Source organism: Ascaphus truei, chromosome 2 (assembly GCF_040206685.1).
Source record: "Ascaphus truei isolate aAscTru1 chromosome 2, aAscTru1.hap1, whole genome shotgun sequence".
In the NCBI taxonomy this organism is placed as follows: Eukaryota; Metazoa; Chordata; class Amphibia; order Anura; family Ascaphidae; genus Ascaphus; species Ascaphus truei.
The window spans coordinates 183,473,899-183,610,090 of NC_134484.1; the positions used below are offsets into that span (position 1 = coordinate 183,473,899).

The 136,192-nt window shown below is 44.6% G+C and overlaps 2 protein-coding genes across 3 annotated transcripts in view; one reads left to right on the forward strand and one right to left on the reverse strand.

Moving 5' to 3' along the window:
- Positions 1-25,561, forward strand: part of DTNBP1 (dystrobrevin binding protein 1) — a 216,737-nt gene extending 191,176 nt beyond the window's left edge. Inside the window, exons 8-10 of the mRNA XM_075585658.1 lie at positions 13,000-13,155; positions 15,105-15,248; positions 22,024-25,561. Of these exons, the coding sequence (XP_075441773.1) occupies positions 13,000-13,155; positions 15,105-15,248; positions 22,024-22,259 (536 nt within the window). The 3' untranslated portion in view covers positions 22,260-25,561. The remainder of the gene's footprint in view (positions 1-12,999; positions 13,156-15,104; positions 15,249-22,023) is intronic.
- Positions 25,562-58,383: 32,822 nt separating this feature from the next.
- Positions 58,384-121,156, reverse strand: JARID2 (jumonji and AT-rich interaction domain containing 2). 2 transcript variants are annotated; one of them, XM_075585660.1, is made up of 16 exons: positions 121,010-121,156; positions 109,152-109,321; positions 104,353-104,523; positions 96,602-96,834; positions 88,195-89,212; positions 83,246-83,742; positions 82,468-82,560; positions 79,745-79,863; positions 79,579-79,649; positions 76,588-76,702; positions 73,567-73,672; positions 69,588-69,770; positions 67,120-67,250; positions 65,112-65,295; positions 61,619-61,726; positions 58,384-60,640 (listed from the first exon to the last, which is right to left on the reverse strand). In XM_075585660.1, the coding sequence occupies exons 3-16, from the start codon at positions 104,498-104,500 to the stop codon at positions 60,458-60,460; spliced, it is 3,189 nt and encodes a 1,062-aa protein (XP_075441775.1). In that variant the 5' UTR covers positions 104,501-104,523; positions 109,152-109,321; positions 121,010-121,156; the 3' UTR covers positions 58,384-60,457. The 2 variants fall into 2 exon arrangements, with proteins under 2 accessions (XP_075441775.1, XP_075441776.1); XM_075585661.1 differs by lacking the exons at positions 58,384-60,640; positions 61,619-61,726; positions 65,112-65,295; positions 121,010-121,156 and adding an exon at positions 67,806-67,864 and having other exon boundaries at positions 109,152-109,285.
- Positions 121,157-136,192: the final 15,036 nt, after the last annotated feature.

Here is a 136,192-nt window from a genome sequence, read left to right on the forward strand (position 1 = left end):
GCACTATAGGTCCTCCTTCCACGGTGCTGCAGTATCGCCTGGCAACTTGCTTCAATGGTAAGGAACTCCAGTGTGGGGAAAATAATAGTCCACAGTCTCACTTGCTGACAGCTGCTCTACGTAGTCACCGGCAAGCCGCCAAGCAGTGACGACCATCAGCTGGATCAATGCCGCTCGTAGTGAAGAACAGGACCCGCTGTAGCTTGAGGGATTACTCTATGCACTTAGAGATAACCTTGCCTCGTCAGGAATCAGCTGTAGAGTCTTAATCCTACGTGTGTCATAGCAAGAAGATACTTCCTCAAGGATTAATTCTTACTGAAACAACAGAGTATTTGCACCCCATGATCGCACTTGATTGGTTACGTGGGATTTCACGCACCACCAATCACATCTTACACCAGCGCAACCATGCACCTGAATGCATAATTATGCTATAGAGATCTCCGTGGGATGGCTGTGTAAACCTTCTCATTTAACCAGTCAGTTGAAACATCAGCATATTATCAGTACCTAAGACACATTAATCCTAGCAATATCTACATTGAAACATTTATTAAAACAGATAAAAATAAAATACGTATTAAGCGACACAATGCTGAGTGGAGCTCTGAAATAAAACAGAAGTTCTGTTAGCACATGTGCAAGAATGATCATGCATAAAATTGGAAGTGATACATAACAATTCAATATACCACCATGCTTAAATGGTATATAGCATTCATTGGAAGACATAGCACAGGAAAAACAGTATACCAAATAACTCTCATTGGTACATTACATTATAATAGGTTATTAATAGACACCATACGTCTATCTCCTCATTTAATCCTCGAGGGACCAAAGTATCAAGTTTTTGTATCCAGAATGTCTCCTGGATGGAGAGATCCTTTACCCTATCACCCCCCCCCCCCCTCCTCCTATTGCGTGGGACATGTTTGAGACCTTTTTGTTTTTTAATTATAAATAACTCAAACGTGCTGTAATAGACTTTCTAAAATCCTTCCTAATTACTTATTTCTACGAACGTTTCGATAAACTACAAATTCCTTGGTAACATCCTTCCATCCCCTTAACTTAAAACAAGAAAACCTTACTTACACTTGAGCCCAAAGCCAGATGCACCTGCATTATAAACCTGACACACAAACATGAGCAACACCCTCAGCCGTGACTCATCGTTTTGCAAACCACTCGCCTGTTCCGCCAAATTCCACTTCATCCCATACCTTTGAATACATAACCCATGTCGATGTAGCAAAGAATCTTTCACCAAAACTATCCCCTCTCTTCTCCCCCCCCCCCCCCAAAAAAATGTATGCCAAAATTACTAATGACGTGGCAAGTACATTAACCACAAGCTAAGAAAGTCAAACCGCGCTCTTGCTTCCTAACAGGATCTCGTAGTGGATCAACTCTTCCCTCTTGCAGCTGATGTGATGTGAAGGCACCCCTCCTCCACAGGTCCCGTCGCAGGATGGCTCCAAACGCGGGCAACAGCAGGGAATAAAACACAAAAGTGCACCGAGGGTCAAGATTTAATTAAAACATGTTAGTAGTAGTAACAATAAAAACTTACATATAAGGGTAAGTACATCCAGTATTAAGGTGCAGAGGAAACAGTCCTGGTGGTGTCCTGGGCATAAAGAGATGGTGCAGAGGCTTACAAGGTAGACCCACGTGCTGGGGCTGCCTGGCTCAGCACCATATAGTTCTTACTTCCGGGTTGCAGCTTCTCGCAGGACCCGTGAATAGTAGCCCGCCTCAAATGCCGGTTTCCCAGAGAAACTCACTCCGGCGTGCCGAAGGGTCTCTGGTTGTTGATGGGACAGCTGGGGGTAGGTACACCTGTGGGCTGACTTCTAGCTGCACCGTAGGGCTTTCGCAACGCGTTTCACACAGTGTTGTGCTTCATCAGGCGACTGAACCACAAGCATGAACTTTGTACCCTCAATAGGTCCTTGCTTCCTGTGCTTGGTACCTCATATGGGTATGTCCATAACAGTGTGGTTTCTATCATAGCTTTTGTTTTTCACCTGGTCCCCTGATTACTGTATTACAAAACAGATTATGGTTTATTTACTCAATACATTAGCCTTTTTTTTAGAACAATTGTTACCATTATATATAAGGAAAGTATTGGCTTGTATTGTTACAGATCCTTTGACTGTTTGGGGGTTTTCTAAGGACTTCGTATTCATCCAAATAATGTTGGTTTATTCAGCAAAGAATCCTGCACTCTGCTTAAGATACAATAATTCGAAGTAACAATAATTCGAAGAAAGCAAGTTATTGTTATTTCAAGTACACGCTTTTAATGTTCTTATGTTGCAAGTACTGTTATTTTTAAAATAGAAATCTCCATAATGCAGCATGATTTTAAAAAAAATAATGGAAATCTCCATAGAGAGCAAAAAATGTATCTTAAGTTATTTTCTCTTTCAAATGTGTGTGTTTATATGTGTTGCATATAAATCATGAGCAGAAAAGGTACATGTATACTACATTGACGAGAAAAGTTGGTGAACCCCAATGATAATTATGGTTTTTCCATGATAACCTTCTTGAATCAAAACCAAATCTTTTCTTAAATATCAAATAGGGTTTACGTTAACCAATTCCATGTCTTTTAAAACAAAATTATGTATGAATTAGACAATGAATAATTAAGAGTCAGGGTATGCTATTGAGCTTGGACCACCATAAAAAAGGGCAACACATTTCTGGGCGTCTGAGTGCTTTTACTTTATTGCAACTGCAATAAATGATACTAAGATCTGCAACTTTAAATGCCCTCATCCTGCTCATTTCCTGCCCTGTGTTATAGTTAGAAGAACACAGACACACAATTTCCTCTGGTGTGGAGGAAGCTGCTTCTCTCTCCAGTTGCTGCAACCGAACCTGGTTGAGCTGTTTTGGGGATTTCCACCAGATTAGCTACAATCTTCTAATTGGGTGTTTTAAAAAGCACCATATATCTCACACTGTCCTGGTCTCTGGTAAGTGATGTTAAAATTATTTCATGCTAATGGTATATTGTATAGGTCATTTATTTGAGCTCTTCTGCATGATCGTCCCCTTGATAATTTGAAGCAAAATAGCATTTTTGTTAATGAGCCGCCAGTGACACTTCTATAGAAATGTAATCGGTATTAAAGAGATCATTGTGTAGGGAATGGATAAAAAAGCACTGTTAATGGTTGTGTGTCACATACTAGTTTTTTGTTTGCCAGCTGGGTATTTTTAAGTGTTGCTTTGTACAGACATACCCCGGTTTAAGGACACTCACTTTAAGTACACTCGCGAGTAAGTACTTATCTCTCTATAGGCAAACAGCAGCTCACGCATGCGCCTGTCAGCACGTCCTGAACAGCAATACTGGCTTCCTACCTGTACCGAAGCTGTGTGCAAGTGGGGAGACAGTAGAGCCTGTTACACATGTGTTATTTACATCAGTTATGCACGTATATGATGATTGCAGTACAGTACATGCATCAATAAGTGGGAAAAAGGGAGTGCTTCACTTTAAGTATATTTTCACTTTACATGCTCCGGTCCCATTGTGTATGTTAATGCGGGGTATGCCTGTACGTTACAACCATTTCAGAAAGTGAACAACTTTTTGGCCTTTCATCCTATCCTTATACCATGAAATATACCACATTATTTCCAAATAGCTATTATTTAGTGAAATAACAGACCTCTTCATGTTTTAAAATAAAAGCTGCCATAAGAAGCAACCTACTGATAAAGATGTCGGTGGAAGTAGAAAATGTCACAAAGAGAAACCCCAATTACTACCTATAGTGTTAAAATGCAAATGTAACATCTGAATTTCTTATGGAAAAGAGAAAATCAAGACTTTGTTTTTATGCACTGACAATGACTCGTGCTTTTAACTTTGACTATGCCATATAACAAGTCTGGTTGAGCAAAATCAAATTATAGATGTGCGTGTGTATTTGTATGTGTGTATGTGTATTTTATATGTATATATATGTGTGTGTGTGTGTGTGTGTGTGTGTGTGTGTGTGTGTGTGTGTGTGTGTGTGTGTGTGTGTGTGTGTGTGTGTGTATATATATTTTTTTTTTATGAGCACTGCATTGTGTGCTCTAACACTTATTGAGTTAACAGCAGAACATGCTAAAGATATTTAAAGACATTACCTGTTCATATACAGTGTTCTATATCATATTCATAAAATGCTTGTAATAAATCCTGTGGACATATGTTTTTACCTGGGCTGCAATGCTTTGGGCAACTTATGACAGAATGTAAGTGTAGTCCTCTTTCCTGCTGATATAGAGAGACTACTAGTGCTGTATGTACCTGCTGGCTCAGCGAGATCTGGGCCTCCGCTAACTGGGAGCCTGGGGTAACAATATGTACTTGGCAGCGCCTCCACTTGCCCAGGATCCCCAATAAGTAAGATTCCCCTAGACAAGAATAATGATAATAATCCACAACGTTGTAACCTTTTACTATTAATTGAATGCAGAGCATGAATATACACATATCACCCGTATAACCACAGTGCATATATATATATATATATATATATATATATATATATATATATATATATGTATGTATGTATGTATGTCTTTATTTGTATAGCGCCATAAATGTACATAGCGCTTCACAGTAGTAATACATGTCATATAAATAACAAATATAAATAACAGATCATGGGAATAAGTGCTTCAGACATATTGTAAAAGTAACATTAAGGAAGGAGTCCCTGCTCCGAGGAGCTTACAATCTAATTGGTAGGTAGGGAGAACGTACAGAGACAGTAGGAGGGAATACTAGTAAGTGCGTCTGCAGGGGGCCAAGCTTTGTGTCATGTGTCCATGATTATCCAGTGCTACTCATATGCTTCTTTAAGCAGATGTGTCTTAAGGTGGGTCTTAAAGGTGGATAGCGAGGGGGCTAGTCGGGTATTGAGGGGAAGGGCATTCCAGAGGTGTGGGGCAGAAAGTGAGAAAGGTTTAAGGCGGGAGAGAGCTTTAGATACAAAGGGGGTAGAAAGAAGACATCCTTGAGAAGAACGCAAGAGTCGTGATGGTGCATAGCGAGAAATTAGGGCTGAGATGTAATGAGGGGCAGAAGAATGTAAAGCTTTAAAAGTGAGCAGTAGAATTGAGTGTGAGATACGCGATTTAATCGGAGACAGATTTAGGAAAGAGTAGAGTGATTCTGGCAGCAGTGTTTAGGATAGATTGTAGGGGAGATAGGTGAGAGGTAGGAAGGCCGGACAGCAGGAGGTTGCAGTAATCGAGACGTGAGAGAATGAGGGCCTGAGTCAGAGTTTTAGCAGTTGAGTAACAGAGGAAAGGGCGTATCTTTGTGATATTGCGGAGGAAAAAGCGACAAGTTTTAGAAACGTTTTGAATATGAGAGGAGAATGAGAGAGAGGAATCAAGTGTGACCCCTAGGCTGCGTGCTTGGGCTACTGGGTGAATGATCGTATTTCCAATAGCAATGTGGAAGGATGTAGTAGGGCCAGGTTTGGGAGGTAGTACAGTATAAGGAGCTCTGTTCTTGCCATGTTAAGTTTCAGTCGGCGGATGGCCATCCAGGATGATATTCCAGAGAGGCATTCAGAAACTTTGGTCTATATAGCAGGTGTAAGGTCAGGGGTTGAAAGGTAAATTTGTGTGTCGTCAGCATAGAGGTGATATTTAAACCCAAAAGATGTGATTAGGTCACCTAGAGAGAGTGTGTAGAGAGAAAAGAGAAGGGGTCCCAGGACAGAGCCCTTGGGTACCCCCACAGAGAGATCAATAGAGGAGGAGGAGGTGTTAGCAAAAGAGACACTGAAGGTACGATGGGAGAGGTAAGAGGAGATCCAGGATAAAGCTTTGTTCCGAATACCAAGAGTATGGAGAATGTGAAGGAGAAGAGGGTGGTCCACGGTGTCGAATGCTGCAGAGAGGTCGAGTAATATGAGCAGAGTGTAATGACCTCTGTCTTTGGCAGCGTGGAGGTCGTCAGTTATTTTAGTGAGGGCTGTTTCAGTAGAGTGAGCAGTGCGGAAGCCAGATTGTAGAGGGTCTAGTACAGAATAGGTGTTGAGAAAGTGTTGCAATCAAGAGAATACAAGACGTTCAAGGAGTTTGGAGGCAAAAGGCAGGAGGGAGACCGGTCGATAGTTAGGACAGGTAGGGTCAAGCTTGCTGTTTTTGAGTAATGGTATAACGGTTGCATGCTTGAAGGATGAAGGAAAGGTACCAGAGTAGAGGGAAGAGTTAAAGATCTGTGTGAGCATAGGGATTATAGAAGGAGCAAGAGGTTTTAGGAGATGGGAGGGAATGGGATCAAGAGGGCAAGTGGTAGAGGGAGAAGAGGAGATCAGCAGTGATACATCCTCCTCCGAGATAGCAGAAAAATAGTCAAGAAAGACAGGAGGAGAGTTGGGAAGCATTGTGGGATGGGAGGAGGCAACAGATAGGATGTTCTGCCATATGGACTCCACCTTTTTCTTAAAGTCAGCAAAGCCCTGAGGTGAGTATAGCAATGCAATAATTAGATATCAGTGGCCTTGCCACACTCCACCTTGGAATAATGTCCTTTACCCTCCACCATGTGCGCCCACACCGTGTCCAATGTACTGGACCAATCCCATGGTCACTTAACCCTCAGTGTCCCCAAAGAACCCTCCCCAAGGCGGGATCAGCGCCTGCAGGTACCGGTGTTGGTGCACTTATATACTACCTTCCGACCGCTCCAGCAGCCGGTAACAGTACTTCGCAAAGGATCCGCCGATCCAGCGTAGTCTCTCACGAGTAGTTGCTTGACTCCAGCAGCTTGATCCCAAACCACTGGCAGCACAGCAGCGCTGGAAGAATACTGTGTCCCTGTCTGCTACTACAGTAAAGTGTATGCTGTCCCTATCTATGGCTGTTCCCTGCAGTACCTCAAGCTGGTGGTGACTCAGGGTCTGCACTACGGCCTAAGGGGAATCTCTGGCCTATGCAGTGGGTCACTGACCCCCTGCAACACACACCCTCCTCTCCTCTTGCTCCTCCAGGACCCTCTGCTAGCGTGGTCTCTCCCCCACACTTTCCGGCCTGCCAGCAATCCCTTCACTCCTATTCGTTCCCTGGTGTCATGTGGCTCTGCTGAGGCTCATGGGAATTGTAGTCCCACCTCAGAGCCTCCTCTCTATTGGCCAGCCGTTCGTGCGCTTACACTGCGTATGCGCGACCTACCAGGGGCGCCCCGCCGCACATCTGCGCTGCGCATGCGCAACGATCAAACATGGCGGCGCCCTATGCTTTCCGGGCCGCCGCAGAGCCTCCGAAGCACCGGAGCGCTCCCTGCTCTGCCCCCACCCTCCTGAATTGCCAGCGGGTCTGCCGCTCGTCACTACAGCACCCGCAACGGTGGTACAACGGGGGGGGGGGGGCAGGGGAACACCACTACACTAGCTTCACACCACTGTTCTGACTGGAGTGTGCAGAATAATTGCTTGAGATCTAGCGGAAAGCCCTCTGATTTATATTGATATCACAATCTTGTGTGTGGAATGGAATACTGTCATATTTTTCTATTAACTTCATTTGTGCTGGACTTTGCAGTGTCTTTAGAGAGAGTGCAATACAGTACATGGATGGATCTCTTGAACTGTTATAGATGTTCTGTGTAGCCAGACTATGTATAACATGTTTAGAAATAAGAAATGAAAGCGGCAATGGGTTGGATATAGAACCTATAGCAGATAAACTGGATGTTATTACTGTACTTTAAATCAATTGTCACCACACATCCACTCTTACAGAACTAAATGTTACATGCCAAAGCATGGGGCGTTACCGTGGAGGAAGGTGGCGTGTAACCAAAGGAAAATGCAAATTATGTGAAAATCTTCAGAGCTTTAACATTAAACGAATATACATACATGTACAGTTGTGTGAAAAAGAAAGTACACCCTCTTTGAATTTTATGGTTTTACATATCAGGACATAATAACAATCATCTGTTCCTTAGCAGGTCTTAAAATTAGGTAAATACAACCTCAGATGAACAACACATGACTTATTCCACCGTGTCATGATTTATTTAACAAAACTAAAGCCAAAATGGAGAAGCCATGTGTGAAAAACTAAGTACACCTTATGATACAATAGCTTGTAGAACCACCTTTAGCAGCACTAACTTGAAGTAATCGTTTTCTGTATGACTTTCAGTCTCTCACATCGTTGTGGAGGAATTTTGGCCCACTCTTCTTTACAACGTTGCTTCAGTTCATTGAGGTTTGTGGTCATTTGTTTATGCACAGCACTCTTAAGGTCCTGCCACAGCATTTCAATCGGGTTGAGGTCTGGACTTTGACTGGGTCATTGCAACACCTTGATTCTTTTATTTTTCAGCCATTCTGTTGTACATTTGCTGGTGTGCTTGGGATCATTGTCCTGTTGCATGACTGAATTTCGGCCAAGCTTTAGCTGTCGGACAGACGGCCTCACATTTGACTCTAGAATACTTTGGTATACAGAGGAGTTTATGGTCGACTCAATGACTCCAAGCTTCCCAGGTACTGTGGCTACATAACAAGCCCAAATCATCACCCCTCCACCACCGTGCTTGACAGTTGGTATGAGGTGTTTGTGCAGATATGCTGTTTGGCTTTCGCCAAATGTGGCGCTGTGCATTATGGCCAAACATCTCCACTTTGGTCTCGTCTGTCCAAAGAACATTGTTCCAGAAGACTTGTGGCTTGTTCAGATGCAACTTTGCACACCTAAGCCGTGCTGCCATGTTCTTTTTAGTTTCCTGGCAACCCTTCCAAACAAACCATATTTGTTCAGTCTTTTTCTAATTGTACTGTCATGAACTTTAACAATTAACATGCTAACTGATTGATTGACAACTGTATAGAATGTTTTCCACTTTTTAATAATCTTTCTCACTGTAGAATGATGGACTTTAAATTGTTTGGAAATGGCCTTATAACCCTTCCCAGATTGATGGTGTAACCCTGCTTTCCCTCCCCCTCCCCCCCCCCAGACTCTACGGTGATGTCTAGGGTACATGAGGGCAGATTACATGCGGTGTGGTGCGTACCTGTTAGGAACAGGAGGGCCTGAGCTTCCCGCGGTGTTGTGGGGGAGCCAGGACCGGGCTTCTGGGGTGATAGCCTCCATGATCTCTTAGTGGTGCAGCGCCTCCATCTTCTATACTCCCAGGGTAATGGGACAGGACCGGTATAGAAGAAGCCCTCGGGTCCCAGGGTTATACTCTCCAAGTCACACACAGTCTTTACGGGTGAAGAATAGTCTCTTTATTTGACAGAGCAACAATATCCCAACGATAAGGCTTCCAGCAGCCGCAACACCATCGCCAGGACAGGGTATACACAGCTCACCTCCGCCCGAAAACTTCCTCCTCTCCTTCCCTCCAAGTCACTCTTCCAACAGGATGGTCTGAGCTAGGGCTTCAATACCCCGTGGCCCACCCCCGAGGTTAGCCTCGAGGTGGGTCTTGAATTCTCCCCCCATCACCCCTGGCAGTGGGGTGAGGGCATTGGTCCACCAGTCTATAATTCTATCAGCTCTACTTATAGACGCTGATCGTTCCCGTTCCTCTCTCGCTCTTCTGGCACTCTGCGCCGGGGAGCCCACAGCCTCCTGATACTCCTCGTACCGTTCCGCAGGATTCGTGGCTCACGGCATAATAATCAGCAACTCTAGACTCTCGATATACTGTTCACTCGAACTCTTCCTAAACTACTCTCTCGAACGAAGAACCAGCAAACAAAGAAGAACAAGAAGCCCACTCACCGGAGTTGGCTGCTAAATATAGAGCTAGCCCCTCCCCTCATGGTGTCAGCAGAACCTCCCCTCTTGCTCACGCCTGCAGCAGTGTCCAGGCCTGCGTCTACCACTCAGGTTAGGGCTATGAAGGGGGAAAACCCATGATGATTACTGGCGCCTGATCTTAACAGGGCTTATCACAGTAGAAGGAAGATAGGTATAGCCTAAGCTGTTTACAGGGGGGCTACACTGGGCAGCAACAATTGCTTCTCTAAGATCATTGCTTATGTCTTTCCTCCTTGGCATTGTGTTAACACACACCTGAATGCTCCAGACCAGCAAACTGCTAAAACTTTGGCTTTTATAGAGGTGGTCACACTTGCTGATGTTGAATTAATCAAGGGCATTTGATTAGCAGCACCTGACTGCTACTTAGCATCTTAATTCCTATGGAAGCAGTAAGGGTGTACTTGGTTTTTCACACACAGCTTCTCCATTTCGGCTTTATTTTTGTTAAATAAATCATGACACGGTGTAAAATGTCATGTGTTGTTGTTCATGTGAGGTTGTATTTACCTAATTTTAAGACCTGCTTAGGAACAGATGATTGTTATTATGTCCTGATATGTAAAACCATGGAATTCAAAGAGGGTGTACTTTCTTTTTCACACAACTGTACATCATATTTGTTTGAATAAGTTTATACCACCCATACGTACTGAATGTAACTTTAGATGTTGACAAAAAAATGCTGTGCAAATCACTGTGCTTTGTGTTGGAGGTGAGGCAGTTGTGTGCAAACGCCGGTCACTTTAGGAAGGGAAGATAATGTACACGCATATGTGATGGGATAAGTAATGCGAGTACGTTCTGTTTAGTGCGTGGTTCTTGCTACCAATACAATGAACGTTACTCCTTTTCATTTCCGTGCCGCACCAGTGGGGAATCCAATTGTATACTTGGAGCGGGGGTGCGCGATTTTTGTGGGGGGCGCGGGCATTTGAAGAGGCCCCGCGCTCTTCCCCAAGGCATTTAAATTAAATACGGGGGGGGGGGGGGGGGAGGTCGCGTGAGGCCTCTGCAAAGCTATACTTACCGAGGTTCTGGCGCTGTGTGACGTGTCGCCATGGCAATGCGGCATCATGTGACGTGGTATCACATGACCCGAAACGTCATTTGACGCAGGTCTAAGGGAGGGAGCAGGGGGCGTGAGCATCTAGGCAGGGAAGACGGGGCGCAGCAGCAAAAGTTTGCTCTCCCCTGCCATGGAGTATGCCATGTTACATGTTAAGAACACACTTGATAAAGAAATGTTATGCGTTTTATTCCTGACATTCGATTTCCTCTGAAACGTTTTGTCGGGCCTCAAAGGGCTCTCAGAGTTGCCAAATTAGTAAGCTCTCTGCTAAACATCAGACCGTGAGCAAAATGGTGTGTGTGTCCTATTTTGTAACATTTTTAGAGGATTTTGCTAATAAGCCTATTAAACAAAATTGCAATACACATTGACTAATGCATGGTGGGCTGCTGCCAAGTGACTCAAAAGGTCACATTTTGTACGGTTTTTGACCTTGTGCTAAAGTTTTGCACTTCTCTAGTAAGCAAAGCTGTACATTAAAGCAGGAATCCACCCCTAACTAAACCCCCCTTGTATATAGGATTGGCACCAGGGGTCCTCCAGAGGTTTCTGAGATACTTGCCAGTATTACTGTAGTTATCTGTATTACTTCCTGGTTTTTAAAGGAGAATTAAAGTAGGAAGCTGAAACTGATGATGATGCTGCTTTTTAATGGCCTGAGATTTGGTAGCCATTTTGTTTCCCCTGCAGGGAGATTTAAACCAGAAAGCATCTCTGGGAGACCTCCCGTTTCTATCCTGTAAAATATTGTGGGGTTAAAAAAAAAAACTACTTTAAACGTTCAAGCCCAAATGCCTGTTAAGTTTTTTGTGTCTAATGCACATGGGGAGATCAGATGGGTAAGATCACACTGAGCTGGCGCAGGGGGAGATAAATTTGAGCCAAAACTCAACTTCTGTACTCTATTTGGTTTTCATGTTACAGTACTTCAGAGGAAAAGAAAAAAAATAATGATAACGTTACCAGGGCAGGCAAATAGTATTCATTATCCTGCACAACTGTGGGTGAATACCTGTTAAATCAATAGGGGGTGACAAAACTCTGCTAGCAGATAACGCACTGCCATTGACTTGAATGGAAGTTAAAGTAGCTAAGCGCTCACACAGAGGTTGATAAGTCACTCCCATCGTGCAATAGGAAAGAGGAAATGCATTTACATGGGAGATTATATTATAATGTCCTGCTTGCAAACCAGCTCTTGTGCTATACCTGCACAGGGTCGACGGGCCAATAGAACTATTCCAGAATGTGTCACTGCTTCGTAAATAGGAGCCACTGTATTGTTTGTATTGTTACACTGCCTTTGTTTGTTTTTGCCAAACCCTGAAATCACTTCTTTTTTCCCGTGCCCTTCATCTAATGAAAACCGTAAACCTGTTACACTCCTCACACACTTTGACTCCTCATACTGACACCTTTAACCCTTTTCTCCAGCTCTTGAGCAGCTCATAGATTGTTTCTCCCTTTGATTCAATATGCTCTGAAACTGCTTCTCCGTCTCACAGGAGCTCTGAGTGCCATCCTTTTGCATTCATTTTAGTGGAGCTTAAGAGATTCCTTTACATGGTGAAGCGGCTACTCAGAAAATTGAAGAAGGGGCCAGTGGGCTTTTTAAAAAGCTCTGATATGCTGGAACATGATGCCCTCGAACTACTCAAGAACTACTGGAGCCTGCAATATATTTACAGCAACATATACTACGCAATAAGGCATTTTAAGACCACTTCAATTTAACAGGCCACTAGGTGGCTTAGCAAATATGGACAATCAGCCTTTATCATTAAAACAAGCCCTAATGCTATTTACATTAGTACTAGCGCGGCTAAGTGAATGAAGCTGTCCATAGACTAGTGGTTCTCAACTTTCTTTTTCAAACAATGATACTCTTTTTAAAAACACATGTAGCATGGAACTCGTGCAGTTGGGGAGGAATTATTGTATGTCATGATTTTCCATGTAAGAGCTATTACAAATCTCTTTTTTTTTTCATTATTATTGTAAATTCAAATGTAATGCTTCCATTTTAATTTTTGTATCTGATAGTTTCACGTTTGCATCCCTCTAAACTTAAAACACACATTTTTGTGTCTTTGTTCTCCTAGCTGAGCTGGATGCAGAGCATACACAGAGAGTTGTGGAGATGGAATATACCCAGCAGATGAAGCTGAAGGAGCGGCAGAAGTTCTTTGAAGAAGCTTTTCAGCAAGATATGGAACAGTACCTCTCTACTGGATATCTGCAGATAGCACAGAGACGAGGCAAGTGTATGAAACAGTTGGTTCATATATATGATGTTATATTACATTTTTATTTTACCTATGAAGATGCATCAAGATGCATATGTTTTGTCATGAAAATCACTTTGTGTTTACTTGTGTTACAGTATCAAAGCTTACTTTTTGTTTCCGTTATTGAGTTTTAATAGAAAGTACCCAATTCCGAGGGGTTGGATGCTAGTCTAGTTTCCATTTCCAGGACAGTAGGAAATTATACCAGGGCTTACTATTGAGTTCCTGGGAAGCACTTAATGTAACATATCGAACATGTTCTATGGTAATAATCCCATTCGCAGCCATATACCTCATACAGACTTTAAGAGGTTCACTAATTGTTGGTAGCAATGCTCATATAGTTCACATCGTTTTCCAACTGTATTTGACTATGATATTTGGTACAAATATCATAGTCAAATACAGTTGGAAAACTATGTAACTGAGCAACCTTTTATTTTAATAAAATTGCCCATACAATAAAAAGAGAGAGAGAGAGAATGTCAAGAGAACACATAGTCCATGGCGCATATAAGGGTTAATAATACTATTATTAGGGGTACGTAGGCTTTTTTGTGGGAAAAGGTGCAGTGACCTATGGTAGAAGAACCAACCACCTTATTCTGAGGAGATCAAGTGAGATGAAAGAATATACACCTGGACTGATTATAAAAAAATTTCAGGACTGGTATTATTAACCCCTATTTGCGCCAAGGACTTTGTGTTCTCTTGACATTCTCTTATCATTGTTACAAGTCATTGGATAGACTTGTTTTATTGTTCTTTGGCTGCCATTCTAATTTCTAGTTTACAGAAAGGGTGGACGATGCATACAAGAACCCTTCTGCAGCGCTGCTTGGGCACAAAGTTTGGGGTAGGCAAAGCAGCCAAAAAGTACTTTTCATGGGTTATTGACCAGAACTGTTACTGCACCCTTTGTGTGGTGGCACTTCACCCATTTTAATGGCACTCAGTCTATAATGAAAGTAATGTTTATTGGTCAGTGCCAGTTATCTTGATTGTATGCTAACAATATGTAATCAAAAAGTTAGCAATGATGGGTGTGCATGCATTAGGATGTATTATGACCAATGGTTTTGTACAAATAACATTAATAACGTTCGTCTTTCCAACCCCCAAAAAACATAGATGTGAATGCAACATATATAAAAAGAATGGTAAATGGTGAATTACAAAGCATACAATAATTTGTGTTGCAATATTTGCCAAGCAGTCTTCTGCCGTAAGACACCTTACAGCCTATTGGCTTGAATGGGCTATAACTAGATATGTGCACATTTTTTTACTCAGATTTGCAAACCAGGCATATTTGACAGTTTTCTGCTTTTTGAAGAAGAATATATATATATATATATATATATATATATATATATATATATATATTTCTCCAAAGTCTGAAATATGAATTTTGAGATAGACTTGTATACCTCACAAAACACTGAAAGTCTGTCAACACACTTGAGATACTTGGGAAATGAGCCAATTTAAATATATCAATGGTGCGCTTCAAATTGGCCTCTCCCCCTCTGCCTACTCTCCCCCTCTGCCTACTCTCCCCCTCTGCCTACTCTCCCCCTCTGCCTACTCTCCCCCCCTGCCTACTCTGCCCTACTCTCCCCCTCTGCCCTACTCTCCCCCTCTGCCCTACTCTCCCCCTCTGCCCTACTCTCCCCCTCTGCCCTACTCTCCCCCTCTGCCCTACTCTCCCCCTCTGCCCTACTCTCCCCCCATGCCCTACTCCCCTCCCCCCTCTGCCCTACTCACCCCCCTTCTGCCCTACTCACCCCCCCCCCCCCTCTGCCCTACTCACCCCCCCCTTTGCCCTACTCTCCCCCTCTGCCCTACCCTCCCCTCTCTCTCTTTCAATCATTCTCCCCCGTTTGTACCTTAAAGATGTTTTTGTTGCGCTCTTAAAGAACCCATTGGAAGCATGTCCTCTATGGAAGTAAATGTCGACATGTTGGAGCAGATGGACCTAATGGACATGTCGGATCAAGAAGCACTTGACGTCTTCTTAAATTCAGGAGGAGATGACAACAGTCTGCTGTCTCCTGTGATAGGTACTACTGATTTTTAATGTATCTATTGGAAAAACATATAAGGGCCTATGTTTCATGACAAAAGTGGCGCAATTCTGGAGCAAAATCAATAGGATATTTTTTTGTATATCTGGTTCAGATTGCCCCAGAATTGCACCACTTTTACCTTGGTACAGATGTAGCCAAACTTACTGTTTTTGGTGGCTCGATCACCTGCGGCCCACCACACCGCTGCCGCGCATGATCCCTGCCCCGAAAACAGTAAGCGGCCTGGTAGAATTGCGGGGTCCATGGCTCTGAATGGGACCTTGCACCGTTAATCCTGTTGGGCCATCAAGAAACCGATACTAACCTTGTAGATGAGCTGTGCAGTTTGTCTCCCTGTGCAGTACCCAGCTTCTGTAAAGGTAAGAAGCAGTCTCCGGTCTGTCCCAACCCCCTGATAACGTAGATGCCCGAATAAGGGTCTCTTCATAATGAGGGGGAGTACTATAAGACAATATTTGATCATCTACATATATGTGACTGGTATCACTGTTGTTCATCTAGAGTAACTCAGTTGTCAGTAAAAAAAGGGCCCTACATTTAGGTGGATAGATGATTGTGGTGATCTATGTAGATCATTCTCAAGATAGGAGGGTGACCAATTAATTGCCCCAGTTGTTATGCCCATCTACCTCAATGTCATTATTACAGATGAATGTCATTTTTGCAGCTATACAGCAGGGTGGACATTTCATAAGGTAGACATCATGCAGTTAAGTCTGTTTTTTGGGAGAATATTAACAGCCGATGGTCTTGGTTATCCAAACAAGGGCCTCACACCTGATGGGCTTAGTTGACATCCAAAAAGAAAAATCTTGTGTACACGGAAAGAGAATGGTGGGACCTGAGGTATATGAAAAAGATTTTTTTAATTCATTAAGAGAGTCAACAGGATAGAGCAGGCAAGTACTTGTCTGTGAAATCTAGAGGCATTGGTCTTACTGTACATTCAAGTTAGAAGGCAGTGGGACACTCAGTGGAATTTTGAGAAAGTAGATGGATGGAATATTCTTCCAGCAGAGGTAAATAAAGGAAATTAGTGAACCCCTGCATTTAACTGGGTGATAGTTACTTACAGAATGTCAAATATAGGACTGGATCATGATAATTCCTGATAATTCCATTGATGTTTGTAGATGGGCCATTCTGTTAGCAAAAGAGTAAATATAAGGATGGGAAGTGATCGGTCTAAGTTTTTATAGTAGGTAGGAAATAATGGGCAGATTAGGTGTTCTATGTAAGACATGGTCAGATGTATTCACTAAGTATTTGTTACTGCACAAGACAACTTCATACACTGCAAGACATCTTGTGGCTCATTCAAGGTAATAATAGCATGTAAGATGTCTTGTGGCATAGTACAGCATACTAATTATGTCCCACTCTACTTACTGTACTGATGGCATCGCTCCACACCATGTAATAATACGGTGGGCCGTTACCGGAAAGCTACAGGCACATCAGTATGTACATAGTTACATACATAGTAGATGAGGTTGAAAAAAGACATACGTTCATCAAGGTCAACCTATACTAAATTTAGACAACAGATACTTTATCCTATATCTATACTTACTTATTGATCCAGAGGAAGACAAACAAAAACCCCAGTGACATATCATCCAATGATATCTCTTAAGGGGAAAAATAAATTCCTTCCTGACTCCAAGAATTGGCAATCGGATTAATCCCTGGATCAACTTCCTTCCCATGTATACTTGTGGTATATCCCTGTATACCTTTCCCATCTAACAAGATGTCCAACCTTTTTTTTTTAATAAATCTATTGTATCTGCCATCACAGTCTCCATAGGTAATGAATTTCACATTTTAACTGCCCTTACTGTAAGGAACCCTTTCCTTTGTTGCTGGTGAAATCTCCTTTCCTCCAACCTTAAGGGATGGCACCGAGTCCTTTGTACTGCCTGTGGGATGAACAGTTCTTTTGAAAGCTCCTTGTGTTGTCCCCGAATATATTTGTATATAGTTATCATATCCCCTCTTAGACGCCTCTTTTCTAATGTAAATAAATCTAATTTAGCTAGCCTCTCCTCATAAGTTAGATTGCCCATCCACTTTATTAATTTGGTGGCTCTTCTCTGCACACTCTCTAGTTCCATAATATCTTTTCTAAGGAGTGGTGCCCAAAATTATACTCCATATTCAAGGTGTGGTCTTACTAATGCTTTATAAAGGGGCATCATTATGTTTACTTCCCTTCCATCCATTGCCTTTGCAGCTACTGCATGACTTTGGGTACTATTGCTAAGCCTGCTGTCTACAAGCACTCCTAAATCCTTCTCCATCAAGGATTCCCCCAATATATCTCCATTTAATTTGTAAGTCGCCTTTTTATTCTTGCATCCCAAATGCATAACCTTCCATTTATCTGTATTAAACCTCATCTGCCATTTACCTGCCCACGTTTCAAGTCTCTCCAAGTCCTTCTGAAGAGAAATTACATCCTGCTCTGATTCTATTACCTTACACAATTTAGTATCATCAGCAAAGATGGAGACTTTGCTCTCGATCCCAACCTCAAGGTCATTAATAAACAAGTTAAAAAGCAGGGGTCCCAGTACCGATCCCTGAGGTACTCAACTCACGACTTTAGCCCAACCTGAAAAAATTCCATTTATGACAAACCTCTGTTGTCTGTCCTTTAACCAGTTTTCAATCCAGGTGCATATATTATTACTGAGTCCAATTTTCTTTATTTTGTACTCCAACCTCTTGTGTGAAACCGTATCAAAAGCCTTTGCAAAATCTAAGTAGACAACATCAACTGCATTACCCTGGTCTAAATTCCTACTTACCTCCTCAAAGAAACAAATAAGGTTAGTTTGGCATGATCTATCCTTCATAAATCCATGCTGACTATTACAAATAATTTTGTTTTCCATTAGGTATTCCTGAATATTATCCCGTATTAAACCTTCAAGTAGTTTCCCCACTATTGAAGTCAGGCTTACAGGTCTGTAATTTCCCGGTTGTGATCTAGCTCCCTTTTTAAATATAGGCACCACATGTGCTTTACGCCAATCTTGTGGTACTGAGCCTGTGGAAATGGAGTCCTTGAATATTAAATACAATGGTTTGGCTATTACTGAGCTTAACTCCTTGAGAATTCTTGGATGTATGCCATCGGGGCCAGGTGCCTTATTTACTTTAATTTTTTCAAGTCGCTTTTGAACTTCTTCCTCAGTTAACCAATTGTTCATTAATATGGAGGTTGTGGCTTCCTCCTGCGGCACTACTGTTGAACTTGATTCTTCCCTGGTAAACACAGAGGCAAAGAATTTGTTTAATACCTCAGCTTTTTCCTTATCTCCAATAATAATCTGCCTACCCATCTCACACTGAAAGGGTCCTATATTTTCTTTTCTCATTTTTTTGTTATTAAGGTACTTAAAGAACTTTTTAGGGTTGACCTTACTTTCTATTGCAATCCTTTTTTCATTATCCATTTTTGCTAATTTGATTGCCCTTTTGCAATTTTTGTTACATTCCTTATAATTCTGATACGATGTCTCCGTCCCTTATGACTTAAAGAATCTAAACGCCTTCCGCTTCTTGTCCATTTTCTCCCCTACCTGTTTATTTAGCCACATTGGTTTTGACTTATTTCTTTTATACTTATTACCCAAGTACCCACTGATAAGTGTGCTTTTCTAACAATGTTTTAAAGACTGCCCATTTATCTTCTACATTTTCCCCTGAAAAAACATCATCCCATTGTATTACTTGTAGATTAGACCTCAGTTTATTAAAATCTGCCTTTCTAAAGTTTAAGGTCTTTGTTGAACCCAAGTAATCTGTTTTTTGATAATTTATTTCAAATGAGACCATGTTATGATCACTGTTACCCAAATGTTCCAGGACTTGAATATTTGTTATTACTTCTACATTGTTTGATATGACCAAATCCAGAACTACCCCTCTCCTGGTTGGTTCCTCAATAATTTGGGTCATATAATTGTCTTTAACCACCCCCAAAAACCTGTTTCCTTTTACTGTAATGCTAATCTCATTTCCCCAGTCTGTCTGGATAATTAAAATCCCCCATTATGCAAACATGACCCAGTTTTGATGCCTTCTCCATTTGCAAAAGTATTTTAGCTTCCTCAATCTCACAGATATTTGGTGGTTTATAGCATATTCCCACAAACATGTTCTTTATACTCTTACCTCCACTGCTAATTTCTATCCACAAAGTCTCTACATTTTCATCATTCCCTTCATAGACATCATCCCTTATAATAGGTTTTAGATCCGGTTTAACATATAAACATACTCCACCTCCCCTTCTATTTGTTCGATCCTTGTACAAGGGTACTAGCCAATGTATAACCCATTGATAATAGGCACACTTTCTACATGTTACAATAATCATTCTTAATGTCTTTGGGGACATTTAATAAAGCAAGGATTGTGTTATTATTGTAGAAGTCATTCCTAGGCAGTAGCTGCACGGACCACAATTAAATAAACGTTGACTATTGCAAAAAAAAAAAAAAATTGTGCATTGTAACGGGATCATGGGAAACAAACAACTGCAGAAAACAAATATTGCAGTATTGGCAAAGAGTCACTGTTTAAATGTCACCATTGACACTCTGCCGAGCGCTATGTATTATTGAGCTGTAATGGAATTTATTTCTATTTTTGACTGGAAGCTTATATTAATTTTTGACATTTGTTAGCCTGAATCTAAGACTACCACCCGGTTTAAATGGATTAAATAAATAGAAGATATTATGATTTACCTGGGTGTTTAATATAAATAAGATGAATCCTCAAAGGCCAATGCTTTGTCTGTGTCTCAGAAAATATAAGAAATGCTATTGTTTGTCTACACAGTATTCAAAGGATTTTGTGGCTTTTTTCAGTATGTACATATAAAATACAAATAAATGTTTGACACATATATTATGTGGTGGGTGTTGGGTTCAGAGCTTGCAGGGATTGTATGTGTTTGACAAATGCTGGGTTTAAATGTTGCATGGACTTTGCCAAAACATTAAGAGAAAACACTGCCTGCTGTGAATTGCATGTAAAGATGTAGCAAGACTGTCTCTGGCGCCACAGTCAAAAAAGCAAACGTCTGCAGCGCCCGAGACAGTGTCTGCTGCGATCACGCTGTGAGTGGTCCATACGTCTGTATTGGACCCCCCGTAGCGTTGACCCTCCGGCACTGGGGCAGCAGTGGTCACAGAGACATTTTCTCTTGCTACATCTGGAATGGACAATTGGACTATTAAGACTCCCGTATTGTAAAAGGCTCCATGGCAGCTGCCATGCAATTATCAGGTTATAATTACTGTGTTCTATAATTACTGCTAAACTTGCTATTTGTGTGTAATGAACTAGTAATAAATGTTCTTGAGACAATTCAACAATCCCTATGTTTGTTTCTCTCCTCACTTCCTTTAATTATTTTTGCAAGTCTCTCTCCCCAGCCTTATTATTGTGTCTGCCATATCCCCAGCTAGTTGTACTGGTATTCGTTCTCCACTTTACAACTTGGCGCTCAGGTCTTTCCCAGTTCTGCTACTCCAAGCTCGCGGCAGGACTGAAGGCCCCCCAGCCAGTCACTAATGAGGACATTGCACATCAGAGAGAGATTCTTGTTGCCGATTGTCTCAACAGTATTGACATTGTATCTCCATTATCTTCAACCACCCCAGTGTACATCTGCGTTGCCCCAAAGGCGTACAGCCTGACCCATTGCACAGGTCACTGGTTCACTTTGGTGCTTAGAGAGACTGCTTGTTTAAGCGTTCCTTTACTCTCATAGTTTTATTGTATATACAGTGTCCCAGAGCAAAGAGCCCAGAGTCAGTGCTCAGAAAAAATCACAAACGTGGGTCCAAATTCTATTGTATGGTATACCCAAGCAGATATAACTGCATCAAGATTCAATGTAAATAGTACCAGATGCGTGTGGTTTGATCTTGACATGCATTGAAATAACTCCTATTGTAAGTAAAACACAAGCCACATAGCATTGTCCTGTGGATCTGTCAATTGAATCACAGCCGTGAGACAAGGACAGGCACCCACTAGACTTAAGGGCTTGTGTCACCTGGAGTGTAAAGCAGTCCAAAAGCTATCAATACAAATGTGACTATTTGATAGAGTACTCACGACCTGCATACTTCTCCACGATGCATCTCTGGAAAGCGTGCACACGGCTGAAGAGGACGAGTAACCAGATGTATTCCCATGGGAGAAGAGCAAGGCGGTGCACTGCTAAAGAAGATGGAGGCTGGATCGCAAAAAAAAGATCATTTATTCCATCATGGTGACGCTAAAAATCGGGAAACGGTAGGGAAACTAACGCGCTTCGCACAATCTAGCGGTTTATCAAAGAGCTTTGATAAAGCCCTTGATACCGTGAAAAGCGTTGGTTTCCCTACCATTCCCCGATTTTTATTGTGTCATCGTGATGGAATAAATTATCTTTTTTTGCCATCCAGCCTCCATCTTCTTTAGCAGTGCACCGCCTTGCTCTTCTCCCATGGGAATACATCCGGTTGCTAGTTTTATTATATAGTTGCATCGCCTTCAGCTCTAAGAAATATATCAACAAGATAACATACATAAAGTATAGCGTCAAATGTTCTATAAGCCTCTGTACTGATCAATACTAACAGACGCAGATAATTCATACTGCAAATAACACTTGTTCCCCTGTTGTGTAACTAATGTGATATTCCTCTCTTGTCTCCTCTCATGCTGAACGCTGAAGGCCCTGACTTTGATTCCTGCCACAGTGAAATAACACTTCAGGTTCCCAGCCAGGCAGAGCTGCGACACAAACTTTCTTCACTGTCTTCTACGTGCACCGACTCTGCCAGCCAGGAAAATAGTGAAGACGGAGGAGAGTCGCCTGTTGTTCAGTCAGATGATGAGGATGTTCATGCAGACTCTGTGTTAACTGGTGTGCGCCATGTTGGAAAAGCAAATTCTGATGTCAGCGATTAAAGTGGTTCTCACACACCGCATGGACACTAGTTTTCTCCTCCTCCTGCCAGGGTCTTCTGTGTGAGTGAACCAAAAGCTAGCTTGTACTAATTCACCTTAAAAGCCAGATACACTGATGGGTGTTTTATCTCAAACAAATAATTGTGTATAAATTAAATTTAAGGGAAAAAATAGTGTTCTTTAGCAAAATCTTCTTTACTATAGTCCATTTTATGCCAATGGTCTGCTAAAGATGGAGAAATTGTAAGATTTGAATGACCTTCAAAGAGTTTTACTTGTGTAATCAGTTGTGTAAGCAACACAACTGTTTGGTCAGAGAAAAGCTAATTTCTTCTGCATGTTGAACAATGCACATTGAAAGCGCTTTCATTGTTATTTGTTAATTACCATGTCCTAGAGCTACCAGCGACTGAATTTAAATTCACTTAAAATTGTTCCCTGGCAATTCTGGGCTTGTAGATTGCTTTTGATTTCAGAATTCTAGCGCTAAATAAAAATAATGTACAGACAATTTTGAAACAAGTAAAATTGCCAAGTGTGACTTTGAATTGGACACAGTGTATAAGAAAACCGCCCGTTTCTTTATATTCCCTTTGCAGTCTATTTACAACGTATTGGGAAATCAGTTTAATGAAAAGTAGGAAACATGATGCGGTATTGTATCTACTTTTGACCTCTAATCCCTTCGCTTCCAAAGAGTTCAGCTACACATTGATCAGTAATTCCGTGCAGGCCACGCTGGCAGTGGAAGGGCTTAGAAATGAGGATTTTGAGGATCATGTTAGGGCGCTGAAAGCAAGATGAAGTGCTTTCTACACTACTCCAGTATTCCTTGGTTCATCTTGTGCCAATAGTTGTGTGCTACAACTCCAATGATTTGCGTACGAACAAAATCATTTCCTACAGTGTGGGTTATTTGTAATAGTTCCACCACTGTGAAATCATCAGCAAGGTTACTTGTGTTGGACACGTTTGTTATTATTTGGGTTTTCCTTTCATACCAGAGGTATACGGGAGTCTTTGAAAATTCCCAAAAAAATCCAAAGAGGATCGGATTGAACAAGTGAAAATAAAAACGGACTTCCTTACTAGCAGTGAACCCTTGACCCTGTAATATCACGACAAAACAAGTAGCCATAGTATTACTGCCATAAATAACACGTGTTGTCCTATGGATTATAAAGATGCTTTATCTACCCAAAATGTGGAATCTGTTATAAAAGAATTTTAAAACTGCAATGTTTTTGAAAATCCAAATGAATGAAGATCAAGTTGATACTGTGCTGTTTTTTTTTCTCCTTTTCTTTCAGTCTATTATTTTACAGTTAACTGTGTCTGTATCTGTGTCTCTCTCTGTATCTCTCTCTCTCTTTTTCCTTTTGTTTGGCTACAAAACTGTTACCACTACAAGACAATTGTTTTATTATACTTAATCATGTTGGGTTCCCCTGTGTCTACCCCAATTACATTAGTTACCCACTTATTTTTTTCCTGAAATTCTGTTTCAGGTATCGACTACTTTTAGTTAAAAAAAAATAAAAAATTGCATGCTCATGTTGCCAACCTTTATCTTCAAAGCATGAGCCCTAGTCCTGTCTTTAAAGCGGCAATCGGAGCAGCTTAAAATACAATATACATATATGCAGCCTTTGATTACCTTTTGCCGATCAATTTGTTCTCCTGTGATTGATCCTGCTTCCCAGGGTTCAGTACATGGCTGCCTTTCAATTTCAGTGAAGAAGAAGAATCAGGCACACGCTCTTAATCGCCAAATGAAAAGGGGTTTGATGTGCCAAGGAATCCAGGTTTAGGCCTACACCGTGAGAGAGGCAGTATTACTGCGGACACGTTGGATTCCTTGGCACATTAAACCCCTTTTCATTTGACGATTAAGACCGTGTGCCTGATTCTTCTTCTTCACTGGATCTATTTGGGACATCAGGAGCTCCCCAGAACCAGCGCACCGGCGGTTAAGTACCCCACTTTCACCCTTTTTGTTTGAGTGCGTGCACTACCTTCATTCCATGCCTTTCAATTTCAATCATTCCTTCAGTCAGTGTAACTCAGCAGCTACAATGTATCCTTATTTTACGAGGTAACTTTGTCTATTGTTACAGTTTACAGCTCAAACTGATAAGTTGTTGCCAATATTCTCAGCAAACAGGAAAGTGTTACAAATATCTTGCACTGCTGGGGACGTGCTAAAACCTGCAAGAGAAATAAATCAAAGGATGATCATTATATTAAAACTCATTTAAAAAAAATAGCATTGAGTTGAATTTTAGCAGCCATTATGTTAGTCACATAATCAGGATTTTGACAGATTTATAACAGGAGCACCAAACGATTTCCAGTTTAGGTAAGGATGTAGAATTATACATTCACATGCTTTACATATACAAATAAGAAGAATGGGGGGGAATGTAGTATTGCTGCTTTTAAAGAGACATACTACCAAAAGAAAAGGTTGCTACTGCTTAAACAATTAAGAAAATTCAGCGTGTTAGGGATTGTTTCACTGATCATACTGTTTATATGAAAATGACAGGGTGGGCTGCAGTCTGTGTGGGTCTCCCATTTCCTTCCCCGTGGCCACCGGGGGGGGGGGGGAACTTGTGTAGAAATGTATAGGTTTTCTAATTTACTCCTTTTTCATTTTACAGACTGTCTGACCTTATTCATACTGTATGTAACTTTGTCATCTTTTTCTGTACAAGCACTAACACCTTTTTGTTATATTGCATCTAAAATTGAAGTACTATTCATGAGCTTTTAAAACATTGTATATTTTCCTGATTGACAGTGAGGCCGAAAACTCCTTAGGTGTAAGCCCTAAAATTAACCCTTTGGGTGACATAACTAGCACATCACGGGCTCTTGCACTCCAGGGGGGGTCCCATGACGGAGTAGCTACGTAATATTCTGTATGCTCGTTCTCTAGGGAAGATCACGTGGGAACGCGATCTGCTTGTCCGTTCTGTCGTCAATCACACCGCGATAACACCGGTACTTCCGAGGAGCGGTAACGTCATCCCAAAGTGCCGAAGGGGCTGTGTCACTGAGGCCATGGCACGCAAAGAGATAATCCAGGCAGTGGCAGCGTATTCTGAGTTTGAGTGTAATTGATAATTTCTACAGTAGTGTCCTGTGGGGAGGTGAGGGGGACAACTGGATGGCCAGTGTACATAACACCAATTGAATACTTTGCCATTTTTAATGTTTTTTTATGTAAGGTAAGAACATCTGTCTTTATTAGATCAATAAAGCCTTAAATATCAATAAAATAAGGTAAATTAATCTCATTGGTTCAGGACCTCAATTTGCTTTACTTTGTCACTTACTTGATACTTTTATCCCCATTGTTTGCACTTTTCCTTGTTGTAGTTTGGGCAAGAGTTGGATACACTGTTGGTGAGATATATCTCTAAGGAAACTCAAAACAGAAATTTCGTTTTAAAATCACATTATTTTCATACACTACTCCCGCTGTCACCGAATGATCACGGGCAGAGACATAAATGGCACCACAGGAGGTGATGGTTGGACAGCAGAGAGATGCGGGACACTGAATGTCACGCTAGACCAGGTCTTTTAACACATTTATATTTTTGGGATCATTCAATAGGCAAAACAAGGCAGTGAAATAAAATGGGCTTTATTTGGATAAAACCTCGGCAATACAACAAAACACCAAATACAGAAATATACATGGGGTATGAGATCTAGCCGTACCTAGGTGCAGGGCGCCCGCTTGCAAAGGCTTACCCTGACCGGAACCTTGTTTCGGACGTCCTGGACTGAGATCCAGCAGAAAATCCTGACCGGGACCTAGTCCTGATAGTCATGCAACGGTTTTCGGCAATAAATCCTGACCGCGACCACTACATTTTAAAATGAGAACTTGGTCCTCGCGTCTGACTTAGTCTCTGCAGGGCAGACTTTCCTAGCTTCAAAACGAAGCCGGTTGCTCTGCTATTTGGAACAGAGCAGCTTTGAAAAGTCGGCCCTAACGTCATCGACCCAAGCCACGAAATCGTCTGGTTCTCTGACTCGGCCTTCTTAAATAAACTCCACTAAGCTATCCCTAGCATGGAGGTTGGAGCGACCAATCGGAGCGTGGGAATTCCGCCCCGCCAGCCAATAGAAACGGGCTCGTCTCTGGGCTGACGTCAGAGGAGGAGATGTGCCAAGCCGTCTCGAAAAGCCGGTTGAGCAGGAAATATGATTTAGCAATGGGAGAAGTGCCTACGAGCTGTATCTCCCCCAGCTAACTCATTGCCATCCGCTGGGCAGGCTCCACCAAGTCTGGCAGATACAAAAGGTGTCCCCACAGGGTGCCCTTTGTTCTCCGGACTTGGCAATTCGCCCTTCCTCACCAACCAAACGGGTCTTTTCGACTTTGGACATCCTCCACTCTGAACTACGGACTCTATACAGACATGCCGGCGACTATGCTGATGCCCTGACTGACTGTATAGAGTCTTTTAGCAAATGTCTAAAACATTATAAAGTACACGTTAATAAAGTATGTACATTGAGAAATCTTATAAGGGAAATGGATTCGGAATATTTGGGCTCGAAATCCAGGAGTCTGGGGGACACTGTTGCCCCGATGTAATTCACCCCACGTACCGGCAAATCCTTACTGCTCGCCGGGGAGAATTAAACGACTACCGGTAACTTCAGCCCCCGAACTCCTGCAAACAAAATAATTGCATTTCTACCCAAATATCCCACCTAAAACTGACACACAAGAAATCTCACAGTTCTAGGGCCAAGGGAACATGGAAACAGAAAAAAGCAGGGGTCACGTTATTTTCAGCATGTATTATCCCTGGTCCCTGGCTTATGTAGCTAACAGGGACCCCACGGTTTCAGGGGTAATCAGAGGGCTTAACCTTTATTATGTAGCCTGGTTACCCCCTCCCGTCACACTGAACATGGCAGAGACATGCGGGTCACTGAACATGGCAGAGACATGCGGGACACTGAACATGGCAGAGACATGCGGGACACTGAACATGGCAGAGACATGCGGGACACTGAACATGGCAGAGACATGCGGGTCACTGAACATGGCAGAGACATGCGGGTCACTGAACATGGCAGAGACATGCGGGACACTGAACATGGCAGAGACGTGCGGGACACTGAACATGGCAGAGACGTGCGGGTCACTGAACATGGCAGAGACATGCGGGACACTGAACATGGCAGAGACGTGCGGGACACTGAACATGGCAGAGACATGCGGGTCACAGAACATGGCAGAGAGATGCGGGTCACAGAACATGGCAGAGACATGCGGGTCACAGAACATGGCAGAGACGTGCGGGTCACAGAACATGGCAGAGACATGCGGGTCACAGAACATGGCAGAGAGATGCGGGTCACTGAACATGGCAGAGACATGCGGGTCACTGAACATGGCAGAGACATGCGGGACACTGAACATGGCAGAGAGATGCGGGTCACAGAACATGGCAGAGACATGCGGGACACTGAACATGGCAGAGACATGCGGGTCACTGAACATGGCAGAGACATGCGGGTCACAGAACATGGCAGAGACATGCGGGTCACAGAACATGGCAGAGAGATGCGGGTCACAGAACATGGCAGAGACATGCGGGACACTGAACATGGCAGAGACATGCGGGTCACTGAACATGGCAGAGACATGCGGGTCACAGAACATGGCAGAGACATGCGGGTCACTGAACATGGCAGAGACATGCGGGTCACAGAACATGGCAGAGACATGCGGGTCACAGAACATGGCAGAGACATGCGGGTCACAGAACATGGCAGAGACGTGCGGGTCACTGAACATGGCAGAGACGTGCGGGTCACAGAACATGGCAGAGACGTGCGGGACACTGAACATGGCAGAGACGTGCGGGACACTGAACATGGCAGAGACGTGCGGGACACTGAACATGGCAGAGACGTGCGGGACACTGAACATGGCAGAGACGTGCGGGACACTGAACATGGCAGAGACGTGCGGGTCACTGAACATGGCAGAGACGTGCGGGTCACTGAACATGGCAGAGACGTGCGGGTCACTGAACATGGCAGAGACGTGCGGGTCACTGAACATGGCAGAGACGTGCGGGTCACTGAACATGGCAGAGACGTGCGGGTCACTGAACATGGCAGAGACGTGCGGGTCACTGAACATGGCAGAGACGTGCGGGTCACTGAACATGGCAGAGACGTGCGGGTCACTGAACATGGCAGAGACGTGCGGGTCACTGAACATGGCAGAGACGTGCGGGTCACTGAACATGGCAGAGACGTGCGGGTCACTGAACATGGCAGAGACGTGCGGGACACTGAACATGGCAGAGACGTGCGGGACACTGAACATGGCAGAGACGTGCGGGTCACTGAACATGGCAGAGACGTGCGGGACACTGAACATGGCAGAGACGTGCGGGTCACTGAACATGGCAGAGACGTGCGGGACACTGAACATGGCAGAGACGTGCGGGACACTGAACATGGCAGAGACGTGCGGGACACTGAACATGGCAGAGAGATGCGGGACACTGAACATGGCAGAGACGTGCGGGACACTGAACATGGCAGAGACGTGCGGGACACTGAACATGGCAGAGACGTGCGGGTCACAGAACATGGCAGAGACGTGCGGGACACTGAACATGGCAGAGATGTGCGGGTCACAGAACATGGCAGAGACATGCGGGTCACAGAACATGGCAGAGACGTGAGGGTCACTGAACAAGGCAGAGACATGCGGGACACTGAACATGGCAGAGACGTGCGGGACACTGAACATGGCAGAACCATGCGGGACACTGAACATGGCAGAGACATGCGGGACACTGAACATGGCAGAGACATGCGGGACACTGAACATGGCAGAGACATGCGGGACACTGAACATGGCAGAGACATGCGGGTCACAGAACATGGCAGAGACATGCGGGTCACTGAACATGGCAGAGACATGCGGGTCACTGAACATGGCAGAGACATGCGGGTCACTGAACATGGCAGAGACATGCGGGACACTGAACATGGCAGAGACGTGCGGGACACTGAACATGGCAGAGACATGCGGGTCACAGAACATGGCAGAGAGATGCGGGTCACTGAACATGGCAGAGACATGCGGGTCACTGAACATGGCAGAGACATGCGGGTCACTGAACATGGCAGAGACATGCGGGTCACTGAACATGGCAGAGACATGCGGGTCACAGAACATGGCAGAGAGATGCGGGACACAGAACATGGCAGAGACATGCGGGACACTGAACATGGCAGAGACGTGCGGGACACTGAACATGGCAGAGACATGCGGGTCACAGAACATGGCAGAGACATGCGGGTCACTGAACATGGCAGAGACATGCGGGTCACTGAACATGGCAGAGACATGCGGGTCACTGAACATGGCAGAGACATGCGGGTCACAGAACATGGCAGAGACATGCGGGTCACTGAACATGGCAGAGACATGCGGGTCACTGAACATGGCAGAGACATGCGGGTCACTGAACATGGCAGAGACATGCGGGTCACTGAACATGGCAGAGACATGCGGGTCACTGAACATGGCAGAGACGTGCGGGTCACTGAACATGGCAGAGAGATGCGGGACACTGAACATGGCAGAGACATGCGGGACACTGAACATGGCAGAGACATGCGGGTCACTGAACATGGCAGAGACGTGCGGGTCACTGAACATGGCAGAGAGATGCGGGACACTGAACATGGCAGAGACATGCGGGACACAGAACATGGCAGAGACATGCGGGTCACTGAACATGGCAGAGACATGCGGGTCACTGAACATGGCAGAGACATGCGGGTCACTGAACATGGCAGAGACATGCGGGTCACTGAACATGGCAGAGACATGCGGGTCACTGAACATGGCAGAGACGTGCGGGTCACTGAACATGGCAGAGACATGCGGGTCACAGAACATGGCAGAGACATGCGGGTCACTGAACATGGCAGAGAGATGCGGGTCACAGAACATGGCAGAGACGTGCGGGTCACTGAACATGGCAGAGACGTGCGGGTCACAGAACATGGCAGAGACATGCGGGTCACAGAACATGGCAGAGACATGCGGGTCACTGAACATGGCAGAGAGATGCGGGTCACAGAACATGGCAGAGACGTGCGGGTCACTGAACATGGCAGAGACGTGCGGGTCACAGAACATGGCAGAGACGTGCGGGTCACTGAACATGGCAGAGACATGCGGGTCACAGAACATGGCAGAGACATGCGGGTCACTGAACATGGCAGAGACATGCGGGTCACTGAACATGGCAGAGACATGCGGGTCACTGAACATGGCAGAGACATGCGGGTCACTGAACATGGCAGAGACATGCGGGTCACTGAACATGGCAGAGACGTGCGGGTCACTGAACATGGCAGAGACATGCGGGTCACAGAACATGGCAGAGACATGCGGGTCACTGAACATGGCAGAGAGATGCGGGTCACAGAACATGGCAGAGACGTGCGGGTCACTGAACATGGCAGAGACGTGCGGGTCACAGAACATGGCAGAGACATGCGGGTCACAGAACATGGCAGAGACATGCGGGTCACTGAACATGGCAGAGAGATGCGGGTCACAGAACATGGCAGAGACGTGCGGGTCACTGAACATGGCAGAGACGTGCGGGTCACAGAACATGGCAGAGACGTGCGGGTCACTGAACATGGCAGAGACATGCGGGTCACAGAACATGGCAGAGACATGCGGGTCACTGAACATGGCAGAGACATGCGGGTCACTGAACATGGCAGAGACGTGCGGGTCACTGAACATGGCAGAGACATGCGGGACACAGAACATGGCAGAGACGTGCGGGACACTGAACATGGCAGAGACATGCGGGTCACAGAACATGGCAGAGAGATGCGGGTCACTGAACATGACAGAGACATGCGGGTCACAGAACATGGCAGAGACATGCGGGACACTGAACATGGCAGAGACATGCGGGTCACAGAACATGGCAGAGAGATGCGGGTCACTGAACATGACAGAGACATGCGGGTCACAGAACATGGCAGAGACGTGCGGGACACTGAACATGGCAGAGACATGCGGGTCACTGAACATGGCAGAGACGTGCGGGTCACAGAACATGGCAGAGACATGCGGGTCACTGAACATGGCAGAGACATGCGGGACACTGAACATGGCAGAGACATGCGGGTCACAGAACATGGCAGAGAGATGCGGGTCACTGAACATGACAGAGACATGCGGGTCACAGAACATGGCAGAGAAATGCGGGTCACAGAACATGGCAGAGACATGCGGGTCACTGAACATGGCAGAGACGTGCGGGACACTGAACATGGCAGAGACATGCGGGTCACTGAACATGGCAGAGACATGCGGGTCACTGAACATGGCAGAGACATGCGGGTCACTGAACATGGCAGAGACGTGCGGGTCACTGAACATGGCAGAGACATGCGGGTCACAGAACATGGCAGAGACATGCGGGTCACTGAACATGGCAGAGAGATGCGGGTCACAGAACATGGCAGAGACGTGCGGGTCACTGAACATGGCAGAGACGTGCGGGTCACAGAACATGGCAGAGACATGCGGGTCACAGAACATGGCAGAGACATGCGGGTCACTGAACATGGCAGAGAGATGCGGGTCACAGAACATGGCAGAGACGTGCGGGTCACTGAACATGGCAGAGACGTGCGGGTCACAGAACATGGCAGAGACGTGCGGGTCACTGAACATGGCAGAGACATGCGGGTCACAGAACATGGCAGAGACATGCGGGTCACTGAACATGGCAGAGACATGCGGGTCACTGAACATGGCAGAGACATGCGGGTCACTGAACATGGCAGAGACATGCGGGTCACTGAACATGGCAGAGACATGCGGGTCACTGAACATGGCAGAGACGTGCGGGTCACTGAACATGGCAGAGACATGCGGGTCACAGAACATGGCAGAGACATGCGGGTCACTGAACATGGCAGAGAGATGCGGGTCACAGAACATGGCAGAGACGTGCGGGTCACTGAACATGGCAGAGACGTGCGGGTCACAGAACATGGCAGAGACATGCGGGTCACAGAACATGGCAGAGACATGCGGGTCACTGAACATGGCAGAGAGATGCGGGTCACAGAACATGGCAGAGACGTGCGGGTCACTGAACATGGCAGAGACGTGCGGGTCACAGAACATGGCAGAGACGTGCGGGTCACTGAACATGGCAGAGACATGCGGGTCACAGAACATGGCAGAGACATGCGGGTCGCTGAACATGGCAGAGACATGCGGGTCACTGAACATGGCAGAGACGTGCGGGTCACTGAACATGGCAGAGACATGCGGGACACAGAACATGGCAGAGACGTGCGGGACACTGAACATGGCAGAGACATGCGGGTCACAGAACATGGCAGAGAGATGCGGGTCACTGAACATGACAGAGACATGCGGGTCACAGAACATGGCAGAGACATGCGGGACACTGAACATGGCAGAGACATGCGGGTCACAGAACATGGCAGAGAGATGCGGGTCACTGAACATGACAGAGACATGCGGGTCACAGAACATGGCAGAGACGTGCGGGACACTGAACATGGCAGAGACATGCGGGTCACTGAACATGGCAGAGACGTGCGGGTCACAGAACATGGCAGAGACATGCGGGTCACTGAACATGGCAGAGACATGCGGGACACTGAACATGGCAGAGACATGCGGGTCACAGAACATGGCAGAGAGATGCGGGTCACTGAACATGACAGAGACATGCGGGTCACAGAACATGGCAGAGAAATGCGGGTCACAGAACATGGCAGAGACATGCGGGTCACTGAACATGGCAGAGACGTGCGGGACACTGAACATGGCAGAGACATGCGGGTCACTGAACATGGCAGAGACATGCGGGTCACTGAACATGGCAGAGACATGCGGGTCACTGAACATGGCAGAGACGTGCGGGTCACAGAACATGGCAGAGAGATGCGGGTCACTGAACATGGCAGAGACATGCGGGTCACTGAACATGGCAGAGACATGCGGGTCACAGAACATGGCAGAGAGATGCGGGTCACAGAACATGGCAGAGAGATGCGGGTCACCGAACATGACAGAGACATGCGGGTCACAGAACATGGCAGAGACGTGCGGGTCACAGAACATGGCAGAGAAATGCGGGTCACAGAACATGGCAGAGACATGCGGGACACTGAACATGGCAGAGACGTGCGGGACACTGAACATGGCAGAGACATGCGGGACACTGAACATGGCAGAGACATGCGGGACACTGAACATGGCAGAGACATGCGGGACACTGAACATGGCAGAGACATGCGGGACACTGAACATGGCAGAGACATGCGGGACACTGAACATGGCAGAGACATGCGGGACACTGAACATGGCAGAGACATGCGGGACACTGAACATGGCAGAGACATGCGGGACACTGAACATGGCAGAGACATGCGGGACACTGAACATGGCAGAGACATGCGGGACACTGAACATGGCAGAGACATGCGGGACACTGAACATGGCAGAGACATGCGGGACACTGAACATGGCAGAGACATGCGGGACACAGAACATGGCAGAGACATGCGGGTCACTGAACATGGCAGAGACATGCGGGACACTGAACATGGCAGAGACATGCGGGACACTGAACATGGCAGAGACGTGCGGGACACTGAACATGGCAGAGAGATGCGGGTCACAGAACATGGCAGAGAAATGCGGGTCACAGAACATGGCAGAGACATGCGGGTCACTGAACATGGCAGAGACATGCGGGTCACAGAACATGGCAGAGACATGCGGGACACTGAACATGGCAGAGACATGCGGGTCACAGAACATGGCAGAGAAATGCGGGTCACAGAACATGGCAGAGACATGCGGGTCACAGAACATGGCAGAGACATGCAGGACACTGAACATGGCAGAGACATGCGGGTCACAGAACATGGCAGAGAGATGCGGGTCACTGAACATGGCAGAGACATGCGGGTCACAGAACATGGCAGAGAGATGCGGGTCACAGAACATGGCAGAGAAATGCGGGTCACTGAACATGGCAGAGACATGCGGGACACTGAACATGGCAGAGACATGCGGGTCACAGAACATGGCAGAGACGTGCGGGACACAGAACATGGCAGAGACATGCGGGTCACAGAACATGGCAGAGAGATGCGGGTCACTGAACATGGCAGAGACATGCGGGTCACAGAACATGGCAGAGACATGCGAGTCACTGAACATGGCAGAGACATGCGGGTCACTGAACATGGCAGAGACATGCGGGACACTGAACATGGCAGAGACATGCGGGTCACAGAACATGGCAGAGACGTGCGGGACACTGAACATGGCAGAGACTTGCGGGTCACAGAACATGGCAGAGACGTGCGGGTCACTGAACATGGCAGAGAGATGCGGGTCACTGAACATGGCAGAGACATGCGGGTCACTGAACATGGCAGAGACGTGCGGGTCACTGAACATGGCAGAGACATGCGGGTCACTGAACATGGCAGAGACGTGCGGGACACTGAACATGGCAGAGACGTGCGGGTCACAGAACATGGCAGAGACATGCGGGTCACTGAACATGGCAGAGACGTGCGGGACACTGAACATGGCAGAGACGTGCGGGTCACAGAACATGGCAGAGACATGCGGGTCACTGAACATGGCAGAGACGTGCGGGTCACAGAACATGGCAGAGAGATGCGGGTCACTGAACATGGCAGAGACATGCGGGTCACTGAACATGGCAGAGACATGCGGGTCACTGAACATGGCAGAGAGATGCGGGTCACTGAACATGGCAGAGACATGCGGGTCACAGAACATGGCAGAGACGTGCGGGTCACAGAACATGGCAGAGAGATGCGGGTCACTGAACATGGCAGAGACGTGCGGGTCACAGAACATGGCAGAGAAATGCGGGTCACAGAACATGGCAGAGAAATGCGGGTAACTGAACATGGCAGAGACATGCGGGTCACAGAACATGGCAGAGACATGCGGGACACTGAACATGGCAGAGACATGCGGGCCACAGAACATGGCAGAGACGTGCGGGTCACAGAACATGGCAGAGAAATGCGGGTCACAGAACATGGCAGAGAAATGCGGGTAACTGAACATGGCAGAGACATGCGGGTCACAGAACATGGCAGAGACATGCGGGACACTGAACATGGCAGAGACATGCGGGTCACAGAACATGGCAGAGACGTGCGGGTCACAGAACATGGCAGAGAAATGCGGGTCACAGAACATGGCAGAGAAATGCGGGTAACTGAACATGGCAGAGACATGCGGGTCACAGAACATGGCAGAGACATGCGGGACACTGAACATGGCAGAGACATGCGGGCCACAGAACATGGCAGAGACATGCGGGACACAGAACATGGCAGAGACATGCGGGACACTGAACATGGCAGAGACGTGCGGGACACTGAACATGGCAGAGACATGCGGGACACTGAACATGGCAGAGACGTGCGGGTCACTGAACATGGCAGAGACATGCGGGACACAGAACATGGCAGAGACGTGCGGGACACTGAACATGGCAGAGAGATGCGGGTCACTGAACATGGCAGAGACGTGCGGGACACTGAACATGGCAGAGACATGCGGGACACTGAACATGGCAGAGACGTGCGGGACACTGAACATGGCAGAGACATGCGGGACACTGAACATGGCAGAGACGTGCGGGTCACTGAACATGGCAGAGACGTGCGGGTCACTGAACATGGCAGAGACATGCGGGACACTGAACATGGCAGAGACGTGCGGGTCACTGAACATGGCAGAGACATGCGGGTCACTGAACATGGCAGAGAGATGCGGGTCACTGAACATGGCAGAGAGATGCGGGTCACTGAACATGGCAGAGACATGCGGGACACAGAACATGGCAGAGACATGCGGGACACAGAACATGGCAGAGACGTGCGGGACACTGAACATGGCAGAGACATGCGGGACACTGAACATGGCAGAGACGTGCGGGTCACTGAACATGGCAGAGACATGCGGGTCACTGAACATGGCAGAGAGATGCGGGTCACTGAACATGGCAGAGACATGCGGGTCACTGAACATGGCAGAGACGTGCGGGTCACTGAACATGGCAGAGACATGCGGGTCACTGAACATGGCAGAGAGATGCGGGTCACTGAACATGGCAGAGACATGCGGGTCACAGAACATGGCAGAGACGTGCGGGTCACAGAACATGGCAGAACCATGCGGGACACTGAACATGGCAGAGAGATGCGGGTCACTGAACATGGCAGAGACGTGCGGGTCACAGAACATGGCAGAGAAATGCGGGTCACAGAACATGGCAGAGAAATGCGGGTAACTGAACATGGCAGAGACATGCGGGTCACAGAACATGGCAGAGACATGCGGGACACTGAACATGGCAGAGACATGCGGGCCACAGAACATGGCAGAGACATGCGGGACACAGAACATGGCAGAGACATGCGGGACACTGAACATGGCAGAGACGTGCGGGACACTGAACATGGCAGAGACATGCGGGACACTGAACATGGCAGAGACGTGCGGGTCACAGAACATGGCAGAGACATGCGGGACACTGAACATGGCAGAGACATACGGGTCACAGAACATGGCAGAGACGTGCGGGTCACAGAACATGGCAGAGACGTGCGGGTCACAGAACATGGCAGAGAGATGCGGGTCACAGAACATGGCAGAGACATGCGGGACACTGAACATGGCAGAGACATGCGGGCCACAGAACATGGCAGAGAAATGCGGGTCACAGAACATGGCAGAGACATGCGGGACACTGAACATGGCAGAGACATGCGGGACACTGAACATGGCAGAGACATGCGGGTCACTGAACATGGCAGAGACATGCGGGTCACAGAACATGGCAGAGAGATGCGAGTCACTGAACATGGCAGAGACATGCGGGACACTGAACATGGCAGAGACGTGCGGGACACAGAACATGGCAGAGACATGCGGGTCACTGAACATGGCAGAGACATGCGGGACACTGAACATGGCAGAGACATGCGGGTCACAGAACATGGCAGAGACGTGCGGGTCACAGAACATGGCAGAGAAATGCGGGTCACAGAACATGGCAGAGAAATGCGGGTAACTGAACATGGCAGAGACATGCGGGTCACAGAACATGGCAGAGAAATGCGGGTCACAGAACATGGCAGAGAAATGCGGGTAACTGAACATGGCAGAGACATGCGGGTCACAGAACATGGCAGAGAGATGCGGGTCACTGAACATGGCAGAGACATGCGGGTCACAGAACATGGCAGAGACATGCGGGTCACTGAACATGGCAGAGACATGCGGGTCACAGAACATGGCAGAGAGATACGGGTCACTGAACATGGCAGAGAGATGCGGGTCACAGAACATGGCAGAGACATGCGGGTCACAGAACATGGCAGAGACGTGCGGGTCACAGAACATGGCAGAGACGTGCGGGTCACAGAACATGGCAGAGAGATGCGGGTCACTGAACATGGCAGAGACATGCGGGTCACAGAACATGGCAGAGACGTGCGGGTCACAGAACATGGCAGAGACATGCGGGTCACAGAACATGGCAGAGACGTGCGGGTCACAGAACATGGCAGAGAAATGCGGGTCACAGAACATGGCAGAGAAATGCGGGTAACTGAACATGGCAGAGACATGCGGGTCACAGAACATGGCAGAGACATGCGGGACACTGAACATGGCAGAGACATGCGGGTCACTGAACATGGCAGAGACATGCGGGTCACAGAACATGGCAGAGACGTGCGGGTCACAGAACATGGCAGAGAAATGCGGGTCACAGAACATGGCAGAGACATGCGGGACACTGAACATGGCAGAGACATGCGGGCCACAGAACATGGCAGAGACATGCGGGCCACAGAACATGGCAGAGACATGCGGGACACTGAACATGGCAGAGACGTGCGGGTCACTGAACATGGCAGAGACGTGCGGGTCACTGAACATGGCAGAGAGATACGGGTCACTGAACATGGCAGAGAGATGCGGGTCACAGAACATGGCAGAGACGTGCGGGTCACAGAACATGGCAGAGAGATGCGGGTCACTGAACATGGCAGAGACATGCGGGTCACTGAACATGGCAGAGACGTGCGGGTCACAGAACATGGCAGAGAAATGCGGGTCACAGAACATGGCAGAGAAATGCGGGTAACTGAACATGGCAGAGACATGCGGGTCACAGAACATGGCAGAGACATGCGGGACACTGAACATGGCAGAGACATGCGGGCCACAGAACATGGCAGAGACATGCGGGCCACAGAACATGGCAGAGACATGCGGGACACAGAACATGGCAGAGACATGCGGGACACTGAACATGGCAGAGACATGCGGGACACTGAACATGGCAGAGACATGCGGGACACTGAACATGGCAGAGACGTGCGGGTCACTGAACATGGCAGAGACATGCGGGACACAGAACATGGCAGAGACATGCGGGTCACTGAACATGGCAGAGACATGCGGGTCACAGAACATGGCAGAGACATGCGGGACACTGAACATGGCAGAGACATGCGGGTCACAGAACATGGCAGAGACGTGCGGGTCACAGAACATGGCAGAGAGATGCGGGTCACAGAACATGGCAGAGAAATGCGGGTAACTGAACATGGCAGAGACATGCGGGTCACAGAACATGGCAGAGACATGCGGGACACTGAACATGGCAGAGACATGCGGGCCACAGAACATGGCAGAGAAATGCGGGTCACAGAACATGGCAGAGACATGCGGGACACTGAACATGGCAGAGACATGCGGGACACTGAACATGGCAGAGACGTGCGGGTCACTGAACATGGCAGAGACATGCGGGTCACTGAACATGGCAGAGACATGCGGGTCACTGAACATGGCAGAGAGATGCGAGTCACTGAACATGGCAGAGACATGCGGGTCACTGAACATGGCAGAGACTTGCGGGTCACAGAACATGGCAGAGACATGCGGGACACTGAACATGGCAGAGACATGCGGGTCACTGAACATGGCACAGACATGCGGGTCACTGAACATGGCAGAGACATGCGGGTCACTGAACATGGCAGAGACATGCGGGTCACTGAACATGGCAGAGACATGCGGGTCACTGAACATGGCAGAGACATACGGGTCACTGAACATGGCAGAGACATGCGGGTCACAGAACATGGCAGAGACATGCGGGTCACAGAACATGGCAGAGACATGCGGGTCACAGAACATGGCAGAGACATGCGGGTCACAGAACATGGCAGAGACATGCGGGTCACTGAACATGGCAGAGACATGCGGGACACTGAACATGGCAGAGACGTGCGGGTCACAGAACATGGCAGAGACATGCGGGACACTGAACATGGCAGAGACGTGCGGGTCACTGAACATGGCAGAGACGTGCGGGTCACTGAACATGGCAGAGACATGCGGGTCACTGAACATGGCAGAGACATGCGGGTCACTGAACATGGCAGAGACATACGGGTCACTGAACATGGCAGAGACATGCGGGTCACAGAACATGGCAGAGACATGCGGGTCACAGAACATGGCAGAGACATGCGGGTCACAGAACATGGCAGAGACATGCGGGTCACAGAACATGGCAGAGACATGCGGGTCACAGAACATGGCAGAGACATGCGGGACACTGAACATGGCAGAGACATGCGGGACACTGAACATGGCAGAGACATGCGGGTCACAGAACATGGCAGAGACATGCGGGACACTGAACATGGCAGAGACATGCGGGTCACTGAACATGGCAGAGAGATGCGGGTCACTGAACATGGCAGAGACATACGGGTCACTGAACATGGCAGAGACATGCGGGACACTGAACATGGCAGAGACGTGCGGGTCACAGAACATGGCAGAGACATGCGGGACACTGAACATGGCAGAGACATGCGGGACACTGCACATGGCACAGAGCTTTTTTCTTTTCCCTGCCGCCCCTCCTGTGGTGTATATGGCTTTGCCTGTGATCGTTTGGTGACAGTGAGGGGAGGGCTAAAAATGTCATTAAAATCACATTATTTTCAGTTTTGAGTTTTCTTAGCAGTGATGTACCCGCTGTGCTAGAGCGAGTGATATAAAAAAATAACCAGCTAGGGGAACTTCCGGTGACGTCAATCGACACGGTCGGGTAGAAGAGGAGCTCCTCAGACCCGCAGGCATTTTTGAGTTATAATCCACTTTTCAGAAAAAGGGGAAGGGGAAACACAAATTGGATGTGCCCCCAAAAGAATTCACTTAAATGCACACCACCCAAGTATAAAAATTAACTTTTAATAAATCCTTAAAACATATATTACCAAAGTAACGTGTAATGTGAATTAAAAAGGTATTAAATCGTGGCTATCAAGCAACCGTGTCATTAGTTGATCATACTCCCCCAGTATCAATTGATACGATGGGATGTTGAAGACAGGGAATGCTATGAGTAGGGTATAAAACCCCTCTGGGGTAGCGGTAAGACCAAATATAGAGTGTTATATAATTATATACAGGCAAGTGGCCACAGGATTAAATATCCTAATGCTGCTAAATATAGCCCCCTGCACATTTACATGGAGATTGGTCTAAGTAATAGCGCTGGTATGTGATGGTATAATAGCTGTATTGTAAAGCTTCCAAATACTGCAGTAATGGCTTAAATACACAGCAATATAATATGAAGACGCCTCACATTAGGTGCAGGGATACCAGGCACACTGACCATGAATAGATTAATAAGTAGTTAGCTCATATGGTCTTTTCAGTTACACCCAGGATACTGCAAACACTACATTAAAAACAGCTCCAAGTAGGAGACTGACAACATTGCGCGTCCAACGCGCGTTTCCCTCCAGCAAAGGAGCTTCTTCAGGGACAAGTATTACTGGGGGAATGAGGTCTGAACCCTTTTATACCCTTACAACACCCTAATTGCACAATCAATGAATAACAGCTGTTGCACATGCGCACTGAGGTCCGTTCCAAACTGGCTCAATAAACTACTCAAAAGTTAATAAAAAGTGTTTTATTCATAAACCGCAGTGTTGTGCCTTTATTTTACCCTATTCGCATAGTTTTCTGTTCATTTCTAAAGCTTCTAAAGCCTTTAAACATTCGCGCCGATTAAAGTATCTAATGCGCATGCGCGGGGACTTTAAACCAATTCTGGGAGTTCATGTATGCATACTGCGCATGTGCGGGCCCTTAGAAACATTTCAGATCAATTTCGTCCACTGTGCATGCGTGGGGACTTAGGAAAAATTTCCAGTCATTTCCCATGCTTATAGCGCATGTGTGGAGACTTGGACAGAACTTTAAATGTTATAAATGTAAACTGCGCATGCGCGGGGACTTTGGAATAATTCCATTGACACCCATATACATTGCGCATGCGCAAGAACTCAAAAGTTAGCTCATCCAGTCCCATACACATTGCGCACGCGTTGGGACTTTAGATTCTGCCCATTGTTGCCGCGCATGCGTCGGGACTTATAAAAAATACACGGTTCTAAGTCCGTTTATAGCGCGCATGCGCGGCAACATAGAAATCGCCACACTTTAGATCCGATGGTACAGCGCATGCGTAGGGACTTAGAAATATTTCCATTGTGATCTATATAGATAGCGCATGCGTGGGCACTTAGAAAATTTTTGTGCGAAGTCTGCCTGTTGGTATAGTGTATGCCTGGGGACTCTAAATTTGTGACAGGACCTCCCTAGGTTTTATGATCGTGCAAATAATCTTAAACATTGTCCAATCTATGTCACAATGGACCTAGGGACAATGTAATAAACTGTATGACCAAGAACTGATTACATAAAGATGGTATTATGTATAACAAATATAACGGGTGATGAAGAGGGAGGGGGGGAGAGGGAGGGGGGGGAGGGAAAAAGGGGGGGGGGAAGGGGGGGTGAGGGAAAGGGTATATAAGACCTATAATACACATTTTATATTATCCGGTGATTATACCAATAAAATTAATTCTATACAATCCACCATAAATATAGTTTATTGAGCAATGTGTCGGCTTAAAAAGCAGTGATTGATGATTAGATTTAACAATATATGAAACGTAAATGTATATATGTACAAAATTAATTGTGTATAATTATCATATATGGCACATATACCCACATTACACGAACACTAAGCCCACTGTTGGGCGTGGGACTTTAATAATATTGTCACTAGTCAAAATAATAATAGTGGTTTTCAAATATAATAATCTATTAAACTATTAAATCAATACCGAGAGCTGGAAATTGTCATAGTGGACAATGGAAAGGACATAGCTGGTTGTCAGAGAAACCAGTAAACTATATATTCACAGTGTGTAGTAAATGGATACTTATGTCCCTACAAATGATCCCTGAATCAAATAAAGGGCGTAAAAGTGAACCCCTCATTAAGGCCATTTGGACTCCTGGTTTTTAACTTATAAATCCATTCTGCTTCGATACGAAGCAAGGATTGGTCAGTGTTACCGCCTCTCATGGGACATTTCAGTTGGTAAATGCCCATGAATTTAATTACACTCGTATTGCTATTATGACATTGTGAAACGTGTCTAGCAACCGATGTCTCTGCAGAGTGTTTGATGGAATTAATGTGTTCAAGAACACGTCTGCGTAATTGTCTGGTTGTTTTTCCAACATATCTCTTACCACATTGACATGTGATAAGGTAGATAACGTTGGTAGAGCGACAATTAATAAAGCTGTCCACGCAAAATTGTGAAGTATTGTCATAATTAGCGAATGTTTTGCCAACGTTCATGTGTTGGCACGCTTTGCACCCCTGACAGCGGTACATGCCTTTAACGGGACTCAACCAAGTTGTACTTCTAGCCCGCTGGAAATGGCTATTTACTAGAGAGTCCCGTAGATTCTTAGACCGTCTGCTGGTAATAATGGGTCTAGGTCCTATAACTTTCACCAGATCATCGTCAGCCTGGAGAAGATGCCAATGTTTAGCAAAGATCTTTTTTATGGCCCACCATCTTTTGTTAAAGGTGCCAATTACTCTGATTGTTGTGTCTTTTGTTTTTGTCTTATTATTAGACAAAAGTGAGACCCTGTCGCTATGTAATGCCCGATGATAAGCTTTGTTCAGTATTTTGATGTTGTACCCACGGTTGAGGAACCTGGATCGAAGTTCTTTCGATTGAATAATGAATTCTTCGATCGTGGAGCAATTTCTCCGGAGATGGAGGTATTGCCCTATTGGGATACCTGCTATGAGGCTATTGGGATGCTGGCTCTGTGCCAATAGCAGACTGTTGGTTGCTGTGCTTTTCCTGAACACCTTGGTTTGGATGTTACGTTCACAATCAATATAGATATCAAGATCTAAGAATGTTATTGATGTGGTACTCAGCACAGTTGTGAGCCTCAAGTTAAGCGTGTTTGTATTCAGCTTGTCCACAAACTCGTGTAGAAGATGACTAGATCCTTCCCATAAAAGCAGGATATCATCTATGTATCTGATCCACATGGAAATGTGGTCAGTATACATAGATAGTTCCTCATTGAAAACGTGGGTACGCTCCCACCAGCCCAGGTACAGATTGGCATATGTGGGTGCACAAGCCGTACCCATGGCCATACCTTGGGTCTGGTGGTAATAGAGTCCGTCAAAAACAAAATAATTATGTGTTAGAACATAATTCAATAAGTCCAACACAAATGAGTTATGTCTATTGAATCTGCAGTCCCTGGTTGTTAAAAAGTATTTGACAGCAGCGAGGCCATTCTTGTGAATGATGGAAGTATATAATGATTCAACATCTAGACTTACAAGGATGGTCTGAGATGTCACATGGATGCCATCAAGTCTCTTCAGTGTGTCTTTCGTATCCTGAACATACGAAGGGAGACTGATGACAAAGTCTCTCAGGACTCTGTCCAAATAGACGCTGCTGCCTTCGGACAAGCAACCATTGCCCGAAACTATTGGGCGACCAGGTGGAGACTGTAAACGTTTATGTACCTTCGGTAAGGTGTAAAATGTCGCCACAGTTGGTGACCTGGGGTACATAAAGTCAAACTCATTCCGGCTTATCATGTCAGTATCAAGGGCATCCTGTAAGATATTCAACAGTGTTGACTTATATTCTGTAGTGGGACTACGTTCAAGAGTCTCATAACAATCTTTGTCATTGAGAAGCCTCATGTTTTCGCTGACATAAGCTTCAGTGTCTAAAATAACAATGTTGCCACCTTTATCAGATGGTTTGATAGTGTAGGCTTTATTGGACATCAAATTTCTTAGGCCAGTTCTTTCCTCAATTGTGAGATTATTTCCAGATTTATAGTATTTTGGTTCTGCTTCTAGATCCCTAGTAACGCAACCAACAAATAATTCAACAGCTGGACAAGTGGTGATAGGCGGGGTGAAGTGACTCTTGGTCTTAAGATGAGTAAAGGGACCAGTTATATCATTGTTTGGCAAAGTATTCTGGTCAAACAACTGACATAAATCCGCAATATCCTGTCTTTCCTGTACACTCATACCGTCAGTGAGTTCGTTAGGGTTATTGGCAGACCGTTTAGAATAGAATTTATGCAACAATAGCCGTCTGCCGAAGAGATTTAAATCCTTCACCCACTCGAATAGATTAAAATCCGAGGTTGGTGAAAAAGATAGTCCCTTCCTTAACAGATGGAGTTGACTATCACTGAATGAATGGCTGGACAGATTGAAAATTTGCAGGGCATCCGTGTCTACGCTGTTATGAGTCATTAGGTGGGTGTACAGTATTTACGTTTTTCTTGGTTCTTTGTGGTCTTTTTTCCTCTCCTGGTTTTGCGTTTAGGAGGGCCTGTGCTAAAAAACCAGCTTGGGTGTCTTTTGTTACCTTGCTACCTCTACCTTTATTGGTACCTTTTGGTCTGGAGCCCTTTTGTTCACTATCAGAGGCATCTGTCTCTGATGAGGAATAGTCAGAATATGTACCCCTCCTCCTAGACCTAATTGGGTATCTGTAGACTGTGCCCTGCTCATAATCGTTGGTATCACGTAGATATTTGGTATGTTTCCTATCCTTCAGCTCTTGTCTGAATTTTATCATGTTTATTTCCAACTTTTTCTCCATCTCCTCAAATTCCTGTAGTTGATTGTATTTATTCAGGTCTTTGAGGCTGACATCAAGATCTTTATTAGTCACATCTAACCTTGATTTCTCATAGTCAATGAGGAGTTTCATGAGCTCATTAGAGCATCTAGACAGGGTATCTTCCCATTGTTTGATAAAATCCTGGGAAGTAATGTGATACGCAGGACTAAGTTTCAGTCTCAGTCCTCTGGGAATCATATTGGAGTCAAGATAGCTTTGCAAGCTTGTGATCTCCCACCAAACTTGGGATTGTGTGCGCAGGAGCTGGGATATATTGCGAAAATAATTTATAATATCATGACCTGTTTCAGAAGTACCCTGTAATGTTTTAGTGAAAACGTTTCTGGCTTCTTGTATAGAATTAATTTTATTGGTATAATCACCGAATAATATAAAATGTGTATTATAGGTCTTATATACCCTTTCCCTCACCCCCCTCTTCCCCCCCCCTTTTTCCCTCCCCCCCCCTCCCCCTCCCCCCCCTCCCTCTTCATCACCCGTTATATTTGTTATACATAATACCATCTTTATGTAATCAGTTCTTGCTCATACAGTTTATTACATTGTCCCTAGGTCCATTGTGACATAGATTGGACAATGTTTAAGATTATTTGCACGATCATAAAACCTAGGGAGGTCCTGTCACAAATTTAGAGTCCCCAGGCATACACTATACCAACAGGCAGACTTCGCACAAAAATTTTCTAAGTGCCCACGCATGCGCTATCTATATAGATCACAATGGAAATATTTCTAAGTCCCTACGCATGCGCTGTACCATCGGATCTAAAGTGTGGCGATTTCTATGTTGCCGCGCATGCGCGCTATAAACGGACTTAGAACCGTGTATTTTTTATAAGTCCCGACGCATGCGCGGCAACAATGGGCAGAATCTAAAGTCCCAACGCGTGCGCAATGTGTATGGGACTGGATGAGCTAACTTTTGAGTTCTTGTGCATGCGCAATGTATATGGGTGTCAATGGAATTATTCCAAAGTCCCCGCGCATGCGCAGTTTACATTTATAACATTTAAAGTTCTGTCCAAGTCTCCACACATGCGCTATAAGCATGGGAAATGACTGGAAATTTTTCCTAAGTCCCCACGCATGCACAGTGGACGAAATCGATCTGAAATGTTTCTAAGGGCCCGCACATGCGCAGTATGCATACATGAACTCCCAGAATTGGTTTAAAGTCCCCGCGCATGCGCATTAGATACTTTAATCGGCGCGAATGTTTAAAGGCTTTAGAAGCTTTAGAAATGAACAGAAAACAACGCGAATAGGGTAAAATGAAGGCACAACACTGCGGTTTATGAATAAAACACTTTTTATTAACTTTTGAGTAGTTTATTGAGCCAGTTTGGAACGGACCTCAGTGCGCATGTGCAACAGCTGTTATTCATTGATTGTGCAATTAGGGTGTTGTAAGGGTATAAAAGGGTTCAGACCTCATTCCCCCAGTAATACTTGTCCCTGAAGAAGCTCCTTTGCTGGAGGGAAACGCGCGTTGGACGCGCAATGTTGTCAGTCTCCTACTTGGAGCTGTTTTTAATGTAGTGTTTGCAGTATCCTGGGTGTAACTGAAAAGACCATATGAGCTAACTACTTATTAATCTACTCATGGTCAGTGTGCCTGGTATCCCTGCACCTAATGTGAGGCGTCTTCATATTATATTGCTGTGTTTTTAAGCCACTACTGCGGTATTTGGAAGCTTTACAATACAGCTATTATACCATCATATACCAGCGCTATTACTTAGACCAATCTCCATGTAAATGTGCAGGGGGCTATATTTAGCAGCATTAGGATATTTAATCCTGTGGCCACCTACCTGTATATAATTATATAACACTCTATATTTGGTCTTACCGCTACCCCAGAGGGGTTTTATACCCTACTCATAGCATTCCCTGTCTTCAACATCCCATCGTATCAATTGATACTGGGGTAGTATGATCAACTAATGACACGGTTGCTTGATAGCCACGATTTAATACCTTTTTAATTCACATTACACGTTACTTTGGTAATATATGTTTTAAGGATTTATTAAAAGTTAATTTTTATACTTGGGTGGTGTGCATTTAAGTGAATTCTTTTGGGGGCACATCCAATTTGTGTTTCCCCTTCCCCTTTTTCTGATTCACTTTCAGTTCACAGTTTGCACCCACCCCTTGATTACCTCACCTATGTATTTAAATACTTTATTCAATTAGTATGGTCCTGTGATCACTCCCCACTCAATGTCTAAAACAAAAAGGCATCCAGGGAGTTACGAAGTACTTCTCACCATCCCAAAAGGCTGCAGAAGGAATAATGGAGTCCCAAGATTGGGCCGGACCACGAGGTGCCCCGGCTCAAGCAGGGAAAAAATCTCAGCAAAAGGAAAATGATTCAGCCGGCCCTGAAGACTCAATAACGAGAGCTTACTTAGAGGAGCTACTTACAGCTGTGTCAGCCAAGCTTCAGGCGTCCTTTCAGGCTGATCTTAAAGCCGCAGTGAACGATATAAAGCAAGAAATCTCGGGCTTGACAGAGAGAACAACTGTACTCGAAAACAAGCTTGATGAAGCCCTCCTTCGTCAAACTGAGGCAGAAGAGGAGATAGGACGCTTAGGAGAAGAGATCACCCTTCTCAGAGAGGGAATGGAGGAGCAGGAAAATAGGGACAGACGCCAAAACATCAGAGTCAGAAACGTCCCTGAAACGATTCTCCATGATCACCTCCGTCCCTACATTACAAAATTATTCTCCCCCGTCTGCGGAGACCTAGATGAAAGGGAGATCGATCGGGCAAATCGCGCCCTGGGTCCCAAATCTGATGATATAAACCGGAGAAGGGATATAATTATTAAACTACACAGTTATTAGATGTGCAGCATGAGTACAATTTCTATTGTCTGCCATGTTTATGGAAAGGATACCTGATAGGTGTATTGCCCAATACTAAATGTATGGATACTCAAAAATGTGCTCCCAGCATCCTCTCTACCTCTCTTCCCCCCCTACCTCCCCTCCCCCCGCCTACCTCCCCCCCCTACCCCCTCTCCCCCCCACCTCCCTCGCCCCCCCCCACCTCCCTCACCCCCCCACCTCCCTCACCCACCCCCCCTCACCCCCCCCCCACCTCCCTCACGTCGTAAGATGTGGGTAAAGTGAATGGTTAATGTTTTTGAGGGTCTGGACTCTTCCGTCCCACCCGGTTGTTGCCGCCGGAACATCCCCCCAGGGGCCTTAAGCCCCAACAGCCAGTTGCTAGTTAAACTGGCTGTATCTTCCACAAGGTCTAGCTTAGACTTATTCTCTCTGCCCTCCTACCTGCTGGGTCTGTCCCAGCGGGTCTCTCCCCCCCCTCCCTCTTCCCTCCCTCTTCCCCCCTCCTTGGCTTTCCCTTTTTGGCCCTGCCCCCAACCGCCCGAAGTCGATCTCCTCTGTAACGATATCAAATATAGTGCCTCTGCCGCCCCAGAGCCTTTAAAATGGCTGATAAATCAAGACCGCACCGTTGGGAAAGGTGCGGTCCCAAATCCCCTTACAAACAAATTGTACCATGGCTAGTCAACACGCAATTAAAGTAATATCATTACATTTAAAAGGTTTACAAAATACAGTTTAGCCCCATTATAGCGCGGTCCTCGGGGGCCACCTGCGACCACCGCATTATAAACGGGGTCGCGGAAAAAAATGGCCGCCTAAAAAAAAGAATTTTTTTTTTGTGGTGGTACTGTGTGCGCTGTAGGGGGAAAGCTGAGAACTCTCCCAGTGTTCCCAGACCCGGTGGGGCAGCAGCAACACCACACAGCACTTATCCGGCATCTGGCAGCTCTTCTCCTTGTCTCTGCTTCCTGCTTCTGCTTCCATCTTGCGAGAGCAAGCTCCCTTAAAGAGACAGTGTGTCTCTGTGTGTGTATTTGACTGTGTGTGTGTGTGTGTGTGTGTGTGTGTGTGTGTGTATGCATGCAGTGTGCTGTGAATGTATGCAGTGTGCTCTCAGTGTGTGCAGTGTGCTGTGAATGTATGCAGTGTGCTGTGAGTGTGTGGTATGAGTGTATGCAGTGTCAGTGTGTGTGTGTGTGTGTGTGTGCAGTGTGCTGTGAGTGTGTGCAGTGTGCTGTGAGTATGTGCAGTGTGCTGTGAGTGTATGCAGTGTGCTGTGAATGTGTGCAGTGTGTGTGCGCAGTGTGTGTGCAAAAAAAAAACTTAGAAAAAAAAATTCGGGGTCCACGCTCGAACCGCGTTATACGAGGATCCGCATTATAGCGTATCGCTATATCGGTTGAGCTGTAATAGGAAAAGGAGACTGGCCTTTCAGGAAATGAAAAAGTCAGGCGGAGATAATATATTCCTTCAGGAGACGCATTTCATGAAACAAGTACTTTCCCATTGGGTTTCTACTCTTCCTTCAGTAGTAAAAAAAGAGGAGTAGCCATATTGATTCGGCAAGGAACCCCGTTCAATCTTATCAAAACAGTGTTAGACCCAGAGGGTAGATTCCTAGTGGTATATGGTACCCTCTCTGGATTGGCAATCGCCCTGGTCAACCTATACGCGCCAAATGATAACCAGATTGATTTTATAAAATCGGTCATGGAGGAAATTGATCCTGCTTATCTGTCCTCACTGATAATAGGTGGGGACCTAAACATGGTCCTAAACCCAGTTGAAGATAAATCACTCCCGGTAGGTCGCCTTCACTCTGACTCCTCTCTGAGAACAGGGAAAAGACTCAAAGAGTTAATAAAAGAATTCTCCCTAGTGGATATTTGGAGAACCCAACACCAGGGCCAAAAGGACTACACATTTTACTCCACCCCTCACCAGTCCTATTCTCGCATTGACTATTTTCTGGTTACCAAGAATGTATTGGAGGCCTCTTTAGATTCGGACATTGGTCCTATTACATGGTCGGACCATGCGCCCATTAAATTAACCCTCTCAGTTCCCTTTGTCAAAACCAATTCGTATTCTTGGAGGCTAAATTACTCATTGTTGAATCTCCCAGAAATAAAAAGAGAGATTAGGAGAGTTGTCACAGATTATTTCTCACTGAACACAGGCTCAGTCACATCACCAGCGGTCCTGTGGGAGGCCCATAAGGCAGCTATCAGGGGTAACTTCATCTCCATCGTAGCCCACAGAAAAAAGACTAAGCTAAAATTATTTAAGGAATTGACGGACAAAATTATTAAATTAGAACTACAGCATAAGGCTAACCGTTCACAGAAAATTTATAAAATTCTATCTGCTACTAGATCGGAACTAAAACAAGCCCAGCTGGAAAATGTAGAAAAGGCCCTCAAATGGACCAACCAGCGATACTACGATAAGGGAAATAAGGCCGACAGACTTCTTGCTAGCAAGTTGAGAGGATTACAAAAAAGATCTCAAATTACAGCGATTAAAAATAGGGCGGGTGAGGTTCAAGACAATGATAAAAAAAATTCGGATGAATTTACAAAGTTTTATAATAAATTATATAACCAAAGAACCCAGAATGCAAGTCCTGGTCCTAGGGCAACAGAACTAATTTCGGAATACTTGGATAACTGCCACCTTCCCTCATTAAATGAGGAAGAAAACCTACTACTCAATGCCAAAATAACAAAAGAAGAAATAGAAGATGCTGTGAAGTCACTAAAGATTTCGAAAACTCCGGGCCTGGACGGTTTTACAAATGTTTACTATAAGAGATTCTTGCCGATCTTGTCTACCCACCTGTTGAGTCTGTTTAATTCTTTCCTAGAGGGGAGTCAGATCCCAGCTTCAATGTCTCTAGCAGACCTGGCTATTATTCACAAAGAAGGCAGAGACCCTATGAATTGTGGTAGCTACCGCCCGATCTCCCTCCTAAATAATGACCTCAAATTATATAGTAAAATTTTGGCGAGCAGGTCTATACTCCCTAGACTAATATCGACCAGGTCGGGTTTGTCGCAGGTAGACAAGCCTCGGACAACACCCGGAAGATAATCAATATAATAGATCATGTCCATCTCACCGACACCAAGGCAGTTCTGCTAAGCTTAGATGCAGAGAAGGCGTTTGACCGTATTGACTGGCTGTTCCTGGATCATACCTTGAGGAAATTTGGCTTTAAAGATTCATTTTTAGAGGGAGTCAGAGCCCTCTACCGTAACCCAACAGCTGTGGTCAGGCTCCCAGGTGGATTAGGAGATAGGTTTCATATAAAAAATGGCACAAGGCAAGGTTGCCCCCTATCCCCCCTTCTGTTTGCCCTGACTATTGAACCCCTCGCGTCTAAAATATGAGAAAATCTAAATATCCAGGGCGTAGTAATTGGGAAAACAAACTACAACATTTCTCTATTTGCAGATTATGTTATTTTAACATTAACTCATCCTCAAAGTTCCCTTCCTAACCTTCAAAGGGAACTAATGGAATTTGGAAAAATATCTGGTTACAAAATTAATAACGATAAATCAGTAGCCCTAAATTTAAACCTTTCGGACTCGAAAGTGAAATTACTCAAACTCAATTTCAGCTATAAATGGAGTTCCTCATACATTAAATATTTGGAAGTGAATGTATCAAGGAACTACCACTCCTTATACCAACATAACTACCCAGCCCTCTTTGGGAAAATTAAAAAAGACCTGGACAAATGGGAAGGTTACCAGATATCATGGATCGGCAGAATGATTTCGGTAAAAATGAATATACTCCCTAGACTTCTTTACTTTTTCCAAACACTCCCGATTCATGTGCCTGGTTCTGAGCTGAAAACATTCAAAACAGAATTTTCAAATTTATTTGGCAAGGAAAGAGGCCCAGAATTGCTAGGTCAGTTTTGATGGCGCCAAGGACGAGGGGGGGCCTGGGAGTCCCCGACATAGCTAAGTACTACAAAGCCGCCCAGCTTCGCCAGGTAGTGATTTGGAATGCTGATCTGGGCAACTACTGCTGGAAAGTTATAGAGTCCCTCCACGCTGGAACGCCCTCTCTGCCAGCATGCCTCTGGGGTATGGATAGAGAAGACATGCAAACACATAAATTTGAGCTGGCAACGATGAGACATACCTGGGAGGTATGGAAGAAATCCAAAGTCCAATTCGATCTTATCCCAATTTTCAATAACCCTAAATTTCCACCCGGTTGTGAACCTAAACAATTCGACCAATTTAAAACAAAAGGGATCAGGACGATTGCCGACCTACTGCGCTTTGGGAAGCTCCTGAGTTTTCAAGATCTTCGAACAAAATATGAATATCCTGAGCTAGATGCGTTCCAAGTATCTCCAAATTAGGCACCTTTTACAAAAAATCTCCCCGAAATTAGAATTTCCCCCTCTCACTAACTTTGAAAGGATGTACCAAGTGGGTACTCATCAAAAAGGACTGATAACTAAATTAAACACTGAACTGGAGATATCAGAAGACTTTCCTGCCCATGATTATATGCTCAAGTGGGCAGCAGACCTAAATACGGTTATCGATAGAGAGGATTGGGAAGCAATATGGGACTCTGCCTCAGGAACTTCCATTTGTACCACGATAAAGGAAAATATTTACAAAGTTCTATTCCACTGGTATCTTACCCCAGTGAGACTTCAAAAAATCTACCCTCTGGCTTCAGACCTATGAGAGGCTGTGGACAAAAGGGGGATATGGCCCATATTTGGTGGTCATGCCCAGAAATTCAGAAATATTGGCTTATGGTTCAAACATTCATAAAAGAGGTAACAGAACTCACGCTACCTATTGATCCGGTGACCTTCCTTCTGGCCAGACCGTTGGATAAAATTGTCCGACCAGTAAGGAAATTAATCGCCTTCATTCTCACAGCGGCAAGATGTGCAATTGCGGCCTCCTGGAAGAAAGTATCTCCCCCTCTAGGCAAATGTTAAAAAACAGGATAAATGAGACTATGCAGATGGAAAAACTAACTGCATTCTTAAAACACTCCACAGAGGCTTTCTATAAAATCTGGGAGCCCTGGTTGATTAAGTGAGGAAAAGAAAGGCTGATCCCAGCTAAGGGAAAAATAGACTGGGTCCTGAGGGCTCAGGTCTCTCGCTAATTCGAGACCAAAGTGATGGTATTAGGTACCTGGCGGTCGGTAGGGAGGATCAATTCCCCTTCCTTCACCCCTCCCCCCCTTACGTTCCCCTCGTCACCCCCCTCCCCCCCCCCTTTCCTCTCTTTCTCTAGCCTCGCTTTTCTAGGGCCATTAAGTGGTCCAGGGGCCTCACCCTATGGGTGATATTCTTTCCTGTCTTAATTCTCTAGAAATGCCTTTGTATTGGATAAATTGTAATCTATTATGTTTGTCATCCATGACTATGTCCAATAAAAAATGTTTGAGAAAAAAAAACAGCTAAATTAGAAGAGTACTTTAAGATTTTTGATGTGTAACCTGCTTTTTAAAGTTTCTTACGGTTGTTTGTGTGTTTACACTTCTGTGAACTTAAGGAAAACGTCAAATTGTTTACAAAGTCACATTGGTTTAAATCAGGGGGGCGCAAACTTTTTCACTGCGCCCCCCTGCCGGCGGTCACCTCGCCCCCTTAGCCCCCACTTACCTCAGCTCCGGCGTCATGATGTCCCGTTGCCATAGCAACATGACGTCACATGACCTCGTGGCGTCATTTAACGGCGCGTTGCCATGATGACGTGTGTGGAGCCAAGGTAAGTAAAGGTTTACAGACGCCCTGCAGCTCCCCCGGCACTTAATTTAAATGCCTTCGGGAAGCGCGCGGGGCCTCTGTAAACCCTGCGCCCCCGGCACACAGTCACGCGCCCCCCCCGATTGCGCACCGCTGGTTTAAATAATCAACCCTCACTCCCCAGGAGTAGAAATTGGCCCAAATTAGTTTCCTGAATTTTCTCACATTCCTCCTGCCCCCTCTCCCCCAAAATTAATTTTCTGGTGTAAAATCCCCGGACAGCTTTGGTCGGTTTTAATCCGCGTGGATTCATCAAAATCCACCATTTGGTACAATCCGCCAACGGGTTGCTGAATCCGAGTGTATTGGTAATAATAAAAAATCCGCAAAACGCAAATTGCCCGTATTATGATTTGCGGAAATCCACGGACTAAAGGAACCCGCAGATGCAAATCCAGCAACAACAAAAAAATTGCCTATCTCTACCCAGGAGCCTATATAAGTTTAACTCCTATAATTAATGTAAGTGTCTTACATGCCCTACGGGTTTTGAAAAATGTTTATTTTTAGTGTTACACATGATGTTCTGCATCTCTGCTTCTGCGGTTAGTAACTTTAGGTTGCTCCGTGCTCTGGAGAGCGCCCCATTTTAACCTTCTGCACACTTCATTTTTCAAATGCTTATATCTCCTGAATGGAGCATCAGATGTTAAAAATAAAAGCTTTTTTGGAAAGAGCAAGAAGAGATTAAATAAAGTTAAACGTGCAAAAACCAATCAATGAGATGCTAGGAGTAGTGCATGAAAAATACAAAACAAAATGTCAAAGTTACCGTGTAGTTGACTTCCTTAGAAAGATCCAATCACCAAATAACTGTTTTACGTATTTAGATTTTGGGGAAAGTGAGTATGTTTTGCTTTTCTCCAGGTCTGCTCACGCAGCTGTTTTATTAAACATAATTGCGAAGTAATTAAGAAGCAAAAATTACTAATTTTCCTCCAGCTTAAGACCGAGTCCTCCCCAGAAGACATTCGATATAGATTGTAAAACTCCATTGAGGTTTTTATTTAACACGAAAATGTTAAAAGATGTTTTCACCTATTAAACACGCCACTGTCCTTAGTTCACTTTCATCCTAGTGGGGACTGATCCAGGTTTAACCCACCTTCCCAGTAGTGCAAGATCTTTGTAACACTTTCCTGTTTGGGATCATTTGATGCCAATGTTCTCAGCAGTTTGAGCTAAAAACTGTAACAATAGATAATGTTACCTTAGCAATATAAGGATATATTGTAGCTGCTGAGAACACTAACTGAAGGATTGATTGGAACTGAAAAGCAGCCATTATGTTAGTCACACAATCTGGATTCTTACAGATTTATAACAGGAGCAGCAAATGATTGCCAGCTTAGGTAAGACTGTAGAATTATACACAGCGTGTTTCACATATACAAATAAGAAAAAAGGGGGAACGTAGTATTGTGCCCTGGCTCCTCTATTTATGGGGGTCCCCGGCAGTGTTCCTTCACCGCCCCCCTCCCCCCCCCCCCGGTGTGCTTGGCCAGCGATGCCAGGCCATCTTCCGTCTGCACAGCTATGCAGACAAGAGGTATGGAGCCGCGCTGCAACCCACTTTATAGTTCTTTTGGACTTTCGGTATTGGGTATGACGTCTAATATTCCCATTGTAGTTTATTATGGTAAAAGTGATAGACTGTACAGTGCACGTAAAAAGAACAAAAACAGCTCTGGTTCGTGTGCTTAATGATCTCCTGGTGGCGAGACACAGAGGTGGGATGTCAATAGCGCTTCTGAAGGATTTCTGTGGACTGGATGGCACAGTTCTCAGCTGGTTCAGATCTTTTCTCACTGGCAGGACACAGAGAATATCTTCAGGAGTACTTGCCACATGACACCTGTTCTACGTTCTCTGCACTGGCTCCATGTAAAATTTTATTCATTTATGTTATGTAAAATGGCGAATTTATTTCAAGATTGGTTTATTGACATTCAAAGCACTACATGACCAGGTCCCGGCTACCTGAAAGAGCTTCTAGTTCCCTACACTCCCATTCGCTCACTTCCATCTGAGATAAAGGACTCCGACCAGTTCCCAGAATCTCCTTGACTTCTTTTGGGCCTCTAGCTTTTAATCACACGGCTCCCACGCGTTTGTACAATCTGCCTCATACAATGCAAGAGGCCCCCTCTCTGGAAATCTATAAAAACAGGCTCAAGACCTACCTGTTTACACAGGCTTCTAATTAATGAACCACAACCTGTTCTGCATTTAATAGCTACAGTACCATCCCATCCTGTATTGTATCTTTCCTTGTGTTTGGTCTCGTTTATAACCTTACATGTTTTCTTTCTTTCTTTTTTTAACTTTTTGTAACTGTGAAGTGCTTTGAGTCCCATTGGGAGAAAAGAGCTATAATAAAATTATTATTATTATTAAAACTTCTATGTTAAAGGCAAATTGAAAGCTGTGACCCATATGAAACAGGTTTTATAAATGTAATCAACTTTTACATAGCAAACAAAAGCACATATATTTCTACAAGAGGATGATCATAATGTGAATTAAACTTACTTAAATCAGAAAATATACGGTACACTTTTTATTGTCAATTTCCAGTTCTCTTCTGATTAATCAACATTTTTAATTGTTCTGATTTGTCTAAAATTTCAGGTATTTTGATGATTCTAAGTAATGAAGTGCTCTGATTGGTTGACATATTCAAGCCTGATTGGACAAAACGGAGAAAGCATTGACTTTTTTTAGAACACTCATAGTGCATCATGATCTTGGCAAATCAGAATGCAACTAATTTCAAAACTGCCAATTCATTATTTTTAATATTCTGATTTGTCAAAATCATGAAGCACTAGGATTGTTCCAAAACATTTCAATGCTTACTCAGTTATGCCCAATTTTAGCATTTGACATTTTTCACCTATCAGAACATGCAACATCTTCAACCAATCAGAACGCTTGATTATTTCGATAAGGCTCACAATTTTCGACCAATCAGAACGCTCAACCATTTAGACCAATTAGAACATTCTAAATTGTCGTCCAGTCAGAATGTTTGAAAGTTTAACCAATTTAAAAACTACCAATTCATAATTTTTTTCAAAACATTTTCAAACATCCTGACTGGTTGAAATTTTTGAGCGTTCTAATCAGTCAAAATAATCAAGCCTTCTGATTGAGCGTTCTGATTGGACAAAATAATTGAGATTTGTGATTTGTCGACAATTTCTAGCTTCACGATTGGTTGAAAATTTAGAGTCTTTTCATTGGACGAAATAATGGAGCATTTAGATTGGTCGAAATATCTTCTGGCAATTGTTATAATTACTGTAGTTTATTAAATACTGCTGATTTGAAACTGAGTAAATATTGAATTTTCTTAGAACAATGATTTTGACCATTCAGAATGTAAAAAATGTTGATGAACCAGCAGGTTAAGACATTTTTGCTCTTGCAGAACGTTATTAAAGCAGAAATTATTTAAAAGATGTCGAGCCTTGATTGATCGAGCTTGTAAATTGAATGAACATTTGAGCGTCCTGATTTAGAACCTTCTTCTTGGGCGAATCTTTTCAGTGAATACTTACGTTTTTAGGAACAAACTTAACGTTTATGATTTTAACCAATCAGAATGTTCCAAATTTGGACATGTCCTGATTTTGACCAAACATTTTGAACGTTCTGATTGGTCAGAGATATTGAGCTATTCATTAGCTACAATAATGGAGCGTTCTGCCTGGCTGCCGATTACTATAATTCTGATTGTTCTATGTAAGTAAACATTCTGTTAAAAGGTAAAGACTGGGATAATGTATGGATACAAAAGAGAGAATAATCATTGAGTTGGTATAAAAGTAGCCAATTAAACGTTGTATTGCTTGCGCTACTGTCGGTACGTCCCTTCCTGATGCTGTCCATCTTTATCGCATCGTTTAGGCTGCATAACTAGGACAAAAGTAGCATTATCAAAAGATTTATGAAAGGGATAAATTGTGACATGTTGATACATAACCCATGTCGACTTTTCAGCATTTCCCAAACGTCTCCCATAAGAAATAACACTTGAGCTTAAATCTTGGTTCACATTTTCTGTGCTCTGTATAGAAAGAAACCCTAAAGAATGCATTAGCCCCCAGGATCTTCATTGGCCCATTACGCCCTTTGTTTTGTTTCCGGGTGCTCTCTCCAAAATAAATGAGACTGTATCCAAAAAGTTTTTGTTTTTATTATTAAACCTTGTTGTACAAACCTGAAAAGTAAACAAAACTGGCAATAAACGACATGGAGTCTTTCCATCACAAGGAAAGAGAGAGCAGAGCAATGCTAATAAATTAAATGTCAACCTGTAAGCCGTAGTCATAGAAGTTTACTGTCAAGAGGGAAAAGTACACAGCAAGGCCATAAAACTGGACAACCACATTTGAAAAACACTTGACTCGGTTTTATGTTATTGTTAAATATTCAAAAACAGTTCAGTCTTCTGCAACAACAACCAACAAATTGTTAAAGGACACTCTCCCAATAGTTACCACTGGCAAGTTCAGTGCATTATGGGTAGCTACGGTTTTGGATTTATTTCAAATCATGAAACAAAAAAAAAAAACAATTTGTGAAAACATTTTCCCTTTTTCTTTTTTTTCCTTTAGTCCCACACATACGAACAACCAGAAAAAAAAGCGGGCAAAAGCTCCTCCATTTTTTTTTTTTTTTTTAGTTGTTCAGTGATGTAAGCAGCACTTATATAAATGTTACAAGAAGAACCCTGTAAGCATCAAACCATCTGATGAAGAAACTGAAATGTAAGGCTTTTTCTTCATCTTGTCTTCTCACCGTCCCCTTTCCACCCCAATTCCACCAAAGAAGGCTCAAGTATTTAAAATCAAATTTACAGGTATATGTACAAAAAGGTTTGTGATTTGTTTTTCTTCCGCAAGATGCAGAGGAAACAAAAAAAAATAAACAAACAAACGAAGAAAAAGAAAGAAAAAAAATCGAGACAGTGAGGAAATTCATTTTCACATTCACGACAAGAAAACAAAATTCAGACGTAGTGGCTCTAAAAGGTGATTATTTAAGCTACTCCAATCTCTGTTGCAAGAGCCTGCAACGAAATACATTACAAGTCTCTCCGACAGAGATGGTTTAAAAAAAATAAAAATAAAAAATAATAATAATATACATTTATATATTAATGCTGATTGTGTGATGTGTTGAGACAGCAGTGGAATGAAAATGGAATGTTAGAAAGATTGCACATCTATGACAAAGAAGCACTTCCGGCTTCAACCACTTTATATATATATTTTAATTCCTTTTCTTTTCAAAAGGATGCTATTGAAGATTCTTTTTTTTCTTCTTTTTTTTTTTTTGATAAAGTAGCCAATAGCACCAAAAAAATAACAGAATGGATTCCTTATGAAATCAGGCACAGTTTACACTTCTCCCTCCCCCCTCCCCCATCCCCATGTGACGTTTGCCAGGCAGGCATTGCGTGAGTTCATCGAGTTTTTTTTAAACTTCTCCTTTAACAGATGCATAGAGATTTGCTGGTAAGAGAGAACCTGTGTTCAAATCTCAGCATTTTGCCTCTGGTATTTCACAAAGTCCATCTTCAAGCTGCCAAACCATTCTCCGTTTTTTTTTTTTTTTTTTACATTTTTAATTATTATTTATTTATTATATTTTAATTCCCCATTAAAAAAAAAAATATTAATAATAATAATAATAATAATAATACAAAAACTCATCTTGCACAGGACAGAATAAAACACAGCCAAGTAAAAGCAGGTTCGTTCAAGTTTTGACTTCTTTCTCTCTAGAAAAACTGCTTCCTCGACTGGATAAAGAAAAAAATAAACAAAAAAAAAACCACATCAAACTTCAACTTATCAAAAATGGTTTCAGACCTTCCTTTACGCGCTGGTTCAGGAAAGGCTTTTACTTCGTAGTCAGTCACTGGGACAGTAGAAAAAAAAAACATTTTATCCTCAGCCTCCTCAGACTGTCAGAAAACAGTGACTACATACAGCAGCTCCAAAACTCTGGCTGCAGTATCTAATTATACAAAACCCCCCCAAAAAAGAGAGAAAATTCAACAGTTTAATGCTAAAACAAAGTTACTTCTCTAAAATCAGAAGAAAAAAAAAAATCTTCTTAGAGCTAGTGCAAAGACAGCCTGTATTCTACAGCAAGTACTCCAAACTAGGGTATAATTACAAAAAAAATATATATATATACATATATATTTATGGGATCAGAGAGTAGAGAGTGTTGGCATCTTCATGATGAATTCGAAGCACTTTTGGACAAATTGGATGACGAGAGTCTGGATGATGGCACATCGAGCGTGGCCCTTTTCCTGGGGCCTCTTTTTGGTGTACACTTATTCGCGCTGTTCTCGTTGCTGCTATTTTTACCAGAGACTTTCCCGCCGATCTGATTGACCAGACTAATTATTTGCTCCTGAAAACCAAAAGGCAAAAATGATCAGGACCTTTTTACACTGTTGGTTACTTCAAGCAAGAGGCTCAAACGAGATAACAATGCGACGACGCAACGCAGGACTGCGAGCACGAACAAGTGGGGTTTCAGTAAGGAAAAGAAGAGCCGCCCTATGTTCCAGGGAACAAATGCAAGTGCCCCAACCAATCTGCATTGTGCTAAATCGGCTTGATATTAAAAGGTGACACTTCAAAAATGACAGGAATCTGATTACAGTAGTGTCCTATACAATGTCATCATAATGGTGTCATTAGTAGCAGTATGTTAATGGCTACAAATGCAAGTGCCCCAAACAAGCAACTTTCAGTCGTTTGGTGTCAAACCCCCCCTCCCCCCCTAAAAACGGATACCAAACTCATCTTGCACATGACAGCATAAAACACAGTCAAGTAAAAGCAGTTTTGTTATGCAATTATGCAAATGAATAAGCAATGTAACTCAAGTTGCCAATTTTCTTTTTTTTTTTAATTCTCAACCATGTGTCTGTGTGCAGTTCTACATGCTGTTTTCTGCTTTGGAGAAATAGCATACCATTGTTTTTGTGGCAGCTTGGTAAAATCACAAAGACGCTTGTTATATAAAGCTCAGGCCTAATCACTGGGACTATACAATTGCTGTTCTTCATGCTCTTGTAATTCATTTTAAGATGAGGAGGGGTGGAGGGGGGGAAATAAAAATGTAAGAGAAGTTGTTACATGGTTGAGTGCTTTTTATTTTAATGCGATTCTAAAATGTGAGAGTCTAGATCTCGCACATCATGCATTCTATCTTTACTTAGGGTAGTAGGAATATTCATCAATTTATAGTCTAGGGGGGGAGGATGGGGGAACACCTTAAGATGGGTTCCAATAAAACTATTCACAGTAATGACCCCATGCTACACCATGCATGTATAATGGGAAAATGACCACCAGAAAATATCCGTATTCACACACTCACCTCATCATAACGATACATCAGCTTTAGTCCCCTACACGATTTCTGTTTATCCACGTGACGCATTGCACATTCCAGGCAAAATACAACGTTCTCGTTTTCCTGCACAACCTACAAAAACAAGAACATTTCTTCCCAATGATGTAACGAGACAAAACATCAGCACGCGTTATCAGCACCCTGTGCGCCTCATGTGGGAAGTAGTGCCTCTAACAATAGTTAGACTATGCACTCTTATTATACAATATTTTAGTAATCTGAAGCTTTGAAGCGGCTTGGTCCTCGCCATCTTTTATTTATGCTACAGAGGTACAGTTTTTATTAATCTCACTAAAAACGCCTTCAGTTCCCTAATGGAAATACATTGTATGCAGCCAAGGCGCCTTGTGATGTATTAAGTACGTACAACAACTATCTCCTCTGTGTAGCATCTTTCAACTGTTAGGCTGAGTCCATGCTCCCTGCTTTCTCGCTGAGGCGCGCTGAGGCTCAGGGAAAGCGGGTGCTTTCGCTGGCCTTGCGGTTGCTTACCGCACACGCCGTCAGCGGGCCTTCAGGGGGCGGGCCTTCAGGGGGCGGGCGCGTCACTGGCCGGGGGCGGGCCAGTGACGTCACAGAGCTGGTTCGCCCTCATTGGGCGAACCGCTCACGTGACTGGCTTGTCTCGCCGGCAAGCGGGGGAATTTTAGTAGGTGAGCCCCTACTAAAGCCGCTCTAATTGCGGCTGTAGGGGCTCAGTGCTGAGCGGGAGCGCGCCTCAGCGCGCTTCCTCCAGCAAGCACGTAACATGGTCGAGGCCTAATGATGTTTGCAGCACTGGTGTCATGTGATCTCAAAACCAATCACAGTATATATATCTATATATATATAGATATATATATAGATATCTATATATATATATAGATATCTATATATATATCTATATATATATATATAGATATCTATATATATATATGGTTCATGAGCTCTCGTGGGGACTGCGCACTTAGTATAGCTCTCAATTACTGCAGGAGCTTCCAAAGTCCCTCCACACAATGTTTTGCATCCAGAGCACAGTGGCAAGGCATTGTGGGGCGTGACTTTGGAAGCTCCCGCAGTGATCGACAGTTATACTGTACCACCCATGCTGCTGGCACACACAGAGATGCAGTTTGCGGCCTTATTAAGTGTATGTTCCACTCACAAGCTCAGGACACTATACTGCCTCAGATCAATCAAACTGTTTTGCCTGCAATAGTCTGATAAGTCAGCAATAAGATTGATTTTAAAAAACAAATATTTTGTTGCTCAGGGTGCACAATGTAAAAAAAGGTTGGGATCCATTGTTTTACATCAATATTTGTCAGAAATAGGACAATACAGACGGATTCCACTCATAGACAACTGATTAGGATAAAATCAGGGAAATTAAGACAATATGTACAACCCAATTTTTGAAGTGAAACTTCTTTAGTGGCACCAATTCTGATGGGGCAAAACTGGAGAGATGGAGACGAAAATAAAACAGAAGTGACGTGACGTGACGGCTCCCCCTCCCCCTCCACGCCTGCTGTGACATGCGGCGGCTGCGGCGATAGCCGCTGGCGCCGCTCCTAACGGCCGCCGTTACCCCCACACGTCCGCTGCAATGGGTAAACCAAGATGGCTGGCGCAGAGCTTCCGGTGCTGTGGGTGTACTAAGACGGCGGCCCGCAAGTCCTCCGGCTGTGAGAGGAGGAGCCGCTGCTCAGCCTCTCTCCTCCCTCTTCTCTACCTCCGGTTCCCCTTCCGTGTGTCCCGCTGACTGAGCGCCGCCGGGGCCAGAGGAGGAGAGGAGCCCCGGGATCATGAAGGGTAACCGAGAAGATATCACTAACGGCCGCTGCGCTGTCAGCATATGCCGCGCATGCGCACACAGACACGTTATCGTGCCCTCTCGCCTCTCACGGCTCCTGCTCCGGTAACGCGGGAAGCGGGGGGTTTGAGCGCGCCGCTTCTCACGCAGCACTGCCAGAGGGGGGGGCCTCTTAAGCACGGTATCTGCCCCTCACATACGCCGGGCCCGGTGCGGCCGCGTCTCCCTGGGGGTGGGGAGGGGGGGGGGGCGAGGAGAGACTCAGACAGAGCCGCCGCAGCTCCGCCTGGGGTGGGGGGAGTCAGGAGAGAGGGGGCAGGACACAGAAAGAGAGACACACATACACTGGCAGACACACACATACACACACTGACTGACACACACACACACACACACTGACTGACACACACACACACACACACACACACACACACACACACATACACACACACACACTGACTGACACACACACACACACACACACTGACTGACACACATACACACACTGACTGACACACATACACACACACACACACACACACTGACTGACACACACCCTGACTGGCACACACACACACTGACTGACACACATACACACACACACTGACTGACACACACACTGACTGACATACACACACACTGACTGATACGCACGCACACTGACACACATACGCACGCACACTGACTGACACACATACGCAGGCACACTGACTGACACACATACACACACTGACCGACACAGAGAGACATTCACACAACACAGAGAGAGAGACATACACTGACTGACACACACACACACACATTGACTGACACACTCACACACACACTGACACACACACACACACACACACGCACACACTGACTGACACACATGCACACACTGACTGACACAAATGCACACACTGACTGATACGCACGCACACTGACTGACACACATACACTCACTGACTGACACACATACACACACTGACCGACACAGAGAGACATTCACACAACACAGAGAGAGAGAGACATACACTGACTGACACACACACACACATTGACTGACACACATACACTGACTGACACACACGCACACACTGACTGACACACATGCACACACATGCACACACTGACTGACACACATGCACACACTGACTGACACATGCACAAACTGACTGACACATACACACACACTGACTGACACACATACACACACTGACCGGCACAGATACATACACTGACTGACACACACACAAACAAACACACATACATACTCTCTGACTGACACACATACATACTCTCTGACTGACACACATACACACACTGACTGACACACATACACACACTGACACGTGTGCCGAGCACGCGCGTTATAAGTCAATTTCTGTGACAAAAGTCAAAGAAGTTTCACTTACTATGCGCGTGCACAGCACACACAGCTTTTTTTGAACTGCATAAGTACTGTACATCTGTACATTTACTTTTATTAAAAATCATTAAGACCACCAGCACATTACTTTAAAAAAAATAGCTCTTTCCCAGTGTTGAAACATGTGCCTACTACAGGATTATTTGGTCTTCATAACAAGAGCTATTTACGCGAGTTGGGCATAAGCAGCAGAGCGGTCACTGAGCTCCCACTCAATAAACAGGACCTGACACACGTCATTCGCTTCTCACCATGGAAAGGTAACACAGGTGCTGGCAAATCTGACACCTTCTCTCCGACGTCTCGAACTGCAGCCACTTTCTAGGCTTCTTCTTCTCGTCCAACGATGAGTTGCTGATGTCGTGGCTTCCGTAGCGCGCTGAGGAGTGAAGTCCTGCCTCAAAGAGCTCTTGCCGCTGCCTCAGCTCTGTATCCCTAACCAAAGAAAAACCGAATCAGAAACTGGGGGGGCCATCACTCCACCCTGATTGCTAAGTGCCCCTCCTGCAGCTTTGTAAAAAGGGTGAAGTGACAGAAAGAAATTGCTGTGCTTCAGGCTCTCTCTTCCACAGTTTGCTGCAAGTAAAAGAATTTTAATGTAAAAATTATCAGGAAAAACACATAACACACAGTAAAAAAGCCTCCACGTACATTAGAGTCTAACACATCCTTCTGATTCTAAAAGATTGCAACTACTTTCTGCCTTGGAATGACAATACAACATGACTTAAAGCTCTTCAAAGCAGCCGTTCCCACTACTAGTTGTTTTTTGTTAAAGATGGGAAGCAGGGAGTGTGAAACACACTATTTTCAGCTCTGGGAACCCCCTGAATCCCGAGATACGTACCGCGGAAGGCAGCACCGGTACTGTCCCCTCCAAAGGGAAACAAAATGGCGGTGTAAATCTCCCACGTCACGCGGGATGATAGGAAGCCGCAACGTCAGCCGTTGTGGCCTCAAATTGGCACCTCGTGAAGCAGTTGATTTAAATAACCGGGCTGTACCTGCGCTACATTTCCCGGTATGTATCTCGGGAAGCAGGAGGTCCGGTGAGGCTGACGTTAACGTGGTTTCGCTCTGGGTACACCTCGCTTTCCATCCATGTTAAAAAATAAATAAATAATAGGGAGGGAACTGCAGCCTTAAATACTTTAAATCATTGCACAATTGTCATAATCATTTCCACAAACATCTTGATAGTAAACTTCACATATATAGTTACGATTAGTGTTCGCCCCACTGCCACACCTTGACACTACATAGTGGACAAAAAAAACAGTATTACACAGGAACAGAGGCGATCGCGTCAGCACAATGTTTATCTGTCGGGTTTGGAATTCTCGTGAAACAGCAGATCTACTAATCTGCAGTCCTGGAACAACTCAGAATTCCTAATAAAAAAAATATACGTTTTTGTTTTGTTTTTCTTCTTTCAGCTAGTAAACGGTTACAAAGCTAACAAGGTTGCTTCTGAAAATAAAGCACTTCCTCTGGGGAAAAACAAAGTTCGGGACTACAATGGATGTTCATCCTGAGCCTATGCTTCTACAGGGTTTGCGGCAGACTAGTGGCACCCGATTCAAGTCGCCCTATCGTATAAGAAAAAAGCTTAGGGAGGGAGGGAGGGGGAGGGGGAGTTCCTGAGAATTTGGGAAATCCATTCTGTATATCTTCATTTATGAAAGTTTGGCTGATGCTCTTATGTTAAAGAAAATCAGATGTAATTGCATGGTCGGCACGGTTAACTTCTGCTAGATACAGTAGTATCATGCTTTGGAGAACTGCTACACAAGGGTTAGAGCAGCCACAGTGCGCTCAAATACATTTTTTTAAAGAATTTCAGTTGCTGATTTCAGGTTTTTAATGCTTTGCTCCTCCACTCCCGACAAAAAAAAAAAATATTGACCTGTTGTCAGCAGTTTATCCAAAGCGTTAACACTTGGCTGTTGCAGCTGGTTAATGAGGCCTTGGGCACCCACAACTTTCAAAGTCAACGTTCTGAATTGAGATCTTGTTTGATGAATTTCCTTTTCCTGCGGCCATCAGCAGGGTTTTCTGTTGCACACACACACAGGAAACCCCTTTGGCAGTGGCTCTGGAAGGCACTACACAACCTTACGACATTTGTGGATAGTCCTCTGCTGGGAACAGGGATTCAACTTGCGACCCTCATCACCTTCACAAATTCACAGCGAGACAAACAAATAGTGGAGACTCACAGCACAAAGTACAAAAGGTCACTTTTTTTTTTGTAATTACCTGAGCTCTCCAAGCAGAGTAGAAATGACACTCAGAGTTGGGCTGTTCTCTTTCTTCGCCTCTGCGGTAGCAATCTGATACAGTAATTTCTCCATGGAGAACGGCTTTGCTATGTGTCGACGTTTCATTTCCTGATGAACAAAAGAAAATGTCAGGGGCTCCATGCGTAATGACGGCTCCCTCGTTGGGAATTGCTAAAAGGATTATTATGGGAAACCCATATTGGCCTGCGTTGAACTAAAGAGGTTAAATTGACACACAAAAAAAAAGTGCATTGTTTAAATTCAAGGGAATTCCTTACACTCTTACAAAAGTCCTACCCTGCCTTCTTATCACTTAAGAAAAATTACAAAAAAACAAAAAGTAAGCCAACGACATTTTTTTGTCACTTCCTTTTATTTTTATTTTTTAACCCCAGTTTAAATGCCTACGTTTCTAGCTGAAGTCTTTATACAACCATACAGCACTAATCAGATTCACAACGCTAAAATGTGGGTCTCGATGGTGAAGATGACGGAAATCATTACGGGGCCAGTAGCTTCAGGAAACATGGCTATTGTTCTGAAAAGGAGTTCTGGGAACTTTTTCTTTTTAGTGATGAACCGGAAACTCTATAGCTATTATTTACATGTTCAGTAGTGGGGTTGGAATACAAACAGGGGGTGGATATTTTTTTTTTAATATACCACTGTTTTTAGACCCGTCAACGGTTTCCCGGGGCCCGGGTTCTTGACGTGGGTGGTACCTGTAGTGGGGGGAAGTGGGGAGAAAAATCGCAGAAACTGCAGCTCTCATAATAATTGTGAGCAAGTTATGATTGTATCACTTTGTTATGGTAAATATCAGGCGACTTAATTTTTTTGGGGGGGACTAGCAACACACACATCTGTGTTCAGAAAATCTTGCACAAGAGACTAAAAATAATACAGCCATATAAGACTAAAGTGCTATGTACAATAATGTTGGATTTCTCACAATCACAGGCGACAGATGTCCTTACAGACTTACATTGTATAAGTTGCCTGGAGCCAGAGGTACTTGCATATGTTTTTTTTCCAATGCATTTAATGATATGGTTGTATGCGTATAAAAGTAGTCATTACTGAAGGTTTGCTGTTGCCGACAACTATTAAAATAAAAGCAGGGCCGGCGATGCTAGCACACGGATTCGCTTCCTATGTATAAGAATTCTCGGAGAAATCAGGGAATGCTTCAATGTTTTCAAGTACATAGTAGGACCAAAATAATCCTTTGGCTTTCAGCAGATTGATCCGCAGTCTTACCGCTTGCAGTTTAAGATGTGTGTAGTTTTCACGTTTCCTAAATAATAGTAAGCAGCCAGTGCCACAAGGAAACGGTTTTAAAAACACATTTTACTGTCCTGTGCAAAACCAGAACAGAGAACCCCCATAAGTCGCTATCCAAATCTTTTACATATTTTCACGTGATAACAGCCTGTTCTAAAACGTCATAGACCAACAGTATATCCCTCACCGAGCTACCACTGCGCAGGAATCAAGGATTAAAAAAAACAAAAGAAAAAAAAGACGAAGGCGTTCCTCTCTCCCCCAGAGTGTTCCTCCACTTATCTGTAATTACCTTTATACAATAATTGTTTCAAAGTGAATTCCTAGAGATGGAGCCAGTGAAGGGCTGTATGCAGCCCCAGAACCTCCACACTGTGAGGTAATAAACTTTGGTGTAGCAGAATGAGGGCAGCCATTTATAATAATGTGTATTTATTGGAGTATTATATTTAGTAATTAGATGTATTCATTTATAGTGTGTGTGTGTGTGTGTGTGTGTGTATGTATGTATATATACTGTATATATATATATATATATATATATATATATATATATATATATATATATATATATATATATATTATGTAGCCCACAGGTGAACTCTCTATGACTAAGGATTAATGGCGTAGCCAGAGATGAATTGACCCGTTAGAATACAGGGGAGTGGATATGGACGGCCGAGCGTGGGACTCACTAAGATGAGTTGTAAGCTGAGAAAACCCAGCAAACCTTTCCAGTTTTTACAGATGCACGTAGCTAGTGTCACTGCTCCGGCAGGGTGTGTTATGATGTACGGCAATGTACTGCGGAAACATTACCCTTTCATTCCTATGGAAAGTCTCTGATATTCTGAGGGATTCTGGGATACGTTGGTTAACTGCACCTCTCGTTTTACCTCTATGTAGGTGACATTTTCTTTTAAAAAACGATGTATTTATTGAAGTTTTTTCAGCTCCAGCCCTTAGTCCCCGCCCCGGTTGGAGGGAAAGATATGTACGAATGTTTTTACCCCCGTTAACACGAGTTAACACATAAAATAACATGTTAAATAACACGTGTGTTATCTCCTTAACCATTGTTTTCAGTAGCACTGCTGTTGAATACCTTGCCAGCACGTTAACAGATGCAATGACATCTGTAGGTCATGTGTGTGCTCTTACCTTGGCAGTTTTGAAGCCCATGCTTGTCCACTGGGTGGTAGCAAAGTGCACAGTTTCAGAAACACTGTAGCCGCAGCACACTTTTGACACAAAGGATCCTGGGAAGCAGACGACAAACTGGCCGCTCTGCTGTACAGTACGATGCACCTTGATCCCCTCCTTACATAGCACCTCGGGGGAGATCTGACAAAGGAAACAGATTCAACTTGAATATCAGCACTTGATATTGTACATATTGCAGATTTCCATGGGGGTATATTATCCTTTGCATTTCCCTGGACACATTTAATTGATCATTACTAATTTATCTAGATTACGGACACTTAAAGGAGCATAGGCTCTCCCAAAAAATAACAACAATTCCCCTATGTTGCAAGCAGGGCGTCTCCGGAGCTGAACTGAGTTCATTTCGGCCCCCGGGGACCCTCTGCTTCCAGAGATACTTACCTCTGTAGGTGATGCCGCTCCGCAAGTTAAAATGTTCCGGTAACACAGGCCAATAGGAAGCCGCAAGGGATGATGTCATGGGTTCCTATTGGCCTGCGTGACGTAGGACATTTAAACCACCAATAGTCCCAACTAACCCATCCGGAGCTGCTACTGGCACCCCCTACGGTAATATCTTGGGAAGCATTGGGTCCCCGGATCTTAAAATTAACGTGGTTCAGCTCCGGCTACCCCCTGCTTCAAAAGCACACACAAAAACCCTTCAAACCCAGAGTGCTGCTCTAATGCACCAGTCACCCCTGCCCTGTGGATTTTCCTCCCTCACTGATTGGCTGCCATGACCCGTGTATTATTAAATTATTTTACTTTTTTATGCAATGATGGAGAAAGCAACAGTCCAGGCAAGAATAGAAAAATAAAATTAATTTTAAAAAAAATTACATTTTAGAGGCAATCCATGCATGGTTTTTGTTTTGTTCATTTGTTTAAATACAAGATTGAAGCAGGGGGTCTCCTGAAACCCATTCATTTCAGCTCCTGGGGGCCCCTGCTTCCGGATATACTCACCTCCGTAGGGGGTGCAAGTAGTCACTCAAGGGTTCACTTTGTAGCTGATTTCAATGCTCCGGTGTCCTGCGGGCCAATAGGAAGCCGTGGCGTTACCCGGTGCGGCTTCCTATTGGCCCATGTGACCGGGAGCTTTAAACTGCAGAAAACTGCAGAGAGATACCGGCACCCCCTACGGAGGTAACTATCTCGGGAAGCAGGGGGTCCCCAGAGCTGAAATTAATGGGGTTCAGCCCCTGCTTCAATGCTGAATAAAAATTAAAAAAATGTTGTTACTTTTTTTTTTGAACGACCTGGATTGCTTTTAATAGCCACACCATTACTTTAGCCAACGTGTTAATGCCATGTCAAGACCGAAATGAAAGGGGATTATATCAATTCTAAACATGACGCTGGGGGCATTTCTGTACATGGTTTATCCTATCCCCTTTTCATAGCGTAAAGATTACATCAGATTTTATGCCATGTGTGTGTATTGACATGTCATGTTATACATATGCATGCGCATAACATACAAAATAAATCTTGTTCATTACAATACATTGGGTTAGTAAAATGCTCCCTCCACACACAATCAGCTTCACATGTGCATGCACATAGCTACAGTGCTGGCTTAGGCCCCGCTGCACGCACGTCTGCGAGGCAGGGGGCGCGTGCAGCCGAATTCCCCGGTCTGCAGTGAGCTGCAGGGGGGCGTGACAGGGGAGTGATGGGGGCGCGGCCGTGACGTTACCCGGCAGGTTCGCCCTCATTGGCTAAACCGCCAGGGGGCGTGGCCTAGCGCTGTGTGACTTAACGGATCCCATAGCTCAATGAGAAATGCTGAAACCTTGTACAGATCGTGTATTCTCTCTGTTCTCAGAATGTCCATCCTCTAAAATGTGATTCTTAAAGCAGGCCAGCAGGTTCTTAGCCAATTGTTTGTCTTATTAATAAACATGTATTTTACAATGAAGTTGAAAATCGTGTATAGTGAGTTTCAAAGTTCTATAGCACCTTTGAACTTGAACTATCGTAAACTTTTCCGAGCATTGTCATTTCTGAAGTTCAGCTGCAGAGGACTCGGGTAATATTTGAAGATATTGTGGACTGTATATATAGAATAATCTATCATGCTTTATACAGCAGGATGTTCATTTTCAAAGGTCCGAAACATACAATTTTGCTTTAAAAATGAACTCTCAGTCAGGACCATAGTGAACTAGTAGCGGTGACAGGTTTAATTGATTGAACTTGACAGATTATTATTAAAAAATAAAATACGCCAAAACAAAAATGTTTCAAATCACTCTGGAAAGTTAATTTTCGGGAAGGAAGGATGGCGTGGGAAATCCACGTGAAAGTAAAACAGGCTATTTGACAAGTAGCAAAGAAAACAAATGGAAACTGAAACAACTCTTATACATACACTGTTTTTACAAACCTCTCAAAAATGATATTAAACCACCAATACTACTTTTTATTAGGTAATGTTCCTAGCATACTGTTGCTTTAAAGGTTGTGTGTAGCTGCTGTTCTGCCTAGCAACAGGCTGGAATTGGTTCTTAACAGGGTTTCCTGGTTTAGGATTAAGGGGAACTGTAGAAGCCAAGAGCAGACCCAAGCACAGATAAGGACTGACTACAAAAGCTAGCTATGAATACTATGCCTTTCACTGCTATCCAGGGCCGCCTTTAGTTTGTCGTGTACCCTAATATTTCGGATGGCGGCCCTGCTGCTATCAATACAGTTTTCATTGAGTTCACCTTCAAGCCTGCATCTGCCTGCTGCATGCGCTAGTCTGGAGAATACCCAGACATCAAAGCATCAAATAACGCTATTTATTCAACATATCACTGTTCATTGTGTTTGGCAATGCAGTGCTAACCCATCTGGAGGCAAACCTTAGTGGCTCTATTAACAATGATAAGTCAAAAAATTATTTTCACATGCTGCATCACTGTTCTTTTCCTTCTGGTCATACTGTGAAAATCATTCAATAATATGCTGCTGTGGTGGTGTACAAACATTTAAAATGCTCAACAGGTTTTGTGGCCCTGTATAGAGCACAATTTCTGCCTTTGGGAAGGGCCACTGACGGGGGAGAACTGGGACAAATATCCCGGGCACAGGGCCCAGAGCTCCGACTTATGCCCAGACTTACATCCCCCCCCTTCATTCTGGACAACTTTGGCTTGGACTCATCCCCCCTTCCAAGACAATACTTTAGTCCTGGGCCCCAGGCAATCTGCTGCTAGGCCTGCCTCTGGGCAATCAATTCTCTCCCACCCCCCTCCCCATCTAATGTAATAGATAAGGAGCATGACCCAGAGCACTTAACTTCTCTCGTAGAGCGGAAAGGCAATTATTTAAAAGCAGAGCAATCCAACCTAACTAACCTCTTTTTTTTATACAGGATTGGAACTAGGGGTTTGCTAAAGCGGAACCTTGCTGTTTTGAGCTCTGGGGACCCCACGGTGTTTAAAGGGGATTTAAATGACCATCCAATAGGAAGACAAAACCCATGATGTTGCAGCTTCCTATGTGTTTGAGATTTGGCAGCCATTTTGTTTCACTTGAGGGAAATTTAAACCAGGTAACTTCACAGGTATGTATCTCATGTACTGGGGGTGCCCGGAGCTGAAAATAGAGGCATTTGGTGTAGGGGGACCACCGGTTCCCACCCTCTAAACAAATGGGTAAGAAGATAAAAAGGATCGGCCTCTTGGAACTGCCCAAAATGCAGCAGACCTCTGGCAGTGAAAGGGTTAAATTAACATCTGCCGCACTGCATTTTATACATTGGGTGGGAGGGGGTTTGGAGGGGAGAAATCTGTTCCTTGGTCACATTTAATGCAATAAATCTTTACATTTAAAACATGTTTGCTATACTTTTTGCTGTTGACCCTAGATTCTAGGTGCGATGTACAACATTGTAAATCGGAGGCCCTGTTGCAAATCTTGGCACAACACAAAGGGGACTCACCATTACATTACTTTCAAGCATTTGCAGCCCAGGAGTACCGTTGGCTTGTAGTAGGGTGTGTACCACTTTATCAAGTTTGCTCTCCTCCTCAGCAGGAATGCAGTACCTGTAAGGAGACATTCACTGTTACCAGCTCATGCAAATACAGTCAAATACAACGGCAGCAACACGCACGGTTCCACATTCTCTCCCCCCACTCCCCTCCTCCTCCAATATTCGTGAGACCTTATTGCTGAGGCAACCCCTTGGTTTGCAAATAGTTACTGCAAGCCTGTTAATCTGTAACTAAGGAAGGGGTTAAAGTGTCCATAAAACTGTAAAATACCTACTACGTTTTTCCTATGCTCATCAATAATACCATAAAATGTCAGACTGTTTTTTTCTTAGTGCCACTGTTCTAGTGAGTGGAAGACAGGAAGTACCTGAGGGTGTGCCAACAGTGTCACAAATAATAGATGCAATGACAGGGGGCAGCACCATGAAGGTTCCCAAGTCCAGTCCTCAAGGACCACTCAAGGACGACTTACAGTGCAGGTTTCAAGGCTATCCTCTCATTAGCACCGGTAGCCCAATGATTTTAACTTAACCTTCTGTGCTCAAGCAGGGGTTTACTTAAACCCTGCACTGTTAGTGCTCCTTGAGGACTGTAGTTCGGAACCCATGATGTAGACTAGAGAATTAGGCTGTGACAATGGAGAGCATGACAAGGGGACAGCACTATGATGTCTCCCTCCGTGCCAGGAGTCTGCCGTTCAGAGGCACAGACAGGCAGCTGGCAGCACACTATAAAAGAATGATAAGTGATGCCACCCACTGGATAAGAGGGGCACCCAGGTACCCATGTGCATCACAAAGGAGAGAGAGGCCGCCAGTGATGCACTGTTCCGAACAGGCTTACCATGCATTCCCTAAAAACAGTCGCCGCTATCGTTAATGAGACCCACAACTACTAAGTTTTTTTAAAAGCAGTTTTCATTACAAAACTGCTGTCAAATGTTATGGAAATAAAGTAGTTTAACCGCTCATCCTTTTATGAAAAATTGATAATTAGGTATTTTCATAATAATAGGGTGCATGAGGATAGTATAGGAGCACACAAAAAATATATCCAAGAGGGATAAAAAAAGATTCCTCATATTGCACTCTCTATTATATCGTCCTAGCAAAACAAATGTGCTTTTTTTTTTTTTTTTTGCCATAAAGGCTCTTAAATCGGTACTGACTATTAAAACCAAAAATAAAAAAGTTTTATTACATCAAAAAAATCTTAATAAGTGACTCTGTGAATTATATACAGTGATAAGGGCTTAAAAGGTCCTCTCACACGGGGTTGAGTGGTAGGAGACTCTATATTTATTGTCAGACTATAAAACACATTAATATGTGTGTCTGTTTATTTTAGGCCACGCTGACAGCTCAGTATAATTTCAAATAGTATATACTAATATCCAACGGCTCTGTATGCTGTGAATATTTGTTAACATTTGGTTTTGTACACGCTAGCTAATTTGTATAAAATCACATAGTGGAGAGGTGTGTAACATAAGAGATCCTTTTATGGTCTATGTATATATGGCTAGGTTTAACATCCAAATGGCTAATAGCCTCAGGTATGATCAATGTCTTGTATTCGTGTTCCCCGTGACTATGTTCATTAAAGTTTAATTTTTGAACCTATCTTATTGGTGCCGTCCCCATCCTTGCAGCTGTGCTCCACTTTAATCTTTGGATTATTCTTCTGCTACGACTGACTGGCGTGATGCGCGCAACTATGGGAAGCTGTCATATGTGAGTATTATCTCTCCCCCATCATACAGTGGGGAGAAACTGACCAGTATCAGCGCGATTGTTGATAAATTCTGTCTAGTGGAGTACTACACCGGATTGCTACATATTTATGCTGTTATATGCCTCCACTTTATGGACAGTCATTGCTTAATGAACTCTCACTTTACATTCTTTGTGCTGGGTCCAATACCTCACTTGGCATCATTTAACTTCCCGTCCATCGTTGTGTTTTCATTAAGACTTTATTGGAATTATATGTTTCCACCATACTGAGCACTGTTATTTAGAACTTGTTTCTAACTATCTACCTGCCTCTTTAATACTACTGTCTTGAACGGGAAAGCTACACCAAAATTAAGAAAGAGAACAAGCTAAGCAAGGCCAGACTCTGACATACAGGTAACTGCGGCCCGCACCTTTAACCTTTCTCTGCTTTTCAGCGAGACTCACGGATTTGCAAAAATTCACAGTGATTTTGACAGATCAGTGACAGAATGTCTTATTACATGTTAATTAAATTGGCTTTTAATTCATAACGTTTGCCTGGTGTTGGTTAACTTTCCGGTCACATAACGGTGACTCAAACTAACCGGAAGGGTTTCCAATGGAAAAACAAATAGGATTTAAAATGACACTCAAAATAATGAATGCTATTATTATTGATAAAGTGAAGGGGGTTGTGTCTCGGGAATTGAATGTTGGTATACAGGTCATGCATCCCATTGTTTTGTTTCTGCTTGCCATTGGAAGAAATACATACGACACAGTATAAGATCAGTCATGTAGGACCTGCTGCGGTCGGTTTGCCGTCAGGTGCTTGCAGGTTTCAAATGTTTTTGCCAAAGGATTGAACTAAAATAATATGTCATATTGGATGTGCACTGGGGCTTCTTTGTTTATTGTAGTATACCTGTTCACTTTCTCAGTGGCACTCGATTGACACAATCATATACATATATATATATATTATTGTGGGTCTGGGTTTTGAGCTTGCCAAAATTGTTTATGTCTAATTATAAATGAACGTTTCGTCAGTGAAAGTTTAAAACTCTGCTTAACATTAAAGACTTCTACGTCCAAAATTCTTACGGCATAAGCACCGCTAAGTAAATATTTATAAAAAAAATTATAAAAATGTTTTACCAGGAAGTAATACATTGAGAGATACCTCTCGTTTTCAAGAATATGATCCTTACTCTAAAATAAGTAGGTTAGAACAGCAGGAATGCTTACCAAATGCAATCAGCACCAGTGTGTAAGTAGTCAATGTACGGAAGGTGATTTTGGTCGCGAGACCAGCATGAGGTAGAGAAAACCATTCCGATATTTAGCCATGGAATTGTTACTCCTAGAATAGAGAGAGTCTGCATTTTAATGCGAGAAATCAGGATACAATTACAGGTTAGAGTGTACATTACTTGCAGGCTAAGCACTGAAAAAGCACCCACAAATACTGTGTGTAACGGGTACAAGACACCAGGTCAGCAAAGGAGCATTATGCATGAACATATAAAGCCAAGTGGAAAGAGGAAGATCTAAAATTATACTGGAGGCCACTCAGGCACAGAGGAACTGGCACATCATGACACTATGCAATGGAGAGCTCAAATTTCCAGAGGCTACACAAATACTCAGAGTATATGCATTTATCAGCAAAGCAACTTCCAGGATGCTTTCCTTTATTGGACCTGCACTGCTGTGTCTCTGTCTCCTCTCTGCACACGTACAGTACACTAACAGGCTTGAAGAAAACTACCAATGGCTTTACTAACTAAAGGCATTCACTGCAAGGTGCTGGATAGCAGCAGAATCCTTGCAATCCTACAGATATGGACTGGACTGAACCATTTCACAAGCCGGAGTTGCTGGTTTTAAATGAAACACGTTATGTTTTTACTTGTGAAGCGGAGCCTTTTTTCACCTCCAGGAATGTCATATTTGAGGCTCCCACTTAACATTCAAAAGCTAGTGTGTTACTAGCTCTACCCATTTACCTTAAACTAAGGCCTTTGCAAGAAATATCTTAATATATAAAATCGAAAGGTTAGTGCTAGCTGCGGTGAATCTGATTGGTCCTCAGCTTCTGGCCAATCAGATTGGTGGGTCTGACGTCACCCAACTGCCACTCTCTTCCCCCTCGGCGCCATACACACACAAACCCGGCGCTCAGTCACCTCCCTCCCCGGCGCTCAGTCACCTCCCTCCCCGGCGCTCAGTCACCTCCCTTCCCGGCGCTCAGTCACCTCCCTCCCCGGTGCTCAGTCACCTCCCTCCCCGGCGCTCAGTCACCTCCATCCCCGGCGCTCACTCACCTCCCTCCCCGGCGCTCACTCGCCTCCCTCCCCGGCGCTCTCTCGCCTCCCTCCCCAGCGCTCACTCACCTCCCTCCCCGGTGCTCACTCACCTCCCTCCCCGGCGCTCACTCAGCTCCCTCCCCAGCGCTCACTCACCTCCCTCCCCGGCGCTCACTCGCCTCCCTCCCCGGCGCTCTCTCGCCTCCCTCCCCGGCGCTCACTCGCCTCCCTCCCCGGCGCTCACTCGCCTCCCTCCCCGGCGCTCACTCGCCTCCCTCCCCGGCGCTCACTCGCCTCCCTCCCCGGCGCTCACTCCCCTCCCTCCCCGGCGCTCACTCACCTACCTCCCCGGCGCTCACTCACCTCCCTCCCCGGCGCTCACTCACCTCCCTCCCCGGCGCTCACTCACCTCCCTCCCCGGCGCTCACTCACCTCCCTCCCCGGTGCTCACTCACCTCCCTCCCCGGTGCTCTCTCACTTCCCTCCCCGGCACTCACTCGCCTCCCTCCCCGGCGCTCACTTTCCTCCCTCCCCGGCGGGGGGTCAGGCAGTGGGCCGCAGCTGCCTCGCGGCGCCGAGTGCCTAAGATGGCGGCGCCCGGAAGGACCCCCTTCCTCCTGCAGCTGCCTCGCGGCGGCGCCGCTGCGAGGTGGGAGGTAGGTGGGAGGTGGGAAACGGAGAGGTGACATATCTGTGTGTGTGTGTGGGACACTGTGTGTGTGTGTGTGTGTGTGTATGGGAGAGTGTGAGTGTGTGTGTGACACTGTGTGTGTGTGACACTGTGTGTGTGTGTGACACTCTGTGTGTGTGTGTGACACTCTGTGTGTGTGTGTGTGACACTCTGTGTGTGTGTGTGACACTCTGTGTGTGTGTGTGACACTCTGTGTGTGTGTGTGACACTCTGTGTGTGTGTGTGACACTCTGCGTGTGTGTGTGTGACACTGTGTGTGTGTGTGTGTGACACTGTGTGTGTGTCAGACACTGTAGGGTGGGGACCGGAGCTGCGCATGGGGGCGGGGGGGAGGAGCGGAGAGAGAGGGGGGAGCGGAGAAACATACAGGGGGAGTGGAGAGGAGGACCCGGAAATTGTAAGCAACCACCCCCCCCCTCCTGTCCACTGTCCCCCCCCCTTCTGTCTACTGTCCCGCCCCCTCCTGTCCACTGTCCCGCCCCTCCTGTCCACTGCCCCCCCTCCTGTCCACTGTCCCCCCCCTGTCCACTGTCCCCCTCCCTCCTGTCCACTGTCCCCCCCTCCTGTCCATTGTCCCCCCCACTCCTGTCCACTGTCCCCCCCCCTTCTGTCCACTGCCCCCCCCTCCTGTCCACTGTGTCCCCCCCCCTCCTGTCCACTGTGTCCCCCCCCCTCCTGTCCACTGTGTGTCCCCCCTCCTAGCGGGAAATTTAACTCACGGGCAACGCCGGGTCTCTCAGCTAGTATCAAATAAAATAAATAATAATCAGTAAAGTACAGTGAATAAATGGCAGGGTTCTTGCAGCTATTGTGATAGGATGCAGGATTCCGTTTTCCCGTGTCAGTGGCTGTAGCCAGACTTACCGGCATGCTTGAGGCAACATTTGAGATGAATTATTAAAGTTTCTCACTGAAGAATGCAGCATTATCTATGTAATGCACTTAACTCTGAAGCCCCTCACTTCAGCTGTTTGCCCCTGGCCTCTGGAACGTTCCAGCTCTGATCACTTTCAGAGAGATTACATCTTCCTTAACGAATGGTAGAATGTTCCACGGAATAATACAAATACAATTGTTTACATGTAAGTAGCATCAGACTCCGGCAAAGCACAATGGCTTATATTTATTAAGCAGTGCTATGTGACCTTCCAGTACAGGAAATACTCCTTACAGCCCATTGAAGCATAGCCACGCTGAGGAAAAAAAAGAAAAAAAAGGCCAAATGTATAATCTACTTACCAGGCACAGCACCAAGATGTCGGAGGATGGATCCTGAATTATTAGGAAGGACAGTGAGATTCCATCCATGCCTATAAGAAAAAGTGTCAGTAATGTCAAACTCTGAATAAAGCCCAAGAGTATTGTATGGCTGCACACGGGGAGATTTTGTAGAACAGAGACGTACCTTGAAAAGGGTTCTGCTTTACCCACAGGAAAACCACTCCCATGGGTGTTTGTGTCAACTTTCCCACAATGCACAGCTACGTGGCAATCCTTCTGTTCAACGACCCGCCAGTACTCTTGCTGCAGAGAGAGGGGAGGAGAGGGAGGAAGGAGAATTATTGTGTGAATTAGGGCAGCTCCTGCTTCAATAACCAGGATTCTGCTTTGTCAAACTAAAACAAATATCCCACTAATGGCTAATAGCCAGGGAAACCAGTGGCTAATAGCCAAGGCCAACAATTGTCAAAAGCTGGGAAAAAAGAAACAGATTGTGGTTTAACCCCTTCTCTGCCAGAGGGGCCTACATGATAAAGGGAAAGGTGCTGCCAATAACCAATGTTTCTTTATTATTAATAATAAGTTTGCGTCCTGGGGGGCCTGCCCGCGACCACATGATTGCTACGGCAAGCGTCCGCGTGGTTAGGTGCCTGGAGACTGCTGACACTCGTAGGATAAAAGCAGCAATCCCCACCCAAAAGCCCCTTTTTTATATCTTCAGTAGAGGTCTGGCTCAACGTGAGACTCTCTGCTCTGGGACAGTTGTTACTCTGCTTTAAAGGGCATCACGTCCATACTGGGGGAACGGTTCATCGTATTGCCCACAATGAGAGTGCCATATTTGATTTCCACACAGCAGTAATGGAGTATGTTAATAGGCAGATTTGATGGAGAAAATGAGCCGGAATAGCCCGGACGTTATAGAGCAGGATCAAAGCATTGCAGGAGTCTCACTTTTTAAGTCCCGTATACTTTATTTTTTAAACATCTTTTTTTGTTAACGTAGTTGTAGTTCTTGGGAGCTTTTAAACGTGTTATTTTCTTTATGTTTTTATGATGTCGCAACCCAGAGATATCAGCCTCCATAGTCACAGACTTTTAGAAAGATATATTTCTAATGATGATTGAACAGAAAAAAAGGATTGGATGTTATGTGCTTTTCTTATTTGTTACCAGCTACTTGGGACCGACACCATAACGTTATAAATACCGTCCTGTGTTCCAATATTTTTGTCCCCCCCAGGTACTGCAGCTGACTGAAGTTCAAACCTTACTGTTATTCTGCAGCTATTTAACCAGACTCCCAGTGAAGTCCTCTCACAGCTGGATGGAACTACAATGCATACAAAAGTTTTGCAGGCCAACTACATAGCTAAAGGGTTAATATAGCCAGAAATACTGTGTCTCCGGTGTCTGACACATCCAGCTAGAGTTCCTTATACACTCACTTTTTATTTCCAGTCATGCCTTCCTTAGCAGTCTTTATAGAGTAAAACTGTGCATCTGGTCCCATTGCTTTATGGCACAACCATAAGCACACATTTCTGTATAGATTTGTCTACACAATGTCTTAAAATGTACTGTACAACGAGAAATGCTTTATTGGGTCTCCCACAAACAGAATTCTGTTAAGTTCTAATAATACACTTTTTTCAACAGTCTATAAAAACATCCCAATAGGTACATTAATACTGTGAGCACCAACTAAAGGACAGTTCAAAACAGCTGGTTTTGCTTTGCCACAATGCCCTTCAAGTTACAATTTTCCCCCCATTTTTTTTGTCATCGAGTCTGACTATATAGTGCAGTGTTTCCCAACCAGGGATCTGCTGCACCCTGGGGTTCTGCGAGAGGATTAAAAGGGTGTCGCGGGACTTTCCCAATCTCCCTAAGCATGGAGAGAGCCAGGCAGTTTCCTCTATCCCGATTGGCTGCTGCTGGGTAATGCAGCCAATCAGGAGGCGGCATCAGGAGCCTGTGGGGAGTGGCCAAGCAGAAGAGATGTGTGTGTGTGCTTTCTGGGACTGTCCTGTTGTGGGTGTGTTTTCTGTGACTGAGAAGGGGGTTAGAGTGAGAGTGAGAGAAGAGGAGTAAAGACTGTGTATGTGTGTGTGAGTGTGAGTGAGAGAGAACGGGAGTAAAGACTGTGAGAGAGAGAGAGCGAGAGAAGGGGAATGAAGAATGTGAAAGGGAGAGAGAGAAGGGGGGAAGAGAGAGTGAGTCAGTGAGAGGGGGGGGTAGAGAGAGAGGGAGAAGGGAGGAAGAGAGGGAGAAGGGTGAAGAGTGAGAGAGACAGAGGGAGGGGGGAGGAAGTCTTGCAGGGCTGCCGACATAAGGGCATTAACACCTCCCCCCCACACAACAACCAGGGGCCCAGGCGGAAACTCTAATCCTGGGCCCCGGGAAAGCTGACGGTTGCCCAGGAGACGGATACATGAGTTATCCATCATGCAAACTGCTTTACTAGCCCATCACTTTCCCATACTTGGAACAAAACTCTTTGCTGCAGGCATAATTATGTATGTGTACAGCACATAGCGAGGGGTAATTGGGTTTTTTTTCCCCTCCAAAAAAATTATCTTGGCAACAGTTTACCCCCAGGCCAGTAAGACTCTCTATGTTAATTTGTTTCTCCTGAAATAGTTACAACACTGTTCTGACCAAAGCGTCTGAATTCTCTCTTTTGACTCCCCCATGCTTAGGAAATAAGCCACAGGTTGCATTTAAGGGACCCCATTGCAATATATGGATGTTATTACAATTCTGGGCTTACTACATTTCCTCTTTCATTCGGAACTTGAATTAGGGTTGGCCAGGCAGAAATAAGAGTGAGGCAGAAATAAGAGTGAGGCACTTTCCTTTTCATCGCATGCACCCCGCTGCTTGAATGCCGTGTCACAAGCTCACCTCAATTTCAGCTACTGTAGGCTCCTTGTTGAAGCACATGTTCATGATGTTCCTTGCTGTGCGGTAGAAGGTGGTGAGCGACACAGACCTTCCCTGTGCAGGAAGTGGACAAGAAAAAAAATGAATGGGAAACATCGTCACAAAATGGCTCATCCCCCTCCCTTGGCGAAAATTCACATTTGTGGTCAGAGCAGTGCATTGCTTTGTCCTTTCCATAAGGTTAAACATGTATTTTGGGGAAACTACAAAATACAGTATGTGCACATTTATAATGTCTCAGCAACACCACTGTAAAAACGAAAGCATTATAAAGAGAGGATGAGTACTATAGTGATAATAATATTGTCTTTCAAGTGGCTGAACAAGTTTGGAATACCAGTATAGGCTCTCAATGACCTTGGGCTAGTAACTAAGCCCTTTGAATCTCAGGCTCGTTAATTACATTTCTAAGTCTATCATTTGAATCACTAAGTTTCAAATCAGTTAATGTATGACATTCCAGCTCATGATTCCCATATCTTTGGAAAGGGCCAGAAATACAATTTGGGGGGAAACACAATGCAGGCCACTTCAGTGACACACATTTCCCAGCAGAGAGGAAAACAATTTGAGGCACTTTCATATTTAGCTCTGAAAACAATTTGCCAGCCTACAAACAGGGAGCACAGACATGAGCTCTTATGAACAGTTCTCAAAACCTGCTACACAAAGCAGAACCGCTGGCAGAGGACTCTCATCTGCTCACAGAACCCAGAGCTTACACAGAACCTTCACTTACTTTGTAGGTGCACTTGTGCAGGGCACCAAATAAACCCTTCTCCTCTGGCTCTTCCTCTGCGCTTTCTTTTTCCTGAGCGAACAGCCTCCGCCTGCCATTTTTCAGCTGGATATCCATTTCTCTCAGCTTCCCCCGGAGGCCGTTGCGTTGCACCACTCCGTTGACGAGTCCATTCTTGGGTTCATATCTGGGGAGTGAATGTAGCTTGTAGGCATTCTCCGAGTGACCCTCCAGGGGACCTTTCTTCTTCTCCAGGGTTTCTTTCTCCTGCAGGACTTCTTTCTCCAGTTTCTTGTGCTCCTCGGGGGAAAGGGAGTCGTAGGAGAGCAGGTACTGACAGTAGGCCTCTTGCAGCTTTGCCAGCCGGTCCTGTGCCGTTTTCGGGATACGCAGCATGTCTGCCAGTTTGTTCCACTTCTTGAGGTCAGTCACTTGTTGCATGCCCCCCATTTCATTGATGAGTTGGAAAAACCGGGCCAAATCTAGCTCACAGCCTCCTGCAGAGAGGTTGTGAGGGAAACAGAACCAAGCACAATTAATAGAAAGGTACAGCACCAGTGCTTCTCATACCTTACTCAAACTAAAACCCCTTACAAAAGCCGAGAAGAACTAGCATGTTTTATTGCTTCCTTGTTATTACTCAAAAATCAACTTGAGCAATGAAGCAAGTATCAAAACGCAGCATTCAGATTCTCTTTAGCTTCAATGCTCGCAATTAAGCAATCAGCTTAGCAAGCAAGGGTTACAAAATATGTCAGAGACATATATCCATCCTCATTTTGTAAGCGAGCTGCTTAAGCCATAGTCTCTTCCCTCTTTGTTTTAGTGAGTCTGACCGAGTTCTAAGATGTGACCTTAAAAATGTAAGCCAGTATTCTGCACATTGTTACAGTCACCAACACTGTAACTGTGCTTGAGCTATTTAAGGCGGGGTCCATACAGCCTTCGCCCGCGCGGAGGCGTGCGCGTGATGTCACCCACGTGAAGCAGGTGCATTTTTCGGACATGCTGGATGCGCCGTCGTGTCTAAGGGCGTGCCAGTGACGTCACAGAGCTGGTTCGTCCACATTGGGCGAACCGCTCACGTGACCTGCCCATCGTGCCATGAAATCAGGTACAACTGATTCCTCGCGCAACCCGCGCCCCCTCCTGCTGTCGCGCCTTAAGGCAATGTGATCATGCCGCGCGCGGACACCTGCGCAAGGTCTGCGGCAGTATGGACTCAGCCTAAAAGTGCATGCATGCTACAAGGGTAGGGCTGGTTTATTTACATCAGCAAGAACACGTACATAAATTAATGTACTATATCCTGTAAAAATATCCTCAATAGTGTGGTTTTACAACTTTCTATTAGTGGCCACAATTAGGGAGAGGGATTAAAAAATTAATATTTCTAATAAGGAGAAAAACAAGCTCAGAAAATAAAAAAAAATTAACCAAGAAAGGATTGGAAAGTTGAACATACAATTACTAAAAAATCCTGTCTGAATGAAACTTTACAATCAGGTGCAGGATGCAGACATGTAAGTAATAGGGAGAGGGGAAAAAAAAAAAGAGTATTGGCTTACTTTCCCAGCATTACATCTTTAAACAATGATTTCACCTACCACAGAACGCGTAAGGTCTTGACACGACTGAGTAGTCGACTCGAATGAGTAGTACCTTGGCCGACGGGCTTTTATGGCTTGGACGTATATATATATATATGGTGCGGGACACCTGGGTATCTCAGACGTGCTCATGGATATTAAAGTGAAGAAAATCAAGCGCAAATACCATTTGTATCAAACCCAGTGAACATAGTATCTGAAGAACTACACACGAGTTGGTTACTCATCACAACCACATTGCCTTTACCACTCACGGAACATGTGAGTGAGACATTTATTATTTTTGCACAATTTTCACTCAATTTGAAAACAATATTGCACGATATGTGTTTTTTCTTCTTCGTAAATCTGGATTTATTTGCGCTCCTGATTTTCTGTTTCTGCGTGCTCTTGGCTATGCCCACACCACTAGCAGGCAGAGCGAAAGATACGCCGCTCTGGAGAGCAACAATGGTTGGTAAGAAGAGGGTTTAACCTCGGTATTTGCCTACCACCAAGTGAAGGCCCGTGTCAGCGTGGTGGGTATGTACCAATGGTGCCACAATAACCTTAGCGAAAAGCTGTTGAAAAAACAGAGTGGTGATCCTCTGGATCTTCAGTCAGGACCAAGCGCTGTGAGGGAAGGCCCATGCTTGAATGTCTGGGAGGTATACTGCCACGAAGAAACAGAGAGAGATCAGTTTTCAAATAAGTCTTTTAAAATACTTGTATTCTTCCAGGAACTCCACAAATGCAGTCAGGGCTGTCACAAATTGGGAGGAAGCCAAGGGAATACTTCCCTGGCCCTGGTATTTCAGGGGGAGTGGCCTGCACTGGCCTCTCTGGGGTTATGCCCTCCTGTGCCTCAAACTGGGGATTCTGGTTCTCTACTTTGCCTTCTGTTCTCAACCACCCCATCTGTAACCTTCACTCAACCGCCCCACTTCACGCACCCCCCATGATTTCGGGGGTCCAGCACTCTTTCTTATGCCGGTACCCATCACTTGTGACAGCACTGAATGAAAAAACGTCACCCCCCAAAAAAAGTTTTATTATTATAATATATACATATAAATAAATTTAAAAAATCAAGCACTCAGAGGACTTCCCTCCCCAAAAAAAATTACAAAAGATTTAATGAAAAAAAGGATTGGCGTTTTAGTTCAAATTAGAACCATTCTCAAGATAGACAACTAACCTGCCGTATTTATACCCTGTAGTGAAATACCAAACAGGGGATGGAAGCTCACACCACAGAGAAAGCAGCAAGATCCGGCTCGGAATCACAAAAATAGCCAACACCAAGTAGTAAATCAATAGTGAAACTATGCACATTGGTTTACTACTTGGTGTAGCCTGTTGCTATTGATTCCGGCTCTATTATGTAGTTTGTGTAGAGGCACAGTTTTCTGCCCTTGGTTCCCTTCCAGTGCTTGCTGTGATTCTGTGTTGGATCTTGCTGTGTTCTCTGTGGCTTTGGTGTGAGCTTCCATCCCGCTTGGTATTTCACTACAGGGTATACAGTACATACTGCAGGGTAGTTGTCTGCTTGTTTTGAGAAAGGTTCTGATTTGAACTGAAACTTCAATTTTTTTCTTTATTAAATCTTTTGTAATTTTGTCGTAAGACCAAGGACTGCTTGATTTTTTTCTTGGCTTGTTACAATTTATTTCCTATTCACCCAGGCAAGGTAATTTTGTTTTGTATGTGCCCCAGTACACACACATACACACACACACACACACACACACACACACACACACACACACACACACACACACACGTTTTATTTTGTTTTTTGTTTAAATAGCAGTACTAGCTAGCCAGAAAATATCAAAGATTTAACTTCACTAAATGAATAACCTTAGGTTTTTTTACATGATTTTGCCAGCATCCACCATTATTTTTATACCACTGTTACGGAGCAGGATAAAACGTGGTCAGTGTATAGTGTTTCTTGAACTTTGAATTGAAGGCTATATAGCAGCCTCAATTCCTGCACAGCTATACAAGCCAATGAAGGCAGTCATAGCCATAACTTAGAACTAGAAGCTACCAAAAAGCCAAATGGAGGCAGGCACGAGCCAAACGTAAATCAATTCGTTTTCATCAGAAAATATGAGGCCACTACATTCCAAGCTTCAAGGTCATTTCATGAACTGCGGCTTTAATTATTTAGGGCAATTCTAGAACTGCCACAACACTGCTCAAATATCTAATAAAGGCGAAATCTGCAGAGAAGCACATGCCCTTCTCCATTACCCAAGCACACTCCGGCTATATATACAATAAACATGAATGTTGTGAAAACCTTACCAATCGGGGAATGTTAAAACCGTTGTGCGTGTGAAGCATGTGCAGCTGCAAAAATATGTAGCTGTTTGCTTGCCACCAAAACAACAGTTCAAAATAAGTGACACTTATACCGGTGCTCCCTAATCCCAGGGAAGACCTGTGTTGAATCCAAAGCTCTGAATGGACAAGGGCACACGGATTTCTTAATCATAAAGCATTTATTGTGCCATTGAGTACACCACTTCAGTTGAGAAAGGCCAGCAGGCCGAAACGTTGTGTGCTCTATGGCACAATAAATGCTTTATGATTAAGCATATGCAGCTACCATGTAAAACAACCTTGTGCTGACAATGCAGTTCGAATGTCCCCGACAGCTGTAACGCTTTTAGTTTGGTCGGTGACCTGCAACGCAGTTGCGGGCTCTCTTGCATTCATTTATTCAACACAACAGATCATTTTCTGCAATGCATAAAACGATCTACTTGTTAACATAAAGGGACTAAAAAAAACCACATGATATTGTAGCTGTTAAGTTTCCAAACTTAGAATTACTTATAACAATTTTTGTGTCCATGACCCATGGTATGTAAGATATTTGACAGCAGATATTAAATGAAGACTTCCAGAGATTCTCACAAGGGTATTAGCTTTCCGAAGCTGGAACTTGTAGTTCACTTTGCAGGCTCTCTCTGCCTCTCTATAAATTGAAGCAGTTAAATCTAAGGCACTTGCCAATTTATGAACCACACCGTGAAAGCTGGTGAGGAATTGTGGTAAAGAAGGAAATTTAGTACATTTCATCTGCTGACGAGGGAAAAAAGAACATTCTTTAAGGAAAGTCGCTAAAGTCACTCATTCTTATTACGGATAAGTGTGTTTTCCTGTTTGTTTTTGCTTGGAAATGGGAATTTGTGAAGCATTTCAGTCTATTTAAAAACAGTATACAAAAAGCCTGTTGGCGCCCCCTCACTGTATCTGTCCAGTGACAATAACAGGTCACCTAGAACTCAACATGCCTCAGGAAAAGTTGCACCCCATGCAAAACCATCAGAGTGATACCCTTACCTATGAGCGGGAGTTCATCCATGGTGATGCCCTGAGATTTGAGGTGCTTCTTGATGCAGGCCAGCCGTTGTACGTTGGGGCCCCAGCGCCGGTCGAGCTTGTGGATGTGCTGGATCTGCGTCATAAAGCGCATCTCATCATTTAGCTTGCACTCCGGCCTCCAGTCCGCGGGAGGGATCACGGTGCACATCCCATAGTTCTCCACTCGGGCTCGGATCGACTCGATGTAGATCAAAGGGTCGTGGAACTCCTTGGCAGAGGGTCGCAGGAAGGGGATCTCGCACATGGCTGCACACCTGGGCCTCCCTGGGCTTTTTTCCGGCTTCGTAGAGTCCAGAGATTTGTGCGAGGAATCAACCTGCGAGGTAGAACGATTTTCACAGCTGGAATCTTCCATCTTGCCACGTGCTTGTTTAAGCGTCACGCTCCTGGCTGCCGTGGACCGCTTCGGCCTGTTCCTCTCCAGCATCTTTTCTGGCACTTCTTTCTTTGTCTGTCCATTTAGCACCTGTTTCTCCGCCGCTAACCTTTTGCTTCTGACCTCTGGCAAGCTGGCGGATACTTTAGCTTTCTTTACCGGAGGCTGTGCCTTGTCTGAGTGGTTTGTCTCTTCCAGACGCCTTTTCGAGTTACGTAGTCCCTCCCTTAGCTGCCTACCGTCCTCCCTAGTGCACTTCTTTTTGTTCAATTTCCCATTTACCTTTACACAGTTATTAACAGCGGCACAGTTGGGTTTGGACGTGGACAGAGATAGCACCTGTTTACGAGTTTTTGCATTGCTGCTTTCTGTGGTCCCTGAGATTGTGTGGTGAACAGATGAACTGGATCTGCTCTGTTTCTGTTTGGTTGCCTTAACCAGTTCTTTCTTGGCTTTGGTGTACGTGACAGTTCCCTTGGTCACCGTTGCAGTATACTTCACAGTTTTGGACGGTGAAGGTCTCACTTCTCTCGTCTTTTTGGCACCAACTGCATTTGAACCCGACGATGACAACCGGGTTATTCCATTCACCTTGGAAACCTGGGAAACAGTGGGAAAAGAAGATGGTTATATTGTGCATTTTGACTTAAGATTCCACCAAATCCAATGTGCTGTTTTCTCCAAAACGATGAATGGGACTTTACCATTAAGATGTGCCGTGTTGAAGTAAAGAAGGGGTAATGTTTGTTGATAACCAGAGCAATGATGCGGTGCAACATATATAAAGAATTGTGATCTTGCCGATGTACATATGATGGTTTTAATTTATCGTAATACAAGATAAAAATGTATAAACTAGCACTGCTTATAAGTAGAACGATTATGTATTCCAAAAATGACACAAATAGAAGACGCAAGCTGTATATGATCTAAGAAAATGGTGGAACAATGCAGAACAAATTGACAGGGTGCTTTCCATTTCGTGAGGTGTCCTTTTATGACAATTGTGTAAAGTAATGTACATTCAGAGGTTTTTATTTTACTTTATAAAGCACACTACGCACACACGAAACATACAATGTGAGCATGTTGCCTTAGAATTGCCTTAAAACAGCAATACGGGTTAACTTTACAAAATACATATTTCTTTTTTTTATTACAGGATAGAAGCAGGGGGTCTCCTGTGTTCATTTCAGCTCCGGGGATGCCCTGCTTCCCGAGATATTTACCTCCGTAGGGGGTGCCCGTATCTCTGTGGGGGTTAAAGGTCCAGGTTACGCGGTCCAATAGAACGCCGCACCAAATGTCGCCACAGCTTCATATTGGCCCGCGTGACATTTAAACTGCCATTATGTTGAGTACGCCGTTTCACTGCCAGCAGGGATACCGGCACCGCTAAGGAGGTTTGTATCTCTTGAAGCCGGGGGCACCAGAAGCAGAAATTAACACAGCTCCTCTCACAGATCTAGCGACCCCCTGCTTCAAACTTGTAATAATATATACATTACTTTTTTTTAAACTAACCCGTAGTGCTGCTTTAAGAGCATCTATAGAGAAGCAGAACGAGGAAAACCCTCTCAAATGCATTGCAGTTTAACGATTAAACTTTGATCAGAGTAATAAGTAACATGTAATTGGAGCACAGCATCCTATATAATCATGGGAACTTCACATTATCAACACAGGGCTGGCAGAATCAGAAAGGAAATATGACGCCATCTCCCAAAGACAGGCAAACATGCCTGGCTCATATTCTGCGCAGACCAACAGGGGGCTCAGTTGAGCTTCACATTGCTAGTCTGAGAGCTATGAGAAGTGCACATCTGTAGGCCTTCAGCACTTAAGTACCTTTGTTTCCTTTAAGAAGAACAAAAAACACTGCAGAACTCATGCACAAAGAGGAGGCCCCATTGTGCTAGCAACCTGGTGAACACACAATTGGGCGCCTTCAACACGGCAACTAGGAACCAATCTCTCACAGACCTGCCAGATAATCTCAAATGCGCTGGTCATACGGAGATCCACCTAAGCAGTCAGTGTACATGCAGTCTGCATGATAACCATATCCTCATGGAAACTGCAAGACTCATATATTGAATCTGATTTTACCAAGTAGTGATATTAGTGTTTAGAGCAGCTACTGATCTGCAAAAGTAAATAGTTAGAAAGTTAGTTTAAAAATGAAAACTAACATCGGAATTCAACGGTGGAATTGCATGTAGCAATCTGATCCGTAACTTTCAGAGACCTGGTAATTAAAAGACACCTGAGGGACAAAAGATTATGTTGCCCCATCGGAGAAGGCTGCAAGGAGGAGACGACGCTCTGGTATCCTGCTTGACATCACCAGGCTGCTGTCTCGTAGCTTGCAATTATAAGTGTCTGTCTCCGCTATTAATTGGTCCCAGACTGACGCTGCTTTGATGGCTTAATACACAATGTCACCTAATGAAGCTTTATCATCTACCTGGAATGAGGCTTGGTATTGTGGTTAAAGTACTGGCCTCTGATGGAGGCAACTGCTTTGCCTCTAGGTATCCTTGGCCGTGAAATATATTTCACCGTGTCCATATTGTTACCATTCTATGTTAGTCTATGATCTCTAAGGCAGGAAGTCTTCTATCTGCATTGCTCTAGTGATGTACGGACCTGTTATTTATCTTGGGCGGGGATTTGAAGACTAGATCATTAGTTTATATTTTATTATTTTGAGGGTGCAGTTTAGTTTACCTTTGAAACTACATTTCTAGTTTTTATATATGGCAATATTTGCTAGACTGAGACATCTGTGTATTATCATTTTAACAGACTTCTATAATGATGATAATTTCAACCAACCCCTGATTCCCTACACATAACAAACACAAGTATTTATGGAGTTAAAGGACTCTGCCGTAAGACGCATGGTGAGAACATTCTCACAGTGGAATTTTCTTAACTTTTTGTAATGGGATTAAAGCATGGGGTCTCTGGAGTAGATCTGCATTCATTTCCGCTCCTGGAACCCCTTGCTTCCTGAGATATCTCCATAGTGGGTGCCATGAGGCAAAATAAGCTGCTGCCTAGGGCGGCAGAATTTGGGTGGCGGCAGCCGCCTATTTTGCCTAATGCAGTTTCCTAATCCGGTGGGGGAATCCCCCGAGCAGGGAGGGAGCAGGGCTGTTGCTATGGGGCTGGGAAGTTTCTTGGGGCTGTTCCTGGGGGCAGGGCCAAACAGGGGAGACAGCAGCATGGACTGGAGAGAGGTGTGTATGTTCTATCTTGGTGTGTGTGTGTGTGTGTACCTGTTCTGGTCAGCATTAGTGGAGGGGGGAGAGAGCATCAGGGAGAGAGAGAACACAGAGCGTTGGGAGAAAGAGTGTGCCGAGCATCCGGGGGAGAGAGAGCATCGGAGAGAGAAAGTGTCGGGGAGAGAGAGAGCGCGCCGAGTGTCAGGGAGAGAGAGAACGCCGAATGTCGGGGAGAGAGAGAGCGCCGAGTGTCAAGGGGGGAGGGGGAGAGAGCGTCGAGGAGAGACAGAGTCTCAAGTGTCAGAGGGAGAGAGCGTCGAGTGTCGGGGAGAGAGAGAGAGCGCGCCGAGGAGAGAGAGAGCACCGAGTGTTGGGGAGAGAGTGAAAGCACAGAGTGTCGGGGAGAGAGTGAGAGCACACAGTGTTGGGGAGAGAATGAGAGCGCAAGAGTGTGGGGGAGAGAATGAGAGCGCAAGAGTGTGGGGGAGAGAGAGAGCGCCGAGTGTCGGGGGGAGAGAGCACGTCGAGTGTTGGGGAGAGAGTGAGAGCGCAGAGTGTCAGGGAGAGAGTGAGAGCACAGGGTGTCGGGGAGAGAGCGCGTCGAATGTTGGGGAGAGAGAGTGTCGGGGATCGGAGGGAGGGGGGGAGAGTGTCAAGTGTCAGAGAGAGAGAGCGTCTCTTCTCCAGCACAGAGAAGAGTCTTCGCAGAACATTTTACAAGTGCCTCAGACTGCTGCTGCTATGTTTCTTCATCTAATCTAAACTTCCCTCTCGAATCTTCTAGCGGGATGTAATTCCAAAGAAAAGAATAATGAAAGAATGTGGCTGTTACATTTTTAAGACAAATCTCAAATCAAGGAGAAGGAGCGGCTCAGTGAGTAAAGACACTGACTGGCACTGAGAGTTTGAAGCAGGGGAGCCTTGTTCAATTCCCAGTGCTGGCTCCTTGTGACCTTGGGCAAGTCACTTTATCTGCCTGTGCCTCAGGCACCAAAAACATAGATTGTAAGCTCCACGGGGCAGGGACCTCAGCCTGCAAAATGTCTCTGTAAAGCACTATGTAAAACTAGCAGCGCTATACAAGAACATGCGCTATACAAGAACATGCTATTATTATTAGTACATTAGTACATCCCTAGGTCTACGCAGCATTATTACCTCACCTATGCATTTATAGCCATACCCTCAAAATAAGGCATTACTCCTGGAGGAGTTCAAGCCCAAGTACCTTTAACCCAGCAGTGGTATTAATAGCCAAGTAATGCCCTGCTCTAAGGGGATTATTATAATGAGCAGCTAAATGGGATTTCCAGGTTTATACAGTATTTTTATTGTAATTATTTGTCTTGGCAGCAAATTCCACCATGCTTTAGTGAGGAGGCAGGATGGCAGATGCAAAGGAGCTGCAGACAGCATCAGCCCATTCACGGCTTTGCTCAGCGAGACTACTCTAGCTCTCCCTTCCTCCTTCTCTTAGAGCATCTTTGAGTGGCCATCTAGAAAACAGAGGCCAGAAAATCATTGAATGACTGCTCCTCCCAGCTCTGCTTACAGGTTCCCCCCCCCCCCCCTGCTCCTTTTATGAATGAATTTGTTGGTCAATATAAATCCGTATTGAATATATTTTATTTCAAAATATTTAATATGTTAAAAAATAAATAAAAAGAGAGAGAGAGAGAGAGAGAGAGAGAGAGAGAGAGAGAGAGAGAGAGAGAGAGAGAGAGAGAAATGAGGGGGAATGCTACTACCTATGGTTCTTCGTCTCTAATGGTTTGTTCATATACTATATATCTGTTAAGTTATGAAACTAAATCAACAATTTCAGACAAGGCCGTAGAAGTCTAAGTAGTTTGAATTAGGCAAAAATTAAATGAGTTGCTAACTAGCACAATGTGGGATTTTAATAAAAAAATGTTATTGCCCTGTATTGCTCTTTCAAAGCGGTGTTGTACAGGTGCCGTTGACGTGGCAATTCTTATGACAGCCCAACACAGATTGAACAGTTGAGATGCCACATGTCATTAATACCAAGGCCAGGATTAACTAACCAGCGATTCGGGGTATTACACCCTGATCCGGCATTACTTGCCATGCAAGTCAACTATAGTTAATACAACAAAAGACAGAAAAGCCCAATGCTACATCCAATATGACAAAAATACACAGTGAAATACTTATGTATTCTCTTGAAAATGGGTGATTTAGTTTAACCCTTTGGCCAAAGCGTTATAAGCCTGCAAGCCACATCAATGCATGAGCATTAGCAGGTCCTATCACTACCTGATTAAAATGCTCATTTACCTCTATTTGGAGGGAGAATTACCATATTGGGTCTGTCCAATCTCAGTAACATGAAAAAGACCTGCTAATGTAGAAAGTGGGGAGGGGCGAGTTTAAACCCCAGGGGTGGGGAAGGAGGGTGGGGGGGATCAGCGGCCACTAACATCCAAACAGCTGAGACCAGCTGGAAAAAAATGTTGGCCACGCTCAGTAGCACACATTTTGGCAGTTATATACATATATATATTATGTGGTATGTTTGGGGGTTTCTTGAGCTTGCTGGGATTCTGTGCAACTACAGTTAATGCCAGATAAGGGTGCGATACTCGCATCGGGGCTTCGTGAATCTTGGCCTGAATGAGCAGAGCCCCTTTGATAGGGCCTGACGCAAGTTGCTACAGGAAGGAGCTGGCAGCACGGTCAAAGCATACGGTCTGCAACTCCAGACATACAGAAGAAGTGCAGCGCCCATGGTTTTCTGTGAGGACACAGTAGGGGATTCCACCACTGTAGAAAATATCAAATATTATAATCCATAAAGCGCATGGAGACTACTTCAACATGCCAACAAAACATATACTACAGGTAACTAATCAACAGTTTAATACTAAACCCATGTGAGTCGATGCGCTCATGACCTGCTTTCAGCATCAGTGATGTAAGGGGTTCAGAAATTGCATTACTTGGGTACGTGACAACTCAAACACAGCTACACAGCCGTCTCCCAGCAAAAAGGCAGATGGCAACCACTGACAGAAACAACTGGTACAGCCTATGTGGTATTTCTTCACAATGATGGTCTAGAGCGCTTATTTACAAACAATAGTAATCGCCAAACTGAATGGTGCAATGGCTAACAGTGCCCGAAGTGTGCACTTACTGTGAAGTGGCTAGATACACAGCGCTGATACATGCTGGCCCTGAACAATACCTATAACCCAATCTGCTTAGACCAGGCCTGCACAACTCGTAAAGCGAGAAGGGCCGAACTGCTCCAAGGAAAAAAAATTTGGGCCGCACGGATAAAATCATCATCATCATCATCATCATCATATATCTCCCCCAGCACCCCTCATCATCATCCTCATATCTCCCCCAGCACCCTTCATCATCATCCTCATATCTCCCCCAGCACCCTTCATCATCATCCTCATATCTCCCCCAGAGCCCATCTATCTCTCATACCCCCATCTCTCCCCCTCACTCACACACATAATACTCCTCCTCCACATCAAACACACAATACCCCCCTGCTCACCACACACATCTCACCCCCCCTGCACCTCACATCCTTCTCCCCCCGTGCACCTCACATCATTCTCCCCCGTGCACCTCACATCATTCTCCCCCCGTGCACCTCACATCACTCTCTCCTCCTGCACCTCACATCATTCTCCCCCCTTGCACCTCCAATCACCCTCCCCTGCACCTCTAATGACCACCCCTGCACCTCCAATCACCCCCCCCTGCACCTCCAATCACCCCCTGCACCTCACATCACCCCCTGCACCTCACATCACCCCCTGCACCTCACATCACCCCCCCTGCACCTCACATCACTCCCCCTACACCTCACATCACCCCCTGCACCTCACATCCACCCCCCTTGCACCTCACATCCACCCCCTTTGCACCTCACATCACCCTCTCCCTCCCCTGCACCTCATATCACCCTCTCCCCCCCTGCACATCACCCTCCCCCACTCCGCATCACCCTCTCCCTCCCCTGCACATCACATCACCCCCCCCCCTGCACATCACATCACCCTCCCACCCTGCACATCACCCTCTCCCCCCCCCTGCACATCACCCTCTTCCCCACTGCACCTCACATCACTCTCTCCCTCCCCAGCACATCACCCTCTCCCTGCCCTGCACATCACCCTCTCCCCCACTCCACATCACATCTCCCTCTCCCCCTGCTAGAGCGTGGGGCGGGGGGGCGGTTTGGCATTAAACCTCTGGCGCGCCTTTCCTAAGTTGTCGGCAGGCTCAGGGGGAGGGGGGGAGAAGGAGCGCATCACCATGCTGGCGCTCCTTCCCTAATGTGTCGGCAGAGCAGGAATTGGTTGGCAGAGCAGGCTCAGGAGGGGGGGAGCGTCACCATGCTGGCGCTCCGTGTTACAATGCTAGCGCTCCTTCCCTCCTGTGCCTGCAGAGCGGTCTCGGGAGGGGGGAGTGGGGTGCACAGGGAGACACATATGTTGTGCAGGCCTGGCTTAGACCTTGCAAATAACAAAACATGTAATGGTGGTGAACATAGAAAGCTTTGTCAGCATGAAGTGCAATTCCATTGTACACCTTCCAATGCTGGAGGATAGTCCATTCAAGTAAGTGGGCCATAAGCAGTCTTCTAGCATTGAAAAGTATTTTACGGAATAGCACCCCTTAGTAAATATGGGCCATGATGTGCTGAAAACAACTCCGCTGGTAACAGAAATGTATATCTTAGATGTGTGTTTTAAACGGCAGCTTTCACCTGTTTCCTTAAGTCCTGAGCCGATCTAAGATGACTGTGGTGGTTATTAGCAGCGAGCCCTTTGGCAGAGGAGCCCGTGTTTGAAGCAGGGTGGTGGTTAGCAGCAGCAGACTCTCTTCGTCTCTCAACTTTATGTTCACGGGTCCTCTCTTTCCTCGGTGTGGCCTCTTTGTGGCTTTTGTGCCTGTGGGTAGTGTCTTTCTCCTTTGACGATTTGCAGGACCCATTAAAAACTATAAAAGGAACAAACACAAGGCATTAAAAAAAAGGAGGTTGTTTCTAATATTTAATACAGTTAAACACAGAAAAAGGAAAACAAAGTCCACTGCAGGGAGAAAAGACAAAACAAGTTATTGATCCGTCAATAAGAATGACCTATGCATGTTATATTGGGACATAGAAAGGGACTCATCATTTCTTAATTTTTTGTTACATATCTTCAAATGGACGACGTTTCCACATGCATAACACAACGGTCATATATACCCAACATGGGGTCCCACTAACAGAGACATTAAAGACTAATCATTTTCTCCCTGTTTGATGTGGGAAAATAGCCACTGGTGCCTTCCTTTGGCGATGAGCAATGGCGAGTTCAATGGAACTTGTATTCAAGTACTGACATTTTCCACAGCCCATGTAATTGCTAGATGAGTGAACGGTCATTTTGCTTTATGGGGATGGGCAGAAAATATAGCTCCCCTGCTTCTGGTTACTTCAAAATATCAAATATTAAGGGGCAGGGTTGAATGCAGCCACCAGGAAACACTCACTATTTTTTTCACGTCAACACTATATACCTGCCCATTAACTCCATGTTAACACTATATACCTGCCCATTAACTCCATGTTAACACTATATACCTGCCCATTAACGCCATGTTAACACGAATAATGGTCCAGCCCTGGCTTTCCACTCTCATCCATTAGCAACTTTGCTTCAATACCACACCGCTGACCTAGAATCTGTTGGTAAATACAACACTTTGGGGTTCATGTCAAAAGGGGGCACAAGACTTCCCTTCTCTCTTTATCAGGGTTGCCACCTTCTACTGAGGCCAACCCGGAAAAGAAAAAATATTCCGTACTTGTGTGGCGTGGTGGTGCAGCGGCGGTGCCGGCGTCTCCCGGCGTCCTGCTGCAATTTCTCCCTCCAACTGCAGTGAAGATGGCTGCGCGACGTCAAATGATGCGCCGTTGTCTTGTTAACCGGACTCTACGTGACGCAACGCTGCGTTGCCATGGCAACGTGACACCTCATAGCGTTATGACGTCGCTTAGCGTCCGGTTACCATGGCAACGCGGCGTCAAATTACATCGTGCAGCCATCTTCACTGCAGTTGGAGGGGGAAACTGCAGCAGGATGCCGGAGAAGCCGCCGCACCACACCCCGCCGCCACCCGGAGATTGAAGACAGCAACCCGTAGCCGGGAGGCAAGTGCCCGAAACCCGGAGTCTACGGGTCAAACCCGGAGAGGTGGCAACCCTGCTCTTTATGGTAGCGTTCTGGAGACACCTGCTTGTTAGGGTAACAACTTAATTGCAAGCTACTGTCTAAAAACATTTAAGTACTCTTACTTTTCTTTAATAAAAGTATAATAAGAATAATAATTAAAAAGGAAACATTTGTAAGTATTTTGAAGCCACAAATGTTTAAGACTAGAGTCACCGTTATACCGTGGAAACGGAATTTTACGTCAAATAAGAGCCCCAATCTCTAACCTGCCCATCCTCCTATACGCAGGGAAACCTCACACCTTATTACATGCTTGCTTACATATTTGGGATAGCCTTGTGACAAACTCACAAGCATGATTGAACCCCCTTGCTCTATTAGGCTGCGCTTATAGTGCCGGCGACAGCGACGTCGCGTCAAAACAAATGTATTGCCGCCGTCGAGTGCACTTATAGTAGGCGCGACGGCTCGGTCGCGATTGCTGGAAGTCACTTCAATTTGATTTTTCCAGTGACGGCAGCGTCGCCGGCGACGACACTATACGCGCAGCCTTCGTTTCTCCCACCTCTGCTGGGAGGCTGTTCCATGAATCCACCACCCTTCCCATGAAGAAGACCTTCCTCACATTGCCGCTGAGCCTCCCACCCTCCCGCTTCAGTGGAAGTGAATTTTCAAAGAAATGACTCTTTCCTCACTGGTGCACAAACTGTGAAGCTGCTCAGAATGAAGCCTCCGGCCCTACGTTTTAACAGCTAGTAGTAAAGGTCTTATTTTATAAAACAGCCATTTAAACTGGCACAGGTGGCGTTACAGAACAGGGCTCTCCCACTGTCCCCTGGAGTGCTACATAGCAACGGGGCCCCCAAGGGGTAAGTTGCAGAGCAGGGCTTCCCTTCCAGTGTAAAGGGACACAGATCGTACTCGTGATGTCATCAGAAGACAAGGAATGAAGCCGTTGGCACAATCCAGACACACACTGCTAAGCTCGAGGGCACGCAGCCAAAAATAAAATACATAGCTAATGATATTTTACACATGAAGATTGAAAGACGGATATAAGACACCAAGTGATGCGCACACACACGCACACACGCACAACTGCGCAAATACAGTCCAGGTCAGTGCCAGAGGGTGCAGGGAATGCCTCTCCTAGTTAATTAGTTATGGCTGTGCAAAAACAGCGAGATGAGGCCAAACACACAATTACCCAGACATCACTGTGCAGAGGTTAACCCAGCTGGGAGCCTAGCAATCGCATGCAAAGCTAGAATGAATAATCTGCACACCAATAAATTGCTCATATTCAAAGCGTTGTTCTGCCTAGGAACACTGAGATGCTAATGTGACCTGTTTGCCTACAGTAAGTTGTCACTAGCTTCACCTGAGAGGGGAAAGGTGATGAAGTGTGGATGGGGCATTCAAAAGGGGTGCCTTGTGGGAGCACTTACGTGCGGATGGGACATTCAAAAGGGGTGCCTTGTGGGAGCACTGACGTGCGAATGGGACATTCAAAAGGGGTGCCTTGTGGGAGCACTGACGTGCGAATGGGACATTCAAAATGGGTGCCTTGTGGGAGCACTGACGTGCGAATGGGACATTCAAAAGGGGTGCCTTGTGGGAGCACTGGCATTTTTTTTCTTGTACACATTATTCAGCAGTTTTCTAATTTGGATAATTATTGATGAAAACACATTGTATGGTGTGGAATTTGAAGCTATTTAGTACAGGAGAGACCTGTAACACACAGGCCTGCATGTGTTGCTGGCTGCTTTAACAATAATGGCAGCCATTGGGATTTTCTAAATAAATTGCTTTTCAAAACTTCCCTAACACAATCAGTAGTCATTGAATTGGAACAAGATGTTGAAACGATTCACTTTCACTGTACTGCGAACCAGAAAGATTAAATGTGACAAATATGAATACAAAACTGCTATTCTTAAGACTATGAGGAAGAAAAATCAGGATAACGCACATACGCACTGCTCGAAGTGAACCGCAAATTAGAAACTATCAACTTCCTGTATGCACCAGATTCCCACAGCGTAGTTGCCAAACTTTTCTGATCGCTTGCCATACAGTAAACTAGCAGCAAGCTCTAATCCTTTCCCTGATAGAGCAGAGTATACTACGGAGAGTACTGCACACTGTTCTCATCAGCTCTACCTCATTGAACGCTTTCTAACCAACAGCCATAGGGATATTGTGCTGTGTTATTTACAATAATATACACGAACAGTGGGGCTTATTGCTTCTTCTATCCAGTTTAGACAATTCAGCAAGTAACAATAAGTCATTAATTTGGCACTCAGTAATAGAAACAGCAGTTAGACTGTTTCTCAAAAGTAAGTGTTCAACAGTAGCATATGATCAGCTTAGTAATAGCAGGGTCAATAATAGTTATCTATATATATCTACCTCTATATCACACAAAGTTAAGTTATGGTAGGTAAAAAAAAGTGACAAAAACCTTCCACAGTAAGGCCGAGTCCATAGGACAGGCCGTGCTGAGCCGTGCGGACGCTCCGCGCTGAGCCCCTGCATCCTCAATGAGGATGCCTTGAGTGGGGGCTCACGCGAGCGTCCGCAGGCGTGCTGAGGCGCTGGATTTTTCAGACAAGCTGTTTTTCAGAGCGCTGTCGGCTGAAAACATCCAATCAGCGCGGAGCAGCGTCAACGTCACGGCGCCGTGACGTTGACGTCGGTGTGTCGCGGGCAATTGGCCCAGCGACGTCACTGCCCCGCCTCCCTCAGTCTCTCCCCGCCTCCGATCGCGCCGGCTGGCTCGCCTGCATGGGCATGAAATCGCGCAGATTTCAGCAGGCGAGCCTCAGCGCGGCTCAGCCCTGCTACCACCTCTATGGCCCCAGCCTAAAGCATGTAGCAAATATCCATCTCTTTCATTCTCTCTCTCTCATTCTCTCTCTCTTTCATTCTCTCTCTCTCATTCTCTCTCTCATTCTCATTCTCATTCTCTCTCTCTCTCTCATTCTCATTCTCTCTCTCTGTGTTTAACCTCTTCAGTGTTGGAGCAGCCTGCGGGGAATTGTGCACGTAATGCAGTGCATTCAGAAGACGTGTGTACTTGGCAACATAATGAATAATCGGTATTTTGGCACCTTGCAGCTCAGCAGATGCTTTAGGTCTGATTATTCTCAGCCTGCACAGTATCAGCAGTAATTCACCTGAGCATGTTGGTTTTTACTTGCAGCAGTGACAGTAGAAACGCATAACTGTTAGACCACAAAACACTATCATCTGGATGCAGGAACCTCATGGTCAGAAAACAACCACAGTACATTCACCAGATCATGCCTTCCTTTCACACAGCCATGGAAAGAAAGAGAATATGTGGAGGGTTTTTGTCACTTTTTTTACTCACCATAACTTAACTCAGTATTATATATATATATATATATATATATATATATATATATATAAAATCAAAAAATAAATAGATGATACCTAATGCCTTCCTTTCACACAGCCATGGAAAGAAAGAGAATATGTGGAGGGTTTTTGTCACTTTTTTTACTCACCATAACTTAACTCAGTATTATATATATATATATATATATATATATATATATATATAAAATCAAAAAATAAATAGATGATACCGTTCTGTGGCTAACGAAATGCTTTTATTTGTGCGAGCTTTCGAGATACACTGATCTCTTCTTCCGGCGATGTTACACATCGCCAGAAGAAGAGATCAGTGTATGTCGAAAGCTCGCACAAATAAAAGCATTTCGTTAGCCACAGAACGGTATCATCTATTTATTTTTTGATTATTGAAGCTCGGCTAACACTACCTCTACATGTATATATATATATACATATACATATATATATATACATATATATATATAACAGCACTTCCATTGCAGCAAGGAATTCTGGGAAATGACATGCAAATGAGCACACAGTGCCACTTTTTGCTTCAAAAAAAAAAAAAATATATATATATATATATACACACACACACACACTGGGCTCGACAAATGCACTCCCCCACTCACCTGAGGTTAGTGCATTTTACCCGCTGTCGAGTGTTACCCGCTGTCGAGTGTTACCCGCTGTCGAGTGTTACCCGCAGCGGGTTGCTGCGGCCACTCCTGGCATTCTCCTGCGTCTCTCCCTCAAACTCCAGTGTCGCCCCCTGCAACTCGTGTGTAAATGGCTGCGCTCCACTACAGGGGAGGAGTGACTATTCTTCCAACCCTCAGTCTAAGAAATTGTACTCCTCTCTGGATTGTTTATTACCCTACGTTCATACTTGGCCAAAGTAAAAATAAATAAAAATAAAGCCATGCTTTGCAAGGCCCTTAAGATACTAGAATACTATTGCAGCACATCCATATCGCGACATTAAACTCCTGGCGGTCCTCAAAACTAATTCTGGATCGCAGACTCTCCATGACCTTAAAATCCAAGACACACAGAAATATAGATATTTCTATAGATTACAATGGATCTGCAAGGAAATGAAAGCACTCTGGCATACATATCGTAAAACATTTGTACTATTTCCCCCCTCCCCCCACCCCTCCACATTCAAAGAAGGTCTCATAGCTTTTCACATTTAGGCCACAATGTTTGACACCAAAAAGGACAGCCACCAACATCCCAGAACACACCATATACAACACTTCTCAACACTTCCTCTTTGCTATGATCCAGGACCATGCCCTCAAGCGGAGATGACAAAGATAGAGTGATTTGGGGTTAGCAGGTATTTCTTTAGAAAAATTCGCAATGGTTTTAAATTCAAATTAAAAACTGCTGGGGGATTAGCATGTGAAGGAAAAAGGGGAACAATAAAAGACAATGACGCAAGGTTTTATTTCAACCTTCCAGTGGATTTCATCACAGGAACGCATGGAGTTGCCCATTTACAAACCATAGTGAGCACCAAGTTTAGTGTTGCACCGCATTTCTAAGTAATTGTTGCCGTTGGCCAATCTCTGGAAGTCCCCTCATGTGCAGAGAACCCTTCCTCCCCTCTCAAGACACACAGGGCCCGTTCTCTCTGGGGTTTTTTTCTCTTTTAATGTGTACTCGTGTGGTCACAGAAAATACAGAGGGGGCAGAGAGAAAAAGCAGAACCTTTACACACACACATCCACCCCTTGCAGGGAAACGAAAGTCTGTGAACCTACATCGAAAAAACCCCAAACTACATGATTTACAGATTTTAAAGTGTCTGCTGCTCTAAGTGATCAGCAATCAATTATCTGCCTTTTATTTGCATTAGCTTTGAATCCCACAATATGTTTCTTTCCTGCTTTCATATCGGAGAGCATTTCATCTAAAGCAAACTGATAGATTGCTATGAAGTTGGTCATCGCTATAGTAGGGATCTCCATTGACACTTAAAAGGTTCATGCCGGTAGTAAAGGGTTTGTGCTAGTAACTTTCTTTCATTATTTAGTTTAAAAGAAAAAAAAAAAACAAAAAACAACATTCTAAGTTTTATGTTGCTTTTATATCTGTGTGCATGTGCAAATCATTGTGCAAGAGTGCGTGTATAAATGGCTGTGCAAGTGTGTGCGTGTATAAATGGTAGTGCAAGTGTGTGCGTGTATAAATGGTAGTGCAAGTGTGTGTGTATAAATGGTTGTGCACGTGTGTGCGTGTATAAATGGTTGTGCAAGTGTGTGCGTGTATAAATGGTTGTGCAAGTGTGTGCGTGTATAAATGGTTGTGCAAGTGTGTTGTGTGTATATAGAGCATTTACCCTTTGGAAAGGAGGAAATATGCCAACATTAACCTGTTTAAACCTCTTCAGTGACGGTGGGTCCTGCATATCACTGCGGAAATGTGTTACAAGTCTCTCTGACACAAGTAATCCGTAAATGAAGGTGGATGGGATGATTATGACCCCATGCTCCCGGATTAGGGTTGCCAGCTAGTAAAGCATGTGTGGATACTTTATGTGCAGAAGAGAATGCTGCTTGTATGGAGTGGAGAAAACACCACAGTGCGTGAAAAAGTAGAACCGTCCATATTACTGTCCTAAAGAAGCAGTGATACAGTGCAGTGATGTAGGACAGCACTTTTCTTTTAAAAGGTGCAGCCATTTTTAGACGCCATTTTAAGACTTCAGATACATTTATGTTCTAAGAAAATGTGATGGCTTTTCCCCCCCAAACAGATGCTCTTGTACATCGCACCCTCTTGTACCAGAACACATTTGACTTCCAAATATGTGTTATGAACCCAAACACAAGTAAAGAACCCCGTGACATGTCACTACAAAGCCAAGTGGCATCATCTGCTCCCGTGAACTCACCATGTCCGTTGGTAACATGCTTTTGCATTCTTCCTTTCCGAGGTGTTGAATGGCATGAAGATGAAGTGTTAGTGGTGGCTGCGTCCTCCGTCTCTCCATCGTCTTCCTCGACGTCCTCCTCTTCTAGAGAGCTTCCGAAATACACCATGTTGTCGGGCAGCGCAGGGGAACCTGCATGTGTTAGAATACATTACTGCTGCTGGTCTGCTGCAGAGCACTGTGCCATGGGGATGTCTTTACAGTGCCATACCAAAAACACTGGTATACGGTAAAATGGGAGAGCGGTGATGTGCAGACCTTCAGCTTTCAAGCTGGCCGGATGTTGTGCGCACACACACACACACACACACACAGACACAGACACACACACACACACACACACACACACAGACACACACACACACAGATACACACACACACACACAGACACACACAGACACACACACACACACACACAGACACACACACAGACACACACACACACACACACACACACACAAACAGACACACACACAGACACACACACAGTGCTGGGGAAGAAGGGATGTTGCAGCCATGGGTAGGAGCTTCTCTCTGCGCCGCTCGGCTGCATAATGTCGGTGCGCTGGTGAATACTGTGCCGCTCCTGATTGTAATTAGTGATTAGCACAGGAGAGGAGCGGGGTAGTGCAGTAATTATCAGCGTCATTAAGCAGCTGAGGGACCGGGGAGGAGCTACGATCCCCACCAGTAACATATCCACTTCCTCTGGGCTAGGGAGAGGAGGAGAGAGGGCTGCTAGGGTGGCCAGTGGATGGGGTCTGTAGGGGAAGCCCCTGGGGGCTGCCTGTTACCCACCAATGCTCTGGAGTTCTCCCAATAGTTTATATTTCTGTGCATTCACAGTAAGCTCAAATGTCCAGCAGTAGGGAGGCCCACTAGCGCATATATATATATATATATACACACACATATACACACACACACACATACACACACACACACACACACACACACACACACACACACACACACTGTAATAGTTGATTTAGTTTAATTTAAAAAAAAAAAATCATCCTCATCTACCTGAGTATTCAACAAAAAAATTAAACGCATTTAACCGCTAAATCAATTTTCATCTCTTTCTTCTGAAACAAAGACAATAGAACAGTAATGGCCTCAGAACAATGGAGGACACACACGCAAGTTACTTATGAGAAACAAATGCCATTCAAATCCCTGGTGACCCTCTTGCCACCCTACTTGGTTCCAGGAATCGCTCATGCAAGCACTCTGAATACCCAGATGAATGCAGCCCTGCCTGTGAATGGCTTTTTGTACTCAATCCAGATTTCATTTATGTAAACCAAGAGTCGTGTTTCCTCAGGTTACCGGATGTCACATTAAGAATCCGATTCCAGGCCATGAGCTGCAGGGCTGTCAGCTATCCAGTGTAATTGGGCACTAGCTTACTGTGATATAGTAAATGCATATATACAAGACATAGAATGGCAATGCATAGATACATACAATAAAAACATGTTCCAATCAGAGTCTGTTCCTTTTCATTGACACATTTTGGCAAAGATGGTTACAAAAAAACTGCCTTCATCAAGTAATGAAAAACAATTAAAAAACATTTTTATTAATGTTATTTGATACTTTAAGTCATTTTCTGGAATTTAAGCTAGTTGATCTGCTTTCAAAAATGTGAATTGCATATTTTTGATGGAAAGAATGGTACACAAACAGAATAAGATGTATCCTTAGGCTGCGGCCACGCTGGCGCTGACCGCGCTCATGCTTGAGAGCGGTGATGTCACCAGCTCTCCAAGCATGAGCGCCGGGTGTCATCGCTATTTCGCAAGCGTGCGCAGGGGGGCGTTGCGGTCAAGTTGAGCGCGCTTGAAAGTTACATTTGTTTGTTTACTCAAGTGCCAAGCTTGAGGGAGCGTGCGTGCCCGCACACCGCGTGAGCGGGGACTTATACATATAGATTTATGTAAGTAAAAGGGGCAAGCACTGCGCGCTTGGCGCTAGCGGGGACGCAGCCTAAGAAATACCATAGAAGGCAATGAGATTTTTTTACATATATATACAGTATTTGGTTGTCAGGAGATTTATAACTCTCACAGCATTTACTTACATGTTCGTATATTTTCTTTTCCCCACATATTTCAACACCGCCAATCTTTTTTTATATATTGCTCTCTAGCTATTGCAGAAGAACGATACACTTCTGATACTAGTCATCTTAGCTGAGCTCTACTTACTTAATGTAACTTTTTTTATTTGAAATGCTTCGTGTCGTATTGTATTATGATTTGTTATGAACGTATGCCATTTATTCTTTTAAATGATGTATATAAATGAAGCTACAACGCAGCCACAAAGAGAATAAAAATAAACGGACTACATTTTTTTTAATTACACCAATATAGCTGGTGACATTCAAACTGGTTGTTCATAAAAGTTTCATTTCACTCCTCGTTCCAGACTAATTTAAGGACGTTTACAAATGTGACAGAATAATTCAAGTCTTGGATCAAACTGCTGGTTTCACTGCGAGCACGCGGTTGTGCTCTGCCAGAGCAACATTTCATGGGGTTTTTCCAGTGTAATCTGGCAGTATCTGTGCAATGTTTACTTTCGTATAAACCAAATGTTTTCCTCTGGACAGAATTCAAACTGTGGTGAGTTACAGTCACTACAAAAATAGTTTCATTTCAACCGTCTTCTCTGTAATTTGAGAAGTGGTTTCAGCAAAAAAATTGGATTCTCCTCCTTCCATGTTTTTATTTTGTTTGACAATGAAAGGTACGATTTGTTCATTCTGCATAGAACTTAACAAAATTTGGTGTGTGGATAAAAAAAACCGATGACTTAAAAATAAAATAATAATAATAATAATAAGACAAGTATTATTAAATGAGTGAGGTTTTCCTGGCAGTACTTGTAAACAGTGTAACGTGAAGTCTGATCTGTTGTACTGTGATATATATATATATATATATATATATATATATATATATATATTTTTTTTTTTGTTTCCTGCTGTAAATCTAAACTATGGAAAACTGCCAAACTTTTATAAATGATTTAAAATGAATTAGACCTGTCTGCTTTTAATTTCAGCAGAGGCATCAATCACCTTGTTGTAACCATAGTGCTGTCATACATACAATGTGATCTCCTCTGTGGCGCCTGGAGAAGGGCACTGCACAAGGCCACGTGGCTGGGTTTAGCTTGATCTCATTACTTATTACTTCCTCTCAATACGAGGGGAAACTGCACAAAAACATCACAATGTTTATTTGAAACAGCAGCAAGCAGCAGGATTTCAGCTACCTAGTATGCAACCTACTAGCTTCAGGCTTCTTCCTATATACTGTCATGTATATTAAACAGATTTTTTTTTATTGCCCTACTGTATGTGCGCATTATGAAACTGAAACTACACATATGAATACTCAGCAGTAATTCCAGATAATTCAACATGTCAAGGACAGTACTTTAGTTTTAGGGGGGAAATGATGCTACAGACAAAATCAAGTAACTGGATCTGATTTGGAGATAAAAAGATACAGTATAAATGTTTTCAGCCATTCTATCTTTTGCATCTATCTGTGCGTTCATCCTACGCACCACTTAGATTGTAAGCTCTTTGGGGCAGGGACTCCTTTTCTGAATGTACTTTTAAATTTGAAGCGCTTATTCCCATTATGTGTTATATTACTATGTCACGTGCATTACTGAAGTGAAGCGCTGTGTACATGAATGATGCTATATAAATAAACATATAAAGCTCAACCCCCTTATAACGCTGTGCTTGGGGTGCAAAGAATCCCATCGCGCTATAAGCGGACCGCGTTACAAATAATGTACAATTGTATGCATTGTACAATAAAGTATTTAAGATGCCAATAATCGTGTTGTAAAGTATTCATAAATACGAAAATTGGGAGCCGCGCTTGCATCGCGTGATAAGCGGATCCGCGCTGTAACGGATCGCGTTATAACGGGGTTGAGCTGTACATACATTCCACTTGTGTAGCTTCAAAACCTCTACAGAAGTAGCGCTTTGTTAACTTGAATTAGAAAAATCCATGGCTCCTTGAGTGTTTGAAGGCTGCCATGGCATGTGTTGTTCAGGATTGACACCGCTTCGGACCATGAAGAATTATATGCGCCAACATAAATGACACATTTCTTTTTATTCAGTGGAAATGGGTATCCCAGAATACATGAAAGTCTACTGGACAATTTTAGACTTTTCCAAAATGCAAAGAAGTATCTCATGCGCCAAACAAAAGAACATTGATCATTGACTACTTCCTTTACACGTTATTGTTGAAATATAAAAAAAATGGGTCTTTAAAAAATATATATTTTCATTTAGTATGGATGTTTTTTTTTATTGTATTTATTTGGTGTGTCTTTAGGTGTACAGAGACCTTTTATTAAATCGGGAAGTCGGTGACTGCTGTATTAAGAGAGTAATTAAGCATTCTTCCTGCGTTTCCTTGTGTGACTATTTTTCCATTCAACAAAAATGTTTCGGATGTATTAACTTCAGATAAGTAGAGCTCAGCGGACAGTGCTAAATAACCATTGGGTGATTTCAAGCATAATGAAAATATCAATGTGTTAAGACAGACCAAAAAACAACAAGTCCCACCCAATATTTCCATAGCCTAATACAATGAAGTGGTGAGTATATGGCCAAGAAAATATTTAGCGGAGATATTGATACAGCACCTGAAGAAATGATTTATTGTTGTACAGTATGTTCTTAGTGACTACAAATTGAGAGCTCTTACCTCGAAGACACAGAAATGTGAGGAAATCTTCCGTTTTGGGCTTGCGTTTGGTGAGGTCTGAAATTTGAGTTACTGGAGGGGGTAGCAATGGTTCCACTATTTTTATGGGGGTTGTGCTCGGACTGTTTGGCTGGGATTGGGCAAATTTTCTTTGTGCTTGCAGCCTTGGCCTGCAAAAGAATGAAAACACAATGTAACACACACTACTAATATCAGGTGCACCGAGTCATAGTAGATTGGGCTAATACGTTCCAACAAATATATTGCATAGAAACATTGAATAAAAATGAGAGAGAGAGACAGAGAGAGAGACAGAGAGAGAGACAAAGAGAGAGAGAGAGAAAGAGAGAGAAGAGAGAGAGAGAGAGAGAGAGAGAGAGAGAGAGAGAGAGAGAGAGAGAGAGAGAGAGAGAGAGAGAGAGAGAGAGAGAGAGAGAGAGAGAGAGAGAGAGAGAGAGAGAGAGAGAGACAGGACAGAGACACAGAGAGAGAGACAGAGACACAGAGAGAGAGACAGAGACAGAGACAGAGACAGAGACAGAGACAGAGACAGACAGAGAGAGAGAGAGAGAGAGAGAGAGAGAGAGAGAGAGAGAGAGAGAGAGAGAGAGAGAGAGAGAGAGAGAGAGAGAGAGAGAGAGAGAGAGAGAGAGAGAGAGAGAATGAATACAAGACTTGAAATCCTATTTGAAGCTCTTTAATTGGTCTGAACCTTTAGGGGCTAATCAAGATTGATAAGCAAATGTCTCTGGCAAAGACATGGCAAAGTTTGCATTCTAACATTAAACTTCATACCGCCTGAATTTCACATGAAAGGTCTTGCTTTTGAGCACCTGACCATTCCACCAATATACACACAAAACATCCAGGTAATAAGACATTTAAAAAAAAACAAGTGTATGTTTTCACAGGATAAAATCAGTTAAAAAAACATTATTTGAAGGAAGCCAACTACACTTGTAAATTGTTTAAAAGGTTTGACACACTACGTTGGATTGCCCCTAAACGGATGTTAAAATGTATTATTGTGCCTACAGTATGTTACACACTTTAGGATTCACACACCATATTATCCTTAATTTGCTCAATTTCCTTGAGCAAAGGTACAGGAAGTCTATTGACCTTATTCACCCCCAACAATTTAACATGTACCCATACACGCGCTTTAAATGAATAGCCAGAAGGGGTCATCTGGCACAGTACGACGTATGGGCCCCAGTGTACGAATATGTTAAGTAATTCATTTAATTTGACTTCTACAAAGTTTTGTTCATCTGCTATTCAATGTGTTATCATGCTTACCAGTAAACTAAAAGTCTAAACTGTCTCTCCAACAAAGACAGCTCACCTCCCTATTATGTAAAGCGTCTGGAGGTACTCTTAGAATGTGTGTCCATTCTAGCAGCCCAGAGTACCGAATGCTAACATGGGGAGCAGCTTCACGTGATGCCTTTACAAATGTATAAATCACACCTGGCGAGTTGCGGACTCTGCCAACACCATGTTGGAAAAAACAAATATGGGCTCAATGACTCCATCAAAGTCAGAGTTGGAGCATAAAATAATCCCACAGATGTGCAGTGTAGGGTGGATTTCATAACATGTTTCTCCCACCTGCACAATCTGTGGGAAGGGAAGCGAAAGCCCCATATACAGAGCTGCCTCTGTTCTAGCCCAGCCTCCTCCAGGCAGTGTGCAACTTGCACTGAATGTGTCCCTAGCCTATGAAGAAAAATGTAAACAAACATCTCGACTAAAACCACTCGCCATAAACGTCACCTATTTTGAACTTTTTTTTGGAGCAATGTTGATAAATTCTATGAACAAGTAAACGTAGGGTGATGTCCCTAAATCACTGTTATAGCAACAGCAACATGGTTCCTCGTGAGTCAGGATCCGGATGAAAAGCAGTCAGATTAAGAAAAAGAAAAAAACAGAGATAACTTTACGGTTTTCTTTACTTTGTTTTTATCGACATTTGGGATTTCAGGAAAACAGTTATTTTCAGCCATGTGAATGGCGTGATATTTTTTTTACATTTGACAGAAATACATTTAGTTTTGATGCTGAACTTCTTCCCTTTTTCTCTTTCAGTTTTATATTTTCCCTTCAACCTTTTTGCCCTTTACTCTTCCAAGTCGTGGCTGTATCACTGCTCGCACAAACGGACACGCGGGAAGTAGGCAGACAAAGGTGGCTCAGTTTAGCTCAGCCTAAACTTTTTAAGGAGGAAATACAAAGTAGTTGCTAAATGAACAAAAAAATAGGTAAATTTCAGTGGAGTCAGACAGGGCAAATATGTTGTAAGCACACATTTTAACCCATTTGCTACCAGAGGGTCAAGCTACACATTGCAGAACGTCTAGCAGCAATAGGTGTAATGGTGCCCTCTGTCATTGCTACTCTTTACCCAAGGCACAAATTCACTAACACAAACTGATGCACGCAGACACGCAGGCTCTGACACGCAGACACGCTGGCTCTGACACGCAGACACGCTGGCTCTGACACGCAGACACGCAGGCTCTGACACGCAAACACACACCACACACACAATGGCACTGACAGACACATGCTGATATTTACAATGATATACATGGATATGCGTAGGGGTGCTAGGCCTCAGGATTTTGTTACTGTGGGTAGCAAGTATCACTATTTGAAAAGTACATTCAACACTGCAATCGATAACACAGGCTTCCTGATTAATATTCCTCACTCCTGTCACCTCCTGATATCGGTCACATTAAGATGATCAGTGGGTCTGAAGGTCGTTCTGGCTCTAGTGGAACTAGGTAGAGTTGTCATCTAAAATTCTGAAAGACCTCTGAAACCTTAACATGCATTATCATCCTGATCACAGGCGTCTCGTCTCAAAAAACCTCCACCGTTAGCATATAGCAAATATTGGCAATTCTTTATTGGCTATATGCCAACGGTGGACGTTTTTTGTCGCCTTTTTCACCCACCGTAACTTAAAATGTGTAGGCATATATGTATACACACACACACACACACCACATTTTAAGTTATGGTGGGTGAAAAGGGCGACAAAAAGCCTCACTTGTGAGCACATTCACATGTCTTAGACAGGTCTCCGACCCTGTCTTTCAAAGATTATCACCCAGCATATAGTGCTCCCACTGCAGCAAGGGATTCTGGGAAATTACTTGCAAATGAGCACACAATGTGTCTCAAATGTGTATGTTAAACCTACCCAGCCTTGAAAATTGCAAAGCCAGTACAACCAACCCCACACTGATGATACCCATTAAGGTTGAAACATGTCTGTGAGTGGTTTGACTGGCTCTGCATCTAATCCCATGCTGTGCTTAAAATCTGTGTGAACAGCAGGGCATTTGCTTATATGGGTTCCATGTAAAAATGGATTTCAGGCAAAAGGTGACACAATGCAGACCTGTCTAAGACGTGAATGTTCTCACAAGTTATATATAATAAGTCATAATGAACACCACAGACTACCTGCGGGAAGCACACAGGCAACTCTCTGATTCAAAGTATTACACCCAACTGCAGGAGGATCCAACTAAAAAATACATGCGAGAACTCAACAGGATCATTAAAACACTCCCGATCCACACAAGAGAACAAATTCTGGACCTGATACCAGCTAACCCAAAACCTGGCACATTCTACATGCTCCCTAAAATTCACAAAGAGGGTAACCCTGGGCGCCCTATTATCTCTGGATCTGGCACACTTACCGAGAATATTTCTGGCTGGGTGGAGGGCATTCTAAAACCACTTGTCAGGAACACACCCAGCTATATCCAGGATACCACCGACCTGCTAAACAAACTGAATGCCATTGGCCCCCTCCCTACAGGAACAATACTAGCAACTATGGATGTAGAGTCACTTTATACAAACATCCCCCACGAGGATGGGATTTCAGCCTGCAGATACTTTCTGGGATCGCAGGAGCCACTCACAGAGACAGTGACTAAATGCATTGAATTTATTCTGACCCATAACTACTTCACATTTGGAAATGACACATACCTCCAGACAACCGGGACCGCTATGGGTACTCGGATGGCGCCACAGTATGCCAATCTGTTCTGCGCAAAACTGGAAAGTGACTTTCTGTCCACCTGTCACTTGAAACCCCTTACATACCTTCGCTACATCGATGACATCCTCCTGATTTGGACCTCTGGCGAACAGGACCTCCTACAGTTCTATGACAACTTCAATACTTTCCACCCGACCATCAACCTCAAACTCACCCATTCCCCGGATGAAGTACATTTTCTAGACACCACCATTACTATAAAGAACAACCAACTACAGACTTCTGTATACCGCAAACCTACAGACAGAGCCAGCTATTTGAGGGACAACAGCTTCCACCCGACACACACCAAACATGCAACCATCTACAGTCAAGCCATACGATATAACCGGATATGCTCCAACACAGCAGACAGAGACCAGCGGATTAAAGCCTTGAGATCAGACTTTATAAACCGTGGATATAACCACAGAATTGTAGACCAGCAAATTCACAAAGCCACCAGAATACCAAGAAGTGATCTCCTTGGATACAAACAGAAGGAGACAAGCGACAGGGTTCCTTTGGTGGTCACATATAACCCACACCTAGAAGACCTACGCAAGATCGCCAGGAAACTACAACCCATCCTCCAGGAAGATACAAGACTGCAACAGGTCTTCCCTGAAGCACCCTTATTATCATACAGACAACCCCATAATCTCAAGAATATTATGGTGAGGAGTAAAGTATTCAGCAGTACAACTGAATGCGGGACAAAACCATGCCAGGACCCAAGATGCAAAACCTGCGCAATGCTCTACACAGCGGACACAATACAAATACCACACAAGAATCGGGAATACAAAATCAGAGGAGGGTTCACCTGTTCCTCCAGCAATGTCGTGTACCTCATCATGTGCATGAAATGCCCAGGGGGCTGCTACTACATAGGTGAGACAGGACAGGGGCTAAACAAGAGAATGAACCTGCATCGCCACAGCATCACACGCGGAACAAGAGACAGTCCTGTTGGCGAACATTTCTCTGACTCTGGCCATAAGATGAACGATCTGAGGGTTGCCATACTCAAAGGTAATCTTAAAACCCCGAAAGAGAGACGGTTGCATGAATACAAATTTATGCAACTGTTCGGGACACTTAGCAGTGGCCTAAACAGAGATCGAAATTTTATGAGTCATTACTGACACTAGCGAACTCTCTTCCCATGAGCGCTAAAGGCCATGTCTGTACATACTGTGCTATATGTATGCACACACAGCTGTCTCTCACACATACTAATACTCCTTATTTTTCCATCCATATACACCAATAGGGACCACATAGTATCCACACACACTTTTAGTTGTGCTACAAACTCTCACATTTCCACACCCACCCACACCATTTATATCCCTCTCACTCCACACACACCTTGTGTAGAGCACTGTTTATACTGTGGGCTCTCCATTCATTTTTATTCACACTGATACACATACACACTCTTTCTTCACTTGCTTTCAGTTACCCTTTGACACCTCTAGCCATAAAACACATCCACACCGGGGGAAGGAGAAGCACAGATAACATTCCAAGGGACACTGTTTTTAAGTTATCCTTGCTTCATTCATTGTAACATCGCCGGAAGAAGAGATCAGTGTATCTCGAAAGCTCGCACAAATAAAAGCATTTCGTTAGCCACAGAACGGTATCATCTATTTATTTTTTGATTATTGAAGCTCGGCTAACACGGTACTGATACCTCTACATATATATATATATATATATATATATATATATATATATATAAATGAGTACTTCAGTATTAGGTGACACCTTTTTTATTTGTACAATTTTTATGTCATAGGACAAGCTTTTGAGCGTTCTGAATGTTTTGTCATCGGACAAGCCTATGACATAAACCTCATCGGACAAGCCTATGACATAAATTGTTAGTCCAAATAAAAAAAGGTATCGCCTAATATTGAATTACTCATTTATTCTGCACTATCGCAACTGGACTAACACGGCTATTTCGATTTTATATAAACAACTTTTTTTTGTACCATCTACAGCTTATCTGGACCCTTACATTTACATTTCTCTTGTAGTTGGCTGGTTATGTTATCCTTCCTCCCTCCTATCTAGAAGCTGTAGAGTATTTGGGTTGCCATCTACTCTAACCCGGTCTCCAAATGCAGTTAGTGTGCGTGTGCGTGCGTGTGTGTGTGTGTGTGTGTGTGTGTGTGTGTGCGCGCATGTGTATGTGTGGGATGCATTTTTGCTTCTGTTGCACACGATTATCATATTTTTATTTACATTGTTTCTGAGATAATTAAGTTTTGCTTTTCATTCTTAAAAAGGATCACGTTCATTTAAATATTGTTTTAAGCAGCAGGGACCCCCAGCTTGAGAAAGTCTCTTTAAATCCCCTGTTCCTCTGATATTCATTATTCTGCAAGACCTATTATACTTCTTCGAACTGTGAACCAAATGGTAAGCGAGAAGCATAAAACCACCAGACAGCAACTAATTTAGTACCATTTTTAAGTCTGATCTATACATATTTAATGCACCTGTATGCAAAAGTATACATCCCTTCAATTGCTAAGTATACACATACACACAGGCACATAGTACGTTCAGAATACCCACCTCAGACTCATTGTGGAGGATGTCAGTCCATGTTCCTTGTACAACCTTAACACCTATTAGCTTTGGCAAAGAAAACCAAGGCACAGGCATGGCATTTTTCCCGAGCAGCTAGGGGTCCCCAGACAGAATTCAGGCAAGGCATGAATATTAGCTTTTGACTGACCCGTTAGGTTTGATCCAACTGAAAAAGCAAAAACTGAGCCAAGTGTCTACACACACAGATTTCCACCGTGGAATCAATTACTCCATTTACATGGAGACAGCGATGAAAAGTCAGTCAACAGAGTTTTTCACACATTTTTCTAACACTTAAAAGCAGAGCTCTGTGGGGGACGGCATTTCTGTACAATCAACCAAAGTATTTAAGTATTCATTTAGAAAAATGGATTGTAACTTCATATCTGCAGCATTACAAGTTGCAAATCTGCAAGTCTATAATATCCCACTGAGATCTTGCTATACTTGATGAACAGTTAGGCTAAGTCCATAGTGGATCCAGCCGGGCGGAGGCGCGCTGAGGGAAAGCGGATGTTTTTCCTGGCCTTAGATCGCGCGCCGTCCTTGGGCTTGTCGGGTGGGGGGGGCCTGTGACGTCACGGAGCTGGTTCGCCCTCATTGGGCGAACCGCTCACGTGACCGGCCCTGCGCTCCGGCGAGCGCAGAAACTAAAGATTAGGTAAGACACACGCTTCCGCAAGCGTGCGCGAGCCCCTGCTAAAGCCGCTCTCATTGCGGCTGCAGGGGCTCACTGCCGAGCAGCAGCGCGCCTCAGCACGGGTCAGCGCCTAAGCGCAGACCATGCCCAAGGCCTAAGGCTGCGGCCCCGCTGCCGCTGAGCTCGCTCATGCTTGGAGAGCGGTGATGGCACCAGCTCTCCAAGCATGAGCGATCGCTGTCCTGCAACATTTTTCGAGCAGGGGGGTCGTGGCTATTATGGGAGGGGGTGTGTCATTGGCTGTATAGGGGCTGTCTGTGTTTCTGTGTATATCTCTGTTTATATTTCTCCCCCCCCGTCCCCTCATCTCTCTCCCCCATTACGCTCTCTCTCTCTCCCCCCCATTGCTCTCTTTCTCTCTCTACCCCCCCTGCGCTCTCTCTCCCACCCCCCTGCGCTCGCTCCCCCGTTCCCCCTGCGCTCTCTCTCCCCCCCCTGCGCTCTCTCCCCTGCCCCCCCCCCCTGCGCGCTCTCTCTCTCTCCCGGCCCACCTCTCTCTCCCGGCCACCCCTCTCTCTCCCCCCCTTGCTTTCTTTCCCCTCTCTCTCACCCTTCTCCCCCTCTCTCTCTCCCTTCTCCCCCCTCTCTCTTTCTCTCTCTCTCTTTCTCTCTCCCACCACACCACTCCGTTTGCCCCCCCACCACCACACAGCAGCACTCCGTTTGCCCCCCCACCACACAGCAGCACTCCGTTTGCCCCCCCTGTCCATTTGCCCCCCCTCTGTCCGTTTGCCCCCCCCTCAGTCCGTTTGCCCCCCCCCTCAGTCCGTTTGCCCCCCCTCAGTCCATTTGCCCCCCCCTCAGTCCGTTTGCCCCCCCTCAGTCAGTTTATCCCCCCTCAGTCCGTTTGCCCCCCCCTCAGTCCGTTTGCCCCCCATAGTCCGTTTGCTCCCCCCCCTTTCCACTTCTCTCTGCTGAATTCAGTGTCAGTATGTGTGACAGCAGGACAGTAGAACACGCCCTCTCACTTCCCATTTGTCAGAGCAGGGTCATGTGACCCTGCTCTCAGCAGGAACGTATCTCTCCCTTGTCTCCCCAAGCACAAAGCTTGGGAGAGCGTGTGCGCACGCGCATGAGCGCGCGAGCACAGCGGGAGAGGGGTTGTGCTGATCCACATTGCAGAAGGTAAGCGCGCCAAGCGCATAGTGAGCTCAGCGCCAGCGGGGACTCAGCCTAAGTGTTCACACACAGTACTTGGGTAAACTCAATGTCTGAAGGACCAAGCATGGATATGTTGCATTCCCCTACAGTACTGAAGGGGTTAATCAACAGAAGACCAGCTGTTAGATAGACATGCACAAATGCATGTCAATACATTTATCAGATAGACCCAATAGAGTTAATCAAATGATATTAAAAACACATCTTGGCAGTTAGATTAAGTCTGTTCAATGAGCCACTGTAGAGTTGCAAAAGGCCCAATGAAAACCATGTGTGTGGAAAGGGAACGTGATTCTTCACCAAACATAAATCAAGCCAGTCTAAAAAGGGACAGAGTATCTTTCAATAAAGGTTGTCTTTAAGAGAAAAGAAAAAAAAAGACCTAGGCAGACCTGCCCAGAGTTTCACCATGTTTAGGAAGTTGCTTTGTTGGATCTTGGAGCATGTACAGTAACACGATGTTCAGGAAAGCGATCAGTTCAGTTTAGGAGTATTCGATAAACTAGAACATCAGGTTACAGGAAAACCATAGGCCTTTTGGCCCCAGGACTAGCTGAGTCGCTTACATGGAAGGTACAATTTAAGTCACATGCTGAAAAGCACAAAACGTTAAGCTGGGGGAATCTGCATTATTTATTAGAAACGCTTCCTTGAGGCCATCACCAGAACAAAAGCATTTCTGAATGGTGATAAGAAAATGGACTGCATAATTGGTCTTTATCCAAGGGGCATCATGTCGGTGTGGACACTAGCCCTCGGGGGGGGGGGGGGGGGGAAGCTTGGCAATAGCCTAATGGCTAGTTGTACCATGGGGCACCTGCTGATATGTCATCCAGTTAGTGTTGGAAAGTTGCTATTGGTTCTCACGGGCGGCCAGTGGTCAGGGCGCAGCCGCTCGCGAGGGCTCTGACGGTAGGGTATTAAAGTGTATATATATATATATATATATATATATATATATATATATATATATATATACACACATATCCCATCACCTTGAGAAAGGTCCCGTGTGGAGGACCGAAACGTTGGTTACTATGTCTCACTAAATACAAAACTTCTTTTGACAACTTTGTGGAGTGCTGCCTCTGATATTCGCTCAAACGGTATCGTATTGCTTATATATACACACATATATATATATATATATATATATATATATATATATATATATATATATATCTGGCAAGCCAGGGGGGTTATTGATGTTAAAGTCATTGGTTAAAAAAAGTTGATGCTGCAGCCTTTACCACCATACTTCCATTGTCTGTGTATTTATAGTTAGGAGTAGTTTAGACATGCGTCCGGCGCTGGACATGAAGGTTCAGAAGTGTTAATGAATTTGTGCTCGGTTGGGAACGCCTGCAATCAAGGCGTGATACGATAGCCAGTGGAACCCACTAGGATCCCTGATAGCTTTGATATAACTTACTGCCAGAATAAAGAGGGATTTAGAGGAATAAAGATACTTTGCTTGGTAAGTCAAAATCCTTCTAATATTCACCCTTAACAATCGAGATTTAAATGGAATTACTGCAAAGCTATGTTGCTTTTACAGAAGCCTTTGTTGCTTATACAGAAGTTTGAGTAGCTGTATTGGTCTGGGTTTGAGTCCGGATTGCTTCGTAAGTTAATAGGGTTAAAACAACATTCCACATCAAGGACGCACAAACTGCCCAACTCCCCTTCTTACAGACTTCTTTATATTTAGCTGGAAAATAATTGCCCCTGAAAGCCATACAGTAGAAACATAGGATTTGCCAGCAGATACGAACCACTTGACCCACTTAGTCTATTTGATCCTTGGCTTTGTCTCATATTTAGTGTCGCCTTATGTCTGCCCCAAGCATGTTTACATTCCCTTTCTATATTGGCTTCTACCCCCTCTGCTGGGAGGCTGTTCCTTGAGTCCACCACCCTTTCCATGAAGAAGTATTTGCTCACATTTTCCCTGAGCCGCCACCCTCCAGTGTCAGAGAATGTCCTCCTGTTCTAGCACTCCTCTTTCTCTGATATATGCTCCCTCCTGTACTTTGTTTAAACCCTTTATGTATTTGTACGTTTCTACCATACGCCCCTCTCCCTTTTATCCTCTAAACTGGACATATTAAGGTCCTAGAATCTTTCTTAAGCTTTATGCTGTAGACCAGGGGTGGGCGACGCTTACGCCCCACGCTATTCCCCACAACATTTAAATTAAATGCCGGGGGAGCGCGCAAGGCCTCTGTAAGCCCCGTACCTTGAGTCCTGCAGCTTGAATGGCACTATAAGCGCAGCCTTACACAGGGAATGTCCCACTAAGCTACGAAATAAACTACAACTATCTAAAAGTGGCTCAATTATACAAACGTAATTATTATTAAAGCAAAATACTTTTTTTTGTTTCTTCGGGAATTAACGTTTTTTTTTTTTTTTAGCTTTTAGGGGAATAATAAAATGCATCTATCAAATCTTTCCTGCACCTTTTGTTCCCTCCCACTCAGAGGACCAAGCAGGAAAAGGGAAAGATCCCTACGGCTGTGGAACAGGACGGCAGAGCAATCCAAACACTGACCCATCAAACAACAAAGAAGCCAATGGCAATCTAATCACAATAACTTTCAGCGTACCATGTTTGCAAATTACATTTTGAATGGTGATCTGTAAAGGTTAACCCCTCAAATGCCACTCCCCCATTGGGAGCGTATGCATCAGTGCTTTCACACCGTATTGCACCACCAAATAATTTGCAATAAGAAGTGCAGTCCCATATAGTAACGTGCATGTGGATGACTATACCACAAATACAACATTCAGAAACCTTAATTCGCTGTAAGGCTGCGGCCCCGCTGTCTGCGCTGCAAGCGCCTGCCATGCTGGCTGCATGTGCAGCCGAGTTCCCCCAGTCTGCAGTGAGCTGCAGCGGGAAAGACAGGGGGGGGGGGGGCGTGACGGGGGCACGGCCTTGACGTCACCCAGCAGGTTCGCCCTCATTGGCTGAACTGCCGGGGGCGTGGCCTAGCGCTCCGTCGCTAGTTCTACTCAGAATTTTCATGTCTGCCTGAAAACCTGGCTGGGTGGCGGCCCCATTGTGGGGCGGCTCTGGTCTCCGCGGGCGCTGCAGCAGCCAGCGGGGACAAAGCCTTACTATGTAATAGTTTAATAACTAAACTTAATCTGTAATGTACCACATTGTAAATACTGCACTATATTTTCCACCTCTCTGTGTCAATTAGATACTGTATGTAGGTTGTGAAGGAGAGAGGCCAGCTGTAGACATGTCTATTTTTGCTAATACCGCCAGTGATAATTTGCTGGCTTGAAACCACTCACCTTTTTCTCACTGGCCCATCTTCGGAGTCTGATGAAGTCACACTGTTGGTATGCGAGGACCCTTGTGAGGTGTCATCCTTTTCTGACGACTGTCCCAATCCTTTTGACTGTCCATCAAGGAGAAGACCTGCAGAAATGACAGAACCATCATCACAAATCAGTTTTGTAGAAACACGTTCTGGAAAACCTTTCGGAGAAATAAGTAGTACTATATTAGTAGTAAAGGATGTGGTCACTTCTTGAGTTTAATAAGGGCAGGTTGGTGTGTCAGATGAATGCAATGTGATCCTGGCAATTACGCTGCAGTGCCCATGGTAGACTTAGAAAAAACGAGATCATGAAGGAAAAGATCGTGCTTTCTAGTGTTGAGATAAAAAACAAAACGGTCTTTATCAATTAGCATGATAAATGATTGCTGCCTTAATCACTTTTCTATTAGGACAGCATGCAATGCATTATTACTGGCCTGCCTGACAGCACAGAGGTTAAGCATTTAAGTCACAATTTTCAAGAGTGATGACAGAATGAAAATAAACACATTTTAAAACACTTTGGTTCATCACCCCAATATCAACAGTAAGTCCCCATTGTCCATAGGTTTACTAAAATACTTTCATGGCGAGAGAATTTATAGGGTGGCATATCCAACCTAATTGTATAAAAGAACCACTGTGGAACACTCCATTCTGAACAAGCAGTTGGAAAGTAAACAAGGGAAGAAAGCAACTCAGAAACGAGACCAGTGTCTTCTCACAGTGTAAGTGGAATCCTCACCACTTCTAGACTTGACACCACTCTTCAAGCTGCAAACTGCCAAAACGTTGAACTATACACATACACACATTATTATTATTATTATTTAACAGGATTGAAACCAGGGAATCCCCTGGAGCTGGACTATGCTATTTTCAGCTTCCTATCCTGCTCTTTGTGAACTGTTTTGTGTCCCCCAGAAAGGGGAGAGGGGATGCAGCTAAGCTTTTAGTACCTGGGGAGTTCAGGTCCCTGGAGCTGAAAATAAAGCAGTTCAGCCAATTTCATTCCTGCTCAAAAATAAATTACATGGGGAGGGGGGGGAGAACAAAATAAAAGCAGCTGTGTTTGCGGCTTTAACTTATCAAGTAATACAAATACATACATGGGTCGAACATATAAATTGCCTGTGATAGCACCCTCTCCGCCATTAAAGTCTGCCATAAATAGATCATAAAACCGGAATGCTGAAGCTGTAACATGTGTGGACTGGTTGCTGCCCTATTTTGCATCAAAGGGGTCAATCTGAAGGTGAAGGAACAGAAACTGTAGCTCCTTTATGGCAGGTAAACGGCTGCATCAAGAAGCCTATGTCAGCAAACCAGCTGCAATGGTGGATGACTGAGAATTGCTAGCAGCATGATGGAGCAAGCCAAATTATTTCACCTACAGCATAGGTCACCAAACCGCTTTCAGATGGCAACGATTTGAGGATCGCTATCAAGTTTAGCTGGATCTGACCCAGCAGAGCAAACAGACAGGCCAAATCAACTCGGTGCCAATGCATTTGAATAGCGCTCGGAGTTCAGTAATAAAAAATAAAAAAATGTCTTGATGGGAACTCATTTTCAAATAAAGAGAGGCAAAATATCCATGTGAAGTGTGCCCTCAGGCGGTATAATGAGGGCACATTCCATCTCAGCCATTCATGGCAATTAAGCATCAAAACACCAGTCACAAAAGATTACATTGATCATGTTTTAAGCTGGTTTCATTTCTATTGCATTAACCTGTTAAGATGTTTAGTTGGGAGGGATTCCAAAGCATGGCAGAAAACAAGTGAACATGACCCATTCCGTACTGCAGAGCACAGGCCTCTCCAAAGAAAGCTTTAGGGACAAAACACAATAAAACGAAGGACAATCAACCATTTATATTCCCCATGGCACTGGGGCAACATCATGTGGTGTGGGACACACTGGTGGGCTTGTGATATTCAGCCAAACCGCTTCAGGGGTTCAGGGCTCGTGACCATGCGATCGGTTTAGGGTAGTGACCACAAGGCTACGATCTTGCCAGCAGAAGTGAAGCCCGTCCCCCATACACTGCCCTTCCCACGGTCTTCATTGCTCCCAGAGAAAACCAGCAAATATCACAGGGTGTGTATATTATGAGGGGTTCTGGCGTGCCGACCGTTCAGGGTACCTCAGGAGGGCAGCGTAAAACACAATACGCATGTTATGCACGTTTGTTTTGCCTCGGTTCTGGTCTCTTCCCTGCCAGTCGAAATAATAAGAGAATGAAAAAAGGCTCTTTGCCTTAAAGCTGCAGACCAAGCATGTGTGGGGTTTTAAAAATGAATCCGTTCTGTACTATGGGAAAATACTTGGGAGCATTGTTTTTTTTTTTTAAACAACTCTGAATTAAATGTTGAATGTATTTTAATGCAACAAGTATTTTTTTTGTTTCTATAGCAAGTATTTACAAAGTCTCATCCTATTTCTCTTCTGAAACAGGCTCTGGCACACACCTTTTTGAGCCCTCAAACCTCTCTAGCAATGCACATATGTAGTGACTGCCTGGTCACATGATCGTCCCCACAGAACTTTGTCATATTAATATGCAAATGCGTTCCCCTGACTGCAGAATACTCCTCTGCGGCCATTTAGTGAACCCCCGAGCCGAATCTTCGCCGATCGATCACAGGAAAACAGATCGATCAGCAACTTAGCTAATTACTTATCATTATGTGGATTGTATTGATGCCCATACTAAAGGGGAAAAAATAATAATAAAAAAAACCAGCAGCTTGGACTGCTGCATTAATAGTAATGATATCACTCAAAACAGAAGCTAAAAGGTCATTCCAAGTAACAATGTTAACAAACTAACTTGTCTTGTCCACTTAACATTTCTTTATTTACTCACAAATATCTGTGTGTCTGTCTTGAGAAAAAAAATAATCTCTAAACTATATTACAATTAAGAAATCACAGCCCCGAAGAGTTGAGAGCAGGAGGTGGCCAACTCCCGTCCTCAGGGGCCACCAACAGGTCAGGTTTTCAGGATTTCCATGCTTCAGCACAGGTGGTCAATCAACAATTAAGCCACCTGTGCTGAAGCAGGGATATCCTGAAAACCTGGCCTGTTGGTGGCCCTTGAGGACTGGAGTTGGCCACCCCTGGCTTAGATAGTAAGAATGCAGCATTTATATATCTTAAATCAGACTTCATTTTCCTTGTGTTCTCTGTAGATCCGCAGTTACAGTCTTATACATTGGATACGGAGGCTATGCTATTCTTATTTGTATTATACATTGTTTCTTAGAATGTCAGTACATAAATTACTACATTCAACCAACTACAGTCATGGAAACATACTCTGCACTCATTGGTTTTCCATAGTTCAATTAGATTAGGTCATTGATAATGAGAGATGGTGCCAGCAGCACAGCTCAATAATTCAGTGTGATTGAATACCACAGAACCAGAACATTTCCCTCTGACTGCTAATAATAACATTAATAATAAACAGCAACATAGGGAGGACTGGTTTATGTATGTATGTATATCTTTATTTATATAGTGCCACTAATGTACGTAGCGCTTCATAGCAGTAATACACGTGGCATAATAATATAAATTAAAAAAACACAATGGGAAGAAGCATTTCAGACATAAAAGTAACTTTTAGGAAAAGGAGTACCTGCCCCGAGGAGCTTACAATCTAATTGGTAGGAGGAACATACAGAGACAGTAGGAGGGCTTTCTTTTAAGTGTGTCTGCAAGGGGCCAAGGTTTATGTATGGGGTGTAAAGTATCAGCCAGGGAGCTACTCATATGCCTCGTTAAAGAGGTGTGTTTTGAGGTGGGTCTTAAATGTGGATAGAGAGGATGCTAGTCGGGTATTGAGGGGAAGGACATTCTAGAGGTGTGGGGCAGTCAGTGAGAAAGGTTTAAGGCGGGAGAGGGCTTTAGATACAAAGGGGGTAGAGAGAAGATATCCTAGAGCAGAATGCAAGAGTCGGGATGGTGTTTAGCGAGAAATTAGGGCTGAGATGTAAGGAGGGGCAGAAGAGTGTAAAGCTTGAAAAGTGAGGAGGAGAATTTAGTGTGAGATGCGGGATTTGATAGGAAGCCAGGAGAGCGATTTCAGCAGGAGACAGATTCAGGAAAGAGTAGAGTGATTCTGGCAGCAGCATTTAGGATAGATTGTAGGGAGACTGGTAGGCCTGACAGCAGGAGGTTACAGTAGTCGAGACGGGAAAAAATGAGGGCCCGTGTCAGTGTTTTAGCAGTCGAGCAACAGAGGTGTCATTAAAAGTCTGCTGAACTGACATTATTAATAGTCCTCTGACTTCGCACTCCCTCCTCACTGTAGGCCTTACCATACTGGCCCGCACACACGTGGAGGCGTCTAGAAATGTCACTTATACCCTTTTTGTAAAGGATTTCAATTTATTTATTTTTTAAAACGTCATTTTTTTAAAATAAATCAGATCTGTAGTATTAAATACTTACGGCATTTAAAAAAAAATATTATGCAACTCTTAATGCCATTTTTAATGAGTTTTAAAGCATCCTTTGATTTCTATAGGTTTAACCCACCTCCTCAGCAGTGCAAGATATTTGTAACACTTTCCTGTTTGTGATAATTTGTTGCCAATATTCCCAGCAGTTTGAGCTATTAACTGTAACAATAGATAATGTTACCTTAGTAATATAAAGATACATGTGCAGCTGCTGAGTTACACTGACTGAAGGCTTGATTAAAACTGAAAGGCGGCCATTATGTTAGGCACACAATCAGGATTTTGACAGATTTATAACAGGAGCAGGAAACGATTGCCAGCTTAGGTAAAAGGCTAGAATTATACATTGTCACACGCTTTACATATACAAATAAGAAAAAGGTTAAAAAAAAAAAAAAGAAAAGTTGGAAAATAGTGTTGCTGCTTTAAGCAAATCAGACTAATAAACATATTGTGGAATGATGTTCATCATCCTGACAATATCTGTAAAAATGTAACTGGAGAATAAGGCCTCGGGCATGGTGCCTCGGGCCGCGCTGAGACGTGCTCCTGCCCAGCCCCGCCTGCTCAAGCTGGTGCTTTTTTGCGTCCTGTCTGGCGAGGCAGCGAGCGCGCTTTGGGGGCGGGACGGAGGTGTGGTGGAGAGGGAGGCGGGGCTAGTCCCTCATTCCCATTGGCAATTTGCGGTCACGTGACCAGCCCGCTCCTGCAAGCGCGAAAACTTAATTTAATATGTTTAGCTTCCGCTAAAGCCACACACATACGAGATGCAGGAGGTAAGTGTGCTGGCTCAGCGCGGCTCAGCACGGTATTTTTTACTATGTCCAAGGCCTAAGGAGATGTGCCAGCAGCTCCCATGTATTCGGCCTGCATGTTCAGTATCCTGCTTTCCTTAGGGATAGATTCATGGATTGCAAATGCGTGACTGCATGAAAACAAGGCTGACTGACTGACATGGGAGGTGTGTGCATAAAGGAAATAAAGTAAACCATGACCCGTTTCATCTGTGTCCCTGCTGTAAATGAAAACAAACATTTCCTTAACCTACAAATAGTAACTGTGCTCAACTAAGCTGATTACTGGGAAAATGGATAGCTAATATACAGCTTGCTCACTTAGGGCCTGGGTGAAGGGTCTAAAATCCAGCGTTCCCTTAAAAGGGGAATATCTTGAGGTAAACAATCCTAGATGACGCCAGGTGTGCGAAACTAGTAGGGCGATTGAGATAAGCATAATGGTGTCAGCACAGACCCAGAACTTTCACTACAGCTACCTGTGTTTGGCGGACGCCAAACTGACGGAGAAGGAGCCAAGAGCGGACTCAGTGTCTGAAGCGGAACTGCCAGACGCGGAGACGGAGGCCAACACTCGCGTGAGTGTGTGGCGTCACTTCCGGGATCCAGTGCTGGACCGAGGAACTACCGCACAGACCTCAGCTGGGACCGGCTGAAGGATTTCTCCATGGTTCATGTGCCCGTGCGACTCCAGACCCGCCGGTGTCTTCTCACATGCGAGGGATATTATCTTTTTTACTACTGTAATACAGTTATTCTTATACAAGCTGTGCTTGTCTGGTTTTATTTATCGATTTGATTAAACCTGTTATGACGGGTATAAATGCTCAACAATGCTGCAAAACGTCCAGATAAATATCTGATTTCACAACCATTTTAAGCATTCCAGAGGCCCGATCCTCTTTTACTGTTTGTTTCAATCTCGGACAAGCCAATATTCTGGCTTTCAGATCAAATACATTCCTCTGGTCTTGTAACAGCTTGGTAAGGTACAATTAGAGGCATTTGCATTAAAAACACGGTTGACGTTTGAAATGCAGCGTACCCATATAAACAAAGCGACACTGACTTTACTGTGGGCTTCCATTAGGTTTTTAAAGCAAAACAGGCGAAGGTAAATGATTCGAGAAAAATGAAATATTCACGTAAATCTTGGGCTAAAAATTCTATTTTTTATAATAAACTCATAAGTAAAGTTACCAACAGCTTCCCATTGGTTGGTCAATTAGCATGCCCATTAAAAGCAACACATCAGCACTGGGACCACCTGGTGGCTGAGATAATGACCTGTTTTAGTGCGGAGTCCTCAGATGGAGAAAACAACATGGTCGCTAGTGTCAAACACTACAAACCTGCAACAGATGACGTTGAGCCTTGCTATTGGCCAACAGTTCTCACAATATTCGACGGCCGCATTGTTTTACAAATTAGGCGCACTGGCGCCAGAGAGTAGTCTGGAAATAATATCAGGAATGGGGTCCCCAGCGCTGAAATTAGCACGGTTAAGCACCGAAGAACCTCTAGTTACAATTTTGTACAAAACAAAATGAGCTGAAGAAAAATAAATCCCAATATAAATCGATATGTCTCCCAATTTTGAAGTAATGTTTCCCCGGCCAACTTTCCTGCCATCTCTTTGTCATGTAATGATTTGGAGGTCAGTACAAAGAACACGCCTCCAAGAGGATCACTGACTCTACGTGGAATGATGCTTTAACCGACTAAGCAAGTCACTGACATTGGGTCTCCTCACTTATCTTTATATGCTGTGTGTGGTGTAGATGAGGGTAGAGACCTTGACATCAGGCAAGAAGGATAAAGACCCAAGAAGTGACCAAGTGGACTGTAACAACCTTGTTCGTGTAGCGACGGCCCTCTTTTCTTAGCAATGTCTGCAGCAGAGGGGTTTGTGTTCTCCAGCAGTACTTGAGCACTTATCTCAAGATGGCTCCTGCCCTTTCCTGCTGGAGGCCATTTTATATTCTCAGAAATTCGTGGACATCAGTGGGGGGTTTTGGAATGGTAAAATACTGGATCCCCTAACTTAAGCAGATTTAACAATACAATTATTGTTTTGAAATTGATTGAAAACGGTTGATTGCTGTTTTAAAAAGCGGTTTTACAGTCCTGGTAACAGGATATGTCTATGAACCACAGAGATAATAACCCCTCTAGTCATGACTGGTCCCTTTTGTGTAACCACTTAATGATATTTATGTTACACAAATATTAAAGGTTCATGAGCACTACGCAAACATTATTGAAAGGACTATTTGGCAGAATTCTAATTTAAACTTCTGTCGTCGAGTCTGCCAAAAATGAATTTAGTATTCACAGAAGAGTAGTTATGACCTTTATTACCTGCAGTATATTATATTAAGACTGTAGCAGAATCATTGTTGTAACCAGAGAGAGCCATTTCAGACATTCAGCACGCCAGCCTCACTCATGTACTAAAATCCCACAATTCCACAAAAGGGAAACAAATCGTAATAATCAGTTGAACAGGACAAAGGACATTTGCGGTAAAGATACTGTCCACTTCTGCTCACATGAAGAGTGATCTTTTACTATGCTGTCGTACTTCAAGTCACTGTCTGAAATCAGTCTCTTCAGCTCCCCCTTACTTATCTCTCATGCCCTGTTCACTTTGGACCCTGGGGATAAAAATGTACGGTAGGTTTATCTGATTCAGAACTATGTTGGTCTTCTAATAAATGAGAGTGCGTAGCCACATAGATCTCAATCACATTTGAATTCTTGAATCACGGCGGGAAGAAATTCAGAACTATCTTAACTTGAATTTTGTCATACAATTAGAGTATGTAATTTCGAGATCAGTTGTCTTAACAAGGGGCATAATGCTCATTACAAAAGACTATTGGATATCCCTACACTACTGGCTTTAAAATGTATTTTACGTAACTGGTCATATTTCATTATAAAACGTTTTACCAGGAAATGATGCATTGACAGTTGCCTTTCGTTTTCAAGTATGTCTTGGGCACAGGGCTATGCTGACAATACAAGGTTACGTTCTGTATATAACTTGGTACTTTGTCCTACTATCTGTGGGAATATGATGCTCCCTACATTTAAACTTGGCCTCTGTTGACTACTTACCTGTGGCGGTGTTCCCCGGCATCTCCCGGTCTTCTCCGCCTTGATCTTTAAAATCCTGTTTCCTCCTGCAGCACTATTCAAAATGCCGCGCGACATCATATGATGCCGCGTTGCCATGGTACCCGGATGCACAGCCATTTGAATAGTGCTGCAGGAGAAAAACAGGATTTTAAAGGCGATAGGACAGCAGAAGGCCGGGAGATGCCATAAGTGTCGTGGTGGTGGGGGGTGGGGGGGAGTGGGTTTTGGCCCAGTTTTTCAGGCCTGTATATATATTTATTTACATGTAAAGCATGGACTGGAGTTTCATATTAGTAAAAGCAGCCCCATACACTTAAAACCACTTAGATTGTAAGCTCTTCGGGGCAGCGACTCCCTTTCCTACTGTTACTTTCATGTCTGAAGCGCTTATTCCCCCTATGTGTTATATAAGTCACATGTATTACTGCTGTGAAGCGTGATTTACCCGGATGGTGCTATATAAAGCTATACATACATGCAATGTATAATTCTACATCCTTACCTAAACTGGCAATCGTTTGCTGCTCCTGTTATAAATCTGTCGAAATCCTGATTGTGTGACTAACATAATGGCCGCTTTCAGTGTAACACAGCAGCTCTAATGTATCCTTCTATTACTGAGGTAACATTATCTATTATTACAGTTTACAGCTCAAACGGCTGAGATTATTGTCAACAAATTATCACAAACAGGAAAGTGTTACAAAGATCTTAGGCCTCGGGCATGGTGCCTCGGGCCGCGCTGATCCGCGCTCCTGCTCTGCCTCGCCTGCTCAAACTGGAGCTTTTTTGCGTCCTGGCAGGCGAGGCAGTGAGTGCGCTTTGGGGGCGGGGCTGAGGCGTGTCGGGAGGCGGGGCTAGCCCCTCGCTCCCATTGGATGTGAGAGCCCCCCCTGTCCGTTTGCCCCCCTCTCAGTCCGTTTACCCCCTCTCAGTCCGTTTGCCCCCTCTCAGTCCGTTTGCCCCTCCCTCTCAGTCCGTTTGCCCCTCCCTCTCAGTCCGTTTGCCCCCTCCCTCTCAGTCCGTTTGCCCCTCCCTCTCAGTCCGTTTGCCCCCCCCCCTTCTTTCCACTTCTCTCTGCTGAATTCAGTGTCAGTGTGTGTGTGACAGGAGAGTAGAACACGCCCTCTCACTTCCCATTTGTCAGAGCAGGGTCATGTGACCCTGCTCTCAGCACCAAGTATCTCTCCCTTGTCTCCCCAAGCACAACGCTTGGGAGAGCGTGTGTGCACGCGCATGAGCGCGCGAGCACAGCGGGAGAGGGGATGTGCTGGTGCACATTGCAGAAGGTAAGCGCGCCAAGCGCATAGCAAGCTCAGCGGGAACTCAGCCTTATTACACTGCTTGGGAGGTGGGCTAAAACCTGCTACAGAAATCAAACCCGTGACCCATTTGTTACTGTTTTGCCGTTATAGTCCTGGCTACCTAGAAGCGCCTCATATATTCCAACACAATTAGGAACCATTAGAATCCCTGCTGCCATTAACTAGTTAGCCAATATTAAGGGATAACCTTTTCTTTTTTCCCCCTCCATATTCACAATTCTCCCTTCATATTGTATTATTTATGTATATTTTATATATTATTTTCCTTGCTATACTTACTATATTTGCGTTTAGCTTTTATTGTATGAAGTGTTAATAAAACGTTTTAATAAGAAAAGAAAAGGGACAGTCCGATAAGTCCACACAATGTCAGTAAGTATTGAAGCAACGACAATTCCATTTGCAAGTTGCAAACATGCGTGTGACTTGCTAAAGGGTTAGGAACAAAGATTTACAGAAACACACATTTTCCCTTTATTGAAGCAGACATCATGTATTCAATCTCTATGCAGCGTCCACACCACTCTGGGCTGATGTACAAAGCAGCACAGGCCACAGTGACTGCTCATTATCAGCCTTTGTATTTATTTGTACGGTTTCAGAAACAGCAAGCGGAGCTGCTCAGTGTTATTTATTTGTATACGTTCCTTAAATCTTTATTCTGAGAGGAGAGAGGGGGTGTCTCCGACGCGCTGCCGCCCAGTTGTAACTCAAAAAAGGGGACTAGTTAGGGGGGGGGGGGGGGATTTCTGATTTTACAGGATAGAACTGTGCTATTCTCAGCGCTGGTGGGTCCCAGTTACCGGTATGCGTAGCGTTGAAGTTATCAGAATAACTTTCTGGTTTTTTTTTTTTTTTTCAAAATTTTTTATAGGCATTTAGATAATTCACAGTATGCATGAAACAAACGATAATACAGCCTAATACAGATTTTCTCCTTTGTTGGTTAGAGAAACCGGAAATAAAAGAGGAAAGCTCACCGCTCCCCTGACCCTCCAGGGGCTATGTGGGGAGCGCGAGTATGGAAACAGAGAGTAAGAGTGGGAATAGGAAGGGGAGGGTGGGTGGGGGGGGGGAGATACCCATTGCTTCCCGTATCCTCAGTCTATTTTCATTGGTGCCCCTGACCTGATTTTCCTTTCTCTCTCTCTCTTTTTTTTTTTTTTTTTTCTCCCATATGTGGATTAGTGGCGTAGAGGTGCCATATGGGATAGCCACGGATCCCATATTTTGTTAAAGGAGTCAGTGGATCTTTTCAAGAAGGCAGATAGTTTCTCCATATTCATCACCTCTTGCACCCTATTTTTTACCGTTTGTTTTGAGGGGGGAGACACCTTCTTCCAGGCGGCTGCCACCGCACATCTAGCCGCTGTAAGAATGAAGGAGATTAATTTACTTGTTGGTCGGTCCAAATTTTCTAAGGGCCTGGCCAACAGGTAGGTCAACGGGTCAATAGGGATTTTGAGGTCTGTGACCTCCTCTATTAATTTTTGTATTGTTCCCCAATATTTTTGAATTTCCGGACATGTCCACCAAATATGGGCCATGTCCCCCTTCTGACCGCAACCTCTCCAGCATAAATCGGACGCCTGGGGGTAAATTTGATTTATTCTAACTGGGGTAAGATACCAGCGAAACAGTATTTTATATATGTTTTCTTTGATTGTGGTACATATGGAAGTTCCTGAGGCATTTTCCCAAATTCTTTCCCAATCCTCTCGGTCTATAACTATTTCCAATTCTGCTGCCCAATGCAGCATATAGTCATGTGTAGGGGCTTCTATGGCCCTTTCCAATTCACCGTAGATTTGTGTTATAAGACCTTTCTGGTGGCCTGTTTCTCTACAGAGCCGCTCGAAACTGGTGAGAGGGGGAAATTTCAACGTTGGGGATAAAGTTTGAATAAAATGCCGAATTTGTAGATACTTGAAGACATCCAATCTTGCTATTTCATATTTGGTTTTTAGGTGTTGATAACTCAGGAACTCCTCAAAGCTCAGGAGGTCAGCAACCGCTCTAATATTTTTTGTTTTAAATTGGTCCCATTGTCTGGGCTCACAGCCAGGGGGGAATTTCGGATTTTTATAAATTGGTATGAGTTGGGATTGAGGTGTGGTGAGCTTAAATTTAAATTTGCATTTTGTCCAAATCTCCCATGTGTGTCTCATTGGGCCTAACTTAAATTTACTGTTCTGCATGTCTTCCCTGCTCAGGGACCAAAGGCAAGCCGGCAGTGAAGGCGTCCCGGCATAGTATGATTCTATATCTAGCCAACAGTATTGGTTTGGGTTGGCATTCCAAACTACTACCTGTCGCAATTGGGCGGCTTGGTAGTATTTTGTGATGTCTGGAACACCAAGTCCTCCTCTCCCCCTTGATGCCAAAAGAACTGTCCTGGTGATTCTGGGTTTCTTACCCTGCCAAATAAAGTGGAAGATTAGTTTTTGAATGTTCTTTAATTCTGAGCCAGGGATGTGGACCGGGAGAGTCTGAAAATAATATAATAATCTAGGGAGTATGTTCATTTTAACTGATATCATCCTCCCGATCCATGATATCTGATATCCTCCCCATTTCTCTAGATCTTGTTTGATTTTCCGGAACAGAGTCGGATAATTTTGTTGATATAGGGATTGGTAGTTCCTCGTTATCTTTACTCCCAAATATTTGATACTCGAGGAGCTCCAATGATAGTTAAAGTTTAGTTTGAGGAGTTTCACCTCTGGCTCTGACAGGCTTAAATTTAGTGCTTCCGATTTGTCATTATTGATTTTATAACCTGAAATATCTCCAAAGTCCCGGAGCTCTTTTTGGAGGTTAGGTAGGGATGTTTGGGGTTGTGTAAGGGTTAGGATGACATCATCTGCGAATAGCGATATTTTGTGCTGCCTGTGTCCAATTTCTATTCCTTTGATGTCTCTATTGGCTCTAATTGCAGATGCTAGGGGTTCTATGGTTAATGCAAAGAGGAGAGGAGATAGGGGGCATCCCTGTCGAGTTCCATTAGTGATCTCAAATCTCTGGTTACTGCCCCCTGGTAGTTTTACTGTTGCAGACGGGTTTTGATATAATCTACGGACTCCTTCTAGGTATGCGTCTTTGAATCCGAATTTACACATAACTTGGTCCATGAATAGCCAGTCTATTCTATCGAACGCCTTCTCTGCATCTAGGCTTAGGAGTAGTGCTTTGGTCTCTGTGAGATGGACATGTTCGATAATGTCTATTATCTTCCGAGTATTGTCCGAGGCCTGTCTGCCTGCTACGAATCCTACTTGATCACTATCTATTAATCTCGGTAAGATGGGGTTTAATCTATTTGCGAGTATTTTGCTATATAGCTTGAGATCACAATTGAGCAGGGAGATTGGACGATAGCTTCCACATTGCATCGGGTCCCTGCCTTCTTTATGTATAATGGCCAGGGTGGCCAGGGACATTGACGTGGGGATTTGATTTCCTTCCATGAAATCGTTAAATATCTTTAGAAGATGCGTGGATAGTACTGGCAAGAATCTCTTATAGTAGACATTAGTGAACCCGTCGGGGCCAGGAGACTTAGTAATTTTTAGTGATTTGACCGCCTCTTCCAGTTCCTCTTTTGAGATCTCAGCGTTGAGGACTGTGTTTTCCTCCTCCGTTAGTGTGGGGAGCTTACATTTATCTAAATATTGCGCTATTAATTCGGATGCTATTGATTCAGGCCGGCCATTTTTTGATCTTAGATTATACAGTTCGGTGTAAAATTTTGTAAATTCAGCTGCTATTTTGCTATCACTATGTTGTATTTCACCAGACCTACTCTTGATTGCCGTGATTTGGGACCGTTTATGTACCCCTCTTAATTTAGTCGCCAAAAGTCTGTCTGCCTTGTTCCCCTTGTCATAATATTGTTGATTAGTCCATTTGAGGGCCTTCTCAACATCCTCCAGCTGGATTTGTCTAAGTTTTACTCTGGCTGTTGTCAATGTTTTATATATTTTTTTTGAGGGGTTGGTTTTATGAGATTGTTCTATTATTTTGATATTATCCGTAAGCTCCTTTATTAATTTTTGGCGGGCTTTTTTCCTGTGGGATGCGATAGAAATGAATTTCCCTCTAATGGTTGCCTTATGGGCCTCCCACAGGATTGCTGGTGAGGAGACGGATCCTGAGTTAAAGAAAAAATAGTCCCGAATAGCGGCTCGGATCCTGAGTTAAAGAAAAAATAGTCCCGAATAGCGGCTCTGATCTCTCTTTCTATCTCAGGATGATTGAGTAATGAATCATTTAGTCTCCATGAGTAATTTATTGTTTTTTCAAAGGGGGTCGTCAAGGTTAAGGTAATCGGGGCATGATCAGACCATGTGATTGGTCCTATGTTGGAGTCGGATGTCGCCGCCACCACATTTTTTGTGGCCAAAAAGTGATCTATTCGAGAGTAGGTCTGGTGAGGTGCTGAGTAAAAAGTATAGTCTCTCTGGCCCTGATGTTGGGCCCTCCATATGTCCACTAGTGAGAACTCGCTTAAGATTCCCCTAAACCTTTTCCCTATGATCTGGGAGGGGGTTGTGCGGGGGGGACCCATTGTGGTTGATCTGTCCTCGGTAGGGTTAAGGACCATGTTTAGGTCTCCTCCCACTATCATCGATGACAGATATCCCGGGTCTATGCCCTCGAGAACTTTCTTTAGGAATTCTGTTTGATTCTCGTTCGGGGCATATACATTGACCAGAGCGATTGCTGAGCCCGCTAAGGAGCCATATACCACTAGAAATCTACCCTCTGGGTCCGCCGTTGTTTTGATATGATTAAATGGGGTGCCCTGTCTGATCAGGACAGCTACACCCCTCTTTTTACTAGTAAACGATGCGCAAAAACACATTGGGAACACTTTTTTGAATAAATTTGGGGGGTCTTGTGATGTGAAATGGGTCTCCTGTAGGAATATGATGTCTCCCCCTGATCTTTTCATATCTTGAAGTGCTACTCTCCTTTTTCGGTTATTTTGGAGCCCTTTTACGTTGAGTGAGGTTAATTTAATTGTGGCTTGGCTAGCCATTTGGGTTCTTTTTTTTTTTTTGGATAATACCATAAGGCCTTCTCTTTCCCACTTGAGAGGCCATGATCCAGTAACTCTGAGTCTGGTTTAAATTTCTGAAGGTATAGAGGTTGTGTGTTTTTTTTTCGGTTAGAATAGATATCTTAAGCTGAGGAAGGGGGGCGTGGGAAGGGGTAGGTGGGGGTGGGGCGGAGATCTGCTGGGACAGGGTCAACAGATAGAGATAGGTTGTAACAAGGCCCACAAAAGGCCTTAACATATTTTCACCAGCCTTAAGAACGGCTGGCATTTGGACCAGGTGGGTCCCTTGGGGGTGATTCCGGGTTCGTCAACCGCTGGAGGTCAGAGGAGTCCAGACCCTCTATAGAATTTACT

What these genes read in the sequence shown, in the direction of transcription:
- JARID2 (XM_075585660.1), bottom strand. Translation starts at nt 104,500, where the DNA reads ATGGTGTATTTCGGAAGCTCTCTAGAAGAGGAGGACGTCGAGGAAGAC. An exon ending in TGCTTGAAAGTAATGTAATG is followed by an intron (nt 69,771 to 73,566) that starts GTGAGTCCCCTT and finishes TTCCTTTGTCAG; the next exon opens with ATCTCCCCCGAGGTGCTATG. An exon ending in ACTCTGCTTGGAGAGCTCAG is followed by an intron (nt 65,296 to 67,119) that starts GTAATTACAAAA and finishes TTCTTTGGTTAG; the next exon opens with GGATACAGAGCTGAGGCAGC.